The 144,179-nt window shown below is 40.8% G+C and overlaps 1 protein-coding gene across 3 annotated transcripts; it reads right to left on the bottom strand.

Moving 5' to 3' along the window:
• Positions 1–63,072: 63,072 nt before the first annotated feature.
• On the bottom strand, positions 63,073–124,265 carry XPNPEP1 (X-prolyl aminopeptidase 1). Of its 3 annotated transcripts, none has more exons than XM_036736075.1 (22): positions 124,122–124,265; positions 121,986–122,202; positions 120,579–120,629; positions 116,195–116,319; positions 99,435–99,498; positions 98,086–98,190; positions 95,850–95,942; positions 95,235–95,378; positions 91,080–91,175; positions 88,937–89,018; positions 88,256–88,466; positions 79,970–80,059; positions 79,425–79,475; positions 77,418–77,476; positions 77,154–77,231; positions 74,553–74,624; positions 73,213–73,273; positions 71,230–71,299; positions 68,927–69,100; positions 68,505–68,581; positions 66,800–66,898; positions 63,073–63,611 (listed from the first exon to the last, which is right to left on the bottom strand). In XM_036736075.1, exons 4-22 carry the CDS (start codon positions 116,309–116,311, stop codon positions 63,483–63,485), a joined length of 1,872 nt encoding a protein of 623 aa, XP_036591970.1. In that variant the 5' UTR covers positions 116,312–116,319; positions 120,579–120,629; positions 121,986–122,202; positions 124,122–124,265; the 3' UTR covers positions 63,073–63,482. The 3 variants fall into 3 exon arrangements, with proteins under 3 accessions (XP_036591970.1, XP_036591972.1, XP_036591971.1); XM_036736077.1 differs by lacking the exon at positions 124,122–124,265 and adding an exon at positions 123,863–123,929; XM_036736076.1 differs by lacking the exon at positions 120,579–120,629 and having other exon boundaries at positions 124,122–124,245.
• Positions 124,266–144,179: the final 19,914 nt, after the last annotated feature.

Raw genomic sequence — 144,179 nt, 5'->3', positions numbered from 1 at the left:
CTGAGGCCTCTGTGCTTTAGGTCACATGACTTCCCCAATTCAAAATGCTTCCCCAGACCAACCGAAATCCTGCTCACCCTTCAAAGGACACGTCAAGGGTCTCCTCTCCTAACTAAGCCAGATATCAAGGAGTTCTTCCTTCCCTTAAGTAGTGCCCTACCCCATCTATTTTAGCATTTGATTACATACTATTCTATTATGGTTCTCTCATTATGGAGCCATAGAATGTCAGAGATAGAAAGGATCTTAAAAAGTAGCTAGTAAAGCCCCTTTCTTAAAAAAAAAAAAAAACAAGATGCTAAATGACTTGCCCTTGGTCATACAGCAAATCAATTCAATTAATTTAAATTACTTAAATGTTAAGCAGTATACAAAGTGCTAAAGAAAATCATCTAGGTAGCCAATGGATGGAGCAAGAAGACCTGTGTTGAAACCTGGCCTCAATTAGTAGCAGGTGACCCTGGGCAAGTCACTTAGTCTTAATTCCCTCAGTTTCCTCATCTGTAAAATGAGCTGGAGAAGGAAATGGCAAACCACTCCAGCATCTTTGTAAAGAGAAGCCCAAATGGAGTCTCAAAGGGTTAGACACAACTGAATAACAATGACCACAACAAAAACACTTCTTCAGACCCCCAGCTTTCCACTCAAACCTGTGAGGAAGGTCCCATTTCCATGGGAGGCCTGGGTGAAGCCACAACATTGGAGAATTTCTTTTTCCTCTGTGGCTGTTTTACTGCTTGTTTTTCTTTAGAGACCACAACAATAACCCTAGTTCTTGGCTCTTGGCATATCTAATCTCCGCATACTCCAAAATCTATTCCCTTCTTTAACTTCCATTCAGACAGAACAGCTTAACATTTCTCCCAATTCAGAACTGGCTTACTGTATAAAATTCGAGCTCCCAGGATAAATATATAAGTTGGACTGAGGTGAAGGCCAAGGAAAAGGAAGGAGAGGACTTTCCCTCCCCTGTCAAAGTGCTGATAATGGTTTAAAGACTACCACATTATTTATGTTTATACCTTTTCATTTCTTCTTGCTGTTTGTAATAACCTTGGGACTTTGGAAATAACTGCTATTCTGTATAAATTTCAATGGGCAAATATTGATTTCTTTTGCTCATATGCTGATTGGAGCTGAAATAAACACTACTGCCTCTCTTTTTTTTAGCTTCAAGAGCAACTTTCTTCCAACCAAACAAATGCAACTTTCTACAACACAAGTCTGACCATATTTTTCACACCCTCTCAGAAATGTTCAATGACTCCCTATTGCCAAGGGAAGAAATAATAGGGAATAAACATATAACGCCTTGACATCTGCAAAGTATTCTACCTGGATTATATCATTTGGGCCTTCCAGCAATCCTGTGAGGATGATACCAAAGGTATTATCATCCGCAGTTTACAGACAAGGAAACTGAGACTTCAAGAATTTAAGGCATTTGCCCCCAGTCATATAGTTTAAGTAAAAGAGACAAGATTTGAACCCAGCTCTTCTTGACACCAAATTCAGTGGTCTATCAACTTTCCCAAATTCCTCCCAGTTTAAGTCTCTTAGCCTGGCATCAAAGCCCTCTGATCCAGATATACCTTTCTTGCCTTAATTCCCACTGCTTTCCTTTGCTGGGCCATCGCCAGTCATCTTGACTTTTGTTTCGCCACTGGACTCTGATGACTCTGGAGGAGATAGTGAGACTCACAAGTCAAGACATCACCCTCACGACGTCATTGGCCCTCTTCGAGAATGAAGGAGAAACAACTTCACTTTACATTCTTTCTAATCCAGCCCAATTGGATTACTTAGCACTCCCCTTGAACATGTTAGGTTCTGTTACAACAATAAGCAATTCACTTAGCTTCTGTGTCTCCCAGTGTTCTCCTGTAAATTGAGGATAGTATCTGTGGCACCTAACTCATAAAGTGACTGTAAGGATAAATGAGGGGAGGGGAGGAATATATATGTATTTATATAGCATTTGCTTTGCAAATATTTGCAAAAATTGATCCTCACAATAACCCTGGGAGGTGGGAGCTATCTTCATTTTACAATTGAGGAAACTGAGGCAGTCAAGTGACTTGCCTAGGGGTCACACAGCTAGTAAATGTCTGAGGTCAGATTTGAACTCAGGTCTTCCTGACTCCAGGCCCAGTACCCTATCCATTGTATCATCTATGTCTTATAAGTAACTTCTGAAGTTCTTTCAAGTTCTAAATCCTATGACCTCTCATGTCTTGGGATTTCCTACTTCTGAGTCTGTTCTCGTTGTTCTATCTGCCTGGGTTTTAATTTTATTTTTTTTAACTTTGATTTTGTGATCTCTAAGAGCAGTGTCCCTGTCAAAGGCCTCACTCTAACTTAAGGTTAGGAATGCCCCCAATATCTCTTATTCATTTACATCACATCCTCCTTCAAACGCTCTCTTCTCCATGAAGTCTCCTCAGCTAGAAGTAATCTCTCCCCGTTCTGAGGAACTAATTCTATTGCACTTTGTCTCTTTCGTGAACTTTCACATTCTATTTTCTATTATCGTTTCTAATTCTCACCTATAACAACTTTTATACTGTAGTTTCTCAGGGTAACTCATAGTTACTTTTATTTGGAGTAGCTAGGTTGGGCAGTGAAGACCCATATTCAAATCCAGCCTCAGACACTTACTAATCACATGACCCTGGGAAAGTCGCTTAACCACTGTCTGCTTCAGTTTCTTCACCTGTGAAATAGGGATAGTGACAGCACCTGCCTCCCAGGGTTGTCATGAAGATGAAAAGAGACAAAACTTGTAAAGTGTTTTTGCAAGCCTCAAAGTCCTATGTAAATGCTGGCTATTGTTATTAGATTTTCTACTCTACCTCCCCATGAGCTGCCTTGCCAATCTAAGGGTGACTCTGCCCTGAGTCCCTGTCTTGGGGATCCTCAGCCACACTGCTCACTTCACTTCTAGCTTACTCTCCAGTCTGTTCCAATTCTTCACTGTTTTCTTTGACCCTAGAACTATGTGCTAGGCACTGTGCTAAAAAACACTTTGCACATATCGACTCATTTGATCAGTATAACCACCCCACCCTGTGAGATAGTTGTTACTATCATCATTTTACAGTTTAGGAAACTGAGGCAGACAGGGGTTGAGTGATTTACCCAGCGTCACATAGTAAGTATCTGAGGCCAGATTTGAACACAGGTCATCCTGATTCTGACCTCAGGTACACTTCATCCCTTTCCACCTCCCCTTTGTGTTTTGCCTTACCCCCTCTAGAATGGGAGTTCCTTGACAGGAGGGACCATCGTGTTTTCTTGTTCCTACTGATTACTGCAGAGCCTGGCACATACAGAATGCTTAATAAATGCTTGTTCTGTCATTCCATCTATCTGTCTGTCTGTCTGTCCATTTTCCATCTATTATCTAGCTATGATGAATGAAGCCTGTCAGAGTGGATAGGATGCTAGATGTGGAGTCCAGAAGATCTATAGTTCAAATCTCAACTCTGACTCTTGTTAGCTAGCTATGGGACCACAGGCAAATCACTGACCTCTTTATTCCTCAGGCAGCTTCCCAAGAGGTATGTATCTATTAAATCATCTCAACCATTTCCATATGAATTAAAAGGGAGAAACCCCTGAGAAATATGGACTCAACCCTGGCCCCTCCACCAATATAAAGGGAAACTCTCCAACAAAATATTTCATCAGGAAGGCACTTTGGAGACTCTGTTGCCTTTGGAGTGTCCACAGGAAGGCCCACAATCAACAAAAACTAGGCAAGTTCGCACATGCTTACTGTTTGTTCCTTGTAGCTATCTCCTAAATATTCACGTCAGAAATCTCATAAACTCCCATGCTACCAGGAGCCAAGTTTATGGGAATAATGATCAGTCCACATTCTGATTCAACAGAGACATCTTCTCTATCCAGAGATGTTCAGGGTTCATCTCTCAGAAATAGATGTTCGTCTCTCAGCACCTCTTAGCAACAAATACAACACATCACACTGCTAAAAGAATTATTTTCCCTTCCCCTTTATGACAAAATTGTCTTCTCTCAAGTCAGTGAAAAAGCTAACAAAGGATGGAGAAGTTGCGACTTCCCTCCCAACAACCTGCTCACTCCTTCAATTCTTTAAGAGGCACAAGAGTGTCTTCTTCTGAGTCGGATGGAAGAGGGAGTCTGTGGAGAAAAAGAGCCTGGCATTCAGGGCAAGGCACCTAGAAGTCTCTCCTCATATCTAGTGAAATCCTCCTCTTCCCTTTAGGAAAAGTGGAAGGGAGAGAGAAAAAGATCCAGACTCTGGATCCTCATAGATGAGGAGCCCCCATTGGTTGTTAAAACATTAGAAGTGCAGAACAGTTTGGGAGACTTGAAACTGCCCAAAAAAGGGAAAAGGACCTATTTGTACAAAAATGTATACAGCAGCTCTTTTTGTGGTGGCTAAGAATTGGAAATCAAAGGGAGGCCCAACAAATGGGGATGGGCTAAACAAGCTGTGGTATATGATTACAACAGAATAAGATTGTGCTATAAGAAATGACAAGCAGGAGGATTTCAGAAAAACCTGGAAAGACTTACATGAACTGATACAAAGTGAAGCGAACAGAACCAGGAGAATGTTGTACACAGTAACAGCAATATTGTTTGATGAAGAATTGTAAATGACTTAGCTATTCTTAGCAATACAATGATCCAAGACAATCCCAAAGGATTAATGAAGAAGCATACTATCAACCTCCAGAGAAAGAACTGATATTGATTGAATACAGACTGAAGCATGCTATTTTTCACTTTCTTTCATTTTTTTTCCTTTAAGTCTTCTTGTACAAAATGACTAATATGGAAATGTTTTACATAATTGCACATGTATGAGCTATATCTGATTGCTTACTGTCTCAGGTAGAAGGGAGAGGAGGGAGAGAGGGATAGAATTTGGAACTCAAAACCTTAAATTAAAATATTTTTAAAAATTAGAAAAAAAAGAAAGAAATTGCCTAAAAGGATCCCCTCTCTTAGGAAAATGAGAGTTAGCATTGAATAGTGGATAGAGAATTGGCAGGAGAGTCAGGAAGTTACAGGTTCAAGATCTGCCTCTGAAATGTACTTCTTTGGCAATCCTAGGCAAATTGTTTAATCTTTCATTCCTCTTCCCACGTGAGCCACCAGCAATAGCAACTCTCTAACACCTCAAATTGCAAAGCAGGTACAGATACTCATTAGTAAAGGAAGGTTTTCATTGTTTTTTTGTTTTTTTTAATGTTAAGGAATCAAGGGGCAGCTAGGTGGCACAGTAAAGTCAGGATGACTTGAGTTCAAACTAGCTATGTGACCCTGAGCAAGTCACTTAACTCTGATTGCCTCAAAAAAAATATTAAGGAGTCAGTATAAAGAAAGAATTTTGAAATATTTGGGGGGCAGTTAGATGGAGTACTAGATATAGCATTGAGCCTGGAGTCAGGAAAACCTAAGTTCAAATCTGTTTTCAGATACTAACCATGTGATCCTGGGCTTTAGCCTCTGTTTCCCTCAGTTTCCTTATTGGTAAAATGGGGATCATAATAGCACCTACCTTCCAGGGTCATTGTGAGGATCAAATGCGATAGTATTGTAAAGCATTTAGTACAGTGCCTGGCACAAGATAAGTTCTATATAAATATAATCTATTATTGTATCTGAAGAAGATTCCATAAATATAAGTGATGAGAAGAGGCTGAATTAAATGCGTTGTGATTTTAGCCCTTTTCTTCTCTCTTGCTTGAGCTGATCCACATGGACACTGATTAGATACAGATTTCAAGGATGCTCCTTGAACCCCCTAACCTAAACCCATAATTTCAAGACTTTCCTAAGAATATGCACTGGGCATTGGGGAAGGGTAAAGTCTCAAAGACTAAATACATCTTCTAAAAAACTTTCTGGCTCATCAGGATCATTAGGTGACAGAAACAAGTCAGAAATAGCTCTTCCTATATTGGCAGAATAGAATAGAATATGAATTAGAACTTCCTGTGATGATTTGAGCTTCCAGGGGTGGGGTATCTGCCACAGGTCCCCCACCCCTGCCCAATCCCTTCATTTTACCCAAGGTCACATAGCTAATAAGCGTCAACCGTAGAATTAGAACCCAGGTGTCCTGATTCTTCAAGCAGTGCTCTTGCCAAAAAAAAATTACTTTCCCTGCCCCATCTTGACAAAACTGTCCTCTCCCAGGCCAGAGAAAGAGCTAAAAATAGGATGGAGGAGTTGTGACTCCCCTCCCAACAATCCACTCACCCTCTTCCTCAATTCTTAAGGAGGCACAAGGGTATTATCTTTGGAGTGGGGTGGAAGCAAGAACCTGTGAAGCAAAACAGGCCTGGCATTGTGCCTGGCTTTCTGATGAGCATCCCTTCATTAAACACACCTCTCCAGGGATAGAACAAGAATTAAGACTTGAGACCCCAACCTATGCTTCCGGTACTCATCTTAACCACCATCATCGCCACCCCAAAAAATCATAGGATCATAAATTTAGAATTGGAAAGAATCTTAGAAGTCATCTATGCTGAACCCATAATTTTATATTTTATATGAAGCCCAGAGAGCTGTTAGAACTTACCCAAAGTCACACATATAGTAAGTAACAAAGCTGGAATTTGAATCCAAGTTCTCTTGATTCCAGATCCATCTTTCTTTGCCTGGTACTATGCTGCCTCCCATGACCTCAACCTCCGCCTGCTACTCCAAACCTCTGAGCCCTCAAGGATATAAGGATTCTTTTCTGATAGTAGGAAAGCTAGACAAGAAATTAAAGTTGTGTATGGGGGACAGGATGCTCATCTGAGCTTTACCACTCACTAAGCTTGCTTGTTCCATCTCACGTTTATGTTTTTAAAATTTAGAATTTACACCTGGGTACCCCCAATTTGCAGAGTGAGCATCCTAGACAAGGTTAGCTCAGCTTCAAGTTACCCTGTAGGTGTGCTTCAACTCAAAAATTGTAGCTGATGAGCCCCCACTGATGTGTTTACTTCTTCTAGTCAGCCAAAGGACACAACTAGTTCAAAACAAACTGTAATAAGAAAAGCAGCAATACATTTCCCTCCTTAAATCTAGGGTCCCACACACATACACAAGGTCAGTAGGAATAGTGTACACAGGTGGGGAATACATGGACAGGCACGTGTGGCCAGAGCACATGCATTGAAGGATAACTCATACCCCCAGTGTCCGCTAATGATGTCATCGAGCCTCTCCTACTGAACCTGCTCCTCAGTGCTCCATTTTGTATCCATGCAGTCTCTGCTGGACATGCAGTCTCTTTCAGGTAATAAGATATGGGGGGACTACAGCAGCTGCTAAGTATTTCTCCCTGCTGATCACATACAACCACAACAGAATAGTGGTCCACTGGACCTAGAGTTTTTACTAAGTTCTCCAATGAATACAAAGCTTTGGTCCTCAATGCAGATGAATGGAAAAAGGAAAACAGCACAGGAGCAAAATTAAACCCAGGATGCAAGTCACTGTCTTCCTCCTTCCTAACTATAGTCAAACTTTTAGTATTTCTATGTAGACAGCAACAAAGTATTACAAAAAGAAATGCATTCATAGATTATTAGAGCTGGGAATAGCCCTGGAAAGCATTTAGTCCAGGGGTAGGGAAACTGCAGCCTCAAGGCCACATATGGCTCTCTAGGTCCTTCCGACTGAGTCCAAGTTTTACAGAACAAATCCTTTTATGAAGGGGATTTGTTCTGTGAAATTTGGATTCAGTCAAAAGGCCGCACTTGAGGACCCAGAGGGCCACAGGTGGCCTTGAGTTCCCCATTCCTAATCTAGTCCAAACAGCTTCCTCATTTTATAGTTATCTTGTTTAATCATTGTCCCCTTAAAAACCATTTCCCCACCCCCCCATCCCCAACTTCCCTATTTCTGCTGAGGGCATCGCCTTTGTCCTAGTCACTCAGGTTCAAAACCCTGGAGTTGTCTTTTACTCTGATATGCCCTACATCCAATCAGCTGCCAAACCACATTGATTCTACCTTCACAACCTCGCTCACACTGAGCTGTTCTTTCTTTTCCACTATATGTAGGTCCTCAGATTTCAGCCAAACTGAACTCCTAGATGCTCCCCATCCCACGTTACACTCATTGCCTAGATGCAGCCTGCATCGCCAATCACGGCAGCACACCTGATTGGCTAGAACTCAATGCACATACAAGTCTCTGACGGCTAAAATTCAATCCAGCACAAATCCCACTTTGCTTGCCGTTACACAGCCCCACAAGCCCAGAATGCACTTCATCCTCCTCTCTGCCTATTGAAATCCTTCAAGGTCCAGCTCTGGTGTTGCTCCCCGTGAAGTCTTCCTTCAAACCCCCAGCAAAAAAATGATTTTGCCGTCTTCAAACAGTCTTAGAACACTCACTCTGGACTGCTGTCTTGCTCCTATTATATCTCTCCTTGCACCATGCTTGCATACATTTTCTCTATTCAATTTTCCACATTACCTTGAGCAACTCATTTTACCTCTTTTGATCTGTTTCTTCGTTCGTAAAATAAGGAAATCGTAATAGACGACCTCCAAGTTTCCTTTCACTTCTTAATCTATGATTCAGTCATTTTTCATCTTCGTATCCTAAGCGTCTAGATTAGTGTTTTCCAATCAAAACCTGTGACTTCACTAGAGTCGCCAATGACCACCTAGCTAATACATGTCAAGAGGCAAAACTTGAACTCAGGTCTTCGGTCCTAATCTGCTATACCACACTGCCTCTCTGCCTTTGAACATCGCAGGTACTTGACAAATGTTTGTCAAATTCAGCGAGAAAGCTGAGATCCAAAAAATGGAAGTGATTTGTTTGTATCATCTTTTGACTGTTGCCCCTTGTGGTTAACCACTCACCTAAATATTCAGGACTCCTATATGAGCACTCCAGCCTTGTAACGATGATGCATTATATTTGTGTATTACTTTGCTATTTACAAAGTACTTTCAGTCTATTCTCCGGTTTGAGCCTTACCACAACCCTTTTAGCAAAGCAGGTCAAGTGTTATTAACTGTTTTATAGCTATGCAAAAATGGGGCCCAGAGATGCAAAGTCTTTGCCAGCCAGGTTACACAGCACGCAGGCAGCAAAGCGAGGCCTAGAAGTCTAGGGATCCTGACTTCGACGGTGTTATTTCAATTAGGCTATGACCACACTGTATCCTCCAGGTATGACGAGCCCTTACTAAAATCCATCAGACCCAACCCCTCCCCAATGGGGGGTTGTTTGCTGAGCAGATATATGCAGTACAGACAGCTGACTACTTGTGTCCTTAAGCTCCCCACAAGTCTCCTATCTTCTGTGATTCTTATTAAGTCAGGGCTTCTACCATATCATCCCTATACAATCAGATCTTGGGTATGGCTGTTTCCATTCCCACGTGGGCAGGACAGTACAGGGGGAAAAGAATGGTAGGACGGATGGTTGTGTTTGTCCGCCCCCTGCTGGCCAATTTATAGATAAGACAAAATCAAGTTTCGCAACAAATCTGTTTCCCTCAGTACAGGAAAATATCACACACACGCACACGCACACACACACACACACACACACACACACACACGGTGCCTAATATTGGGGCCAAGCCTCACTTTTCTAAGCACTTGCTCTTGTTCTGGTGTTCCCTCATTTTGCCGAACCTTGTGTCTTTCTCCACCTCTCATTTCCTTACACGGTCCAAGGTCTTCAGGCCAGCTCTTCACCTCCCTCTTCTGCCTTCTCAAAACCTGCTCTAAAATGTCAGTTACTGACAACAGCTTAAAGTGTGACCCTCCTTGTAACAGGGATCAGTGACTTCACTTAAAGGGATAAAACTCCCTGAGAGAAAAGAAGAGGATTTAGAAATCACAACCAGAGTCTATATTCCCCAGAGGGTACTCCCCAGGCACTGTGCTGAGGACTGTTTACAAATATAACTTCATTTGATCCTCACAAATTTCCACGGGAAATAAGTGCTATCAATATCCACATTTTACAAATGAGGAGACTGAGGCAGACAGAAGTTAAGTAACCTGCCCAGGATCATGAAACCAGTAAGTATCTGAGGCTGGATTTGTACTCAGGATCTCCTGACTTGAGGCTCAGTGCTCTATCCACTGCATCACCAAGCTATTCTATAGAAGAGGAAAAGCACTGCCCTGGGAGTGAGGACCTGCATTCCAGTACTGACTCTGAGACTTATAAACTATATTAGCTCAGGCAAGTCATATCACCTTTCCCTGGGGTTCAGTTTTTCTAATTTGTCACATGAAGATAACTACACCTGCCCTGTCTACTTAGGGAGCAATGCTGTAAGAATCAAACAAGGGCTCATTAGTGAAAATATCTAGTAAATACTTAAGTCCGAGTGAAACCTAGTATTAGAGTTGGTATGGGTAACTTCCAATATGGAAAGGCCCTTCACCAATACATATGGACAATTCTAGAGAAGAGGCTTGGCTGTGGTCACACAGCTAGTCTGCATCAGAGCTAGGACTCCAACTTAGGTCTTCCTAACCCTAAGGTAGGCCTCTCTGTCCATTGTACCTTATAGCCTCTCCATTATTACATTTGTTATATGTTAAAAGATAGGCTTGCCCTGAGATTTCTTAAAAACTCAGTAAATACCAATCTTTCACCCATAACGAAGTCCTACAGAGGCTTAATTTTTAATCTACTTTACTACAGCTTGCATTATCAAGCCCCTTCTAAGCACTGGGTACTGGGCTAATTGCTGGAGTTTGGAGCACAAAACGGAGATAGGGCCCTACTCAAGGAGCCACCATCATCACCCTCTTTCTGATCTGATCACTGACTGTTGCCAGAGCGAGAGGTGGAAAGCTAGGGGAGGAGGTGCAGAGAACCTTGGGACTGAAATCAGAAGACCCGGCATCAAATTGTAGCTCTGACACATAACAGCCAGTCCCATGATGGGCAGGTCATTTGGCTGGTTTTCAGGGAATCTGTTCCCTTTCCCCCGTCCCTTTGCTGTTTCTCACCCAGAAGGAAAGGACCAGAGGAAGCACCGATGATTTATGGAGATCAAGAGAAAAAAACCAGCCCTCCGAGCATCCTCTGGACTTGATAGAAGGATTTTAGCAGCAGCCACCAAATGTGCCCCTCCAAAAGTCAAGAATCCAAGGCCGCAAGAAGCCCCAGGCTGGGCTTACACAGGGGAGCCGGGCTGGGAGACAGAAGGGAGTACTTAAGTTGAATGAGAACATGCCATTCTTACATGGTCCCTTCTTGGACTGTAACCACCCTGGCCTTAATGCGAAACCATTCCTCACTCTCCATGGCACCAGGGTAAGAAGGGAATTAATTAACATGAGCCATGGCTCCCACCTACTGGGAGAACACTGCTCATAAACAGCAGGCCGAGGATAGATATCCCTATAAAGAATACAAAACGAGAGGCCGTTCCTCCCTCCAGGAGGGCTGAAGAATAGGACCGACTCTTGTTCTTATTAAAAAGGGGAGTCAGGCCATTGGCAGGGAGTTTCTTTTCTGATTAAAATCTTACATTCTCTAGGATCAGCATAGATGCATAATGATCCCTGGTATTTGTGCAATACTCCACAGTTTGCCTAATACCTCCACAACCATTATCTCATTGGATCTTTTGTTGTTGCTGTTGCTCAGTCTTTTTCAGTTTTACCTGACTCTTCATGACCCCATTTGGGGTTTTCTTGGCAAAGATACTGGAATGGTTTGCCATTTCCTTCTCCAGCCCATTTTACAGATGAGGAAACTGAGGCAAACAGGGTTAAGTGACTTGCCCAGGGTCACATAGCTGATAAGAGGCCAGAATGGAACTCACAAAGAAGAGTCTTCTTGACTCCAGGGCTGGCACTCTATCCACTGCACCACCTGGCTGCCCCATTTGATCCTTAGAGCCACCCTATGGAGCAGCTAGAGCAGGTATAATTATTTCCATTTCCCAGATGAGAAAGCCAAGGCTCTGAAAGACAGGCTGGTACAATAGCAGAAAGAGCACTATATTTTGGAGTCCAAAGGCCTGAGTTAAATTCTTGTCCTGCCACTTCTAACTATATGGTGTTAGGCAATTTACTTACCCACTTGAGTTTCGTTTTTCTCATATCTAAAGTGAGGGAGTTGAACCAGATAACAATAGCTAGCATCTATATAGTGCTTTAAGATTATCAAATAGCATCTCAATTTATCCTCACAATAACCCTGGCAGGTAGGTGCCACTATTTTCTTGATTTTACAGATAAGGAAACTGAGGCTGACAGAGGTTAAGTGACTTGCCCATGGAATCAAAAAAGACCTTGGTTCTAATTCTGCCTGTGACCTTTATCAGCTGTGTGACCATGGTGAAGTTGTTTAGCCTCTCCGAGCCTCAGTTCCCTTGTCTTTAAAGTAGTTATAATAACACTTTTACTGTCTATTTCCTGGGGCTGTTGTTGGCATCAAATAAAATAACAAATGTATAGTGCTTTGCAAACCTCAACATATATTTATAACACAAATGTCATAATTCTGAGTGAGTGTCTAGGACCTAAGGGAATTTCTCTCCCATGGAGAGAATCCCAGTACTCAGGCTGTGAATCCTGCATCCCTGGATTACAGGTACAGGTGCTGCTTAGACTAGAAGGGCAAGAAGAAAAGGAAAGTGGAGGGCACTGTTGGGGTATATCATGGCTCTCATTACAGTTCCCCTCAGCTTCCTGAAAAGAAAGAGAAAAAAAGAAAAGAAGGAGAGGAAGCGAAAGGTGAGGGAAAAGAAGGAAGAAAGAGGAAAAGGAGGAATGAGAAGGAGAAAGTACTGCTTGGGAATAAGATCTTTGTTTTAGTGCTAGCTCTACAGCTAACTTGTATGACCTTGGGTAGGTCACCTTCCCCTCTCAATTTCCCTAGTTACAGATTAAGGAATAATCCCTAAGGCATCTTCCAACTCAAAAACCTCAAGTATCTCCTAGCTCTAATCCATCTCCTCTGGTTAGCTGCCAATGAGAAGGCCATCTCGTCTAGCCCTGATCTAGCCATTGGTCCCAGAGGGCTCCAGAGGACAGAGTGAGGCTGGTAACCTTGCACAGCCCTCCATCACTTAAATCCAATTCACTTGCAAGTCATAGCATCACATTCCTGATGTCATGGTCCTCTTCAAGAAGGAAGAACAAACGATGTAGCTGCCGATATGATTATCCTAAAATGCTGCCCTGATCATGTCTCACACACACATTATGTCCCACTCAGTAAGCTCCAGTGGCTCCCTATTACCACCAGGATCAGATATAAAGCCCTCTCTTTGGTATTTAAATATATGACTCTGACGCATCATTCCAGATGTCTTTCCTATTCTGCCCCTCTTACATTCTACCTTCCAGTCTATTTGCTGTTCCTTGTACATTACCTTCCATCTACCACCTCTATCCATGCTTTTTTACAGGCTATTCCCCATTACGTAGTATCCTCTCTGTCCTTATCTCTCTTCCTTTTAAGTTCAGCTGAAGTACCATATCCTATATCAGATCTTTCCTGGTCTTTACTTAGAAGACTCTACTCAACCCCCTGAAATCAATTTGTATTTGCTTTCACATATTTTGTCCTTATTTATCTCTATACATGTTATTTCCCTCCCCCCTGCCACCCCCGAGTAGAAAGTAAGTTTCTTGATATCAAGGATAATTTCATTTTTGTCTTTGGATCCCCCATACCTACCACTGTGCCTAGTATCTGGTTATACTCATGAGTTCCTTTAATCACTTCTAGAAACTTCATTAATCCAATATGGGCTTATTCAAAATGGCATTGGTGAAATCACAGATGAAATCACTGAATAGCTGCCAACACACTAGATTTCCAACTATTATGTGGTACCAATCAAACAAGATTCATTCAAACCAGTTAAAACTAAGTATATTGGAATATTGATTGCCTCTCAGTTGCTTACATTTCAAATATGCAAGATACTGTATGATATTGGAGAGACAGTAGAATTCTTCAAGACTCAGCTCCTGACCTTTGCTGTGACTATGCCTGCCATTTTTTTTAAGTGAGAAGGAGGTGAGGTGGGGATGGGAGAAATCTCCTACCTCTTACAAAAATGACCATTGTCTGGTGTAGTGGAATGAACAGTGAATTTGGAGTCCAAAGACCTAATTCAAATCCCTACTCTCTGCCTAAGTGACCTTGTGCAAGCCATTGCCCCCTCTCTGGGCCTCAGTTTCCTCATCTATAAAATGATTAGGTAGGACTAGATGATCTCCAAGGTCCCTCTCAGTTCTCAATCTGATTATCCTATGTTCCTACTCAGCCAGTCCACTAGTCCCAGCCTCCAAGACCCTCCTTTCAGCTGACTGCAACAAAGGAAAATGAAAGACGGACATTTTTCAGGCTATACTCACAGGTCTCAGGAATAGGAATACCAAAGGGGAAGCCAGGCTTATGGGCTTCATTCTGTGTGAAGCCATAAAATTGAGGGGAGGGGGAAGGAGAGAGAGAGACACCAAAGAAAAACAAAGTTCTTGTTGGAAGAGACTCCTCTCCAGTGGTCACTTCTACAAGGCATTTTATTGTTCAGTCATTTCAATAGAGCCCAAATCTTTGTGACCCCATTTGGAATTTTCTTGGCAAAGATACTGGAGTGGTTTGCCATGTCCTTCTCCAACTTACAAATTACAGATTACAAATTAATCTCCAAATTACAGATGAGAAAACTGAGGCAAACAGGGGTCAGTAACGTGCCCAGGGTCACATAGCCTGTAAGTATCTCAGGCCAGATTTGAACTCAGGAAGATGAGTCTTCCTGATTTCAGGCCTGGCACTTTAATCCCTGCACCACCACTATTTAAATGATTTTATAAATGCAAAAACTGTGTAACAGCTATGATGATGTGACTATAGCCGATGCCAGTATATTTCCTCTCTCAGATAAAAGAATAGAGAAAACAAACACAGGGAGTATAAGTGTACCTTTCCTGGATTTTGTCCTGGTCTCTCTCATCATTCTGGCCAGAGCTAAGTTCCCTTCCAGCAACCCTTCCCACACTGGCTTCAAAATCAGCTCCTCAAATTGACCCAAGGACCAGAAAGAGCCCTATCTGAGAAAATAAGAAGGTAACTCGTGAAACCCCAAGTCCTGGGGCCCTTTATCCCCAATAGTGAAATGGGTTTGATGCAATTTGAAGACTTAGGGCTTCTCTGTTTGATACCTGGAATAATAACAGTACTAGTAGTAGTAGTACTAGTACTAGTACTACTAGTACTAGTAGTAGCAGCAGTAGCAGTAGTAGTTGTAGTACTGGCAGTAGTAGTTGTAGCAGTAGTAGTACTAGTAGTAGTAGTAGTGATAACAACAATAATAAAGTTCTTTACCTACGTAATCTCCTTTGACCCTTGCAACGACCCTGTCAGGTAGGTGCCCATTTGACAGATGAGAAAACTGAGGCTGAGAACTTAAGAGACTCGCTTAGCATCACACAGCTAGTGAGTGACTGAGGCAGGATTCAAACTCAGGTCTTCCTGATCCCAAGTCCAGAGTTCTTGTCACTCTGCCACCTTCATTCATTGAGGATTTCAGGATCCAGGTACTACGGGAACTAAAGAAGTATCAGCCATAGTTTGTGTCCTCAGGAGGCTTGCCTTCTACTTGGAGAATCAAGAAGAAAGTCCATGAAACAAGGAGAGGGACAGTAAATGAGTCCAACATGAAAGATATTGATGGTAAGTACTCTCAGAGATCAGAGCTGGTTTCATCAGGGAGATGTAATTTGGAGTTCTTCAAGCAGTCAGGACAGCCCAGATGATTCTGGGTTTCAACCTTAGGGCTCATCCCTTGGTGCCTGCTAAGAGAGAATGCCAAAGACTGGCTGGGACAGGCTGACCAGCTGGTTTTCTGCCATAGCAGGTCCCTCACAGCCAGGACCCAATCCAGGACCAGAACCTCAGACACCAAGCCTCTTGCCAACGAGGCTTTCTCCAGGAACAAGTCCTCAGACACCAGGCTCCACTGGTAGCCAAATACATGCTCAGTGTAGTCTCTCCTGAGTGACCATCATCTTGGGAAGAGGCAAAGGAACTGATTCTTAGTACAAGTTCAATCAGGCTCCTAGAGAACCAATCAGTCACCAAGTATTTTTCCCTACTGGCTCAATCCTTCCTTCCCTGGAATTTAAGATAATATAGTCTAAGACCATCCTTCATCATCATAGGACCCTGAAGGGTGGAAGTACATTCAATTGCTACCACCCCCATTATGAGGCTAAGAAATTCTTGCCTCCTTCCCTAATCCCTATGATTGAGTTTTCACGTGCTAAACTAAAAACTCTCTTCTCCAATGACCACTTCTGTTTCCTCATCCCACTCTGCTTCATTTCTACCTCTCCTCAATTCCTGTGTTTTGTTTCCTTTCCATTGGGACTTCTGGAACCACACATTCTATGACCAATAAGCTTTCATTCTTCCTAAACCTTTTCCTCTCATACTCTCCATCTTTTTGCACTCAGAGAAATCTGACTCCCTCCAGAAGATATTGATTATATTGATTATATGCCCCTCTCTCCAGTACTAGGTCCTCCTTTTCTCATCCCCTACAGCATAGAAACTAGTCATGATGACAGAGTAGGAGAAAGTAGTAGTACCCAGCTCCTCCATTAACTACTCTAGCAAAATTCTAAGAAGCCAGAATAAATAATGATCAGAAAATTAAAGAAGATACCATAATGAGGGATCTTTCCAGCCCGAGATGACAAATTAACTCATAAGCAAGTGACTAGGACAGAAACTGCGGAACAGTGGTGGGCTGAGATCAAGGATTCAGACCCCAGGCTCCAAACGAAGCTGGGCCAGTGACTGTACAATGAGGAGTAGCCCAGAACAAATTGCAGACCAGTGCCTAAGCCAGCAGTACAACATTTCTCCGAAGGTCTAGGACTAGGATACTAGACTCAGACCCTAGAGCTCCCAACTAGGTCAGCAACACAGGGTCACCCAAAAAAGATCCCACACTCAGCCCTAGTCCCAAAATAGATCTTGGTCAGCAGCTGTCTGTCCACAGAAAAGATCATGGAATCACCCTCAGGACTAGGCCAGCATCACCCCTAGAACAGGTCAGGCCCATGATAGGACTGAGACAGCTGTGAGCCTGCTGAGCCTTCAAAATAGCTAACAAGGGCTGGAGCTAGCTTATCATCTATTGGAACAAGTACACAAGTGTATAACTGTTGTGTTGTTGTTCAGTCATTCAGTCATGTCTGACTCTTCATGACCCCACTGGGGTTTTCTTGGCAAGGATACTAGAGAGGTTTGCCATTGCCTTCTCCAGTGGTTTAAAGCAAACAGAGGTTAATTGACTTGCCTAGAGTCACACAGCTAGTAAGTGTCTGAGGCCAGATTTGAACTCAGCTCTTCCTGACTCTAGGCCCAGAGCTCAATCCACTGAGCCACCTAGCTTGCCTAGAGCTGTATTGCCTATATCCAAACTGGAGCCTAGAGCCTGGAAAGTTCAGGAGGACAAAGATCAGATCATGCCTTTGACCTGACCACATAGGGCCCACTGAAAGTGTGTAGCTTCTTGGCTCAAGCTGTGATCCTAGAGTACCACAGTACTCAATACTTAAAGAATATGGTGGCAGGACCCAAGATAAAATGGGCTAGGACCATACAAGGCCAAGACAGTCTTGTCAGAAATGCACAAAACTTGACCCTAACTCAAAGTCCTAATCCAGGAAACAAAATGGGGAAAATGAGAAAACAAAAAGATAAAGATCTTACAATTCCAGGAATGCTCAAGACACAACCTCAGAAGGGGAGAATTACTCTAAAACACCAGAAACAAAACATCCAAGAAAACAGCTCCTCATCCTACTTGGCCTGTTTTTGGCCACTGTCTCCTGAATCTCTCCTCATTTGTTTTAGGTTATGGTGCTCTTTCCCAATTCTCCCCTTGTTCTCCCCCAGTATCCTTTGCTGGAGCCCTCATCGTCTGCCACCTGCCCACTAAGAGTAAGAGTGGATATTCTTGATTCCAAGTTTCTATCCTGGGCCCTCTTCTTTTTTCTCTTGATTACCTCATCAGCTCCCATGGCTTGAATTTGTCTTAACACAAATAACCCTCAAATTTCTATACCCAGTCGTCATCTCAGCCTTGACCTCCAGTTTCGCATTACCAACTACCTATTGTATTTTTTTCACCCAGATCTCCCATCAACATCTCAAACTGAGCATGTCCAAAACAGGACTCATTATCTAAACCCACCACTCTACCCGACTTCTTTCTTACTTTTGAGGAAACCACCATCTTTCCAATGACCCAGTTTCTTAAGCTCAAAAATCATCCTCAACTCTTCCCCTGCCTTCACATAGAAAAAGGAAATACTTGCAAGAAAAAAAAGTCAGTCCCCTGAATCCTCCAAAAAGGTCCTGCATCTCCCTGTGAATGGAGTGATATTAAAAATGAAAATCCCAGTCTGCTCTGAGCAGCTTTGGCTGCTCGCTCTTTCCCCGCCCTTCAGCTCCTAATGGCCCCCGGTTGCTGACTAAGAGCTAGAGAAACAGGGCACACAAAGAAAATGTGATCCTTAAAAAGCTTTCCTGTCAATTGTTATTTCACCAATTACTTCTGAATACAAGCTTAACCACTTCACTCTAACACCGGCAATCAAACTGCATCAAACACCCATTCCTGTCAACAGGAAAGATGCACTTCGAGGTGGGAAAAACGCCCAGGCCAGAAGATGACAATTCTCCCTCCAGTTGGCTATGAAAAAAATTCAATAGTACCTGCCAGGCTCTAAGAGAGAGCTAATGGCCTATCTGCCAGTGTGTCAGGAAGGAAGAAAAGGGTGGCAAGTGAGGTGGAAAAAGAAGGAGAAAGGAACAGAAATAAGAAATATGCAGCCGTCTTTGGGGAAGGGGTAAAAGGGGGTGAGAGCAGCATCACAGGAGATCCTAAGACAGAAAAGATTTGTTCCCATTCTATATGAAACCAGAGAGAGATCTTTCTCTTTCTTTAAGGAAATAACCTCACATGTTACATTAGTTGAGATATCTTCATGGAATCTTTTCTCACGTGACCACAGGGAGCCAAACTCAAGCCAATGAGCAAAGCTACAGGGACGAAGGTTTCAGTTCAGTCTAAGGAAGAACTTCCTAACAGAGTAGACAAACAGCTGCTTCCAGAGGTAGTGAGTTCCCTGTCACTGTAAGTGCTCAAGCACAGTAGGAATGATGACCAGGTGAGGACACTACGGAAGGAATTCCTTCACTAGGTGGGAGATTCAACTGGGTGACTCCTGGGGGCCCTTCAAATACTAACCGTCTATGATTCTATACATCAGGTATTTCATGCAACTCTTCCTTACTCAAGGAACCTTCCTCTAGGCAGTCCTACTACGTGTGGCAACCAGAGTTCCAAAATTAAGTATACCAGAGTTTTGTACAAAGGTGGGTTTTCAACTTCCAGAAACTCAACCTACCCTTTGACCCCTCACCACTGAATAGGCAGTTTGGGAAAGAAAGAAGAGAAAGGTAGAAAGGTAGAGAGGAAGAGGATGGGGAAGAGGTGAGGACAGGAAAAGTGGGGAGGAAGGAATTTAATTTGAGGGTGTTTCAATTATTATTGTTTCTCACAAATTAAAGTCAGGCATGACCAGGGTCTTGAAGGGAAACCCTACAAACTCAAACCTATTATATTTGTACTCCAGTACTGTCAGGAGAAAGTATTCCTTTTCTCTTGAAAAGAACCCAAGGTTGAACTCTTTGAGAATTGGATCACAAACACCATGGCTGATGTATAACACTGGTAGAAAGAAAAACACAGGGGTCTCAATATGCCAACAAACCTCCTGGAGCAGGGTACCAAATAATTCCACAACACTCCCCATTACCACTCCATCAGCAAGTCCAAGTTTCACGTTTGGGTATGGTTGGTCTACTAACCCAGAGGAGATAAGACAGATGGAGCTCAAACACATGCCAGATTCTGGCATTAACAAAGCAAATGATACTGGCTCCAAATCAAAGCCAGAAATTCACCATATCCATGCTCTGGGCAGAAACTATGGTTAATTCAATACAATTCTACAACCATTTCTTAACCATCTCATATATCCCAGAAACTAAGCTAGATGTTGGCTTACAAATGCTAGAAGAAAGAAAGGAAGAGAGGAAGAGAGAAACAGAGAGAGAAAGAGAGAGAGAGAGAGAGAGAGGGAGAGAGAGAGAGAGAAAGAGAGAAGGAAGGAAGGAAAGAAGGGAGGGAGGGAGGAAGGAAGGGAGGAAGGAAGGGAGGAAGAAAGGGAGGAAGGAAGGGAGGAAAGAAGGGAAGAAAGAGGGGAGGAAGGAAGGAGGGGAGGAAGGAGGGGAGGAAGGGAGGGAGGAAGAAAGAAAGAAAGAAAAAAAGAAAGAAAGGAAGGAAGACAGTCAAAGAAAGAAAGGAAGGAGGAGAGAAGGGAGGAAGGAAGGAAGGAAGGAAGGAAGGAAGGAAGGAAGGAAGGAAGGAAGGAAGGAAGGAAGGAAGGAAGGAAGGAAGGAAGGAAGGGAGGGAGGAAGGGAGGAAAGAAGCAGACCCTGCTTTTGAGAAGCTTATATTTCCTTCAGGGTAGAAGACAGAGGACAGAGGACAGAGGACACCCAACTTATGTATGTGTGTACTCTGATGTGTAAATGTAAAATGGTTTGAGGATGAAGAGAATATTAATAACCAGGAGGCTTCTAAGCTTAGCTTCGAAAGAACATAGATTATTTGGAGATGAAGAGGAGCACAGCCTGAAGAGGAATGTGGATTTGAAGGAAGACACTGAAGGAAAATAAGGATTCTTCAGATATAAGAAAAGAGCATATTCCAGGCATAAGAGAAGATGTATGCAAAGGTATGTAGGTAGGAGATGGAATGTCAAGTTCTGGGTCAGTGGTCAATCCAGTTTGGCTGGAATATGCAGTACATGGTGAAGACCATGTCTAGAGAAGCTGCACAAGAGCCAGACTGTGGAGGACCTTAAATGTCTGGCCGAGAAGTTGAGATAATAGGGAGCCACTAAAGGCTCTTGAGCCGGAATGAGACATTTCCAGATTTATGTCTTAGGAACCTGAATCTAAGCTCAGGAGGCACAGATTGAAAGCCAGGGGGAGCTACAAAGCCTAAATATTTCAGATAACCACCACTGGCTGCACAAAAAAGAGCAGCAAAGGCAGCATCATTTTATGTCAACAGCAGGTCAGCCACAATGAAAACAACCCAGTTAGGTGGTCAAATATTTCAGAAAATGAGGTGGAATTTGGGAGATGTCACTCCTACTCGACCTTCTCCAATTGTTTTTTCTTTCTTTATAAAAAAGATACCCTAAACCCCATTTCCCCATTGACTTCCTCTCTTGCGTACTGATAAGCACTGTGTTGTAGTGGAAGGGATGATGACTTTGGAGCCAGAACACCTAAGTTCAGATCCTGACTCTGCTGCTTACTTTACTACTGCATCAGACAAGTAAGAGTGCCTCAGTTTCCTTCTCTGTGAAATGACAAGTTGGGACTAGAGTGATGACCTCTGCGGTCCTGTCCAGCTCTAATTCTATGATCCTATGAAGAGTCTATTAGAATATCAATTATTAATACTAAATTAATTTAATATTAATAGAATAATAATATTTTAATAAATCCCCCCAGCCACTTCTATAAAATGACCAACAATAACACTTTCTCTGTCTACTTTAATGGTTTTTAGTGGTGGTTTTATTTGTTTGTTTTAGGCACAGGCAGGGATTTCAGAAGGCCAACATACACCAGTTAACACATTGCATTTGGAATATAAAGGCAAGTTTTTTTATGCTAATGTATCCCAAAGTGAGTTATTAAATCCGAATTTTTTTCTAATTTTGTACATAAGAGACCAGAAGAGGTTTATATTTCCACATTTTTTCCATGTTTTGCTACCCTGAAATCTAAAGCTTCAGATTTTCCAGCAGGAAAACAGGTGCCTAAACACCCAGGCCTTGGAACAGGAAACCCAGAGTAGGTCATCATTCATATCAAATGACCAATTGGGCAGCCTCTGTGCAAGCAAGGGCCTCAGCACCCTGGGCTTATCGCAGTAATGAGAATAAATCATCAGAAAGTTCCAGCTTCCCCTGAATTCACACTTGGATTAATCTACATTAAATACATCTGTATTCTATCAAATCATTGTCCTGCTTTTTCCAGAGCTAGCACCCCCTCTTCTTTTTCCCCTCCCTGTTTACACACACACACACACACACACACACACACACACACACACACACCCCATAATGCTTCATAGCAGAGCCAAACCAAAGTTAGAGTAAATCTAAACAATTACTCTCATGTTCTGGGATACCCAACACTGTGAGGCAGTGACTTGAGGTCAGGCAGCTAAGCTGTAACTCAGGGAGACAGCAGGTAGAGGAGAAAAAGAATAGCTTGGCTAGTGGATTATTAAGAAAATAAAAATAAATAAGGCTCATATACATATAATGCCTCCTCCGCAAGTCACCATCAATTAGTGTCAGTCGACAGGTATTTATTAAGCGCTTGGCAATGTACCAGGCACTGGGCATGTCCTAAGTCCTGGGGAATAAAAAGACAAAAAAAAATCCTCTGAGCAACTGTCCTGGTCCTCAAGCTTTGGGAAACTCAACATTGTAAGGCAATCACTACCCTCAAGGAGTTTACATTCTAATGAAGCAAACAACACGAGCATAGAAGGATATCATTGTTGTTCAGTCGTCTGGCCTCATTTGCATTTTCTCAGGAAAGATACCAGAGTGGTTTCCTTCTCCAGACCATTTTGCAGACCAGGAAACTGAGGCAAACAGGGTTAAGTGACTTGCCCAGGGTCACACACCAGTGTCTGAGGCAGGATCTGAACTAAACAAGATGAGTCTCCCTGACTCGAGGCCCAGCACTCTATCTACTCCACCACCTAGCTGTCCCACAAAAAGATACAGAGAACAAAGTGGCCTGAGTACTGGCCCTGGAGTCAGGCAGATCTTAGTTCAAATATGGCCTCAGACACTTACTAGCTGTGTGACCCTGGGTAAGTCACTTAACTCCAATTGCCTCTTAAAGGGGTAAAAAAAAAGGATATGCAGAATGTATACACAATGAATACTTACAGGAATATGCTGGTAAATGTGGCTTTCCAGCAAACAAAATTTACACAGACACACTTTTAAGTTTAATTTGCATTATTAATATTTTCTACATCACTTTCTTAAGTCTATGCAATTAACAAAACAATAAATCAAGCCCTGAACTAAATTTGCCAATTTTTGAGATGTAAATGTTCACACTGAAAATTTAACAATTGGCTCCATGTGGGCTCTCTCCAACACACCCCTGATCTGGGGAGGAAATGATCTAGCAGCTGGAGGGAATCAGGAAAGACTTCATGTAGACCAAAAAAACCTCAAGGGATTTCCCCTCTCTGAAACAATAGATACTCATTTGCCCTTTTGTAACTTTTCCAACCCCCCCTCCCCCTTCAAGGCTGCCCCAGATGTGTCTCTTAGCATGATTTCACGAGCACACAGATGTCTGGTGGAAGGGGGAACAAGGAGAGCCATTCCCAGGATGGGCAGGACCCTCCATAACAGGTGTTCTTAGCTTTTTGTGTGTCTCATCGAGCCCTCTGGCAGTCAGATGAAGCCTATGGACTCCTGAAAATAATGTTTTAAAATAACTGATGGAATGCTAAATTTCAGTTGGAAGTGAATGAAAATAAAAGATGCAATTCTTTTTCCATCCAAGTTTTGAGATCCCCTGAAATCCATCAGGCATCTGTAAACCCCAGATTAAGAAACCCTGCTCTTGTAACTGCAGGACTGGAGCATCCTGGTCAGACTCTCTCAGCGGGGCACCTACGAGATGAAGCTTGAAATGGATTTCCACCACAATAATTAATGACCTGCAAAGAAAAACCTATAACCTAGTCCCTGAAAGGGAGAGGGGAGAATTGTTCCAAGAAAAGAACAATAAGAATGATATTTCAAGTGTCTTGAAAATGTTCCCTCAGCTTTATGAGGGAAGTTGTGAGGTCTTTGCCTATGCCCATCTAATCAGAGAGATGCCTTTTTCTCTTGTCTCCTCATTAACCCCATCAAAGGGGAGGGTGAGGAGGGGAGAAGAAGGGAAAACCTGGCTGCCCTGATGGAGGTTTGACAACTCTTAGGATAACTGGAATGAACATCTCTATGTTGCTTCAAGCTTTGCAATTACAAATACAATTTTTCATTTTAATCTCAGGACAGCCCTACAAAGTAGCCCCATTTTATTGATAAGAAAACTGAAGCTCAGAGCAGTTAAGTCACTTGCTCATGGCCAGATCATGTCGAAGGCAGTATTTGAACTTAAGTATTTCCTGACTCTAAACCCCAAGCATAAAATCATAGCTAATAGCCCTAGTTAACTTTGCCCCCCACCCCCAGATGAGACTTCACTAACAAAGTCATTTTGGTGCAAAGATTGGTGACCATCTAGACTGGGAATTTTTTTCTGGTTCTGATATATTGGGACTAACATGAGCCTCAGAAGCTTTTGATGAATGTCCACGTATCTGCATGTGGCTCAGGGCTGCACATTGTCCACTGAGAGTCTGCCAGACATGATTCCTACTGTCTTGAACATTAACCCTCAAGCCTGTTCTAGGACACCCCAGAGTGCCTACACTTGTTTCACAGGGGTTGAGAAACTGTAATTAGGGAATTAGAAATAAGAGAAGTCTCAAAACAAAACCAGATCACTATAGGGTGTTATCTGGCATAAAGCAGGTCTTATCTGGAATTCTCACATAAGATAGTCCCCTGGGATGGCCCTAAGGACAGTATTAGAGTGATATTCGAGTATTTCTATTTTTAAAAATTAATTACTCTTAGGATTACACTGTGTATTATTACAGGAGTGCCAGGATGGCTTCTCCACCAATAAAAACCTAACGACTGATGCTTGGAATTCCATGATTAGACATTCATTCTTTTTTAAGAATCTGTATGGCATAGTAGATAAAGTACTGAACTTGGAGTTAAGACCAAGGTTTCAACCTTACTTGTGACACTAGTTATGTGGCTAGAGACAACTCACCTTGTCTCTCTGAGCCTTGGGTTGCTCCTCAATAAAATGAGAGTCATACTACTTGTAATATCTGCCTCTGGGAAATAACAGTTTTTGTTGTTGTCCAACTCTTCATGACCCCATTTGGAGTTTTCTTGGCAAAGATACTGGAGTGGTTTGCTATTTCCTTCTCCAGCTCATTTTACAGATGAGGAAACTAAGGCAAACAGGGTTAAGTGACTTGCCCAGGGTCACACAGCAGGTAAGTGTCTGAGGCCAGATTTGAACTCAGAAAGATGAGTCTTCCTGACTCCAGGAAGCTGCCACACAAAATAACAATAACAGCGAACACAGAGCTTTAAGGTTTACAAACTGCTCTATTTTATCTCACTTGATCCTTACAACAATTCTAAGTAAGTACTTTTATTACCCCCATTTTAGAGATGAGGAAACTGAGACAGAGATGAAATGGCTGGCCCTGGATCATGCAGCCAGTGCCTGAAGAGGCTACATTTGAACTCAGTCCTTCCTGACCTCAGGTGCAACATTCTATCAACATTCTATGCAACAGAGTTCCTACCTCACTGTATTGTTGTGAGGATAAGAGAGACAATATACATAAGGCGTTTTGCAAACTTTAAAGCTGATACACATATCAATATTATTATTTGTCTTCAATATCTTTTATTCTCTTAATCATACATGGAAGGCAACTATGTTGGCCCTTCAACTCATTCACAATGTGGTAAATGGCTGATATTAACTCCTTTCCTAAGGGTAGGTTGTGGGGCTTAGGGAAGTGAAGCCACGGGGGAGGAGGAACAAAATATTCTAGCTCCCTGGAACAGGAATCTAAAGGAGGAAAAGATCAACAAAGGAGAAGCAATCACTCATCTCCATTTTTGCCACATCACCTGGACTTGTTTTCCTTCCTATTTTATCTCATGATCCTTGGTTTCTCTTTAAGGACAGGTAGAAAATTCAGCAGGCTGTAAAAGGTTTTCTACAAGCCCACGGAAATAAAACTACCTTGAATTTTTTTAAATTAGCTATTTTCTGGGCTACCAGTAGCCCTTGGGCTGAACTCCATACACTGGGTCCAACCAGAGCTGGGGACCTCCGTTACAGGAGAAGATAAAGTCAGCAGAAAGATTGATGCAGGTTTCTCAACAATCCTAAGTAAGCCTATATCTTTTCCCCTCTGTTAAGTCTTCTTAGAGAAGAGGAAGGAAGGGAATAAGCATTTTTATGGTGTCAGGCACTGTACTGAGCTCTTTTTACAAATATTGTCTCATTTGTTCCTCACAACTAAGTAGTTACTATTATCCCCATTTTACAGTTGAAGAAACTGAGATAAACAGAGGTTAGGTGACTTGCCCAGGGTCACACAGCTAGTAAGTCTCTGTGGCTGGATTTGAACTCAAATCTTCCTGACTCGGCTAAGTGCTCAGCTGCCTCAACTTTCTTCCTACCACTCTCCTGCTTTCTCCCATTTTATTTTCAGGCAAAACTGACACTCAGGAAGGAGTCAACAGGTGATCATTATTTATGGTCCAATTCTCCCATCCAACTTTCCTCATCTCCACAGCCAGGGGAATTTCCCAGTTAAAATACCTTGTGGTCAATGAAAGCCTTTAACCCCTGGAAAAGGAATTTTCTATATCAGCCAGGGACTGGAGGAAGTATTGCCAGACAGGGAACCTTCAAAGATCCCTGAACCCTCACCTGTAGTCCTGCTTCTTAACCTGACCCTGGCCTGCTGTTTGGCACAGCTGTCCAACGTTAGCTTAGCTTCTAACTCATTATGCCAACAGATTTTTGAGAGCTCAGCACATATTTCTGTCGTTCCAGATGCCTCATTAATGAGAAAGTTGACAATCCCCTAAGGTGCTGACCAGAGGGGATCAGACTCTGGTCTTAAACATGATCTAATTGCTAAACACGAACCAGACTTTTTACTTCTGGCTCTTTCCCACCTTGGTCTCTCTGCTCACCAGTGAAAAAGAGGATTGCCCACCTTGCCTACGCCAGCTGCCTGAGAATCATGCTTGTATTATTCCTAGGCACCATTAGCTGAGCAACCTCCACACTCAGAGTAGAGAGAAAGAGACAGAAGTGAAGCAAAAAGGGTAAGTTTCAAACACAGAGACTATGAGACCCTCACAGCCCATCTGTTTGGTTACTCCAAACTTAGGAGCCACACCAATTGGCCTTTCCTGTTAACTATTCCTTGTATTATCAAAGTCAAACAGACCTTCCAGTTGGACCAAGAATGCCTTCCATGTTTCGAAATCCAATCCAACCTTGGAGAGCCAGGTCATATATCGCCCTCTTCAGACTTGGTTTCAAGTGCCAACTCTGTTACCATCTCTGTGACCTTGGTCAAGTTACTTACAGGAACATAGTTAAAACTAAAAGGGACCTTGGATGGCAGCCTCAGTTTCCTTATATGTAAAATAAGAGAGGTTAGAACAAGGTACCTCTTCAATCCCTTCCAGCTTTAGACCTGTGATTCTTGGGTGTTTAATGTTTTTTGTGTCCTGGACCCCTTTGGCAGTCTTATGAAACCTAGGGACCTCTTCTTAGAATAATATTTTTAAATTCATAAAATAAAACCTATAGGATTACAAAGGAAACCAATTATAGTGAAATACAATTTTCAAAATATTTTTTCAAACCAAGTTTATAGACACCAAGTTAAGAAGCCCTATCCTAGTGGGAAATAATCTCTACCTCCTCTGAACTCCTATGGTACTCTAGCAGCTTTCTGGGGGCATTCGCCATATTCTAGTGTTATTAGAAGGGTAACTAGGTAGTGTAGTGGACAGAGCACTAGGCTTGGAATCAAGAATATTCATCTTCCTGAGTTTAAATCTAACTTCAGACACTTACTAGTTGTGTGACCCTAGACAAGTCATTTAATCCTGTTTAACTCAGTTCCTCATCTGTAAAACAAGCTGGCAATAGAAATGGCAAACCACTTCAGTATCTTTGCCAAGAAAACCCACCAAAGTGTCATGAAGAATGTACGCAAGTGAACAACAAAAAACCTATTATTAGATTATTGTACTACTATCATTATTGTATTAGTATTTTGCTATTATTAATCTGTACTCTGCTAGTAGAGATACTCAAATACTAGAGGTTCTCTAGAATTTGAAATATTTCTTTCAGAAATAAAACACTTTTGAGGAGGTACTGGGTGAGAGAAAGAAGGATGAATGGGGTGGGAATAGTATGGAGGGTAATACACAGTTACTAATCACAACTGTGAAAAAATTTACAGCAAATTTCTCTGATAAAAGCATCATTTCTCAAATACATTGAGAACTGAGTCAAATTTGCAAGAATATGTCGTTCCCCAATTGATAAATGGTCAGAGAGTATGAACAATTTTCAGATGAAAAAAATCAAAGCTATCTACAGTCATATAAAAAAATGCTCTAAGCCATTACTGATTAGAGAAATGCAAATTAAAACAACTCTGAGGTATCATCTCACACCTATCAGATTGGCTAATATGGCAGAAAAGGGAAATGACAAATGTTGGAAGGGATATCGGAACAATGGGACACATGCACTATTGGTTGAGTTGTGAACTAGTCCAACTAGTTCTAGAAAACAATAATGGAACTATGCCCAAAGGGCTATAAAACCATGCATAGCCTGTGATCCAGCAATACACCACTACTAGATTTGTATCCTAAAGAGATTTTTTTAAAAAGGTGAGGGGGGCAGGGTGGAGAAGTACCTACGATGTGCAAAAAATATTTACAACAGCTTTTTTATGGTGGCAAAGAACTGGAAATTGAATGAATGCCCATCAACTGGGGAAGGGATGAACAAGTTGTGATGTTTGAGTGTATATGGTGGTATATGATTGGTATGAAATATTATGGAATACTATTGTGCTATAAGAAATGATGAGTAGGATACCTTCAGAAAAACCTGGAAAGATTTACATCAACTGAAGCAAAAGGAAGTGATCAGAACCAGGAGAACAATATATACACAGTAACAACAATTTTGTACAATGAGCAACTGTGACTGACTTAGCCATTCTCAGCAATACAGTGATCTAAGACAGTTCTAAAGGACTTATGATGAAAAATGCTCCCCACTTCCAGACAAAGAACTGATGGAGTCTGAATGAAGATCAAAGCATACTATTTTTTTAACTTTTTATTTTTCTTGAGTTTTTTATTAGTCTGTGATTTCTTTGACAACATGACTAATATGGAAATGTTTTTCATGACTACACACATATAACCTATATCAAATTGCTTGCCTTCTCAATGAGGAGGAAGGTGGGAGGGAAGAAGAGAATTTGAAACTCAAAATTTTTTTTAAATGACTGTTAAAATTGTTTTTGCATGTAATTGGAAAAAATAAAAGAAATGTTTCTGTCAGTTTCTTATCTCCCTTAATAGACTAGAAAAGGCAGAAACCGAGTCTCATTGACCTCTATATTCCCTACAGTAACCAAAGCAATTGACACTGTGGACCATCCTCTCCTCCTGGATGTGCTCTCCTTGCTGGGTTTTCATGACACTAATTTCTTAATCCTCTTCCTACTTGCCCCTCTTCTGGCCTTCCACATTTCTGTTGAGGCACGCCATGTTTCTAGTCTGTTAGGTTCACAACCTCAGAGTCATTCTTGACTCTTCCTTTTCTCCTCCCCTCCAAGCCCAATCGATTGCCAAGTCTTGTCATTTTGACCACACAGCATCTCTCCCATATGTTCCCTTCTGTCCACTCGTACAGCCAACCCCACTAGCTCAGGCCTTCACCAGCTCCAGCCTGGAATGTTGTAGTTCTCTCCTAATTGGTCTCCTGCTTCAGATCTCTCTCTTCTCCTATCTATATCTATACAGATCTATATCTATATATCTATGCCAGACTAATATTTCTAAACCACAATTTTGGCCAGGTCACTCCCCAGTTCAAAATTTTCTCATCATTCTCTATTGCTTATAGGATAAAATACAAACACCTTTTTTGGCCCTTTAAAGACTTCTGCTGTATGTTTCCAGTCTCTTTTTAGATTTATTATACATTTCTCCCCTAAACTCTCTCTAAGCAAGACTGGCCTGCTTACTGCTCCCCATATGCAGTATTTCTTCTCTGATCTTGCCTATTTACAAGCTGTCCCTTATGCCTAGTAGCACCTCACCTCGGTCTCTCAGAATCCCACCTCTCCTTCAAAGTTCAACTCAAATGTCCCTTGAGGCCTTTCCTTATCCTCCACCCTGACCCATCCCAGCTGCTAGCATCCCAGGAAATCACTTTAATCTTCCATTGTGTTTGTTTTGTATTTTCTCATATATGCTGACATTACTTCTCACATAGACTATAAGCTCCTTGAGGGCAGGGACTGCTTCCGATATATCCAGCCCCTGGCATGTGTAGTTGTTTTAATAGATGCTTATTATTTGATTCTTGGCTGATTGATTAGGCCTTGCACATAGAAGGCCTATTAGTAAATGTCCCTTGAACGTGTTTAAGCATGTCCCTAACCGGCAGACATCAAGAAAGTCCACTACAAAGTGCCTTTGAATAGTGAATGTTTGTCTTAGCACTATTTAAAGCAGATCATAGGACTTGGAAAAAACTTACAGATCACCAAAATCTGCTTGGACTTATAAGTCTTCACTCATAACTGATGAAAATAAAACCCAGAGAGATCAAATAACCTAGCCAAGGTCACAGTTTTGAACCCTGGTCCTTTAACTAAAAGTCCAGTACTCCTTCCAATATGTAAAACTGCTTCTTGCTAATTCAGTTAAGCAGAAAAATGGGAATGACTTACAAAAATTTGATTTTGATAACTTTTTAGGAATACAGTTTTACCTATACATAGGGTCAGTCTTACATATAAGAAAAGCCCTAGTATGGAACCAGAAGTGCTGGGAAAACCAGTAACCTAAAGGAAAATAATCATTCTGAAATACAATTATGAAAATATTTTTAAAACATATTTACAGTCCAAAAGTTAAGGAGCCTTGCTTAGATTACAAACTTCCCAGCAGCAAAGAATCTTCCTTCCTTTTCAGCCCTCCAAGACTCCTGGGACAAAGCTCAGGACAAGTAAAGGCCTGTGTCAGAGACTGGCTGACAAAATATTTCAATATAGGACAAAAGCAGAGTGAAGACCAGGACCCCATAAAGAAATCCTGAGAACATCAACACCTTCATGGTTGTGCTACTAATAATAGCTCACACTGATAGAGTGCTTTAAGGCTTTCAATTCAGTTTCGATTCAAAAAGTGTGTGTTAATTGCTTCCTCCTCACAAGGAAGCCTGGAATGCAGAGAGAGAGAGAGAGAGAGAGAGAGAGAGAGTTGGGCTCAGAGAGAAACAGACTTGGATTGAATCCTGCCTCTGACATACAGTGTGTGTGTGTGTGTGTGTGTGTGTGTGTGTGTGTGTGTGTGTTCATGTATGTGTGTGTGTGTTCGTGTGTGTGTGTGTGTGTGTGTGTGTGTGTTCTTTGGGCAAATCTCTATACCTCTCAGTGTCAAAGGCTATAAATTGCAGAATTATGTGTGTGTGTCAATCTGCCCTGGTAGAAGAAATTTCTTCATGGAGAGTTCCCCAGTAAAATTACAAGCCTGTTCAAAACTAAAAACAGTCCCTGTCCTCAGGAAGCTCGTTGGGGTGCATACCACAGGTGCACAAATAATACAAAGTGCAGACATGATGAATGAAGAAGTCATTTGGGTAAAGAAGCGCTAACAACTAGAGGGAAGTAGCCCGCTTCGGACCTTCCTCCATTTAGCTGTCAAAGTGATCTTCCTAAAGACCAAGTCTGACCATGTTGCCCCACTATTCGATCACATACAGTGACTCCCTATGACTTCCGGGATCAAATATAAAACCCCTTGTCCAGCCTTTCACAACCTGGCCCCTTTGGACCTCTCCAATCTTTTTCCATTTTACTGCCCTCCACACAACAACAATGACAATACTACTTACATAGCATTTTAAAGTTTGCAAAGAGCTTTACAAATATTATCTCATTTGGTCCTCACAACAACCCTGGGAAGCAGGGGCTATTGATAGCCCCATTTTACGGATGAGGCAGCTGAGGCAGACAGAGATTAAGGGACTTGCCCAGGATCGCACCGCTAGCAAGAAAGAGTCTGAAGTTGGTTTTGAGCTCAGGTCTTGCTGACCCTAAGTCCAGCACTCTAGTCACTAATTCTGCATGGCCTAGCTGTGATGCTGTGACTGTGGCTTCCTTGATATTCCCGGAACAGGACTTTTCATCCCCTGACTCTGAGCCTTTTCACCGGCTGTCCCTCAGGTCTGCAACTCTCTCCCCACTCATCTTCACCACTTGGCTTCCCTGGCTCCCTTTAAAGCTCAGATAAAGTCCCACCTTTTTTCAAGAAGCCTAAATCCTCAGGCCTTCTATCTGAGATAATCTCCCATGGATCCTGTCTGTATCTATGGTTAACACCATGTCTGGCACACAGTAGGTGCTTAATAAATGTTTGAATAGACTTGCTGGCACTGGAGCTGAGCACTGAAGGGAGGTCGGGATTCCAAGAGAGAAAGAAATGCAATGAGGCCAGTTTGGAAGGAATATAGAGAGTATGGGGTGAGAGGGTTGGGGAGCATGTAAGCGTTATCACACTATTAAAAAGATAAACTAAAGCAAGGCATCTTCATCTTTTCTGTGTCATAGATCCCTTTGGCAGCTGAGTGAATTCTATGGCCCATTTCTCAGAATAAATGCGCTTTAAAATGCACAAAATAAAATACATAGGATTACAAAGAAAATTAATTGTATCGAAAAATAATTATCAAATATATATACATATATCTTTTATATATTATATTTTATACATTTATTTATATACATTTCACACATGTTCATCTTATATATATAAACATAAATGCATATATATTTTATATATTATATTTTGTGCATATTTTACACGTGTATCATATATAAACACATATGTACACACATTTGTTTATATATGCAAAACACATATGTATTTATACACATATATTTATGTGTTTATATATACATGTATATGTGTGTGTGTATATGTGTGTGTGTGTGTGTGTGTGTGTGTGTGTGTGTGTGTGTGTGTAACAAGGTCAGAGCCTCCAGGTTAAAAATCCTTGGTTTAAAGTCATATTGCAAAGAGTTTTAAATACCAAACAAGGGAGTTTATGTTCTATCTTAAAGGAAATAGAGAACAATTGAAACCTGAGGAGCAGGGGGTGGCACGGCTAGACCCGTCTGAGGGTTTGGAGGCTCTGTGAATGATGGATTAGAGAGGGGAGAGCGGGAAAACAGAGACTTCAATTAGAAGGCTCATGTAATAACAATTCAGGTGAGAGGTAATAAGGGCCTAAATCAGGGTGGTAACCATAGGAAAGGAGGGGACGGATGTAAGGCATGTTGTGGAGGTACCCAGGTCAAGTCTTAACAACAGACTGGATGTAGGAGTTAAGGGAAAAGGAAGTGGTGAGAATGACTCCAGGCTTGCAAAGCTGGGTGACTAGAAGGGTAATTGTGGCCTCAACAGGAAAAGGGAAGAAAAAAATAGGAGGAGGAATGAATTCAGATTTGGACATTTTTAGTTTGAAATGCCTTCAGGACATCCAGTAGATGCAGGCCTGGACTTTGCTCATAATAATTTTGAGAGTTAACCAATTCAAAGTAGCATTGTGCCCATGATATGACTGAGGTAACAAAGACTCAGAGTGTTTAAATGGCCAGGCTCATACAGTTCATAAGAACCAAAGCTAGGATTCAAACCCAGGTCTTCTGATTCCAAGTCTAGGGCTCTTCCCCTCCCTGCAAGCTCGGGCAAAGAAAACAATGGTCTCCCAGTCTGCAAACACCACCAGACTCATCAATCAATCATTTAATAAACATTTATTGAGTGCCTACTTTGTGGTAGGCACAAAGTAAGGGATATAAAAAGAGGCAAAAGACAGTCCCTGCCCTCAAGGAACTTACAATCTAACGGGAGAGGCAACATGCTAACAAATACATACAAAGAAAACCATATACAGGATATATAGGACATAATTAACACAGGAAAGGCACTAGAAATAAGAGGGGTTGGGGAATTAGAGAATTAATGTTCCTAAAACAATTTTTATCATGTGTTGTTTTTTCTGTTTAAATTTTTCTGACTTTCTTCCCCTCCTACCATGGGTTCCTCAATTCCTGTAGGATGAAGTCCATATTCAGCCTAGCATTAGATACCTTCCATCATCAGACTCAACTATATATTTCCAAGTTTATCTACCACTGCTTCCCAAAATTCACTCTCTGCTCCAGTCAAATTATTCTCCTCATTGTCATAACACACCACATACATCATGCTCTTCCCCACCACTAAGCCTTTGTTCATGCTGATTCCCACTTCTTTTTCTTTATCTATCCAATTCCAAACCATCCTTCAAGAGCCAGTTTAAGACCCACCTCTTCCATGAAGAGCTTTCCCTGACTAATCTTGGCCCAGAATACCTTTATTATTTAAATTCCCACACATCCCTCTTGTATTCCCTCTCATTGTTTCACAAACCTATATCTTATCTCCCCAAGAGAACAGGCTCTTAGCAAAAGTGACAACAAACCCCACTAACACCTTCCCCCACCCACTCTCCTTCAGCTTCTAGTCCCCTTGGCCCCCAATGTTCTGCTATGATGGAAGGAAGGAAGTACTTGATAGATTGTATGAATCATGAGAGCCACCAGGACTCTCTCTTAGAGATCTCTGTCCCCTCCCTCATGCAAGGCTTTACACATTGTACTTTTGTACACTGATAATAATAATAACAAAGTAGTCCACTCAAAGATCTTAACTGACTTATTTTTTCTCCTGCCCTGGAGTAATTGCATTTTTAAAGAGAATGGTTTTCCTCTTTCTTTGATCTCTTTGGGGTATTAGGCTCAGTATTGTATATTAAAATTATTTATAGCATTTGCCAAAGCTGGAAAATATTATTCTAGTGACAAAGAACTGAAAACTAAGCAAGTACTTATGAACAAATTATAATATATGAAGGCAATGGAATACTGTCATGTCTTAAGAGATGACAAGAGGGAAGGCTTCAGAGAAACCAGGGAAAATTTGTATGAACTGATACAAGTGAAGCAAGCACAACCAGAAGAACAATTTATATAATTGCAACAACATTGTAAAGACAAAGAACTGTGAAAGACTAAAGAACTCTGATCAATGCAATGACTAGCCATGATTCTAGATGATCCAAGATGAAGAATTATACCCACCTCCTGACAGATGAAATGAACTCAGGATGAAGAATGAAACAGATATTTTGGGACATGGCCAATGTGGGAATTTATTTTGCTTTCCTATTTGTTATGAGGGTTTTGGTTCTCTCCCCCTACTCCCACCCCCAGGAGGTAAAGGGAGAGAAAATAAATGCTTCTTAATTTTGTTTTTATTTTTCTTCTAGAAAAAATAAAGAGAATGCTTTTAAAGATAAGAAAATGCTTAACCCAAAGGAATTAAATTCAAATGAGTAAAAAAAAACTTTTAGGAAGCACAGAGACAAAGCTCTAAGTTGCAGAAAAGTTGCCAAACTTCAGTGGTAGAGGGAATTTCCTCATCGAATAATTCCCTATGTTAAAGACTGGTCCCTATCCCTAAAAACACAGCCTCTGTTCTCAAGGAATTAACATTTTATTTACACTAAAACTGAAATGTATATAATGCTTTAAAGTCTGCTGTTTGACATTTGTCTTGTATGACTATCCCAAGTACTCTGGCAAGTGGATATCACAGCTATTATTATCTACACTTTACCGAGGAGGAAAATGAGGAAGGTTTAATGATTTTCCCCACGTTTACACTGTAAGAGTCAGAAGAGGGATTTAAACCCAGATCTTCCTGACTCCAGGCTGCTATCATTCATTCATTAGAATCAAGTCCTAATGGAAGAGACAAATACTTTCGTAAGAGGAGTGGAGACCTTCCTTACATCTCCAAAATCAGAATCATCTTAGTAAAGGCCCAAAAGGTCAGCTTTGATGTTTAAGCAAACTATAATCTCCCCAAGGGACAGGTGTCATGTTTTCTCCTTCTTTGAATCCCCATATCACAACCACAGGTGGGGAAACCACATGTGGCCCTCTAGGTCCTCAAGTGCGGTCCCACCCCTGTAGCCCCTGGCTGGGCCCATAGGGGATTAATAAAGACTTATTAATTTGAATGGGGATAGTACTGAACCTGCACTTTCATTGATACAGGGGACTAGTGTGAGAAAATTCCTTCTACTACTGTAGATGACATCCACTTTGCAAATTAAAACCTTACAAAGTCACTTGGGGTTCTTAGAAGATGGGTAAAACTTGCCTAGTCACACAGCCAGCATGTGTCAGAGGTGAGACTTGAACCCAAGTATTCCAGCCCCAAAGGCTGCTTCTCCTTTTAGCTATGCTGCCTTTCTTAGCTGGAAGACAATAATGAAGCTAAGACCAAGAAATATGAAGAATATAAGAGAAATCTGGAAAGAACTTGCGGGGAAAAAAAATGAAAAATCCAAGGAGTAGAACTCAAAGAATGAAGAATACAGCTGTCATCATACAGACAACAAACATTGATTAAGCACCTCCTGTGTGCCAGAGACTGTGCTAAGCCCTTAGGGATAAAAATACAAAAAAAAAAAAAAAAAAAAGAGTCAGTGCTTGCCTTCAAGGCTTACACAAAGAAGTCCCAAGGTAGTGCGGCCAGGTGAGAAATGAGAAGTCTGAGCTAAGATCTCTCCTTAAATGGAGGTTTAGAGTTCATGGCCCCAGGAAAGCAAAAGAGAATAAAGAGTGGTGAATCAGAGGGAATTTCTGAAATACTATAATATTTATTATAATTATATATATTATATATAATTACAATACTTAGTGAAATGAATTAATTTCAATGTAAATAATTGCTTAAGTAAGTTGACAAGCTTGCACTGATGTTCAATGTTGTTTTTAATAAAATATTTTTAAAAGAAAATGCAAACTGAACAAAAAGCCTGGAGGAGATCCATTGCATACACGGGACCTAGCTCTACCACAACTAGTCGTGTGACCTTTGGGCAAGTCACTCCACTTTCCTGGACTTCAGTTTCATCATCTGTAAAATGAAGAGGTCAGACTGCATGAGCTCTGAGGTCTCTTCCAACTCTGGACCTGTAATCCTATGTTCATACCACGGAACAAAGGCACTGGCAAGCAGAAGAGCACGTTGTGCATTGATGTACTTAGCAAGAATATACCACATCTTTCAATTGCCCAAAAACAAGGAAACTATCAAAGGGGAGGAGGAAACAGAGTTTGTGACCCGGGGTAAAACACTTCTACAGCTTTACCTAGACCTCTGAGATAATACCTAAATCAGCATTTTCTCCTGCTGAAATCAAGCAGCTTAAATTGAAGCTCAGCTGCCATCCACATTTCTCAGTTAGGTCTCCAGAACAAGTCTGACTCCCCTCCCCATTTTCTTTCCTCTCTGTCTCTCTTTCCCTCATAGACCTCTCACCCTAGGGATAAGCCTCACCTCCCAGGATATAATTAGGTTTGCCATTAATTAGGCTAATTGACAGCAGGCATACCGCTGCCTGATGCTAACAGCCCCTTCTTAAAATCAAGGTGTTTCTTTTTTATGAGTCTTTTAAACTTGCACAGAAGGAAATAAGACTCATGGGAAAAAATTAGAGGAATGGATGGGACAAGGCTAGAGACTTGGGGGGGGGGTGGAGCTGGTGAAGTTGATGTAAATAATATGTGAAAACAAAGAAAGAACATGTAAAGCAAAAACTAAGAAAGTTAGGAACTAACGAGCACTGAGCTAGAAGTCAACAGACCAAGGTCCTAGTACTAGCTCTGCCATTAACTTACCTGGTGACCTTAAGTAAGTCTCAGCAGTTAGAACTCTCCACTGCTGGACTTCTGGGTCACATGAGCAACAAGGTAGAGGATCAGACATTTTCCCTTATTCCCACAACCTCTCAAATCTCTCTAAAACAGACATTCTGTGCTAAGAATAAAGCAATTTTAGCTGTTTCCATAATCTAGGACACCCCAAATCCAATAAATAAATAAATACTCATGAACTGACACACACTGACCCTAAGCTTTCTCAGCACCCTTCCCCCACTTTACATGCTACTGGCAGCAAGGCTGTACCAGCAGACCCAAGGACCCCCATACAGGTTGGGGCTTACAACAAAACAACCCCAAACCCCAGCAATTATTTCCTCTTTCCAGTGCCCTGGAGACCCTGGCTCTAAGTTGTAGAAGTTTAGCATGACAGGCAGAAATCTTTCAGAAATAAAAGCCTCCTAGAGATCACAATCCTGTAGCACCAATGCTGCAAAGCTTTGATTTGCTGGTGGCAGGACAGACAACTCCATAGCATCAGCATAGTAGCTTCCTTTACTGCCAGTGTCAGGCCAGACAACTGAGGAACAAAGTGAACAGGACAGGCACCAGAGATAGGACGCCAAGTGTGGTAGAAGGCTGTACAGCACTCTACTAAAGCTGAGGGAAACAGCACAGCATCCAGCTGGAGCCAGTTCTGTTCACTCAAAAGTCACTTTGGGCAGAGACTAAGGCTGATGAACTGTGAATTGCCCAACATGGGAGAAGGCTGAGACACTTTGAGACTCAGTCCCCAAGGAAATCAACATCAGAGGGGAAAATTAGGGGTTGAGGGGAGGAGACTAAAATTAACAAAATCTCAGGAAGAAGAAAACTCAAGACCTTGAACATAAACAGATAAATAAACAGAGAAAATATTAACAAAAGAAGGAAATAGGGCCTCCAGATCTAGTAAACAAGTTCAGGCATCTGTGGATAAATACTACAAAACAAAGGAAAGAGATCCAACACTAAATGAGACAGAGAACCCTGTGGAATGTGAGGAGGACATGGAACCACAATGTGCTGTTTCTGAGTGGTTTGAAAGAGAAAGGAGAATAATGATAGTAGAACTTATGACCTACAAAGCAAAAAATAATGGGCAGAAGAGAAAAATCTGTAATGACAAGTCTCACCAACGAAATAAAAGAGAGAACAAGAGACTGTAAATATATAGAAATGAAAGACAATCTAGAAGAAGAGAGGCAAAAAATAACATTAAAATAAAATATGCTTACTATAAGGATGAAACGTATTTATCTGGAAGACAGGTAATAAAGAGACAACAGAAGGATCATAAGTGTCTGAGAAGAACACAACAGGACAAAAAAAACCCTTACCATCATAATACAGGAAATAATAGAAGAGATTTTCTATTTTCTTTTTTTCTGTGCCCATAACTTCTGAACATAGAGAATGAAATACCAATTAAAAGAATTCATAGATCACCTCCAGAAAAAAAATAGCTGCAAACTCCACAATACATAAATGGTCAGCTTTAACAATTCAGTTCAGAAGTGGATAGAGCACTGGCCCTGGAGTCAGAAGTACCTGAGTTGAAACCTGGCCTCATACACTCGACACTTACTAGCTATGTGACCTTGGGCAACTCACTTAACCCTGATTGCCCTCCCCCTCCCCCCAAAAAAAATTCAGTTCAGAAACAACAAGATCCACAAGTGATCAGGGAAAAGACCTTTAAAGACAAAAGAAAAGAAATTTGATTAATGCAAGACTATTCTTCAACAACATGAAAACAGAGCGGGGAAGAAACCTTAGGAAGTAGCACAGGATGATCCACCCTGCAATTCTGAGAGCAAATCAAATCTTAATCATAAATGAAAAATATGAATTTTCAATAATGAAAATGCATTTGAAACATTTTTAGAAAAAAAACATCAAAACTGAAGATATTATTAATGTTTCTTGAACACCTCAAACAACAGAAATGAGGAAGGAGTTAATACTGCATTGCAGCAGCCAAGGACAGTGAGAGCAACATAGTGATAGAAGAAAGTCTAGTAAGAAACTTCTTTCTAAAAGTAGACAAGACAAGGGCAGCTAGGTGGCACAGTGAGTAGAGCACCAGCCCTGGAGTCAGAAGGACCTGAGTTCAAATTTGACTTCAGACACTTGACACACTTACTAGCTGTGTGACGTTGGGCAAGTCACTTAACCCCAATTGCCCTGCCTTCCCCCCTCCCAAAATAAACAAAAAAAAAAGCAGCCAAGACAGGGATGAAGGCAGAAGTCCTGCGGAAGTAACAGTGAAGAGGCAAGCCTAGGGCATTATGGAAAAAACCTGGTGACACTCTGCCTGCAAGTAAACAAATTTTGCTTGTTTGTTTCTTTGCTTGTTTGCTTTATGAAGCAGGTAGGGTAGAAAAGACAATGTGATGTGCTGAGGTCAAATCTAGGCTAGCAATGAAGGGAGACCCTGGGGTCTCCGAAAGAGAAGAGTCTATAGGGAAGTGGTGAAGGAAGTGGGGAAGGATTGAAATAGAGGGAAAGGAAGGAGACCTTGCTTAAGGGGCTTTGTGGGAGAGGGGTCTCATCATGTAACAGTGTTCTCTTTGAGACCTGCAATAATGGACATTGTTCTGTGAGACACAAAGTAAAATGAGAATCCAGGGAGCAAGTTCTATAAGGCAGTGGCCTAAATCACCTAGAGGGGAGATCCTAAAATGGACACCTTGGAAGTTTTGATTGCATGAGGAATACAGAGAAAAGATAATTATAGGAGTCATGAATCAAAGAATGAGGGTCCAGCATAAGTAGAAAGAAAAGGTGGATAATGAAGAGAGTAAGAGAAATCCTTTATGGAAGGAAGCACAAAAAAACTGAAATTTTAAAAAAAAAAACTAATGAACAAAATTAGTTGAAGGAGAGGAGAGGAAGGGGGAATCTACCTAACTAAGAGGGGGAAAAAGTGAGGGGAAGAATTATGTAAACAGACAAAAGCAGGAGAGGAAAAAACACTAGTAAACGAAAGCCAAAAGGGAAAAGGGTAAGAAGTGAGAGGACAGGATTAAAAGGAAGGGGGAAAACGGCATGAGGAAGATGGCCAACTTAAAAAAGATTAATGTAAAGTAACTGAATGAACGATGTACTGTGTTTACACCAGAAGAGGGGGGAAATTCATAACTTGAAAAATATATTAGAATTGGAAGAATATATAAAGCTAACTCATACAGTTAAATGTGAACAGATTAAACAATAAAATAAAATGCAAAAGAATGACAGATTGGATAAGAAATCAAAACCCTACAAACTGTTGCTTACAAGAAACACATTTAAAAAAACCAAAGACATAAAAAATTTAGCTGAGAGGATGGGGAAAAAATCTACTATGCATCAAGTGAATCCAAAACAGCAGAATTTGCAATCATACTATCTGACAAAGTAAATACAAACATTCAAAAAATTAAAAGGGATAAAAAAGAAAACTATATATGCCAAAAGGAACCATAGACAGCAAACAAATATCAGTAATAAATTGATATGCTTCAAATGCCTTGGAAACCAAATTCATAAAGGAAAAATCTTTGCTACAAGAAGACAAAGACAGTAATAGAATAGTGACAGGAGAGTTCAAAGTCACTCTCAGTTTTGAACAAGTCAAACAGAAAAATTTTTTAAAAGGGAAAATAAGGAATTGAGCAAATTCCTGGAGAAACTAGATTTAAAAGACTTTTGGTATCTTCTACGTGGGACAGCAAAAGAATATACGTATTTCTTATCACGACATAGAACTTTTACAAAGACTGACTATATAGAGGGGTGGAGCCAAGATGGGAGCTTGAAAACAGGGACTCACTTAAGCTCTCCCCCAAATCCCTCCAAACACCTGTAAAAAATGACTGTAAACAAATTCTAGAACTACAGAACCCACAAAATAACAGAGGGAAACAAATCTCCAGCCCAAGACGACCTGGATGGTCACTGGGAAGGGTCTATCGCACTGTGCTGGGAGTGGAGCACTCCCTACCATGGGCCACCCCAGGACAGACCAGGCCAGAGTAGACCAGGCGGAGCAGACCTCAGGGCCTGGAATCACTGAGTTGTGGCAATTTCCAGAGTTCTCAACCCACAAACGCCAAAAACAATGGGAAAATTGTTGGATCCGGGTGAGAGAAGTGCACAGTCCAGCCACAGCCCTGGGAGCAGTGGCTGCAGTGGCAGCAGGAAGCTCCAGAATCTCCTTCCAGAGCTCCAGCAGCCCACAAACAGTGGGAGGAATCAAGCAGCTGAGCAGAACGGGAGTGCAGGGAATTCTTTGCCGGCACAGAGGCAAAGATCTCTTGCATTGCCCTGCTTGGATCTGGGTCATGGTCCTGGCTGGCAGTTCTCAGGGGAGGAGGAGAGCTGGTGTGCAAAGCTTTGTGGTGGCTGTGGAGAGGGAGTCCTCCTAGTAGTTACGTGGCAAAAAAGAGTGCCTGCACTGACAGAGCCAGAGCACAGGGAGAGGAGCATCATACCACCTCAGAATAGAAGTAGCTCTGAAGACAGCAGCGCAAAACCCGTGAAGCTTGGGACAAAGCACTCTCCACTCTGAAAGCAGTCATAAATACCCTGACAAAAAAGTTCAAAAGTCAAGTAATTGGGGAAAAGGGCAAGCAGCATAAAAGGACTCAGACTATAGAATCTTTTTTGGTGACAAAGAAGATCAAAACATACAGCCAAAAGAAGTCAACAAAGTCAAAGATTCAACACCAAAAGCCTTCAAGAAAAATATGAGTTGGTCTGACCAAGGAAGAGCTCAAAAAGGATTTGGAAAATCAAGTAAGAGAAGTAGAGGAAAAATTGGGAAGAGAAATGAGAGTGATGCTAGAAAATCATGAAAAACAAGTCAATGACTTGCTAAAGGAGACCCAAAAAATACTGAAAAAAATAACACCTTAAAAAATAGACTAACTCAAATGGCAAAAGAGCTCCAAAAAGCCAATGAGGAGAAGATGCCTTGAAAGGCAGAATTACCCAAATGGAAAAGGAGGTCCAAAAGACCACGGAAGAAAATACTACCTTAAAAATTAGACTGGAGCAAGTGGAAGCTAGTGACTTTATGAGAAATGAAGAAATTATAAAACAGAACCAAAAGAATGAAAAAATGGAAGACAATGTGAAATATCTTATTGGAAAAACCACTGACCTGGAAAATAGATCCGGGAGAGATAATTATAAAATTATTGGACTACCTGAAACCATGATCAAAAAAAAAGCCTAGATATCATCTTTCAAGAAATTATCAAGGAAAACTGCCCTCATATTCTAGAACCAGAGGGTAAAATAGAAATTGAAAGAATCCACTGATCACCTCTTGAAAAAGATCCCAAAAAAAAATTCCTAGGAATGTTGTAGCCAAATTCCAGAGTTCCCAGGTCAAGGAGAAAATATTGCAAGAAGCCAGAAAGAAACAATTCAAGTATTGTGGAAACACAATCAGGATAACACAAGATCTAGCAGTTTCTACATTAAGGGACTGAAGGGCTTAGAATATGATATTCTAGAAGTCAAAGGAGCTAGGATTAAAACCAAGAATCACCTACCCAGCAAACCTGAGTATAATACTCCTGGGCAAAATATGGATTTTCAATAAAATAGAAGACTTTCAAGCATTCTTGAAGAAAAGACCAGAGCTGGACAGAAATTTGACTTTCAAATACAAGAATCAAGAGAAGCATGAGAAGGTAAACAGGAAAGAGAAATCATAAGGGACTTAGTAAGTTGAACTGTTATGTTTCCATTCCTACATGGAAAGATGATATTTGTAACTCATGAGATCTTTCTCAGTATTAGGCTAGTGGAAGGGGATATACATATATATACAGACAGAGGTCACAGGGTGAGTTGAATATGAAGGGATATCTAAAAAAATAATAAAATTAAGGGGTGAGAGAAGAATATATAGGGAGAAGGAGAAAGGGAGAGACAGAATAGGGTAAACTGTCTCACAGAAAAGTGGCAAGAAAAAGCAATTATAATGTAAGGGAAGAGGGGGCAGGTGAAAGGGAATGACTGAATCTTGCTCTCATAGAATTTGACTTAAGGAGGGAATAACATACACACTCAATTGGGTATCTCACCCTACAGGAAAGTAGGGGGGAAGGGATAGGGGCAGGGTGGGTGGGAATGATAGAGGGCAGATTGAAGGAAGAGGTAGTCAAAAGCAAGCACTTTTGAAAAGGGACAGGGTCAAGGGAGAAAACTGAATAAAGGATGAAGGAAAATATAGTTAGTCTTTCACACCATGACCATTATGGAAGTGTTTTGCATAACAATACATGTGTGGCCTATGTTGAATTGCTTGCTTTCTCAAGGAGGCCATGTGGGGAGGGAAGAAGGAGAGAATTTGAAACTCAAAGTTCTAAAAACAAATGTTAAAAAAATTGTTTTTTACATGCAACTGGGAAATAAGATATACAGGCAATGGGGTATAGAAATCTATCTTGCCCTACAAGAAAGTAAGGGGAAAGGGGATGGGGGGGGGGGGGAATGGTGCGATACAAGGGAGGGTAGACTGGGGAAAAAGGCAATTAGAATATATGCCATCTTAAGGTGGGGGGAGGGTAGAAATGGGGAGAAAATTTATAACTCAAAATCTTGTGGAAATCAATGTTGAAAACTAAAAATATTAAATAATAAAATTGTATCTTAAAAAAAAGACTGACTATATAGTGGAGCACAGGGATATTTCAAACTAATGTAAAAAATTAGAGGGGCAGCTAGAACACCAACCCTGGAGTCAGGAGGACCTGATTTCAAATCCGACCTTAGACACTTGACACAGTTACTAGCTATGTGACCTTGGGCAAGTCACTTAACCCCAATTGCCTTGCCTTCCCCCCTCCAAAAAAATAAAATAGAAAAAAAAAGTCTCTCCCTTCCATCGCTCTCCAAAAAAAATTAGAAAGAATTATACATTCTTTACAGACTATAAATGCAATAGAAATAGTCTTTGGTTCAAGGACCACAAACAAAAGATACAGACCTAAATGGAGACTAAACAATGAAATGCTAAATAATGAATAGATTGAAGAACATATTATCGAAACTATTAATAACTACATGAAAGAAAATTACAATGATGAAACAACATGTAAAACTTCTTTTTTTTAACATGTAAAACTTCTAAGATGCTTTTAAAGCAATCTTCAGGGGAAAATCACATCCTTACACACATATGTTAACAGAATAGGAAAAGAGAGGATTAATGAACTGAATGTGCATTTAAAACAATTAGAAAACTAGCAAATACACAAACTTAAAATAATCATAAAAGAGAAGACATTAAAAATTAGAGGGGAAATAGATAAATTGGAAACAAAAGCCCATAGAAATGATAAATAAAATAAAACCTGGTTCTTTGAAAAAGACCATGATAAATGCTTAACTAGTCTGATTAAAAAGAAGAGAGCAGAAAATCAAATCAATAAAATATCAAATGGCCAAAGAGAAATTACAGCAAAACCAGAAGAAATAAAAAGAACATTCAGAACATATTGTGCATAGCTTTATGCTAACAAAACTGAGAACACAAAAGAAATACCTTCAAAAATATGTAAAATACACACATTATCAGAAGACCAAATAAAGATCTTAAATAAACCAATCTCAGAAAAGGAAATAGATCCAGATGGAAAAGAACTACCGAGGAAAAAACTCTTGGCCCTGATAGATTCACAAGAGAACTTTTAAAGAATAGTTCATACTCATACTTTGCATATTATTCTCAAAAACTGAGGGGAAAAGCACCTTACCAGAAATCTTTTATGAGATAAATATAGTCCTAATAACTAAACCAAGGAAAGACAGAACACAGAAGAAAATTATAGGCAATATCATAATAAACATTGACTCAAAAATTTTAAACAAAATCCTATCAAACAAACTACAGCAATTTATTCAAGCAATTATTCATTATGAACAAGTGGGATTTATACCAGGGACGCAAGGATGGTTCAATATGAGGAAAACAATTGATATAATTACATTAAATACTAAAATATCCAGAACTGTTATCATCTCAGTATATGCAGAAAAAGCCTTTGACAAAGTACAATGCTCTTTTATGCTACACACACATACCCACACACATACCCACACACACATACATACACAAACACACACACACACACACACACACACACACTACAGAGTGTAGGCATAGAGGGAACTTTTTTAACATCATAAAAATCAAAGATCTAAAACAAAAGGCAAGAATCATATGCAATGGGGAATATTAGAACCTTTTCCAATAAATACAAAAGAAAAGAAAGGATGTCTACTCTCCCCACTATTATTCAATATGATTTTGGAAATGCTAGCAATAGCAATAAGACAAGAGAAAGAAATTAAAGGAATAAGGACAGGTAAGGAGGAGATAAAACTATCCCTATTTGCAGATGTTATGATGATTTACTTGGAAAATCCTAGAAAATCAAAAAAGGTACTTGAGAATCAGTAACTTCAGCAAAATTGCAGGCTACAAAATAACTCCACAAAAATCAACAACATTTCTATATTATAATAACAAAACATGAGAAGAAATAACATAAAGGGAAATCTCATTCCAAATAATTACAAAATATGCAAAATATCTGGGATTGATCTACACAAAGGCTTGCATAGATTCAATGACAATTGGATTGAATAAAGACCGGGATGTTATGGGAGAAATAAAGAAAAATAACCAGAGGAATATTCAATGGTCATAGCTAGGTTGTACCAGCATAATGAAAATGACAGTCTTATCAAAATTAATTTACACTTTTAATACTATACCAATCAAATTGCCAAGGAGATACTTCATATAGCTTAATAAAATGATAACAAAATTCATTTGGAAAAAGAAAAGATGTAAAATAACAAGGGAAATTATGAAAAGTAGTAGGGATAAAGGGGGAATAGCACTTTCAGAATTCAAACTATATTATAAAGAAGCAATCATTGAAACTATCTGGCACTGGTTAAAGAATAGAATGATACATCAATAGAACAGACTAGACAAGGGAGAATCAGAAACAATAGAATTCAATAAACCAGTGTTTGATAAAGTGGAAAATATAAAATACCTAGGAAAAATTCCTTATTTGATAAAAATTCCTGGGAAAACTGGAAAGCAATCTGGCAGAAATTAGGCTTAAACTAACACCTTACACCATATTCCACATTACATTCTGAATGGATATCTGACCTTAATATTAAAGATCAGACAATAAAAAAAAATTTTGAAGGAAAACTGATCATTTACCTCTCACAGCTATGGAGAGGAGATGTATTCTTAAATAAACAAGAGATAAAGTCAATTACAAAAGATAAAATAAATAACCGATTACTTGAAACTGAAAAACTTCTATATGATAAAATTAATGCACCTAGGATAAGAAGGAAAAGTTGCATAATGGGAAAAATCTTAGCATCAAATTTGTCTGATAAGAGAAAGATGAGAGAGAGAGAGAGAGAGAGAGAGAGAGAGAGAGAGAGAGAGAGAGAGAGATACATATGCACATGATTACTAGTCATTCCCCAACAAATAAGTGGTCAAAGGATGTGAACAGTTTTCAAAAGAAAATTACAAAGTATTCACAATGACATGGAAAGAATGCCCCAAGTCATTAATAATAAGGGAAATACAAATCAAAACAACCCTGAGATTTTACTTCACACCCTGTAAACTTGAAAAAATAACCAAAAAATTTCTCAACAGTCAATGCTGGAGGGGTTATGGAAGGATAGGCGCACTAATACGTTGTTGGTGGAAATGTGAAATGGTACAGCCATTTTGGAAAGCAATTTGGAATTATGTGAATAAAGTGACTAAAATGTCCATACTCTTTGAGCCAGAGACTCTATTACTAGGTTTATACCCCGAGGAAGTCATCAATAAGAAGAAAGTCCCCATGTACACCAAAATTTTTAAAATGACACTTTTGTGACAACTAAGGACTGGAAACAAAGCAGATGTCCATCACTTAAAGAATGGCTAAACATTGTGGTACATGAACATAATAGAATATTGCTGTGCTGTAAGAAATGATATGTGTGACAAATACAGAGAATCATGGAAAGATCTAAATGAACTGATATAGAGTGAAGTAAGCAGAACAAGGAAAACACCATACATAGTAGCTACAATGTAAGTGGAAAGAATAACTATACGCCAAAAAAATTTCAAAGAAAATGTAACAAAATTATAAAGATTAATCAAGACTTAAATGAAGAGATATGTGAGAACACTGCCCGCCTCCATCCCTCACTGACCCTTTCATGGAGTGGAGAAGTCCAGATCTGTCATACATCGTACATATTTTCAGATTTTTTCAGTATATATCAGCTGTGGTGATGTTTTTTTTTTCCTCTCTAAAAAAAAATATCATGTGTTACATCCTCTGGGAGGGATAGGGGAGGGATACTTGGGATAACTACAATGCTATAAGAAATAGAAAATAACAATAAAAACTCAAGAAAAAAAAGAACTATCCACTGGTGAAATGGATCTCTTAAAAGTTTGTGAGTTAATTCTTTCCCAATAGACTCTTAAAAGGAAAGCAGGATAAACACTTGTTAGGGATTCTGGGCCAGGTAAAGAATTTGGGAAGCTTAGAAGAATCAGAATGTAATGGAAATACCACTGGATGTCAGGAGACTAGTGCTCTAGTACTAGCTACATTCCTAACTAGCTATGTGACCTTGAGCGAATCCCCTTAACTCTTTAAGCTTCTCTTCACATCTACACAATAAGGGGATTGAACTTCATGCCTTCTAACTGATTCAATATTTCATGAATCTATGATAATAAAAATAATACTTTACAAAGTCATCCTTTCTTTTGTTAAATGTTCATTAAAATAAAGATTTAAATATATTTTAGCAACAAAATTATTATATAAAGCAAGGTACAATCGTAGATATAGAAAGCTGGTTGAATATAACAATAATAACTTATGCATATATAAATCAAAGGTTCTTAACCTGGGGTTTATGAACTTTTAAAATATATATTATATTTCAATATTATTGGTTTCTTTTGTAATCATATGCATTTTATTTTATGCATTTAAAAACAGTATTCTGATAAGGGCTCCATTGGCTTCATCAGCCTGCCTGAGGGGTCCATAATCTAAAAAAAGTTTAGATAACTCTGATGGAAAAGTAGACACAGAAGTAGATGCACCTTCATGGTTTACAAAGTACTCTCCTTACAACTACCCCATAAACTGGGTAGGACAAGTATTATTCTATCTTTTTAAGGATGAGAAAACTAAATAGGCGGTGACTTAACCACAGTCATACAACAAATCAGTGTCAAAACTAGGACTTCAACAAACCATTTGACTCCAAATCCAATGTTCTTTCTACCACAGCACACTACCACAGTATGTGTCCTGCCCTCTCCTACTAGGCAGCTAGGTGGCAAAATGAGAAGTGCCTGGAATCATGAAAACCTGAGTGTGAGTTTGGCCTTAGACACTTAGAAGATATGTGACCCTGGGAAAGTCACTTAACCTCTGCCTGCCTCAGTTTCCTTGTCTGTAAAGTGGCATTAATTAATAGCACCTACCTCCCAGGGTGGTTGTACGGATCAAAGAAGATGATATCTGTAAAGTGCTTAGTACAGTACCTAGCACACAGTGGGTGTTTAATAAATGCTTCTTCCCACTCTCCCCCTCCCAACCTATAAGCTTCTTGAAAGCAGGTACTATGTCTCCTTACTTTTCATTTCCTTGCCCTTCAAAAGGTACCAAATAGATGTTTAACTGATGTAATTTTCGCTGGTCTAGTTTGAAGGAAGTAGTATGGAGCAGATAGCCTATTAGCCAAGGGTTCAATGATGAACATGCACAGGATCACAGAGGACCACATAGTTGGAGCTGAAAGGCACATTAGAAGCCATTGAGTCCCACTCTCTCACTTGACAGATAAGGAAACTGAGGCACCACCAGGTTAAGTGACCTTCCCAAGGTCATACAGCTAGTAAATATCATAAACAAGATTTCAACTCAGATCTTCCTAACAAAGTCTTCCACCCTATCCATTATTCTGCCTAATTCACTGAAAGAGAAAGAATTAGGAGCATCTCAAAATTCCCCAGTGGAAGATTTGATTTGACATCATAGGGATATGACATATTCAAGAATGTCTGCTCATGAGAAGCTCTGTCCTGGGATTTTAATTTTTAACTTATGTGGAGTATCATATTTTAATTAGCAAACCTTATCTTCACAAGGCAAACAAGGAACATTAATCCCAATAGGCATCAGTTTTCTCTCTTATCCCTGTGTCTTCCAATTCATACTCCACAGGATGAAGGGGCTGGGGGGGGGGGGGTACTTGCCAAAGTACACACAACTTATTTCATTTTCTGAGAGCTCACCCTAGGAATTGTCCTTTAGAAAAAAATAGTACGTAATGCTTTAGAGTTTGTAAAGAACTTTCCTTACAATAACCATATGAAGTAGGTATTATTCTCCCTCATTTATAGATGAAGGAACTGAAACACTGAGATATGAAGAGACTCTGACTATTGTAATAGCCTACTGGTGTGTCTGCAAGCCTCAAGCCTGTGCCCACTCCAATCTTTCCTCCATTCAGCCACTAACGTGATTTTCCTAAACCATAAATCTGACCATGGCACTTCCATACTCAATTAACTCCAGTGGCTCCCTATTCCTATGCAGGACTGACCTCCAAGATTGAATACAAAATCCTCTAAGCTAGCCCACGCCTACCTTTCCTGTTTTCTTTCCACCTTACTCCCAGCCATGTACTACTCTTCGATCCAGTGACACTGGCCTCCTTGCTGTTCCACAAACAAAACACTCCATTTCTCCACCCCAGGCATTTTCTCTGGCTATTCCGCATGCCTGGAAAGCTCTCCCTCCTTGCCTCTGCCTACGGGCTTCTCCAGGTTCTTTTAAGTCCCAACTAAAATCCTGTCTTCTACACAAAGCCTTTCCCAACGCTTCTTAATTCTAGTGCCTTTCCTCTTTTAATTATTTCCTATTTATCCTGTGTATAGCTTCTTTGTATATATTTGTTTCTTCTCTCCCCCTTTAGATTGTAAGCTTCTTGGGGGCAGGGACTGTCTTTTGCCTCTTTTTGTATCCCCAGTGCTCAGCATAGCAGGTGCCTAATAAATGCTATTGATGACTGACTGGATGCTTGGGGGCATTTTACCATTCCTTTCATCAGAGCTTTTCTTGTTCCCTGTCCTTGAAGCAAAGCCAGAAGAATCTCTGAGTTTGATATATTATTGCCGATGTATTGTCATTGCATCAGGGCCAACAAATGGTGTCATATCCCAGCTAACCAAGCCCACACCCTCCCAGGACTGCCTCCAAGTCCTATTTTGCTCTCATATTAAGAAGATACCTGATTGCAATTTTCACCCATTGTTCCTTGTTTTGCCCTCTGGGACCAAGCAGAAAAAATTTAATCCATCTCTCTTCCCAATGTCAGCCCTTTAAACAATTTGAGCCAAATCCCTCTTAGTTGTTTCTTCAGGCTAAACAGTCTCAATTTCTTCAACTAATTCTCCTAAGAATGATGTTGGGTCCCCTCTCAATCCTAGTCATGCTCTTCTGGGCACACTTCAGCTTATCAATGTCCTTCCTGAATGTGGTGCCTAGAAGTGAGCTCAATACACTAGATGAAGTCTGACCTTAGCAAAATGCAACAGGACTGTCGCCTCTCTTGTTCAGAGAAAAATGGCAGCTCTTCCACCAACTCACTGAGTTGAACTATAGTTATCCACATCCCAAAGGTTAGGGGCATGACACCCAAGCAGTCTAGAAAATTTTCTGACCCTCCCTTCATACCAGAGAAGAAGTCTAAATGTTTTTTTTTCTTTTCTGGGGTGTTCAGAATACCTTATTTTAAAATTTAGGTTGATATCCTATAATACTATACATGTATTTTATGCATTTCTGAGTTTCTAAACTTTCTTTGCCATCTGCTGACCTTTGCCTGTTATCTGACTTCCACAAAATTCCCCCCAAAAAAATCCCCATTTAATTGCTTATGCCAACTCACGCTATATCAAAACTATAATGGGAAAAGCTGCAATGTAGAAGGAATAACTGTAGTTACTTCCCCTTCCTCAGACTCTGTTTCCTCATCCGTAAAATCAAACAGCTGAGTTAGACAATCTCTCAGGTCTTTCGCAAGTTCTAAAATTCTCTGGGATGCCATAGGATTGACATTCTCTGGAGATCTTATTAGAACCTATACATACTACTCTTTCTACATTCTGCTTTCCATTATAGCTGTGCAAATGTTTTCTGAACGAATGTTCAGTAAGTTTTTGAGGTCCTACGATGAGCTCACTACGTGTCTTGTCTTCCCTACTAGAGAAGGGAGGAGAAAGACCAGGAGCTGGGTTTCGAATGCTGGCTCTACCAATTACTACTTATATGACTTTGGTAAAGTCACTTGCATTCATTTAGCCTGTTTTTCTCATCTGTAAAATGAGAGTGTTTGATTCCAGGGGTTCTTAATTTTTTGTGTGTGTGTTGTGGATGCCTGTGGCTATCTGGTGAAATCTTTGAATTCATTCTCAGAATAATGACTTTAATTATAAAGTACATAGGATTATAATGATCAAAATATATTTAAATATGTAATATTTAAATATAACATATAAGTTATTAATAATATATTTATAATATATAATATTTAAATACATAATATAATAAATAATATATTTAAAAATAAATTCTCTAACCCCTTGAAATCTTTCCCAAACTCACTGGGCCCTAGAATAAGAATCCCTTAACTAGATATTTCCTAAGGTCCCTTCCAGCTCTACCTCTGTGGTCATATGAGAACAAGGACTATGTCTTGTGGTAAAGAAAGCAAGTAAATACTCATAGGGGGCTGAACTAGAAAAATTCCAGAATCCCATGTGACCTAGGTTGCTTTATAACCCCAAATGCCTCATTTTCAGTGAGTACTGCATCTTCTAACCATCCCTAAGCTAACCAAGGGACTGAAAATTCTAAGCACCTTTTCAACTTCCTTGAAAGTATGACTACGGTGTTGTCAACATGGGAACAAACATTGCCATCTACTGACAAAAATTACCCATGCAGCCATAGTCAGGCAGATTGCATGAGGCAATCCAGTATCTTACTAAAAATTCACCTCTTGATTTGTATGACAATGCCCTGCATTTCATTTCCATGCACTTAAGCTGTGGAAATCCCAGGGAATTGGAGGGTTCCCGAGGATCTCCCCCACAGTCATCCTTTTCTTCAAAAAGCTCTTTCTCTTAGCAAGTCTACTTCTTACTAAAGCAGATAAAAATTATGAGCGGGAAGGGAAAAGGAAGAGAATAAAAAACTCAATTTTTTTTATTAAAAACCAAGTGTTAAAAAATTTTTGTTTGCATGTAATTCAGAAAAAATAAAATTAAAATTAAATATTTTTTAAAAAGAAAATTATGAGTAATTCAGTAGAAAGGCTACATACAAAATAAACAAGCCTTTGTTATCACCTGAGGAGCTCTTCAAATGCCTGGGATGTCAAGCCACTTGGATTGTCCTGAGTCAACAGAAAACAGCTACACTTTCAGCTACTGGAAAATGCGAAGAGAACCACAGAGAATGGTAGGGAAAAGAGCACTGGCCTAGAAGTCAGAAAATGTTGGTTCTAGTCCCAGCTCTGCCAATAACTAGCTATGTGACCTAGGAAAAGTCATTGCCTCTCTTTTCATATCTGTAAAATAAGACTACTTACCACCTGCCTATCTCACATGGTAAAATATTCACAATGTATTTTTAAAATATAGATATAATGAATGTATTTAAATGTAAAGTGGCATTACAATTAAATGTCCCATTACCTTCTTGCCTCTTCTCTCTTGCCTGCTCTTCTCACCCAGATTATGACCTAGCCATCAGTTCTCCCTTTGAAGCATGTGACAATTCTCATACATATCTCTCCTGCTTTAATTTCTCCAAGGAGGGTTAGAACTAAGAATTTACTGCCCTATTCGCTTTACCCAGCACATAATGGTGCGCAGGAAAATAGAATAAAATCAGCTTTCAGTCGAAAAGTATAACCATACCCTGCCCCACCAGGCTCAGAACAGGAGGTTCCATGAGAACGTTTCAAAAGAAACGGAAGACATCCAAGTGAGAGAATTTGAAGAACAGACAGCAAAAGGTGCGAATGATACCATAATGATACTGATTTTGAAGCAAAACTCCCAAACTGTATACATTCAGATAAATGTTATCTCTTCAAAGCAGTCACCCTGAGAGGCTGTACACTTATCCCAAAGAGGCTGCCATTGCTCACCTTAGAAAACATTTGGAACTCCTCTTTGGGAACAGTCTTCAGAGCCTGCCACACATCCTTTTGAATCTCACCAGTGATAACAAATCTTCACCTCAGAGAACAAACTGATTTTGTGGAAACTGCCAAGCCCTTTGGGGGCACATCTGGTGAATAAGGGAAGATCAAGCTGAGTGATGCCATTTGAGTTAAAAAGAGACACAGCTATCAAGTGATGCATTTCTTGTGTTGCTCATCAGAAATCTATGAATAATAATGACTGATACCAGTTACCTGGCTCTTTACAATTATTACATCATGTGTTTTAAATGCATTCTCTCATCCGATCCTCTAAACAACTTGTTGATGGTTGCAGGTGCTCCTGCTCCTTTGACGAAAAGAAGAAACCTCAGTTAGGAGATGATTTAGGTTTCCCTAAAGTCACAACAACTAAGTGGCAAGGCCCTGGGACTATAACCTAGGTCTTCTGGAGCTATAGAACTCACATTTTCTGGTACTAGAACTCAGGTCTTCTTGGTACTACAACTCACGTTTTCTGGCACTAGAACTCATGTTTTCTGGTACTAGAACTCAGGTCTTCTGGTACTAGAATTCAGGTCTTCTGGCTCTAAATCCAAGTTCCAAATATGATTTGGGCAACAGCTCCCCTGAAATGAGTTGCCTAGGAGCCTGAATTGCTGATTTTAGAGGCAAATACTTGGATGGATAACTTCTGGCCTCTCTGTTTAATAATGCTTTATTATTTTAATGACCTTCCCAGAAAAGCACAAATTTAAAAGTATCTATACATTGATAGGGTTGGACTAAATGATAGAGCAGAGGGGAAGAGGATAACAGAGGGAGGATGGTAAAAGGGGGGGGCAAATTGGGGGCAGGGGTAATCAGAAGGAAACACTTTTGAGGAGAGACAGGGTCAAACAAGAGAATAGAATAAATGGGGTGGGAGGGATAGGATAGAGGAAAGTGTTTTGCATGACTAAATTATGTATAACCTGCATGGAATTGCTCAATGAGGATGGGTGGTGAGGAAGGAAGGGAGAGAATGTGGAACTCAAATTTTTTAAAATGAATGTTAAAAACTGTTTGTACATGCAACTGGGAAATAAGATATACAGGCAATGGGATATAGAAATCTATCTTGCCCTACAGGAAAACGGAAGGGGAAAGAGATAAGAGAAGAGGGGTGGGGTGATAGAAGGGAGGAAAGATTGGGGGAAGAGATAATTAGAATGCGTGCTGTCTTGGGGTGGGGGGAGGGGAGAGATTGGGGAGAAATTTGGAACTCAACATCTTGTGGAAGTGAATGTTGAAAACTAAAATTAAATTTTAAATAAATTAATTCTTTTAATGAAAAATAAAAAAATAAAAATGAAGGCCTGAACCCAAATTTGAACTCGTTTTCCTGACACCAGGTCAGCACTCTAACCACTGCACCACCCCTAGCTGCCTTACTTACTAATTGGGTGTTCCAGTTCAATCACCTTCACCTTGATGAGTTTGGTTTCTTTATCTGTAAAGCAGGGATAATAACACCTACCTCACTGGATCATTGTGAAGAAAGTACTCAAAGCTTTGTGTAAGAGTGAATTATTACTTTTATCATTATTATTACAGTATCATCAACTCTAACATGCAGTGATTCTGTAAATCTACCATCCAGTGACAAATTTCCTCCACTTTTCTGAGAGAGGACGTGAAGGGTAGATATTAAATCCATTTTCTCCGGTTCGCTCTACTTTATGCTTCTACAGCACTGTTCCATGTGATCTAAGGGAGACGGAGAACACAGCAAAACCCAAACAAAATGCAAACTTGACTCTAGCTCACAAACCCCTATAGAGAATATAAGACAAAAATACAGCCACTGGCTTTAATTGCAACATTCAAGCTCTCTCCCAGACGCCCCAGCACAGTTTATAGGCAGCTTAATTAAACACTAACCCAGTTCTCTGTCAGGATCCCCTGGAGGGAACCAGTTACAATTTTCTCCTAGCATGGCATGTGGAAGCCCAGACCCTGCAGATTTTGTTCTTACAATAGAGAATGCAGCCTGAATGTGCAGCAAGCTCTCACAATGTTCCTCAAGCCACCTAAAGAGGGGAAGATCACAGAGATGCTGACCTCTGAGTCATGGGATTAGAACTGATGAACCTCTGGGAGGGCCTTCCCAGCTGTGTCTTTGACCTTGACCTTTGCATCAGCTAGGCTCTTCCTCTCTGATTATTCATGCGTTCATCTAAGCCAGCCAATGCCAACAAATCTGGCCCAGGAGAAACAGCATTATCATAAGATATTGGAGCTGAAAGAGACCTCAAAGACTTTTGAGTCCAAGCCTCTCGTTTGGAGATTTGCCCAAGATCACACTGTGGAATTATCCAGGGTGGGCCTACAACTCTGGTCTCCTGGGCCTGAGTTAGTGCTCTTCCTGCAGTCATCTCAACCACTACTTCTCTTCATTAGCGGAGATTCTGCTAGCCTGTATTTTGGGGATCTCCCGATGTGACTGCGGCACAACTCATTTAGAGATGTATCTATTAGACTGGAGTAGCCAGGAGTTGCAATGGATAGAGTGCCAGACCTAGAGTCAGGAAGACCGGAAGTCAGGAAGCCCAGCGGGGTCACAAAGAGTCGAACACAACTGAAAACAACTGAACCACAAAATCTGCCAGACCCGATGTATCGTTAGAATTTATATCTATTAGAATGGACGTATCTAAAACTGAGGTACCTCGTGTTTGTTGCTCTGTTAGAGAGGTAACCTGGTATATCGGATACAGAGCAGGCCTTGAGTCAAGAAGACCTAGGTTCAATATATACTGAATAATAATAGCAAACATTTACAGTAGGACCTCGGTTTACGAATTTAATTCATTCTGAGATTCTGTTCGTCATACGATTTGTTCGTATTGCAAAGCAAATTTTCCCGTAGGAAATAATGTAGCCAGATGAGCAGTACCACATCCCCAAAAATATTCATACAAAAGTAATTATTTATAATTTTAAGTAAGTTTGATGTCCCTAATGCACCTGAAATACAATAGCAGTGATTAGTACACAATATAAATTGAAAATAAAATATTCCACCCCCCACCCCCACCCACCACACACACACACACACACACACAGACACACACACACACCCCACCCCCCGAGCTGCGACTGACATGCAGATTTATTTTGGCATGTTTGTACATTTAAACCAGTGAGAGTCACCTGGCTCTAAGCACACATTTTTGGTCTTTAAAGTAACAAATGAAGGAAAAAACCCAAACCCCAAACCCCACAGCTGTTCTCTTTACTTGGCCGTGACACCTCGGAGCGCCAAGCCGGTCTGGGCGCCCCACGTGGAGGAGCCCCATAGGCAGGGGCTTGAGTGGAAGACCAGGTCATCCGAGCGCGGCGCGGGGTGGGGGTGGGGGGGCCGGATTGGGGGGCGGGGTCCCGCCTCAACTCCGCTAGCAGGAAGGAGGCGAAGTGGGGGGCGGCCAGCCAGGAGGGCCCAGGCCACGGCCCGTGAACAAGGGGAGGGGCCCGCAAACTGGTGGGAGGGGGTCGGGGAAGGGGGCGTCCTCTTCAAATCAGCGGCAGCCAAGTGTTCCAGGGGGTCCCCTTCCCGCTGGAAGGGGATCTAAGCTAACTTGGTATTTTGAATCAGGAATAAATACATTCAGAGTGGGTGAGCGCAGCCCTCCCTGCCGGGCACCGCCCTCTCCGCACCATCTCCCCTGGTCCAGGCCAAGGCTGTTGCTTGGAAGGAGAATCTCCTTCCGTGAGAACATCAGGGATTTCAACGTGGGGAGTGTTCTCTCTTACGCTACTTTCACTAAAAGTAAGACAAACACTGCTGCCTCCGTTTATTTTTTGTTTTTTTAGAATCACTTTCATGTTTTGACTCACTGATTTTTTTTCAAGTCCAAACTGCAAATTTTTGTTCCTCCTGCAAAACAAATTTGGAAAAAAAATTCTCCTGGTCCAGTGAAACCTATGTAAACCAGGTTACTTGTAAACCGAGGTTCGACTGTACATGGCACTTACTGTGTGCCGGGCACTGGGCTAAGCACGTCACAATCATTATCTCATTTGATTTTCAGAACCCTGGGAGAGGTATTATTATTATTACTATCCCTATTTTACAGATGAAGAAACTGAAGCAAATAGGGGTTAAATGACTTGCCCAGGGTCACACAGATAAGTGTCTGAGGTCGAACTTGAACCCAGGCAGATGAGTCTGCCTGACTCCAGGCCCAGCGCTCTGTGCACCGCACCACTTAGCTGCCCTAACTCTAGGCTTGCTGCTTTACCCACTGAACCACTCAGCTCATGTCTACTGGGTGTGTGATCTTGGTAAGCAACTTAACATCCCAGGGCCCCCAGGCAACTCTCGAAGGTTCTATGGTGCAGATGATTAAGCAATCTTCATTAGTTGATGGATTTCACTCACTGGTAGGTCCTTATGGCACAGGCAGATGGTGGTACAGGAGATAAGAGTACTAAGCCTGGAATCAGGGAGTCCGGAGTTCAAATCCAGCCTCAGACACATATTAGCTATGTGACTCTGGGCAAGTCATTTAATCTCTGTTTGCCTTAATCCTCTGGAGAAGCAAATGGCAAAACACTCCAGTACCTTTGTCAAGAAACCCCCTTGGTCCATGGGCTCATAAAGAGGCAGGCACACTAAACAACTGAACAACTAGGTCTCTATACCAATGAAATCACAGATCCACCTCCCTGCTACCCATTCCCTCCCCTCCCTACCCCCTCCAAAAAAAATCAAGATGGTGAAGTGACTGCAAATTTGTGACTGCTCTCATATGGCATGGAGAGTGCCATGAGTTTGTGCCTAGTGTGGGACTATTTACCCAAGGTAGCTAGAGTGGACAAACCCATTTACAAAGCAATTTTCACCTTGTTGGTTATTTCCCAAATTTCAGCTTTTTTTCCAGTTTAAAGCAATCATGATTTTGTTTGCAAAAATCATGCTTTGTTTTAAAATAAAGTTAACCATATCATTAGAATTGTCAGAGAAAAGTATTTACCCTGGAATATCTGACCCTTGAATCATTTACTAAAGGACGAGTAACAATGGTGGCATCTGAATCTGTATGTGTGTTCAAGCACGTGTGTGTGGATATCCAATCACATCACTTCTCTAAAAAAATTTCAGTGGCTCCCTATTACCTCTAGGGAAAATCCTTCACAATTTGGCTCCAACTGGGGTGGGGAACCTTTGGCCTCAAGGCCACATGTGGCCCTCTAGGTCCTTGGGTGCAGCCTTTTGACTGAGTCCAAGTATTACAGAACAAATCCTTTTTTCAAGGGGATTTGTTCCGTGAAGTTTGGATTCAGTCAAAGGGCCACACCTGAGGACCTAGAGGGCCACATGTGGCCTTGGGGCTGCAGGTTCCCCACCCCTGCTCCAGCCTATATTTTTAAGAGTATTGCGAATTAGAGCATTCCATCCCGCAAATCGTTCTACTTATCTTTCCCCTAAGTTGGAACTTCATCTACCAACTCAAGGCCTTTATAGCAGCTGCCCCCAGACTAAAATGCATTCCCTCCTCACTTCCACCTTTCAGAATCCCTCTCTTCCTTCAAAGCTCAGTTCATGTCGTTTCCTGCAAAAGCCTTTCCTAGTAACCTTCATTGTTAGTACTCCCTCCATTCCTCAGAGTATCATGTAGCTACTTCGTTTCATCCCTCATGTAGAATGTAAGCTCCTTGCAGGCAGGCACCACTTTTCATTTTAGCTTCGAATACGCCAGAACCTAGCACAAAGTGCTTTGCACATAGTAGGTGCTTAATAAGTGCTGATTGGATAGAATTAGATATATGGCTGTCAATGGGAGGAAAGAAAGTATGATTTTAACATGAGATAGGCGTCTCCTCTTTTTGGTTCCACATAGGCTTCTTTCCCAACATTTTGACACAGGATTTCTGCCCTTCTGGTTCAGGGGATATATGAAAGGTTAAATAGCAATAAGAGGGAGTATGTCATATGGTACCAAGTGAGGGACACTGACAAGTGATAAAGGAGTTCATATAAGAAACTAATCAGTTTAGGCTGAAGGAGTCAAGGTTAGAGGCCTCATGGAGGAGGTAGGGACTTCTGCTAGGCACTGAAGGATGGGTGGTAATTGGATAACTGGAGGATAAGGACAGAAATCTGTGAGTTCTTTGGTACAGGGATCTCCCAGGGGAGGAAACAACCTCTACCAACAGGGCAAGACCTTCTTTGCAACAGAGAGACTTTAAATTCCCTAGAGCACTGAGAGGTTAAGTGAATTGTCACACAGCCAGGATGTCAGTCACTACTTGAACCCAAATCTTCCTGGCTTCAAGGCCAATTCTCTAGCCATCTACCCTAAGCCAGCTCTCCAAGCCCTTCAAGCTACTCCAGGGAGGAAGACGACTGTGTCAAAGTTATCGAGTCAGAAATGAGCCTGATGAGTTTAGGGACAGAATAGACCACTCTTGCTGGTATGAAAGGAATTTTTGGGATTAGATGGACTCACCCATATCTATTTTGGTTTGACAAACAAGCACTGTGCCCTATAACTCAAAATAACTATGCATAAGAAACCTTTTTTAAGGGAATTATATTAGCATTCCCTTCACCACCTCAGTCTTTTGCCTGCTTAAAGGTCCCCCTCAGGGCTTGGCACACAGTAAGCATAGCAGCCCCTTGAAATGAGACAGTCATGAATCCAACATTGACTTAGGGTCTACAATGTATAAAGTTATGTGCTCAACCCTAGGGGAGAGGGAGGTAGAAAGGGTGGGAAGGTACAGAGTGTGTCAAATACAGATACTGGCCTCCTTAAGATTTTACAATCTAAGAAATTTTCCATTTCATCCTCAATTTTTAACCCTACCATTTTCTAGAAATAGAAATTCTAGCTTAGGCTAAGCAAGAGAGAGAGAGAGAGAGAGAGATAGGGTGAGGGACAGGGAGAGAGACAGAGGCAGAGGGACAGGGACAAGGACAGGGACAGGGAGAAGTGGGGGAGAGAGACAGAAATGGAGGGAGGGAAGGGAAGAGAAGAAGGGAAGGAAGGAAGGAGAAAGAAAGAAAAAAAAGAGAAAGGGCAGTAGCACTGCAGAAGTTCATGTTTAGCTGTCCAGTGGCTCCACTTTGTGGGATCAGGAAACTAAGCATGAGGAAGACAAGAACCAAGACCACTCTCTTGGCTAGGGATTACAACCTAATTTTAAAATTTTCATCCAGTAAGTAAAGCATCCAGATGCCAAATTATTGGGCTGACAGTCCCACTTTTCAAACCAGCCCCTGCTACAAACTCCAAATGAATGGGGGAAGCTGAGATTTGGTGAGGTCCTACTGAACTGGTGATACAGTAATTACTGATTGCATCTCTTCCTGAGGCTGCAGTTGTATTGACATTGGGGGTGGTGTTTTCCATCGAAGGCACAAATCTCATTGACTTTGATCAACATTACCTGATACTGGGTCTGAACGGGTCTCAGATGAATTCAATCTTTGGGGCATTTAAGGTGAGGACCCCATGTTGATCTCTCTTCTTGGAATCTCCCTATTCATCAACGTAATCTCATTGGAAGGATAAATTGAGGCTAAGAAACAAGATCTTCTCCTTTTGGGCTAGGCCCCTGTTTACACCCAATGCCTTTCCTCTGACCAAATATTTTTATCATTTTTATAAAACTGAGAAAGTGCATCTCATATGAACTATGCTTTTATCACCAATCTTCCCTCTGAGCTCCTGCACATTACAGTTTTATTCTTGTCCTCAATCTTTATGGGGCCAACTTGCCCAGTTTATTTCTCTTAGCCTGAAATGCCAAGCTGACGTAGGCCTCTGGCAGGAAGCTCCCAACAGGCAGCAACACCTGAACACTTTTTGTTTTCTTGGCTTGATCCAATTAAATCAAACTTCACTCTGAAGGCTTCCTTGTGAAGTGACAGGTTTAATAGCCTGGTGGACAAATATTGGAGTTACTGTTACACTTGAGTTGCAGTCTGTTTAAACTCAAAATCGGCAGCATCTCACTACTCCCAGATCCTGAGAGAGGAAAAGCTGAAAAGGATCACAGGCAATTGCTTGAGTCTCCAAGGAAAGGCTAAGGCCTTGGGTGAGGGGAGCTGAAGGGAGTAACAGAAGAATAACACAATGAATACACTTCTAACCATTCAAGCAGAAAATGGCTGTGGGTCTGCAAAAGCTGGACTTGAGAGAGCAATTTTGAAACAAGGCCATCTAACATTTGATCTTTGATGGATCAACAATTATAATGCTGCTATAAGACCTATATCCTTTTCTTTCTCGGACTGGTTTCAAACATAATCTAGGCTTGTGATGGCTTATGCTTCTTCCATGCTACACAGGATGTTGAAGGGATTTGGTGATTTTTGGAAAAAGAAGCCAGGCTGACTGTAGTTTGGGGGGTGGTGGTGGGGACTTAATCCAAGTTAGGACCTTGCTATCACATGGTCAGTCATAGATCTGCTTTGTTGTCATTTCTCCTGGTAGCTTAGACCCAAACTACTCCTGCTCAGTAAATGGGGAGCAATCAATAATGTCTATTAATAGTGATTTCCCTTCAAATCCTCCAGCTGCCCCAAGAGCTAAACTCTTCTAGGATTGCCTCAGTGAAGAGTCAAGATACTATGTTATCTAGTAGGGACAACACATTGAATGAATGAGTAAATGAATGGTGTTGGCCCAGCCTGAGCTTTCCTCCATGATGGGTTCCTATCCAAGGCTTTGCCACAGAGGCCTTCTTTGGAAGGCCATACCAGAAAATAGTTTGTGTGAATTGGTAAGCAAATGGCACTACGGCAGGGAGAAGAGGGGCAGGAGAAAATAGAAGACCACAGTTAGTCACAGTTTTGCTATTTTTTATTCATTGATCATAAATATATCTTCATGAGCATTGCAGTTATCATGAAAAACATGCTAGCACCTGGAACCTGGAACCGGATCCTGTCAAAGAGCAGTGATTGTTTCACGGTGACCGGCCAGCGTGCAGGAGCTTCCTGCGGGCAACCCTGACCGTGTGTTTGGTTTTGAGGCACCTGTACTCACGGTGCAGCAGTTTTACTCTTGGTTTATTCTCGACAATTTCTTTCAAAAAAAAAAAAAAACAAGGAGCTATCAAAGAAGATTTTCAGTTCTTCCTGGAGTCGGAGAAAAGGGAGCATGGGGAGGAAAGGGGAAGTCGAAAGGTGTCAGGAATGTGCCATATTTACTTCATTCCCAAAAGCAAATTAAAAAAAAGAAATCAAGTGGCATTAGTGCCGTAAGGAAATCGGGTTTGTTTCTCTGATGAGCCACTCCAGGGCTTCCTGTCGCCCCTGCTTCTGCAGTTCCTTCCCAATCACTTCCCTGCAGGTTTTATGATAATTGTTGAGCCAGTCACACTGCAAAAAAAAAAAAAAAGGACAGGGACAAACAGAGAAACTTATTCACTCCTATATCCAATGAACACACAACTGAGCACCTACCATGGGCGAAGGCCATACTTTGGGCACAAGGGGTCAGAAGACAGTCCCTAAGAAAAGGTAAGCCCATCACAAAAGGAAGGAGCTAAAAGTGTTAGCAAAGTGAAGAAGGTAATGAAGTCAGGTGCCCAAGGAGAGAAAGCACTGGCCGAGGGCAATAATCCAGAGGGGTACAACAGCCTCCCCACACAAGCTCACAATAATAATAATTGCTAACATTTATGTAGCGCTTTAAGGTTTAAAAAATACTTTACATATGTAATCACATTTGATCCTCACAACAATCCAGTGAGGCAGGTGCTATGATCATTAGCAGCATAAGCGGCATGTAGGTGGCACAGTGGACATAGCACTAGACCTGGAATCAGGAAGACCCAAGTTCAAATCCATCCCCAGATACTCATTGTTGTGATGTCTTGATTTGTGCATGAATTGGATTTAAGTGAGGCAGAGTTGCACAAAGTCATCAGCCTCACTCTCTCTTCCAGAGTCATCAAAGTCCAGTGGCAGGACAAAAGTCAGGACAACTGGCAATGGCCCAGGATGCACTAGATCATCTCAGGTGCCTTCGATGTCTGACCAAGCTCTAAGAGCTCCACAGCATCTGCTTCAGCCTCCTTCATGGCCACTGGAACAAACTGTTCTCATCAGCTCAATGCACTAGGGGAAGCCTTCGCATGCATGGGGTAAACATCCTCCTAACTCACCGATGGGTTTGAGCTTGCCAGTTACCCTCAACCTGGTTTAGCCCATCTGCCAAGGTGGTTTTACCAGGGTGTGGCCAATTTGAATATTACAGCGTCTTAGAGCCACGAGTGAGAGACCTCAGACACTTACTAGTTCTATGACCCTGGGCAAGTTACTTAATGTCTGAGTTTCCCCATTTGTAAAATGGGGATCAAAATAATTCCCAGGGTGGTTTTGAAGATAAAATGAGATATTTTAAAGTGTTTTGTAAACTTTAAATCATTATATAAACACTAGCAATTATTCTTTCAATTTTACAGATGTGAAAACTGAGGTTGAGAGCGGTTAAATCGCTTGCCACGGATCACACAGCGAGTAAGTCTCTGACGCAGGATTTGAGGGTCAACCTGCCTCTCCATACACATAAACAAGGAGAAGCAGGGCTTCCCCATCTAGTGGGTGGAAACTAGCCTTCATAACTCTGCCCTCAGAGAGCCATGAAGCACTAGCAGAGAGAAGGAGAGAGGCAGGAAAATTCGGTCATACTTGAGCAGCTGCAAGGTCTGGTCAGTTCTGGGCTATCTCCCTCCAGAGTCTAATAGTGTCATTTCCTTACTCTGTGAGGATCCTCATCTCACTCCCATCCCAAGACTCACCACAGAGCTGTCCAATGGCATAACATCCATTACAACACTGGGGATGATTGGTGGCAAGTTTCTGTCACAGAGAGGAAAGGCTAGGTCCCTGAGTCACCTTTCTAAGATCACTCCCTTTCCTCCCCCCACACCCCAACAAAGCCAACATGAAAAGGGTTCAAAGTCAGATAGTCTGACGGAAAGGACAGACAGAAGTATATTACTATCAGCAAGGCCTCAACACAATGTTTTCTATGTGAGATTATATTTTATTCACACAGGAAAGATACTGGCACTGTTTTCTCCATCCCTTACACCTCTCTTCAGCTAAACATCCTTGTTTTCCTTTCCAGGCTGCATTCAAAGACTCTCTACATGTCCCAGAAACTCCTTCATCTTAATGTTCACTCCAGCCCTGGAATTCTCCCACTGAAAGGATGCTCTGCTGCTCTTGCTCCTCCTAGAACTTCCACTGAAGAGGGTACCCAGGCCAGCCACACCTTCATTCCTCTCCAGAATGCACTCTTTACCATGCCACTGAAATGGTACCCTTCCTCCCATCCCACTCCACCCCTCTTTTCAGCTTCCTTCACGTGTCATCTTCCTCATTAGGGTGTAAACTCTTCAAGGACAAGGACTTACTACTTTCTGCTTATATGTGTGTATCCCTAGTGCTGAGGACAATGCCTGGCACATTTAGAAAGCACTTAAATGCTTGTTGACTGACTGATCCCTAACCACAAAGCCCTAGATTAACTATAGTAAAGGAGACTATTTTAACCACATTCATATACAAGCTCCTAGGCAAAGGGTCACCCTGGCTTTGTGCCCTAGAGAAATCTCCTAGATATTAACTATTTTCCAAGACTTTTAACCACTTACACTGCTTTACCCTTGAGGATCTAAGATCTCTAGGTTCCTATCTTATCTGCTCAGTTTTTCTCCTGGTATCTGTCATGGCCTGCATGGTTCTTTGTGTCCTGGCTCCAGCTGGTTCTGCCCTCTGACTTTGCTGTGACCTTTCATTCCAGTTAACTCTTCTCAAGCTTCACTTGAGGACACAGACTCTGGGCCTGTTGACTACCGTGACATCTGAGCCATCTGATCCTTCAAGCGTGGCTCCAGGTACTGGCACCTTGCCTGGTACTCCCATCCTGCTTGCCAGTCCCATGCTAAGATGACAAAGTATTTTGATACTTCTGGGCTTGACAAGTGAGAATCATATCCCAGAACAGGAATGTCAAATTTGTCACCATGTGGGTATATACTCTGTACAAATACGACCACAACTACTAACAGCTTGTCTCCTCCTAAGCAGAAAAGTCTAGCAGAGTCAGCAGCATAATAAAAGTCCTCAGTATTCTACTTTCTCTGCATTTCACAAACCACAGGCAGCCAGTCCTACATATGGGGAAATTAATGAAGCCATAATATTCATTTGCCAGTGGTCCAGCAGACAAAAGGGAATCAGAGGTCCCCTGGGGACCACAGAGATCATCTGGTCTGACCATCTCATTACAGGGGGAAACTAAGCCTAAAGAAAAAAAAAAAAAGAGATTTCCCAAGGCCACACAGTGGGTCTGCAATACAGCTAGCAGGTCCTCTAATTCCCAGCCATGTGTTCTTTTTTTTTTTTCACAAAATTCTTTAAACTCTTGCCCCTGAATAACTTAAAATACGTTCAGATTTACAAAATGAAGATTGGCCCCCTCAATTAAAAAAAATGGGAAAACAGGAGAGTGTGAAAGTATCCCCACGGGCAACTCCCAATGCCCTAGACCTTACCTCTTTTTGTGTCAGCAAATCCACATCTATCATTTTGGTTTGTATCGGAACCAATGTCAGAGGATCGAAGGTCAAGCTTCCCCGGTTATTGAAGTTATACTGTGGGAGAAAGGAAGGAAGGAAGGAAACGAGAACTTTTAATCCTTTAAACCAGAGTGCCACTCTCATGATGGACTTTCTGGGAAACAACATCATGAGAACGCCTCAGCAAGTTCATTCAGCTCAGACTGGATGTGACCAAGAAGAAACGTGTAGTCAGCCAATTGCCGTTTTTAGTGAGGATAATAATAGCTGATGTTTATTTAAGTTTTCAGGTTTGCAAAGTATCTTTATATATATAACTTCACTTAATCCTCACAAGGATCCAGTACAACAGGAGCTATTATGGTTCCCATCTTACAGGTGAGGACACCGAGGCTGAGAGAAGAGTTAGGTGGCTTGCCCAGGGTTGCACGGCCACAACTGGTGACTGTCTAACTTGGGATTGGAGACAAGGTCTTCCTAATTACAAACAAAGCATCTGAAGATGCTTGTTGATTGACTGATTTCTACCCACAAAGTGCTAGACTTACTGTAGTAAATATCCAAGTTTCTAGGAAAAGGGTCACTCTGGTTTTGTACCATGGAGAAATCTCAACTAGACAATTTGGTCGATACCTCTGAACTGAGAGCACCCTGGTTCTAATCCAGCACCTAATGCTTACTAACTACCAGTGTGTCTTTAGGCCAGTCACTTCACCTTCCTAGCCTCAGCTTTCTCGGCTGTAAAATGGGAGGTTAGAACCAAGGGGACCCTCGGGCACCCCTGTGTTCTAGATCTAAGATCTTATGTTCGTCTTCAGAAATGAAGGACTAACAACACATCTCATGGTGAGAGATATTTTTATAATTACAACGGGACAGGATAAAGGATAGTAGAGGAGGGAGAGGGAAAGAATTAGGAGGGCACTCAGTGGCCAAGGCTCTATTCAGCTTTGGTTCAGGAGGACATAGCTAAGGTTAATTCTCCAAAAGGTAAATACTTAAAACCAACTGCACCTGCACCTATAAATCAAGTCTCCTAAGTCAAAAGTACTTCTCTTCCTTGTTTGGTACCGTACAGTGCCTGACATGGCAGGACCTTCAGGGATGGATGTATTTCAAACAAACTTTCTGCTTTAGGGATGAAAAGCTCCCCATCAGCCTGGCGTCAGGAACAAGGGATTGTACAGACCCCACCCCCACCCCCCACAATGTGACATTTTCCAGAGGTATCATCAACCTCCTAAGAGTAAGCAAGCCCTTGATTAAAGTCTCCTTAATATACATAAATCTCTCTATTACACAGGTACTGGGGACAAGACAAACTTCTACCTGTCCAGCTAGGCCCCAGTACAGGGCAGTATGAATAAACATATCTGCAGCCCTGTGCTAGCAGGCTTAACAGAACCCTTTTCATTATAGTCACATGCCAGGCCTACATTCACACACTTTGAATAACAGAGTCTTGGGTTTCTAGAATTTTACAAAGAAAAAAGTGAATCTGAAGGAAATTCCAAAAGGCAACAAATTTCAGGGAAAACAGGAAGCTCAATTACTAAGATGCTCCCAGTCCAAAACACACAAAAAATAATTCCTTCTCTTCAGGGTGCTGACAGCATGGAAGGTTTTAGACTCTCAAGGGCCGGGGTGGAAGGGATGAGAAGAGATTTACAAGTAAACTCACCTTGGTCTTTGTTGAAACCACTAGTACAACATTCTCAATCCGGATTCCAAATGATCCATCTTCATAATATCCAGGTTCTGTAGAGACACAAGATAATCTATAGGTGCTGATTTGCAGAATCAACAATGGCTTCCAGGACACCACCCCCCAGGCAGAGTCTGAGGTCCCTCTGAGAAAACAGAAATCACAGTGCCATGCCCTATGGTTCAGTCATTTCTTCAAATAGCCGATAAAATGACTAGAGTTCACCACTATCACGCCCTCCTTCCCCCTCCTGAACTTCTTGACTCAAGTATCAAACCAGGTCACTTATAAAATGACCTCTGGAGAAGAATGAGGAACTGCCCTCCCCGCACTGGCTTGAGTCAACCCCTACACACCATTAACACGGAGGGAAATGGTGGGCAGAGAATCATACTTACCATCGGTAACGATCATACCAGCCTCTAGCGGCTCATCAGAGAAAGTTTTGTAACTGATGCCACAAGGACCCTCATGAACATTCAGGAAGGAACCCACACCATGGCCTGTTCCATGCAGGTAATCTAGGCCAGAGTCCCATAAGGCAGAACGAGCAAAGGAATCAAGGAGGTGGCCTGAGGAATCAGAAGGAATCCCTTTAATATAATAATAGTATGTTGCACAATAATAATAGTAGTATAAATGCATAATAGCACGTCACCATTGAGAGGCAATGTGAGAGTAGAAAAAATACTGGGCTTGTTCCGCAGAGATCTGAGGTATAGTCCAGGTCTACTCCCTTACTAGCCATGTGATAGGTCACTTTAACCTCCCTGAACCTCAATTCCTTCATCTGCCAAATAGAATACTATTGGCATAAATGTCACTTGGTTTAAGAAAAGTTTTGTAAAGCTAAAAGTGCTATATTTTTTGCAAATAGGTTATTTGCATATTATTATTATAACATGGCACACTTTATGCTGTGTATAAAACACAGGCAGCAATATAGTTTTGGAATCTAATCTCCCACCCTCCAAAGCACTAATGCTCATGTAAGAAAATGGTATCTCCACCTATTCAAACCCTGACTGTCCTTCAAAGTCCATCTCAGCCTGTCTCAAAGCCAAGCACCCCCTTCTCCATAAAACTTTTCCTGATCCCCCTATTTCAAGATGATCACTTTCCACAGTCCTTTCTATTTTTGTGCTGTATTTTTCTTGTTCTCCTTTATATTAAATTGTGTATATCCGTATGTTCCCTTACTAGATTAGAAGCTCCATGAGTGTAGGCATGATATAATGTCTTACTGATCTCTCCTAGAATGTAGTACAACTTAGTAGGGGCTTAATGAATATCTGCCGTGTAAACAAAAGAGAGAATGAAAAGGATGATTTACCCAAGAAACTGCAAAGGCAATTATGGTCCCAGAACAGATATTGAGACATACACTTCCCTCCTTGTATTAAAAGGGTCAGGGGCCTACTATAATAATGGTGTTATACATTATCTAATATGGTCACTGTATCAGATATTTTAGCTTTTTTTCAAAAAAAATATTTTCAGACATTTCTCTCTGCCATAAGGTAAGGTTTGGGATAGGGCACCAGGAGGTGAGATTGAGAAAGGGAAGAGACAAGAAATGAATGTGAGAGTAAGACAAATTATCTTAATATGAAATGTATTTTTTAAAAATATTTGCTGCAATGTGGCTAATACGGAAATGGTTTGCGTGACTACACTTGTATAATCTAGATCAAAATGCCTGCCTTCTCAAGGAAGGGAGAAGGGGAGAGAAAGAATTTGGAACTCAAAATTTTAAAAAACAAATGTTAAAAATTTTTGTTTACATGTAATTGAGAAAAGTTAAATAAAAATTAAATGAAAAAATATTTGCTGACTTGAACAGCGCTTTAGAATTGGTAATGAAACAACAGTAAGTCACGTTAACAGTACTTAGCACTTCATGATTTGCAAGTGCTTTCCTCTTCCCAAACCAGTGAACAAGGAGTTTCACCCCCATTTCAGATGAGAAAACTGAGGCTCCCAGAAGTCACTGTCAGGAACAGCTCTCATTAAGCCGTGACCTGAATCCAAGACCATTCCTTTTACAGAACTCTTATCTAATCCTCCCAACAACCCCAGAAGCAGGTCGTATCAGTCAGGCAAGGATTTATTAAGCACTATGTGCCAGGCACTGTGCTAAGTGCCGGATAATAATGCAAACACTGTCCTCTGGTCAGACAAAGGAAACAGGGCCATAAAGGTTAAGTAACTTGTTGAGCTCCCATAGCTAATCAGTGAGAGTCAAGACTTGAACCTACTGGGAATCTAGACTCAAAATCCAGCACCCCTTGAATGAGACCACTCTGCCTCCGTCACATCACACGATACATGTAAACAACGTATAAAATAACCACAATACTATTCTGCTTCCTGATTTCTTTTTGCCCAAAGCACTAATTAACTCAGCATGGTACAGCAGAAAGAGTTAGGACACAGGAAGTTAGTTAAGTGATTTGCCCAAAGCAACATACAGTGCCAGGGCCAGACTTGAACTTCGGTCCTCCAGTTCCATGCTGACTATATCTTCCAATTAAGAGAGTTCTTAAAACATAATCCTGACCAGTAAAAGGTCATCCCTCTCCATCTGAACTTAGAGAATCCAGTACTTGCTGGTTGTGAAAGGCTCGTCATTGATCTGTCCCACAATCCCACCCAAAGAAGCCTCCAACAACCATGCTCAACAGCAGGCACAGTCACTCACCTTTGGTTCCAGTTGGGAAAATGGCAGCACTCACAGCTATGTGACCCTTGAGGACGTATGTGAAGCATTCCTGCAAAGCAAAAAGTCTAGTGAGCAATGGGAGCCCAGGGCATTAGCTGTAGGCAGGGATGAAGAGAAAGAACAAGTTCCTGCCTGACCTCTGGGTTTGGACACTTACGGTATTGTGCAGAAAATCACAAGAAAGAGGAAAAGGGGAGACGCAGGTCATCAAACTGATTTTCCAGAATCCTTTTAAAAAATGAACTTATAAAAGAAACACTCCAGAGAGATGACAACAAGCGCGACACTTAACAGGTGTATTACCCTTCAATATTTTCATTTGAGTCTCACAACAATACTCTTAAACAGGGAGGACAGGTATGATGAAATAATTGTATTATATGAGCTTCAGCCCCCTTTTCCACCTGAGGAGAAATGACTTGCAACAGCTACCAAGTGGTAAAACCAAGACTAGAAACTAGGTTGCCCTTTAAAAAAAATTTTAGTCATAACTTTTAATAATTACTTCATTTCCAAATATATCCTACTCCCCTCCCCTACTCCATCAGCAGGGGCGGGGAACCTGTGGCCTCAAGGCCACAAGTGGCCCTCTAGGTCCTTGGGTGCAGCCTTTTAACTGAGTCCAAGTTTTACTGAACAAATCCTTTTATTAAGGAGATTTGTTCTGTGAAGTTTGGATTCAGTCAAAGGGCCACACCTGAGGACCTAGAGGGCCACACGTGCCCTTTTGGCCACAGATTCCCCAACCCGAGTCCTAGATCTTGTAACAAAGAACAAGAAGCAAGAAAAGGCAGCCCAAATATCAACCAAGTCTCATAAGAACATGCAATATTCCACACCCATCAAGCCCCACCCACCTCTGCAAAGATGGAGGTGCATTTTCTCATCTTTTCCCTGGGGCCAAGCTTGAACCCAAGACCCCTCTTAGTTCAGTGACCTTTGCACAGCCTCCAAACAATGACACCTCACTTTAGAAAGCCACACCAAGAGCTCAGTGCTAAAACAGAGTTCTTTACAAAGTGCCAGTTTTCAAAATGAAAAAGAGAAAGGGTCCAGAGACAAGAGAAGTCAGCTTAGGAAGTCAGCTCAAATGAAATTATACTTCTAAATTATTTAGCTCACTGCTTGGCATACAACAAGTACTTAATAAATGTTGGTTTCCCTTACTACCCACCCCCACTCTGTATTTTGTGAACCCAGGTTCTGGGAGAATCCCAGCCTGCCTATTCACCTTGGTCTAAGAAAGTACTCAATTTTTTAAAGAACTATACACACTGTATCAGAAACACAACAGCACCTATGTACAAACTGTGGGATACAACCCAACCAGGTAAGATGTAAATGAATTCTGGACCAAAGGAGTTTTCAAAATCAAACCTACTTGGCCAAAAAGAGGTAAGAAGATGTACTTCCCTCCTTTCTTTACAGATAAGAGTACTACGAATGTGAAGTAGCACATATTCTGTCTTCTCTTTCTCTTTTTTAATCTTTGTTATGAGGGAAGGCTGAATGAGGAGGAGAGAAATATATTCAGAAATGAACGCAATGTAAAAGCAAAATGTATCATATAAATAAGATAAATTTTTACAAAGAAAAGTCAGAAAATTTCAAGTCTCAATTAAAAAAAATCAACCTTCAGGAGACAAGAGTCCATCACTAGAAAGATCCATTGTTCTCAGTGATTCAACATGTTAAGACTGCCAGCAGAAACAAAGTAGAGTCTTTGTCACCTTGACCTTAAGAAAGAACCTTTAAAATCTCTGCAAATGTTCTGGGCTTTAATAATCAATCAAACGACCTCATAAAGCTGGTAATCCTGACTCCATGGTAACGAGCTATTTCACTGACCTACATATAATTTTACTGATTTCCAGAATCTCTTTCATAAAAGTGATGATCCTTGTTAAAAAAAAAATCAGAAGCTTTTCAAATTCTTTGTCACTATATCCTGGAAGTCCTTACCTTTTCATACGCTGATGGGGTCCCAAAGTGCATAGTCCGTGTCACATCCGTTGTTCCATCCCTTTCCAAAAAGGACAAAAACAAGTCGAAAATCAATCCAAGCCTTTGTTGGAAAGGAAGAGGAAGTACATTCTATCTACAAATGTACCCAAAGTGGGAAGGCGCACAGGCAGCATCCTGAAACAGACCTCTTGGCCCAGGAAAAATCTACTATTTGGTAGGAGATGCCACTAATGAGAGAGAAACCTGTATCCTGTAGCAGGCAGAAAGCAAATATCCCAGCTGGGACTGGCCAAGGTGAACAGGGACTGGAGGTTCAATGCTTCAACCTAAAACATAGACATATGCATGAAGGAGAGACCCTGCATGCCTGAAAGCACGGTCATTCAGAAGATAAAAAATCAGGGATAAAAGGGGACTTGGGAGATATCATTTGGTCCAGCTGCACTCACTTTATAAATGAGGGCAATTTAGACCCTGAGAGAAGAAAAATAATTTGCCCAAAGCCACACATTCAGTTAGCAGCAGTCCTGAGATAAGAACCAAGGCCTCCTGTCCCCCTCCCCCACCCCACACACAGCTCTCACATATCGTAGTAGATAAAATACATGCTTTATATGCTGAGAGAACCCATTACCTATGCCATTACCTGTGCCAGCCCCACACCTTCAATCATAGGATATTATTACTAATAGCTAGTCCATTAATTCAACTGGAAAATTGTATTTTCTAAGTTAACGGGATAAAGGGATGGTTTCTTAATTAAGTTTTCCATTATCATCAACCCCCATTTCATTTGGGAATGAGGCATTAAAAGTTACTGCTCTAGGGTGTGTCTCAAATCACCAGCAATTAGTCACACATACATATGCTCCTTAATTTATACATATGCTCTCCCTCCCTCGCTCACATCCTCCCACATGAAAGCTGACTCAAATCTCAGCAAATTCTCTTCTAGGAGCCCAACATGGAGGTCAATTGTGTATATAACAGGTCACAAGAATGAACCATTCAGAGGTTCAGAAGTATCACTCCTCTTTGCTTGAGGGCTCCAAGTCAGCTGCTGCCCATTGTTTACCAAAGAAGTTTCAAATAGTTCCTAGAAGCTTAGTTGTTTATGAATATCAAAGAGCTCCTTGCTGATGACTAATATTTCTACCAAACTATCCTCTGTGGGAATGGAAACACAACTGTGACATTTCAAGGGAAAGGGATAAGTCATGGAAGGTTCTTCCATTGGGAGGAAATACAGAATGGAGAAAGAGCTTTCAGCTGGAGTTAGGTAACTGGGTTATAAATTCCCCTGATATTGACTGACTCAAATTTTCCAAGTTACTTACTTGTACTGGGCTCCTGAGTCTATAAGGTATACTTCATTCAGGGATAACGTTCTATTCGTCTCTGGGACTGGCCTAAGAAAGTAAATAAAAGTTAATTATTCCAGCTATTCTTATCCTATCAACTGGAGAATCAATACCTCTCCCCAACTAGACTACAGTCATCCCAATTTGAGAGACCATGTACTCATACATCTTTGGATCACCCTCAGGGCCAGGTAAATTCCTGGGCAACATTCTATGTGCTCAAATATTTACTGATTGGAAGTGAAATGTGTTGTGAGAGGTCCCATAGTCATATTCCATATGTTGCACTTGCTTTTTGCCTTCACCATCAAGAAAAACTCTAGATTTCTCGGTATAACTCCATCTAGGAGTCACCCAGCATTGTCCCTCCACATTATCCATATCTGGGTGGATAAGAATGGTTTCTAGTGGGTCCATCACCAGAGAGACCCATTGTTCTTAGAGATCTTTATCTTCTCTTCAATCCAGCATTATCACACACACCCCCATTCTCAGTCCTCAACACTTACACATTTTTCTTTCCAAGATCATGAGGAAAACATTGTTCATTTTTCCAGGCTTAAAAACATGTGTGTATTGGGCGGGGGGGGGGGGGGAGTTGTGTGTTTCTGCTGGTAAACATTGGGATCATAGAACACGTTCATAAAGTGGAACTGAGATACAAAAAAAAGTTATCAGCATCCGTGTTATTTCAATGTCATTGCCACATTGCTAACATCACAAAAGTTTGAAATGATGCAGAATTCTAAAGTCACTGTAATCGCCCATTACAATTAAACACAATTTTCAGGTTATGTCTGCTAGGAAAATTCACAATCTGAGTAGAACTCGGAAAAAAAAAACTGAGACGGTTTTTATAAGTTGTGGTTTGGTTTGGTTTTGTCTCACGTTTTTTGGGGGGAAGGTGGGGGGGGAAGAGGGATAATTTAGCTCTTATGGCTCATATCCCCTAACTAGTATTCCAAAAGATATACTGATGCCTAAGGATGCAGCATATACACTGAGACAATACAACAGACCTGAATTTCATTCTCTCAGACAATGAAGAAACAGCTGGTGTGACACTACACCCTTCCAGAGACAGTTGAGAAAAACACCCAGGCTACCTATTTGCAATCTACTATACACTGACCTAGAAGCAGCTAGGTGGCTCAATGGATAGAGTACTGGGCCTGGAGTCAGGAATTCCTGAGTTCAAATCCAACCTCTCTTACTAGCTGTGTGGCCCTAGGCAAGTCACTTAACTTCTGTTTGCCTTAATCCACTAGAGAAGAAAATGGCAAACCACTCCGGCACCTTTGCCAAGAACATCTCATGGATAGTACTGGTGTGCCATGGTCCATGGGATCATAAAGAGTTGGACATCAATATGCTGCCAGAGAGAGTCACTGGGTGAGTTGGTTTTGCTTAATTAATGGTTTTTCACTACAGTGGAAGTATCATTTCTGCAGCTGAGGTGGGTGAGGAGCAAGGGACAGGAATAAGCATTTATTAAGCACCTACTATGTGCCAGGAACTGTACTAAGCTCTTTTACAAATATTACCTCATAATAATGAAGAATGTTTATATAATAATTAATAGATTAAATTAATGATTATATATTATAATAACATAATAATCCTAGCATAATTATGGGATGGCTATCCAGATGTGGCTGTGATATAAAACAAAAGTCATAAAAAACAGAAAAGAAAACGAAAGAGAATGGCCTGAGACTGACTGGTCATTAGAAGCCTGTAGGTGAAAGCCCCAATTTCTAAGATGGCATTTCCTTCCTCCTTGGAACAGTTTATCCTAGTCTAATTTATCATTATTTGCATATGCATCTTATCACCCCCAATAAGATTGTAAGTTCCTTAAGAGAAGGAACTTTGTCTTACTCATCTCCACATCCCCCCCAGGGCCTAAGTGCTAGGACCATAGTGGGTGCTTAATAAATGATTGCTAACCTGGGCTAATAAAGGTGTATTAAATTAAATCAAATTTGTACCCAGGAGAAGATCCTTTGAAATTAATGTGCTGGCATACTGTCCTTTCAGGGAGGGTTTGTATATCCTTAGAATGCCTTCAATAAAGTTTCTGGGTTCTCCAAAAGACTGTCCAACTCAGTACTGAGGAAGGGAAATTCTAGGTCTTCCCAATTTGATCATCAGATCATAGACTTAGAACTGGAAGGTAACTCAGAGGCGATCGAGTCCACCCTTCACTTGAGAACAAAGGAAACGGGAGCTCAGGGAGATGAAGTGAATTACCCAAAATCACACATGTAGGATCAGAGGTGAGTTTTGAATCCAAGTCCTCTGGTTTCAGAGAACTCCAATGCTACCATTTATACCTAGGGACTACAAGAGGCAGGCTAAAAGGCCATGGATTTATCAGCCATCAAAAGGGCCTTCCCTCCCTACTAAATGGGATGGGTACAAGGGAGGAATAATGTATTTCCCCTAATCTAACATTCTGGATGGAAATCTAGCATGGGTGCTAACAGCCTCTCACAAAGTAACTTTTCTCCCCTGATCAGACTCCGCTATGGAAGCAGCAACAAGGCCACTGGCAGGCTCCTCCATATCCCTTACGAGTAGTGAATGATGGCGCCATTGGGTCCAGTACTGGAAATGGTTGGAAAGCTGAGGTCCACAAAGTCAGCCTGCTGCCTGAAACAGAAAAATTCTGTCAATCTCAACTGGCACTAACCAGACACCTAAATGCCCCTCAGGAACTGACTGCTTTTAACCCATCTCATTGTTTATGTCCCACACATAGCCTGCCAGCCTTTCAGTCTGCCCACCCCAGAAGCCAACAGGAGATCAAAAGATCCAAAAAATACTAGAATTTCTCACCTACGAAATTCCTCTGCCTTGTCTGCTGCTGAGATCTCTGTCACAGTGCCTTTGGGAACCTGACAAGGAAGTAGAAAGTAAATCATCTGGAAAATTAAAACTTAATTCAATTACCTTGCACACATAGGAAGAGGGGCAAGATAAAGGCTTAATTCATTCTAAAATCTTGGATTGCAGATAGATACAGTTCTAAAAGATACAGCATATGCCCTCTTCAGTTCAGTGTGTGCTTGTGATTTTTAAAGTACCTAATTTAACTAAATTGCTTGAACTGACATATACCTATGGTATGCTGGATAAAAGCTCTGGACTGGGAGCCAGGAGACCTGGATTCTAATTCTGATTCAATACAAACTAGCTAGTGTCCATGAGTAAATCACTCCCCAAACTCTCTAGATCTGTCTCATCTGTAAAATGTATGGATTAGACTACAGTTAAGTCCCAAGTAGTGAGAATAATGAATCCCCTGAAATGGTTGCATGTTTTTGAATTTCCTTATTCGAAGTTATAATTATGTAAAATATGATAATTGGTTCCAGCCCAATGGAAATATGCAGCATAAATAATGTAGCCAGTTCAGAGGCTTCATTATTCTCACTAATCAGGGCCTAGCTGTAAATCAGGGGTTAACTAATTTTTGTGTCCTGGGCCCATTTGGAAGTCTGGTGAAGCCCCTGAGCCCCTTCTCAGAATAATGTTAAATGTATTTAAAAAAAATACACAGGATCACAAAGGAAATCAATTTATGTCAAAATAGTTATCCAAAAAAAATTTTAAGTTCAAAGACCTTAGGTCAAGAACTCTTAGAATTAAATCACTAGGTTCCCACCCTCACCTGTTCCAATTTTAATTTTCACTAATGTATTTTTCTGAAGAATAAATAATACTAAAACTTCCAGTAAAGTCCTATCCTCATCAAGTAGGATGGTGACCCTGGGTTCTAGGTTATGTCAGCACAACACAAGCTCTTATACCCCTACCAACAAGGAGAAGTTTCGAACATGGATCCAATGACAAACCATCATCTACAAATGAGCCTAGCTAAATATGGAGGTGTTCATCATGAGAAGGTTGATGGTTCTGGTCATGGTAACTCATCAACAGTCTGCTAAGGGATAGAGAAGGTGTGATCTGCATCAGAAGACAGCATATTCACACCAATAAAATCTCAGCTCCTGAAAGTATCCAAGCATATTCCTATGGGGCTTCATGGTTTTCAAAGTACTTCCATGTATCCTGTTTCATTTAATTTTCAAAACCATCTTGCATGAGGCAGGGCAGGGAGGTTCAAAACACAGTTGGGGAAAGAGGCTCATAAGGTTCCTGGGGCTTGTCCAAGGTCACAGAGCTGGTGAATGGGCAGAGCCAGTCAGTCAGTAAGCAATGAATAAGCGTTTACTTGGTGTCAGGTGCTGCGCTAAGTGCTGGAGTTACAAGGAAGGCAAAAACACAGTCCCTGTTCTAAAGGCGCATATGTGCTAACTTCCAGGACTCAAATCCAGGTCTTCTTGATTCAAATCCAGGGCTCTTTCCATGATTAATTAGCTACCTGCAAACTTAACTACTACATAAAAGGACCGCCAAATTTAAAAGTAGACTGTAAACAAAAATGGTAACAAGTCAGCCTCCTGGGCTTCATTTTGAAAAATACATGAAAAGAAGAATTCTACAAGGGCAAACAGAATGGAATTGTGAGTGCTCTAAGGCAAGTCCTCCCCAAGGAAAAATGACTGGCCAAGACAATATTTTCACCCTTACCTCTCCTCCCACATCCTCTTCTCTGAACCCCCTTAATAAAATATTCAAAGTGGAAGCAATTTTTTTTGGTAAAGTCCCATCATCACCAGGACCAATCCTAAAAAGTATAACAAACAAGCAGGGTTCTCCCCTGGAATTAAACCCCTGGTTTAGAGGGCAGGAAGAGAATTCCAGATTCACAGATGTCAAATACAGATTCATCATGGGCTCTACAAAAATATGTTACAGGGAAAAAAAAAAAGAACTAACCTCTTTCTCCAGCCAGTTAAAGAGCTCACAGAGGGCAACGGCATCTTTAATCTATACAAAGAATGATAAAAACAGAGGCATAATTGATGCTGAGAATTAGAAACAGAAAGAGAAGAAAGGGGAAATCTCAGCTTTCCATGAGGCATCTTGGGCAGCTAATGAACCGCAAAGGAAGCACCCTCCCCTGAATATGTCTCAGCAGTGCCACAAAACTCGTGCCTGAATATGCAGAGCCCACCTCGTTTTTCTAGAGGAGGGAAGCAACAACAGTTCTATAGGAAAGATATAATCAGAAAAGGGCCACTAGGACCCCAAGTCTCCCCTGCTTCCTAGCCATCTCTGCAACAAACAAGGCAGATAGAAAAACAAATCATTTCAGACACCAGACTAAGATGGACCATGACAATAACGGAACAGCAGGCAAACCACAGACTATTCCTAATGAGGCCTTGCTGACTCGGGCTCAGGGTCATTATAAAGACTCCTAAACCTAAAGCGTTTGTGTACCTTGTGGAACTGGAGACACATCCTAAACCTTTACTCACATGGGCTCTCCTCATGCCTTCTGACTCTGTGGAATTCTTCACAGCCTTTGAGATGCATATTGGGGTATACGGCATGCAGCAGCGGTGTTCCTACAGCAGAAGGCACCATTTGATTAGAATCCATCAGGGTCATCTCTCTACTCACAAAAAGAAAGGACATGAACAATGACCTCTGGGGAGCACAGTCATGCTCTAAAGAACCACTTTTGTGAAGAACCCCTTGCTAAGGGCTGTAACTCTTACCCTTTGTATTTACAAAAGGCTATTACTCTAACACTAATAGGAGACACTAGTCTTTTGTTCATAATACAAACGAGTAAAAGGTCTTTTGTTCATAATATAAATATTAAGTAAATAATACACAATACAAAATAATAAGTAAATAATACATAATACAAAAATTAAGTAAAATAAAATGAGACACCAACAAGGAAGACCCATTAAGGATGCTATGAAAGCAATTCCTGTGCTGGGTAAGAGGTTGAAGTAGATGATGTCTAAGGTTCCTTTCAATTCTGAGAAATACTCCTACAAGGAAAACCAGGAAAAAGGGAAACATGGTAGAGAACATTCAAGTAAAGATCAGTGGCAAAATAATTGATGTGATTTTTATCATCATAGTATGTGCTATTGAAGAAGCAATGTGGCTTTATAGAGTAGGCCTCAAAGCCAGGAAGATCTGGGTTCAAATCCTTCCTATAGGACACTGAGCAAATGACTTAATCGTTCAATGTTCAAAGTAATTCTCTAAGACTAGAAGTTGCAGTAAGTTGTTGAACTGCACTAGTGGAAGGTGTTTCATCACCCAAAAGTTCCTGATACTAAAGACATCGTAAGTACAGTCTCTGGACCTATCCCTAATATACCATAGACCAAACAGGGAGAAATCATAAGAAGTTTAAAGAAAGAAATTACAGGCCTCGCATAGGAGTATGGCAAGGTTACAATGAGAGACTTCAATTTTCCAAACATCTGTTCAATGGTACTATTTCTCTGCCAAAAGCAGCAATAACAATTTCTTAACCTGCCTTAATGAAAATTTCATCCTTCAAAAGATCCAAGAAGGATCCAAGAAGGAGGAATTTGATTATAAATCTGATTTATAAAGGTAAGGGCTGATTACGGGGATGCAAATGATAGGAACCTCAGGATTCAAAAACTCTAGAGTTTGTGATAGAAGATGAAAAAGAAATGTTATCCAAAGAGACCAATGCAAATACAAAAAAAAAACACTCGCCAACGAACTTTACTTTTCAAAAGATATATATGGAAGATAAAAGGAAAAGTGGGCAATGGGATGAATACAAAAGTGTGGCCCAACCCTATGCCCACAGAAGGCATAGATACACAGAGAGATAGGTACTTGATAATGGAAAGAGAGAGAAGGTAGAGCTCTCTAATTTTTATTTGATTTCTGTTTTCTCTGTCCAGGAGAATGACCTTTGGATAGGGCAGAATAAAATAAAAATAGACAACAGGAAGTTGATATCCAGGATAAATAGTAAGGGAACAACTAACTGCTCTTAATGAATCAGGTCATGTGAACCAAATGAAATATATCTCTGAGTTGGGGGAGAGGGGAGAGTAGGGATGGAGAGGCAGGGTGGATTGATGTATGTGACTGCTGAACCACAGAAATTGACAGATGAAAGGTCGTAGAAAATAAAAAAGGTACTACAGGCCTAGAATATGGTCTTGATTTTCAAAAAAGAAAAGAGAATAGAATCTGCAAAACAAAAATTAATGAGCTTCATTGCAATTCCGGAAAAAATTCTAGGATATATTATTAAAGTGACAACTAACCTCTGTTTGGGAACAAACAATTCCCAAAGGAAGACTTTCAAACTGACGGAACTGAGGGGATTAGGACAGCAAGTGGTTAATTGTGGAACTTGAGTGAACCACAGATTCCATCTTGTGACTCAATTCTGAAGCTAGTTCCCTTTATATTCAATTATGGGTCTAGTCCAAATTCTGTCTTGTGGGAAAACTTTGGGGGGCAGCTAGGTGGCGCAGTGAGTAGAGCACCAGCCCTGGAATTAGGAGGACCTGAGCTCAAATCCAGCCTCAGACACTTGACACACTTATTAGCTGTGTGACCTTGGGCAAGTCACTTAAACCCAATTGCCCTGACTACCCCCCTCCAAAAAAAAAAAAAAAACTTCTGTTTTGTTTGAACTTAGCCTTATGTGGCTGGAAAACTGGACCACCTCCACCTGCTGTCTAGAGACCCTTAACTAAAGACCTAGGTTGCTCTGACAAGAAACCTGGTCAGATCCAAAGACTGTGGCAAGGAGTTTTCTCACAACTGTACATCTCAAGCAACCTATGTGTCTTATCTGAAAACTGACTCCATATTGATCACCCAGCTATTGTCTCCATGTTCCTCTGATTGTTCACAGATACCTGGGGAGAGTGCGATACCTCCTTTTCTAATTTCAGGGAATTACACCTATTCACTCAGCTTCCCCCAGCTTAGGAAGTCCCTATTTTTTCCTCCAAAAAAAAATCAGATTACCTAGTATTGTACCTTGGTTAATTGTTTTCTTTTAATTAATTGGTCTAATTTTATTGTTTTTAATGTATAAAAGTCTATCTCCCCCTGTACTTGGGGTCCAGCCCTAAGTCGAGGAAGAGGCCTAGTCCCAATTTACTGGGCAACTGCAGGCATTGCCTAATAAATCAATATGCTCAGAAGATCAAACCTTTGTTTCCTCAGTCACTTTATCTTTCACTCACCATAAAATTTGTTGCTGTTCAGTGTCTGTGATACCATATGCAATTTTCTTGGCAAAGATAATGGAGTACTTTGCCACTCCTTCTCCAGTTCATTTTACAGATGAGGAAACTGAGACAAATAGGTTTAAGTGATTTGCCCAGTCACACAACTAGTAAGCATCTGATTTTAACTCAGGTCTTCCTGACTGCACGCCCAGCCCTCTATTCCACCTTGCCACCTAGCTGCCCCCAAACTACTAGAAATCCTATGAAAGACTGCTTCAGATCACTCATAAGAGAAATATGTATTAAAAACAACTCTGAAGTTTCATCTCATACCCCGCAAATTGACAAAGATGAGAAAAAATGGAAATAATCAACATTGGAATGGTTGTGAGATAACCTTAAAATTATACTTTAACCTAGAGGGCAAGGCACAAAGAAGAACCCTATCTGCACTAAAATATTTCTAACAGTAGCATTGTATGTTTGTGTGTGCACGTAGTGGGGGAGGTGGGGTCGCAGCAAAGACCTGGCAGCCAACAACCTAAGATTCCACTCACTGGGGAATAGCTAAATATATAGTAATGCATGAATGTAACAGATTACCACACCACAAGAAATTGTGAATATTAAGAATTCAGAAAAGTATGGAAAGACACACAGACTGGTACAGAGGAGCATAAGCAGAACCAGTAAAGCAATATATGCGAGCAAAACAACAATGTAAATATGAAGGACAAAGTGAAACTAGACACTATAATAATCAAGCTTGTCCCTGGATAAAGGTTGGGAAAGTGTAGCTTTCCTTCACCTTTTTTTGGAAAGGTAAAGGACTATTGAGTATGGAATATTGCACATACTATCCGCCATCATCAATGTGTAGTTTGGTTTTGCTAAATGGTTTTTCCTTTCTTTTTAAATCTTTGTTTAAAAAGGGATGACTTGCTAGAGATGGGGGAGAGAAAGAGGGATATATTCAGAAATGAATATTATGTAACAAAATGCATGTGTATGTAGGTATACACATGTATGCATATATACGTATGTGTATATACATTTATGGGTGTGTGTGTGTGTATATATATACATATATATATATGTATATATATATATATATGTAGTATGTGTATTGATATGATATGATATGATTACTAAGTATCAGAAAAGGAAGCAGTGATTACAAAGAGCCAGCATGGCTCCATCAAGAGCAGGTCATGGCAGACTAATGTCCTTTCCTTTTTTTGACCAAGCTATTAAACTGGCACACCAGGGTAATGCGTAACATACGGAATCTAGGTTTTAGCAAAGCATTTAATGAAATATCTCAAGCTATTCTTATGGAAAAAATGTAAGAATGTGGGCTGCATGACCATACAATCCAATGGATTCCAGAGTCATTGAATAGCCAGACTCAAAGAGGAATCACTGATAGTTTGATGTTAGATTGAAAAGGGGTTTCCAGTAAAGTGGACCAGAGAGCTGTCCTTAGGCCTGAGTTGTTTAACATTTCTATCTATGACTGAGTTAAAAACAAAGATAGTATTCTTTTCAAATCTTCAGATGAAGCAAATCTAGGAGGGGTAGCTAAAACATAGGAGGACAGGATCCAAAAAGGTCTTGACAGGCTACAAAATAGGCTAAAACTAATAAGATGAAATTTAATTGGGATAAATGGAAACAAATTTGGATTTAAGAAATCAACGTCAGAAGAACGAGAGAGGAGGAAGCATTGAGCCAGACAGGAATTCATCTGAAAAAAATCTGGAGGATTAGCGGACGGCAAATTCAATATGATTAACAGTGTGATATGGTAGCAAAAAAGTAGGGAGGGGGAGAATGTGTTCTTGGGATATATTGAGAGGCATAACTTCTAGGAATAAGGAGGTGATAGTTCCTCTGGACCCTGGACCCTGTATGCCTGGACGCCTGGGTTCAGTTTCTGGGTGCCCTTGTTTAAGAAGGGACTTTGAAAAGCTAGAGAGCACCCAGAGAAGTACAACCAGAATGGTGAAGGGGCCCATGCTCTATGAAATAATCAGTGAAGGAACTCGAGAGAAGGAAGCTAAGGGGGAATATAACTGCCTTCAAGTCTTAAAAAGCTGGCATATGGAAGGGGAAGTCGATTTGTTCTACTTGGTCCCGGAATGCAAACTAGAGGAGTGGATGGGAATTAGAAAAAGGCAAGTTTAAGCTTGAAGTTAACAGAGTAAACCTTTCAAACAACCAGAGCTATCTGAAGGCAAAGCAGGCTTTCTCAGGAGAGGTTAATTCCATCTCGCTGAAGGCATTTAATTAAAGCCTGGATGAACCCTTATTGAGTATGTAATAGTAGGGATTCTTTTTATAAACAGTTTGAACTAGATGACTAATAAGGTCACTTCCAGTTCTGAAAATCTCTGACTCAATCTCTCCTTAATCAATCTATCAACAGGCATGTAAGTACCTACCACGTGCCAGGCACTGTGCTAGGAGCTGGGAATAAGACAAGACAATGAAATCATCTCCACCTTCAAGAAGCTTACGTTCCATTAAGGGTGGAGAGAGGGAATATTACTTATCCTAGAGCCAGCACTGTGCCAGATTTCTGATTGTTAACAGTCTACGTAGCATCTAAAAGATCCCCACGATGATCAGTTCAATGAAAGACCACATCTGATACTTATTTCTCTACCAGTGTGGGTCTTTTTATCAATGCACAGAACAGAATGCTTTCTCTGGTCTCAGGAACCCAGTGCTGGTGGGGACTTGCCAGCAAGGCCTCTCTTTCCCAGGAATGACACTATAATTGGTGAACCACATCAGATACTGATTATTGAGAACAGACCATAATAATTTAGGGGAAATTCAAAAATTAGGCCTATGTAAATTATGAAAAGAATTACAATTCTACTTTGACATTGTCCAAGATAAATTATAATCACAGAATGTTAGCACTTCAAAGACTTCAGGATCTTCAAAAATCATCTAGCCCCACACTCTCACTTTGAGGGCTAGCCCAAAGTAAAAATAAATAAATTACTAAAACAAAATAAATTTTAAAATAAAAATAAATAAACCAAGAACCAGGTCTCTCCAATGTCAGTTCATTACACCTTCCACCAAAGCTACTATACTTCTTTTTATCATCCAAAATGCTACTTAAGCCTGAAAGAATTATCTATCTCACATCCCTTATGCATGCCACTACCACCCCTTAGCCAAGCAGGACAAGGAATACCTCTGTTCAAAAAAAAAAATTTTTTTTAATTGACAACATCCAATTTGAATCATTATTCTTTTTTATTTTCACCAAAATAAAATTAACTTCAGAAGGAGAGTTCTAACATATTAGAGTAAATAAGATATTTAGTTGGCACAGTAGGTGTCACTATTACAACAGAAAGAAATATTCTAATGGTCACAAAAGGGATCAAAAGCATAACACATGCCACAACAAAGAACCTTTTTTTTTAAGAAAAAAACCACAAGTCTAAGCAATAAAATGCTTTCCCAAGATTCCTCCTTCCACTACCACACAGCTTCACTATTCTATTACTTCTCATCCCTCTCCAAACCCCAACCCCGGATTATTTTCCTTCCACCTTCTCCACTTCTACTTCTATGCTACTAAACACTCCTAGAGGAAAATCCCTAATCAGTGCAAACTTATGTTTTCCAGTCTCGTCTGGGCCCTCAGTGCTACATTCCAATCACTCTTTCCTGATCAACTCCCTCTCTTGAACTTTACTGAACACAATGACTGTTCTATGAACATGGTGATTGTTCTAAACCTCTTCTCAAGACACCACTACAGTCCCTCTCAAGTAAAGGCTCTGGCCTCAAACTTCACTGAAAGGGGGGAAGAAAGGTTGTCTTTTATTAGCTCCTTCTCCTCTCAATCCTCCATTACAAACCAATTCAGTGTCATTCCAAACACCCTCCCCTTGCTCCAATCTCAAAAGATGAGGTAATTATTCTCCTTTCACCACCAATCGCTCGATCTGTGTACTTGATCTTATACCCGATCCAATCTTCAACCTTTCTTTACCCACTGATGCCTTTCCTTCTGCTTTCAAACACGTCCAACTTCTCCCATCCTTAAAAAACTGATTTGGGCCTACCATCCTCCTCAAAGTACTAATATCTTTCCTCCCTTTCACAGCCAATGTCCTACAAAAAAAAAAAACTCAACATTGTGTGCCTCCGCTTTCTCACACCTCCCACTCAATTCTCACCCCTTTGTCATCTGGCTTCCTCCTCCCCAAAGTCTCCAGTGATCTGATTATTTATCAATCCAGATGCCCTTTCCTAGTTTTCAACCTCGTAAACCTCTCCAAAATTGGACAGTGTTGTTCACCCCCTCCTTCTAAATAGTTTCTCCTCTTTGGATGTTTGTGATACTGCTCTGTGGTATTCTTCCTACCTGCCTCATCTTCTCAATTGCCTTTGCAGGATCGACATCTGAGTCTCACCCTACCCCACCCCCCACAGGTGGGTATTCTCCAGGGATCCACCCTGGGTTCCCTCCTTTTCTCTTTCTGTGCTTTCTCTCAGTGACCTAATCAGCTTCCAAACAGTCAACTATCATCTCTACACACATGACTCTGCTAAACGTTTATTCATTCATTCATTTCATTCATTCGGCCCTCATCTCTCTCCAGAGCTCCTTCATTAACAACTGCTTGCTTAGACAACAACTCCAGGATGTCCTATAGACGTCTCAAACTTATTATGTCCAAAACGGAATTCATTACCTTTTCCTCTAAACTCATTCACTTCTCTATTTCTATCCTTCCAGTCCTTCCAGTCACCTAAGTTTGCAAAGTTGGAGCTGTCCACAAGTCTTTTATTCTCTCTCCTCTACATCCAACCGGTTGCCAAGTCTCATCCAGTCAACCTCCCCTAGATTTCTCTCCCCCATCCTCTTCTCTTTACTCTTACCATAATGACCGTCCTACAGACCTTCATCCCTTTTTACCTAGACTATTGCAATACCCTTCTAGTTGGCAGAGCTGGTATTGTAATACCTCTTCTAGTTGAGGGTCCACTAAACGGGCCTCAACCTAGGGTCCAGAATTCACTCATCACTCAAGCTCTAATACTGTGCCCACTTAGCCCACACACAGCATAAGGCTTGTGCTGATTTTCAGTCTTCTCCACAGCTCAATCACCCGGATAACAGGAGCCTGGCACACCCCTCCTCTGGACCCTGGTCTTTTTCAAAAGAAAAAGTATGCTTGCAAATGAATCCTTCACCCTATTATCTTTGCAGGGTTTGTGGTATTTCCCTATTCCTAGACATAAGTTCTTGCTTGGTTGTAAGGGGCAGGAGAGAAGGTTGTCACATGTCCAGGCTTCCAGACTCTTCCTCCCCTTTCTCCTTTGAGTCTAATTTGTTTCTAAAGAAACTGGACAAAACTAACATTCTGATCTGACAGTATTTTCCAAAGAAACTGATGACTGGAGAGCAGGGGGAAAGAGACAAGGGGGTTCAGTTCCAACAGGAACCATTGGGTGAGGTGAGTAACCTAACACAGTGGCATAATTTGAGGGATGGATCCAGGACTGGGAGCAAATGACACCCACCTTGGGAATGGCCTCACTCACAGCATAGCTGGCTTTGTCACTGATCCACACCTTGTCCTTTGGGGAGAGGCCAGTGCAGATGGCCTTGAGCTCAGTCAGAATGGATTTGTAAGGAACCACCTGGACTTTAAACTCATCTGCCAGGCTGGAGTTGAACAGTAGATGCTCTTTCACATCAGGTGCTTTGGTCCGGTCTCCGTCAATAAAGAGCCTGAGGAGAAGTGGGGCCAGGAGACAGAAGGAGAGAGAAAAGGAAGGAAAGTGAGGAATAAAGGAGAACAGCCATGAGCCAACAAAGAGTGTGGCCAAAGAACCCATCAGTCCCACAGACAGTATAACATACCACTACTTGTGTACTTATTATTATTTATGGTTTAGGGGATTTTATCTTCCTATTGGAGAGAAGCCACAGATATACAGCCTGGGGCAGCAGAAGGAAGACATTCCAAACAGGCAGCAACCCAGAGTCCAGTGGGGCTGGCAGGGAGAGAGTGAAGTGGAGAGAGAGGCCAGGTAATCTAGTTCCTTGGGGGAGAAGCTTTGCCCATTTTACCTGGCCACGATTAGCATGTCCCTAGACAGTGTTTATATAATCTAGTGCTAAGGCAAGCAGGGAGGCAGGAAGGGCAGGCCCAGGAGAAAAACAGGAAAGAAAAGTGAGTAGCCACGTGTTGCATTCACCTGATTGTGTCTGTTCCTATGATCGCATAGGAAAAAAATACTGGGTTGTGCTCCACATCTGATCCCCGGAGATTGAACAGCCCTGGAAAATAAAACAGAGGGGCCCCCATTACCTACTGAGCATGAAATATGAAACCAGTACCAGCACTGGGAAGAGAAAAGGGCTCAGGGACTGGCAGCCAAAGTCCACAGAAAAATAAACGCACAGGTCCAGAACTGCCTACATTCCATGTCTATCCATTGTGACTCATAGGGGCTTTTTTCACCACACGATGGCGCCCAAACTGTGTCTCCAGCCAGAAAGTTCACAGGCTCCAGAGGAGATGGGGATGGAGCCTTCGTAAGGAAATCCAGCCAAATGCCTGACAAAAACAGCTAGAGTGAGTAATTCCCCTTCCTTGCATTGCTTGGGGGTGCTCTCACCCCCAGCTCCTTTCTTTGCTCTGTTTGGTAGTACTCTACAAGGCTATCCAGGCTCACGATAGCAAGCTGAAGAAGAAGCCCCCTTCCCCCAATAGGGTAGGGCAGGAGTTTTCTCCCACCAACAGAAGGAGAGAGGCTCCCACTTGGTGCAGTGAGGCCATAAACAACTTCTAGGGAAAACAAGGAAACAAAACCACACACAAGTGAAGCCAAATAAAGGCCTTCCTCTAAGTCTCAATGAGTCCCAATTAGAAAAGCATCCCTGAAAACAGCCATTGTAGTATAGGAATGAAACTAGAACTGAGAAGCGCCACCCAGAATTTTGTCATGGAGCTGACCGCTGGCAAGAGCCTACCTGTCCTGCCCTGCCTTCTACCCAACCAAACAGGCCACTTCCCCCTCTGAAAAATGAAGGGCATGGCAGAGACGTTCCAAGGTCCCTTCCCACTCTGCATCTTCAGAGTCCTGTAAAATGAGGTTCAGTTCAGTCATTTTTCAGTTCTGTCTGACTCTTCAGGGCCCCATTTGGAGTTTTCTTGACTAGTGGGGTAGTTTGCCATTTCCTTCTCCAGCTCATTTTACAGATGAAGAAACTGAGTCAAACAGACTTAAGTGACTTGCCCAGGGTCTCACAGCTGCTAAGTGTCTGAGGCCAGATTTGAACTCAGGAAGATGAGTCTTCTGAGTCCAGGCCCAGCACTCTATCCACTATGCCACCTAGCTGAGGAGTCTAGACCTTTGCAGTCCCTTCCAGCTCTCATTACATGAAATCATGATCCTGTGGTAAGTTCCTTTTGCACATTAGATCCATCTCAGAGAATTAAAGAATTTGATAGTTAGAAGAGATCCTGCAGCCATACATGGGTTGGAACGGCTATAACACGCCCAATAAGTGATCATCCAGACTTTGCAAGAAGACCTCCAAGGAGAAGAAACCAGTCCATTCTACTGGAGATGGCTCTAATTGTTGGAAGTTTGTTTTGGTTTTTTTCTGACAATGCACCTAAATTCACTTCTCTACAACTTACACCTATTACTCTGAGAGTACTGTAACAAGGCTAACAATTTTGTAAGATGGAAAACAGGTATATAAGTTCCAGAGATAGTGGGAGGTGGGGAGGGGGAGTTTCTCTTGAGATTAAGATAAAAAGTAAGCTACCCTTCCACTCAGCAGAGAGCCAGAGAGAAAGCAAATGGACCTTATGAGATCCCTCCAAATCACATTCTAGGTGTTGATAAACACGGACTCCAGAATCAGGCAATTTCAGAGATGAAAACTGACAAATTCCTGTTACAGTTTATAGATCTAGCCAGAGGTCTCTGTTTCCTGTGGAGGAAAGAAACACCTGTAACACTGGAGAGGGAATGGTTTAATATGGCCTACAGAGAGTGATTTAGAACACTTAAGCCATACTTTTCCATTTTGGGATCCTTAATCCAAGCAGTTTCTAATGTTCAAGGACCAATAGTAGGTAGGTATCACTCACCTGGTTATTCTTAGCCTCTGAATTGTAATATTAATCCCTCACAAGCTAAATTCCCTCAGGTCTCTCCCACCATCCAATCTTAATAGACATTTCTTGTATGCATTTGGTACTGTAACTGAACCACTCTTCATTCCACAGCCTCTCAGTAAATAAAATGATGTGAGCGAAAAGATTCCAGGGAACCTATGATAAGATCAAGTAACACACTCAAACAGTGAAACCGGAGTACTCACATGCAATCTCATCCAGGGCAGTGACCACAAACCACACTACTTTTCTCTCCGCCATTTTCACTCGCAGGTCAGCAACCTTGTCCTTCCAGGCTATACCTAAAATATACAAAAGCCCTAAAATTAAGGCCTATTCTTCCAGGAAATCCTCTCACAGCAGAAGTGCTACCATAGTCTAATATAATCTTCTAGACTATAAATTCCATGGGGGCAGAGAGAGTGCCATATCAAATCCTCAACAATTCCACCAACATCCAACAAAATTTAAATTTTGGAGAAAAGGGAGCTTTTTTTTGCCCAAGAAAACAGGAAACATGGGTTCTAGTCATTCCCTTCCTTTTCCATTACTCACTAGCTGTACAAACTTGGACAAGTCAGGTAAGTTTTATGGTACTCAATTTTCCAGTTATTTTCAAGGGAAACTATAGCATTGCAGCAAAGGACCTTAGATAGTTTTCTCTCCCGCTGGAGCTTTTTCTAGTGGTTGGTAAAAGAGACCATTCTTTGCCTCATTTCTTACCTAGCCTTAATCACTGAATGGGTGTTGCCTCAGATAAAGTGAGACCTGGGAAAGACCTTAGCTTTAAAAAGCCAAGGTCTTCCACTGCATCCAGGGCGATCTCCAGTCATCCTAATCTATATTTAGACCCAAATGGCTCCAGAGGAGAGAGAGAGGCTGGTGACTTTGCACAGCCCTGCCACGCTTAAATCCAATTTGTTTACAAGTCACAACACAACCTCTTCGAGAACGAAGGACAAACACTAACAATGACGCTTGGTTACATTCCTCTATAAAATGGGGGTGATGCCTGAAAGTCTTGAAGGCCAAATGACAAACTGAGCTCCTGTCTAGCTCTAACAATCCCTACGATTTCCATTAAGAGCGATACTAATGAAAACACACTGCAGGCCTCTCGAGCAGATGTCACTGGCGAGAAGGGTCAGGTAATAAAGGCATGGTGGAACTCGAGTCAGAAGACATGGCTTTAAATCTGGAGCCTGCTGCTTACTGTACAGTCATGGGCAAATCACTTAAAACATCTAAGCCTTAAAAATGAGGGGCTTCATATATAACTGTAGTGAGGCATGGCACTAAGGAAAGAATAATATCTCTTTAGACCTGGGTTCAAATCTCAACTCTAACACTTCTATGTAGGTGACCTTACACGGGTCAATCAACCTCCCTGTGTCTCAGTTTCCTCATCTATAAAATAAGGAGATTGGACAGGATGTCCTCTGAAATCCTTCCTACCTCTACAACTATGAGATCCTATGACACTATATCTCCCCCACTAGATTGTGAGCTTCCCCTGTGTCTCTCCTCATTAGATTTTGAGGTCCTGAAGGGCAGGGACTATCTTTTGCCCTCTATTATATCCCCAGCACAAAGCACAGTGCCTGGCATACAGTAGGTGCTTAGTAAATGTTTATTGACTATGAAGCCAAAGCAGGAATGATATAGTCAGAGAGAGGGGAAGGGTAGAGTTGTTATTGTTTGTCCTTCATTTTCGAAGAGGACCAATTACATCATGAGGTGATGTCCTGACTTGCATGTGAACTGGATTAAAATGAGGCAGAGTAGCACAGAGTCATCAGCCTCACTCTTTCTTCCAGAGTCATCAAAGTCCAATGGCAGGACAAAAGGCAGGATGATCAATGATGGCCCAGGATGCGGTGGATGACCTTGGTATCTCCAATGTCTAACCAAGCTCTAAGAGCTCCACAGTACACGCTTCAGCCACTTCCATGGCCACTGGAACAAACTGTTCTCATTTGCCCATTCCAACATGCTAGACGTAGCCTTCACAGGCTTGGCAAAGACATTCCCCTAACTCACCAACAGGTTTGAGGCCTGTCATTTACCCTCAACCTGGTTTGGCCCATCAGCCAGGGTGCGGCCATTGTGCATGCTACACCTTCTTGGAGTCACCTTACTTAAGTATGACATACACGGCAGCTATGGTGATCCCCACCCAAGGGATCATGGCAGCATTGGTTTCACATTGGAAGAGGTCTTAGAGGTCGTGTAATCCAAACATTTCATATTACAAATGAGGAAAGTGAGGCCTCTGAAATAGACTGAAAACCTCTGGAGACGAGAACCAGTGACATGATTAGACTTATACTTTATGTGGAAGATGAAATGCAGAGGAGAGAGAAGGGATGCAGGAAGCCCAACTAGGAAAACCATCACAATAGGACCTGAACTAGGCACTGATATTTGAGAAAAGAAAATGGTAGCAGAAAATGTAGACAGTTAGGTATCAAAAGATTCAACTGATTAGATGTGGTATGATGGGAAATCAGAAGTTGAAAATGACTCTGAAATTAAGAACATGAGTGACTGGAAGAACAGTGATGTCTCACTGGAAATAAGGAAGTTTGGAAGGGGAGAGAGTTCAAGGGAGAAGGACAACGAATCCGGTTTTGGACCCAGTGTCGAGTTTGAGTAGTCTACAGGATATCCAGTTAGAAATATCTAATAGGCAGTCAGAGATGTAATACCGGAGCTCAAGAAACACTAAGGCTGCACATATAGATCTAGGAATTATCTACTCAAAGTGATAACCCCATGGGAGTTGATGAGATGACTGAAAGAATAAAAGAGGGCCCAGTATAAAGCCTAAGGATATACCCCTAGGTAAAAGGTGTGATATGGATGAAGAACCAACAAAGAGACTGAGAAGTGGACAGACTGCTTAGGAGGAGAGCCAAGAGGAAACAATGTCCTGAAAACCTAGAGAGAATATCCAGGAGGAAAGAATGGTCAACAGGGTCAAAGGCTGGAGAGAAGTCGAGAAGGTTGAGGACTGAAAAAAGGCCTTCAGATGTGGCAATTAGGAGATAACTGATAACTTTAGAGAGAGCAGTTTAAGATAAGTGATGAGTTTGGAAGTCAGACAACAAAGGGTAGGAGCAATATAGGGCAAAAGTTTGAGGAGGAAGTTGGCAAGTAACCACAGTTAATAATACTCTATTAAAATCATATCTGTTCCTATTAGTCAGATGCACAATTAGATATTACCAGCACCTGCACCTCTCAAAAAGACTAGCTGCAGCAAAACAGCTCCCCAGAAGCACCCCTTCCAATGCAAGAAGTTTCCTACCAGCCTCCAGCATTGGGATCTAGGGCATCTGTCAGTTCTGAAAGGCAAGTCAACTCCTGGTCTCTGTCACTACTTGCCAACAAGTTTGGTGTCTTCCAGTGGGGCAGGCATTTGGCGAACAAAGCTCACTACTACTCCCTTTCCCTCCTCCAAACCAAAGGATAGCTGGTGGGAGCCAAGGCTCCAGAAAAAATTCAAAACGTGCAGGGAGAAAATGTCAACCTAACCTTATGTCACTGGGCTTGTACACCAAGTACCCAATGGAGAAGCTGTAATCCCTCCAAGGGTGGAGAGCAGAAGAAGAAGCTGTGGGGTTCTACCACCCTGACAAAATGAAGCTTTGAGGATCACCTCTGGAATGCTCTTTAAAACACTAGCCAGGAGACTGGCCTTCCATACTATCTTCCCAGGACCCCTTCTGGGCAATGTGCCTAAATTCCACAAGCTACCCCACCTCCCTCTAAATTTCATAGCTAAAATTCCCTCCCTATCGCTTGAGTCTCACTCCCTTGGTGCTATGTGATATACAAACTCTACCTACAAATTCATCACTCGTTACCTACTACCAACACTAACGGGCTGTGAGGACCACCCTCTGCACCACCCCCCACCCCGAAACACACACACACACACACACACACACACACACACACACACACACACACACACAAAGTCTCCAGTTCACAATCTAAAATTTGAAGGGAGAAAAACAGCAAGTAAGCAAATACCACTTTAAGAGGGGCAAGGAAAACTCCCAGCTCTGCTCCCAAGAGTAAATAAATTAGAGGGGCAACAGCTAGCAACTCAGAACTAAAGAACATTGCCTTCGGAACAACAAGGAAGAAAAGAGCTATTCAAAAGAGTTTTGTAAGAATAAACCAAGCCTCATTAAGTGGCATTACAAGCTGAATGGAACCATTACTTTAATCAAATGCCGCATCATGCCAGGAGAGAGGAAAGTCTCATGACAGCTCAAAGTTGATTCTAGGGACTTTAATAAAGATGATGGGAAAGAGGGGAAAATGTGGAGCAGGAAAATCCGAGCACTAACCTGTATAATCCAGGCCCAGGGTTAGGAGAGGTTTGCAAGGGCGCTGAGGACGATCCGTCCAGATCTTGTCAACAAGATTCTCTTTGACAGGGACAAGATGGTGACCTGAACCTCTCAGGACCTTAGCCATCTTTTTCCATTGATCTAGGGAAATCAACAGTACAGTCATGAAAACACATTAGAGCAGAGGCAGATTGAATCTTCTTCCCCAAGTCAGTTCTTTTTCCACCCTTTCTCTGAAACCAGAAACATGGGGGAAGAGAAGGAACTAACCACACTGCCTTAGCTGGACCCCACCCCTTTCCTCCATCATAAAATCATTCTTTTGATTTGGTCTTTATATAACATTGCATATGGGCCAAAGATCATTGTATAGAGAAATCATAAGAACCAGGTTTTTGACATGAGTCTTCCTCTCCAGACCTCAGATTTCTCAACTGTGAAATGAGGTAAATGATTAGCTGATCTTTACTAAGGTTCCCCTCAGCTTCAGAATTCCATAATTCTTCTGAAACACAAACCTACTATCCATCAAGGCACATCTGTCATACTGTAACATCTCGGAAGGAAGTCAAGATTCTAGCAGGCACTTTATTACAAATCATATTCACTAACCTGATGGAATGATCAAAGGATCCACACCAACCCTGGATCCTTCAGGAAGTACACTCACCAACCAGTCCTCCTGAGTTGGTGTGTCCTTCAGACCTGGAAGGACAGGCAAAAATAATTCACAATTAGACGAAGATGGTACTGTCACCTAAAAAGAGACTAAGTACTGGTGATCCTATGTCAATGTTAATATTATGTTAATTAATCACTCTCCTCACTAAAAATAATTAGAACGCTTTAGGAAATTTGAACCTCATTAAGTCAAGGAAGAAGATCAGGAGATGGCTTTGACGGAAGGAGCATAAGAGATTTCAGCCAGATGACAAATCTTACTCCCATACCACCTCCCTGGCAAATACTAACCTTATTCTAAGGGAAATCCTTAGGAAATGGATAAATAGTCTCATCCCTGTAACCTCAGCAATCCTAATTTATCTACTCCTACTGACCAGAAGGAAGATGATAAATTGAAGAAAGATAAGCATCTATCAGGAACCAGGGCCCATCCACAATACTATTTCTTAAACAATGAGGAACTTCCAAGTGGTAAGAAATGAGGACTGTTACTTAAGGAATTCTGGACAGGGTGGGGCTGAAGGTAACCTCTCAAGGGCTATGCTTTATACCTTAAAGGTATCATACAAGGACCTGAAGAGCAAAGAGACATTTTAAAAGCCAGCAGTTCTGTAGAGGCCACCACAGACTTTTCTAATAACCTAAGTAACTTGAGCCCAAGTAACACCTCTCTTGAAAACTGGCAAAGACTGTTTCTAAGGAATGGGCTGTAAAAAAACAAATAATCAAAGTTCTCTTAAAAAAAAAACACTAGCGTCCTCAGTGTTAACACCTCAGTCTGTTGCTTTATTCTTTGCTCTCCACCTCCCCTCCCCCATTCTTTTTAAACCACCAAGCCACTTATTAGCCAAGTTTCTCTTTGTGTCTTTAATTCACAAGGAAAAGTCATGTGATTTCTAGAAACAGAGGGCAAGAAGTTTCTCCTTCGGCAAACCCCAGGGAAGACTCACACGTATTGGCTGGTCAAATCCAATCTATATGGCTCTACCCCCAGATAAATCAAGTCAATGCTGGCAGAAGCCCAGCTGTCATTGCCCAGTCACTGAATTCCCCAGACTTTTTACCCCAAGATGTTTTGCGTAAGAATTTACTTTCCCTATTATTCTCCTCTATGGACCAAGAAATGTCGAGCATTCCTGGCCTTTACTTTCCCCATCTTTTCTTGATTTCTATCCCCAGCATCATCTACCCTTTAGGCAAAGAGGGACCCTTTTCCCACTCTCATGTTCTCACTGGCAAGAGTGTTTATAACTATACACAGAGGAAATCCTTTCAAATTCTGCACTGATTTGCCCTCAAGATATCATATGGGCTTTGAATTCATTACTCCAGACAGGGAAGGGAAACATCAAACAACACCTCTGCTTCTGATATTCCATGGTCCTCCTAGGTCTCTACCACTTGATAGATTCCAGAAGACTGAACCTGGGCATATACATCTAAAAGGAAACCATGTACCCACTCAAGTCCTCAATAAGTGGATGACAGATGACTGTTTGGCAAGAAAACCACCTTCCTTGGGAAATCCTACATCACTACTTCACACTAAGAAAAACCATCATGATACCACTGGTACATTCATTGAGTGTTTGCTATTTTCTAAACTTCATCCCCAAACATCCAACACTTTCTAAACTTTGGACTATTGTTAATGCCATCATCCATTCCCAGATTCCATCCCCACCCTTACATTTACTATTTTCTACTTATCCTTTAAGACTATTCTCAAATTCTACCTCAACCATGAAGCCTTCCTGATTGCTTCCAACTAAGAGGGATCTCTTCCACCCCAATCATACAGATTATTTTATTTTGTACTTCTCTGGAGCATTTTCCATATTAGTGTTACATCGGGTATGTTTTAGCTCCCTTAAGAACACTATGAAGGCAGAGAACCTCTTTGTATACCTCACAACCCCTAGCACAGCACCCTGAACAAAGTGATGAAAGAAGAGGTCAGCAGTTGAATATGCTAATATAAGCAGAGGTCAAGCTACAAAGAACAGAGTCTGCTGTCACCCTGTGAATGAGGACTAGGAAGGATTTCTCAGTGCCTGTGACCCTGCCGGATAAACCTCCTTCTTCGGCTGTCCTAGGGACAACAAAGCAACATTCCACGCTCTTCCTGCTGGGTCTAGGCAAGCAACTGGCAGCCCCTACCCACCCATCTTCATGAGGGTCCAATTGTTGTCCATCTGTTTGGCAGCTTGGAGAAAGTAGCGTCCATCAGTCCACATGGCTGCATGCTGCTCTGTGATGATGGCTGTACCTTTGGCAGGGGTGAGGGAGGAGCAAAAAGAAGAGAAACATTTTTTTATAAACCCATTCCCAAACAAAACAGAGCTGTGATAAGCTTCCCAGTCACTATAGAAAGGGTACAATTTTCTGACCAAAAAAAAAAGGAAAACCCATCTCCTCAGAATATCCACAGCTTCCATTATTCTCTCTGGCTCAGAGATAATCCTGGAGCTGAAACTTACTTAACCCCAGGGCCATGTTATATAAAAAGAAAATTAAACAGCACTATGAGGTCATTCAGATTGGCACTGGGGCCAAATACTCAAAGGAGCAGACCCATAGAAAAGAACTCTTTTCTCAAGATCAGCCAAGGCCTTTGGAAGTGCTAAGGAAAAAAAAAATCTCAAAAACTCCAAACAAGGTTGGGTTGAAATTCCTGAGGCTTCTGTTCTTTCTAAACATCAGAGACACTACTGGTCCCCCCATCACAGAAACCAATTCATTTCTTCTACCACATACCTGTCTCTCAGTTCCATAATTTTTAATCCCCTACTGAAATCCTCCTATCTGACTTGCCCCAGAGAAGGATCAAACCAGTCCTACCAAGGGCAGAGTGAAATCACATTCACTAATGTGGAGGGGCCCCCTGAACCTGTCCACTAACATGAGTCTCTCCTCCCACCTCTGCCCCTAGCTTGTACTGAAGCCATCAGCAGAGTGTCAGGCACAACCGATAAATGTGAGCAAACCAATGAAGGCATTTGGAGAGGGAAATGATGACCTAATCAGTGAGGGAAAGGGCCTTCAGCACTGACTGTCTAAATCACCAACTAGCAATTTTAACTATTTGGAGGGGTCTGTAATACAAGCACAAGAAGGCGAGCGCACACATGTACACACACACACACACACACAACTGATGAATGAGGGCAAAGCCCAGAAAGGACCTGCTATGAAGTCTTTTTCTTTGTGCCCCAAAGGCCAATGAGTCAACAAGCATCCATGTACTTGGGAGTACCATACAGTTAATAGGACTGCTATATGAGCAAAAGGGCGCAGACTGCAGAGAAAGGGGCACAGAGCTCAGGAGGCACATCAAAATCCATGACCAACGGGAATGAAGCAGGGAACGTCTGGTGTGCATTTTTTCTTTTGGATAATGTGCCACACACGTGTGTGTACACATACACACACACCCTGAGACCTAGTCCAATTACTGTCAGGAAGAGGAAAAAAGATACATGTATACACAGATGCAAGTTTGTGATAACTTACCAGCTGAGCCATCAAATCCGGACACAAAAGCACGCCTGCAGTCACAGGGGGCAATATACTCACTCTGGAAAATAAAAGAGACCACTCATTAGAGAGCACAGTCACCTCCATGGGAAGCACATAACAAAAAATCAATTTAATCTTTATTGGACATCATCTATAAGCTCCACACTATGCTGGAGATCATGGAGGATTCCCCTCCCCCTACGAAAAAAAAAGTGTGAGTGTGAGAGTGAGTGTGTGTGTGTGTGTGTGTGTACAAAAGGTCCCTGCCCTTGAAGCAGATTACAATATGGTTAGGAGATAAACATAGCAAACAGAAACCAAAAAGAGAATACCAGACAATACAGGTGTGCCCCAGTTAAGTTGCCCCAAGCAACAAAAAAATATCAGGACCTAGATGCCATGACCATGGCCTAGATATTATACTTCCTTTGGCCTAAAGATACAAACCTAATGGCCAGTGGAAAATTCCAGCTAGCACTTGAGTCCCACTGCCATTAACTTCCCTGGGATACAGTTTCCTTAATCTATGTATACAAGCATAAACATTAAGCTTTTGGAATTTTCAGCCCTCTGCAATATTGTTTCACCTAAAATCTGTTTTCTCAGAATAAATCAAGGACATCAAGTGAAGTATGCTAACAAAATCACTGATTTTACGTAGCATTTTGTGTTTCATGGAGACCTTTATACTGTACATGTTATTTCAAAATAGGCTGATGAAGTAATACAGATTACCTATTATTTTCATTTTATAGGTAGAAAAACTGAGACAGAGAAGTCAAGACATAGCCAAGATCACAAAGAAGGAAGGATTTATTAATGGTTTGCACTGTGCTAAGCGGTTTACAAATATTATCTCATTTAATCCTCCCAACCCTCAGAGGTATTAATATTTTGATATTTTACAGTTGGAGAAACTGAGTCGGACAGTGGTTTAGTGAGAGTTAGGATTCAAATTCAGATCTTGCTACACCACAACTGCTCCTACTAAATATCTTTAAGAAAAAAAATTTTTTTTAAATATCTTTAAGAACTAAGTCTCTATCTCCTTCCTTAGGGAGGACCAATTAGACCAAGAGATAGAACAGATGAAGAACTGGTGTTTCCTCATTGTATGGAGATCCATATTCATCTCTTGATTCCTAGTGTCATTTAAACATATCATATTTCTGAAAGCAAGGCCAGGAACTTTTTAAATTTAGCTCCAATGACTCTTTAATGTAAGTCTTTTCATAAAGGTTTGCAAGCTTGCTGCTCTTGACCTCCAAAGTCCACCAATTTCCCTCAAGGATTCTGATTCTGATTCTAAAGGAAACAATTCTACAGAATGTTGTTTTGGGGTTTTTTTCTTAATAGTATTTTTTTCTAATTAAATGTAAAGACAATTTTTAATATTTATTTTTTATAAAAAATTATTTCCACTATTAGTCATGTTGTGAAAGAAGAAGAAACAGTTTGCAAAAAAAAAAATACAGTTTGCAAAAAGAAAAAAAGAGATAAAAAACAAAGTAAAAATAGTATGCTTCAATCTGCATTCAGACTCCATAGTTCTTTCTCTGGACATAGACAGCATTCTCCATCATGAGTCCTTTGGAATTGTCTTGGATCATTGTATTGCTGAGAAGAACTAAGTCAGTCATAGTTGATCATGGCACAAGGTTGCTGCTCCTGTGCACAATGTTGTCCTGGTTCTGCTCACTTCATATTGCATCAATTCATTTAAGCTGTACCAGATATTTCTAACATCTGCTTGCTCATCATTTCTTATAGCACAATAGTATTCCATTACATTCATATACCACAACTTGTTCAGCCACTCCCCAATTGATGGGCATCCTCTCAATTTCCAATTCTTTGCTACCACAAAGAAAGCTGATACAAATATTTCTGTACATGTAGGTCCTTTTCCCATGATCTCTTTGGAATACAGACCTAGAAGTGGTGCTGCTGGGTCAAAGACTATACACAGTTTGATTGCCCTTTAGGCATAGTTCCAAATTGCTCTCCAGAATGGTTGGATCAATGCACAACTCCACCAACAGTCCATCAATGTCCCAATTTTCCAATATCCTCTCCAACATTCATCATTTTCCTTTCCTGTCTTATTAGCCAATCCGATATGTGAGAAGCAAGACCTCAACTTGCTCTTCTCTAATTAATGGTGACTTACAGTATTTTTTCATAGGACTATAAGTAGCTTTGATTTCTTCCTCTGAAAACTGCTGTTCATGTTTTTTGACCATAATCAATTGAGAAATGATTTATATTTTCATGACTCAATTCCCTATATATTTGAGAAATGAGGCCTTTATCAAAGACATTTGATATAAAAATCATTTCCCAGCTTTCTGCTTTCCTTCTAATCTTGGCTGCATTAGTTTTGTTTGTGTAAAACTTTTTTAATTTAATATAATCAAAATTAACCATTCTGCATCTTGTGATGTTCTCTCTCTCTTGTTTGGTCACAAGTCTTCCTTTCTCCATAGACCTGACAGGGAAACTATTCCTTGATCTCCCAATTTGCTAATGGTATCACCCTTTATGTCTAAATCATGTATCCATTTTGATTTTATCTTGGCATATAGTGTGAGCAGTTGTTCTACATCTAGTTTCTACCATACTGTTTTCCAGTTTTCCCAGCAGTTTTTTATCAAACAGTGAGTTCCAACTCAGATACTGAGGTCTTTGGGCTTATCAAACACTAGATTAATATGGTCATTTACCATTGTGTCCAGTGTACCTAATCTATTCCACTGATTCATCACACTATTTTTTAGCCAGTACCAGATTGTTTTGATAATGACTGCTTTATAATGTAGTTTGAGATCTGGTACAGCTAGGACACATTCATTTACATTTTTTTCTTCCATTAATCCCCATAATATTCTTGACTTTTTGTTCTTCCAGATGAATGTTGTTGTTATGTTTTCTGGCTCTATAAATAATTTTTGGTAGTTTGATTGGTATAGCACTGAATAAGTAAGTTAACTTATGGAATTGTCATTTTTATTAAATTAGCTCAGCCTACCCCTGAACAAATGATATTTTTCCAATTGTTTAGATCTGACTTTTGTGAAAAATGTTTTGTAATTGTGTTTATATGGTCCCTGGGCTTGTCTTGGCAAGTAGACTCCCAAGTATTTTATATTGTCTATAGCTATTTTAAGTGGAATTTCTCTATCTTTTCTTGCTGGGCTTTATAGGTAATATATAGAAATGCTGATGATTTATGTGGGTATACTTTATATCCCGCAACTCTGCTAAAGTTGTTAGTTATTTCAAGTAGTTTTTTTAGTTGATTCTCTAGGATTCTCTAAGTATACCATCATATTATCTGCAAAGAGTGATAGTTTTCTTTCCTCACTGCCTATTCTAATTCTTCCTTATTCTAATTCCTTTTCTCATTGCTAAAGTTAACATTTCTTCTTTTTTCTTTTTGAAGGGGAAATGCAGGGCAATTGGGGTTAAGTGACTTGCCCAAGGTCTCACAACTAGTAAGTGTGTCAAGTGTCTGAGGCTGAATTTGAACTCAGGTCCTCCTGACTCCAGGGCCAGTGCTCTATTCACTGCACCACCTGGTTGCCCCTTAAGTTAACATTTCTAGTGCAATATTGAATAATAGTGATGATAATGGGCAACCTTGTTTCACCCCTGATCTTATAGTGAAGGTTTCTAGCTTATCCCCATTACAGATAATGCTTGCTGATGGTTTTAGATAGATACTACTTATCATTTTAAGGAAAGCTCCATTTATTCCTATGCTCTCAAGTGTTTAAGAATGGGTGCTGTATCTATTGAGATAATCATAAAGTTTCTGTTGGTTTTGTTATTGATATGGTCGATTATGCTGATAGTTCTCCTAATATCGAACCAGCCCTAGTATAAATTTCACCTGGTCATAGTGTATGATCCTGGTGAAATATTGCTGTGATCTCCTTGCTGGTATTTTATTTAAAATTTTTGCATCAATATTCATTAGGGAAATTGGTCTATAGTTTTCTTTCTCTGTTTTGGCTCTTCCTGATTTAGGTATCAGCACCACTGGTGTCATAAAAGGAATTTGGTAAGACTCCTTCTTCACCTATTTTGCCAAATACTTTATGTAGTACTGGCAGTAATTGTTCTTTAAATATTTGGTAGAATTCACTGTAAATCCATCTGGCTCTGGGGATTTTTTTTTTTTAGGAAGTTCATTGATGGCTTGTTCAATTTCTATTTCTAAAATGTGGTTAAGTATTCTATTTCCTCTTCTGTTAACCTGGGCAATTTATATTTTTGCAAATATGCATCCATTCCCTTAGATTGGCAGATTTATTAGCATACAATTGGACAAAATAGGTCCTAATTTCCTCCTTGTTGGTGGTGAATTCACCCTTTTCACTTCTGATACTGGTAATTTGGTTTTCTTCTTTCTTTTTTTAAATCAAATTAATCAATAATTTACCCTTTTTTTCATAAAACCAGTTCTTAGTTTTATTTATTAGTTCAATGGTTTCCTTTTGATTTTATTAACCTCTCCAATGATTTTCAGGATTTCCAATTTGGTGTTTAATTGAGGATTTTTAATTTGTTCTTTTTCTAGCTCTTTTTTAGTTGCAAATTTATTTTTGTTGCTGTTGTTTCAATTTCTCTAACATTTATTATCCACTTTTATATTGGTCCTACAGTGGAGACTACAAGCAGAAATTATTTCCTGAAAGAGGCTTCAAAACTGCATCTTTTTCAAAACAAGTGAAACAGGCCCTCCAGCTTAAAAATATTGGACTTACAAATGATCCACACTTACAAAGAGCCCCCTTCTCTCTTGTCTTAGTTCTTCTCTCTTGATGCCTTGGCAGACCAATGTGAGGGAGGGGGGAAAAAAGCAAAGTTGGAGCTTTGAAAGAACATGTGGGCTCAGAAGTAGAATAAGTAAAGAAAGTGAAAAATATGACTGTTTATAGGAAAAAATGACTTGACAGTCAGACTCCAAGTTTGCATGCATTTTCACCAACCATCTCCCCATAGCTGGAATGCCCCTTCTCTTCACCTTTGTCTTCTGGCTTCCTTGAAGACCCAGCTAAAAATCCAACCTTCTACAGGAAGCCTTTCCCAATCCCTATTAATTCTAGTGCCTCTGTTGGTCATTTCCATTTTTTTCACTGTATAGCTTATTTTGTACACAGTTGCTTATAGGTATTTGACTCTGAGCTCCTTGAGAACAGGAATTACCTCAGCTTCTATGTCCAGCACTTAGCACAGTATGGAACATGGTAGACACCTAATAAATATTTGTTGATTAACTGACTAGCTGCATCTCCTCCCCCAAAAGATTCTCCCACACAGAAAGATGTTTCTCACTTTGCCTGCTGTAGGGGAAGATGACTGTTATGTATGAGTCCTTCTAAGTGCACTAGAGTCAGAGAGAAGCCCCCAGAAAGTGAAGATTCCCACAAATCTCCTCTTTAGGGCTCAGCTGTTTCTCTACTCCCCTCCTCCACAACATTAACTTTGTTTTGGGTTTTGCTAATGGGCCTAAAGTTTCATCGGTTTGAAATACTTGTGGGTTAACAAGACTACTCTTTTAAAAACACAAATGCCTCCTTCCTCCAGAAAGCTTAACCAAACCATCAGGAAAACTGTATGAACTAACTAAATGATAGGCTCGTAGAAATAGAAAGAACCTCAGAGACAATCTAGTCCATGTGCTTTTATCCTAATCTGTGTTGAGATTTCAGTTAGTCCATGAACCAAGGAAAGGGAAGGGAAAGAAGGGAATAAGCATTTATATAGTACCCACTACATACCAGGCACTGTGCTAAGTGCTTTACAAATATTATCTCATTGGACTGGGTAGTGGGGGTGGAATTACACCTTTAATTCAATGTATTTAATAAATTAAATTCAATAGAATTAATTTTTTGTTTTCTTTTTTTTTTTTTTTGCATTTAAAAACAGAAGGGGTCCATAGGCTTCACCAGCCTGTGAAAAGGGCCCAGTGACACAAAAAAAAGGTTAAGAAGCCCTGATCTAGCATGGCTTCCTCATTTTACAGATAAAGGAACAGTCTGAGAGAGTTGAAATGACTTGCCCAAGACTACTGGGATGTCACTGTTTCTGTGAAAAACTATTCTCAAAGTTCCAAACAACTTTAAAAGAGGCTTTTGGGATACAATGCCATTATGACATGGTTGTGAATTTGGATTTGATTTTCTACATTAAGACCCTCTGACTTAAGAGCTGGGACTGAGTCCTAGGATCTCCTGACTTCAAATCTGGTGCCCTCTCCACTGGCCTCCACTCCAAACCTCAAGCTGGAGGAGCAAAGAGGGAGTGACAGGTGTTATCTACAGAGTGGGGCCCTCAAAATACTTTGCAACAGGTCAGGTTGAGGGAAATATATTCTAGCAGGGGACTTATGGCAGCATCAAAGCACTAAGAGGTAGGAGAGATCTGCAAAGTAAGGTGGGAGAAGGCCAGCAACAAATTCATCAATTTCAAAATACTGCTGGCATGAGCTGACCCAGAGCCCCTCCAAAATGAAGAGGAACCTCTTCTCTTATTCTTCCTTCCCACAATACATGGCCTCCTAGGACTCTTAGCATTATAGCTCTGCCAACATAACAACTACATAGATTTTCATTGCTGTCTTATGAACCTAACCATCATATGTAACATTGTTTCTATGAGAAACTAGTCTTAAATTTCAACAGCTTTGAAAGAGGTTTTTGGAATACAACTTATCAGTAAATTACAAAGGGTTTGCATTGCATGGTTGTGAGTTTGGATTTGATATTCTCTTTTAAAACCATCTAACATAAAAACAGATTCCCCCAATGTTTTGTAGTTGTGATCTCCCAATGTTTTGTAGTTGACCTCAAAATGTTTTTAGCTTTTCAGGCAATTAAAGAGGATAAGCAACCTGATCAGAGTCAAGATGTCTTCCCCTCCACATTGTGGGTTCCTTAAAAATGCCTCCTCTCCTCAAAGCAATCCCGAGTGAAAATGAAGGGGGTCTGCCCAAGTCTCCAAACTAGAGATAATAATCATAAGAGGCAAGATAAATGCTGCTCCAGAGGGAGGAAGAATTACAAGTGTGTGGATGTATACTTGGCCTTAGATCCGAGCAGGTCTGAAGCAAGGATATCCAGACATGACCTAAGTGTGTGGTGGGACAATGAGACCCCACCTACTGAGGCTGGCTATTACTCCCACTTCCTCACTGACAGCACAAGAAGACACAGGAAAATTTGTAGGCCAAATCTTCCTAGCACTTAGAAGCTTAGAGACACTCAATTAGCATTATCACCCATGAACCTGTTTTTGTTTCACGGATCCCGTAGGCAGTCTGGTGAAGCCTATGGACCCCCTCTCATACTAATGTTTGTTGCTGAGCATGGCATAGAGGCATATGTCTGTAATCCTGGGGAGGGGGAAGCTGGTGGATTATTTGAATTTGGAAATTCTGAGCTATATAGTAGGACTAAAGATGATATTGGGAGTCTGTACCAAGTCCACCCTGAACTGGTGATTCCTCTAGGAGCAGAGGACCACCAGGCTAAGAAGGGGTGAACCAGGTAAGAAAAAAGAAGGTTCAAGCTTCCTTACCAATCAGCATTGGGATAAGTGGCCACAGCTCTTCCAACCTGGGCAATACAAAGATACTCAGTTTTGTTTGTTGCATACATTTATAATTGAAGGAAATACGAAATTTCAGTTAGAGGTTAGTGAAAATAAGACATGTATTTTTTTTTCCCATCCATGTTCATAGACTCCCTGAAATCTATCCACAGAAATTCATCAGTGTCCATGGAATCCTTGGTCTCCTAAGAAAGCAAAGGTGATCCCATGGAGAGGTGCATCCTTTCCCTCTACTCCCTTCCACATCAGATCAAAGCCAAAAATCTTGGTTTATGGCCCAGTCCAAGTCTTTCACCTCCCTCACCAGTCCTCTCCCTAATGTTAATCTAGCCCATACTATTCTACCTACTCTGGCCTGCAAAAGCTCTTACAGTCTGTGGCACTTGTTCTTTTCTCCTGTAAAATAAAGTTCCCTAAGGGCAGAAATGTTTAGTTTTTTTAGTCTTTATATCCCCAGTGCCTTATGCATAGCAAGTGCTTAATAAATCTTTGTTTAAAGGTTTAAAATTTCAGCACTTATCATAGCCTGACCTGAAATAATAGTACCTAACAGGTTCACATGAAGGCATTGGATGAAATGATGCCGAAGACCCTCAGAAGCCATAAGATTCCATAATTTGATGTGTGTTCATTACTTCATAAAATCATTATCAAAAAGCACTGAAGCAGTGTGACAAAATGGATGAGGAGGAACTAGGAGTTCGGGATTCTAGGCCTGGGCTCTGACACTCACAAAGCTGTGTGAGTGAATAAATCATTTTACCATTCTAAGCTTTGGCTTTCTCTTTTGTAAGATGATGTGATTGTGCAATTTCTTGGCCTCAGGACCTCTTTATATTCTTAAAAGGATTTGAGGGCCCCTCCTCTCAAAAGAGCTTTCATTAATGTAGGTTTTATCTACCAATATTTAGTGTATTAGAAATTAAAATATCTTAATATTGTGACAAAATGTTTTTCCCTCATAGACTCCCTAAAAAAGTCTCAGGGAACCCCCTCTCAAGGGGTCCTGGGACTATATTTTGAGAACTGCTGGGCTAGATAATCTCTAGATCTTCTCCAGCTCAAAAACTGGATGGTTTTGTGAGTAAATGCTATTACTATGTGCTCACTATGATATAAAGATGAGCATGACATGGTACATGCCCTCACAGAGTTTAAAATCTAAGAAGAAAGTCAAGATACAAGCCTATGAAACATTAACAATACAAGGCAGAATATGCTAAGTGCCGTGTGGGCATGTGTGTGTGTTTGTGTGTGTCCTTCATTCTCAAAGAGGACCATGATATCAAGAAGATGATACTATGACTTGCAAATGAACTGGATTACAGTGAGGGGGGACTGTGCAAGGTCACCAGCCTCACTCTCTCCTCCAGAGCCATCTGGGTCCAGTGGCCAGATACAGATCAGGACCACTGGAGATGGCCCAGCTAAGAGCCAAATAAGAGGTAGAGAGTTAAATGCCATAAGAATTCAGAACGGAGAGGTTACTTCCAACTTGGCTAGCAGAAATACAGAACTTAAGTCCACTGAATTCAACAGGCATTTATTTATTAAGTACTTACAAAGTGATAGGGATCATGCTAGGTACCGAGTATACAAAAAGAAGTTAAACAGTCCCTGCCCTCAGAGAGCTTATGTTCTATTGAATGCTAATGAGATTTGAACTGGACTTTGGGAAGGAATTTACCCTTTATAGGTAATAAATAGCAGAGTACTAGGGAAATAGTAGGCATTTACTGATTAACTGATTAAGGTGTAAAAATTTTGTAGGGGGCAAGAAGCAAGAGAGAACTCAGGCCAAGTGAGAGGAAGGGCACAAACGAAAGCAGGGAAGGCACAAGGGATTCTTAGGGAATAGCTAAGCAGTTAGTCCACTCTGGCTAGAGCATAAGGTATGTGAAGAGGATTAGTAGAAGATAAAGCTTAAAATGTAAGATTACAGAATCTAGGGCTTGAAGGGCCTTAGAATAGTAGGCAGAATTCAAAATCCAGATCCCCTGACTCCAAAGCCAAAGCTTTTGCTACTCTGCCAAGATGGATGCTTCTTTTAAACTGATGCCAGACTGTAAAGGGGCATAAATGCCAGGACAGGGAGTGTATAAGGGACAGAGAGAAGTGTGGGATAAGAAGAGTGCATTAGCAAGATTCCTCTGGCAAGGCTATGAAGGTTGGAGCACAGAAAGGCCAGAAACAAAGAGACCAGTTAGAAGACTACTGTAGTCATCTGGACAAGAGGTAATGAAGTCCTGAATTAGGCAGGTATTAATGGGACTAACACACCTGCAGACACTCAAAAAAGACTCTTTGAATGAGGGGATGACTACATCTGGACTACCACTAGCAAAGCCTCCCGTTGCTCCAACTACAAGCCTACTTGGTCATACATGGACTTTGGCTTTTTTTTTTATTTTGTCTAGACTGAAGTGACTGCAGTTCTTCTACTACAGAGTCAGGGTAGCAATGGCAGTCCCAAGAATCAGTCTGCCAAAAGCCAGCACAGCCCCAGAAATGCTCAAGACTGATCCTGGAAAAATCTGGTTCTGGTTTTCTTTCCTTTTCTAGGGGAAAAAAATTTTTAAGAACTATCACTGACAGGGCCAAAAAGCCCTGCTTTTCTGAATTATTGCAGATGGAGCAAGACCCAGAGGGCTGTACTTGGTCCAAGAAGGGTCCTTAGGGCAGGGAAATGGAGTAATTGGAAGGATTTCTTGAAGGACAGTAATACCAAGGTCTTGGCCTTAAGCACTCCCCGAACGAAGTGAGAAGGTCCCCTAAGCACCATAGCTAGTCCTAAAAAGAGACAGAAAGGGTGGCTCCTGGCCTAAGGAGCTGCCCCCACCCTCACCCCCTCCCCCCGCCCCCCACACACACATACACACTCCTCAGGTCATTAACAACACAGCCAAATGAAGACTGTCATTCAGTCACAGAGACAATCCAAGCCAGACCACTAGGGTGCCACGCCCATGCATAATTAGGCAGTCACATTAATCATTTCTGGAAAGACTCCAAGCAGGGAAGGGTGTGTGGGTGTTTTATTTGTGTTACAGAAAACACACAAAGGACAGAATTCAAGATTGCCTCTCCCCCTTGTATCCCCATAAGGAAAATTTCCATCAGCCAGGAGGCTGCCCAGGAAAACAGGCAAAAGTGACTTTCACTGCCTTAGCCTCCTTCCGGAAGAAGTTAGTCTAACAGCTCACAATGCTGTTATCACAACAATCACAATGATTCCCCCAAGTACTCTCAGCCTCAGAAAACATAGCCACAGGCTTCCTCATATGAGGGAGCCTCCCTTTCGTGAGCTGGCTAAGATCAAGGCTTCATGTGCAGTTTCAGATAGCCAAGCTAGGACAACAGGAACAATTGTCTAGAAGGCTGTTTTTAAAAGAACAACAGTGCATCAAGAAGGCAGAAATGAGAACTTTGGTCAAGCCAAGATAAGCAAAGACTATGACAAATTTAACAACAGCCACAATTGAGAAACATCTTCCCTCACACCCTCTACCTAGAGAAAACATACTTAGGAATGGTACCAAAAACACCCAATATTTTAGATAGAAGCCCAAAGGAGTCAGTTTTCCTTTCTGTAAAATGAGAGACTTGGGCTAGATGATCTCTACCATACTCCACAGCCTCCCATTCCTATAAAACACCTCTCCAAACACTCTCCCTAAATATGAAGTTGGAGGCAAAGGGGGGAGGAGAGTAGCTATTGGCTGACAGCAATCATCATCTGTCCCCTTTGGGAATTCCTTCTGGGAAATTTAAGCCCCACCAAAAGAGATGAGGCACTGGAGAGAACAATGAAAAACAGTTTTCATGACTGCAAAAGAAATTGGGCCCAGAACAGCACCCAAGCCCATCAAATATCAAGATGACCTTGGCTTTGGTACAAGGACATCCTCTGCTAGCAAATACAAAGACTGGATTCAACATGAGGCAAAAGAAAACCTCAGAAGGAACATCTACCTCATCTACGACCAGAAACCTTCAGCCCTCATTCAAGGAAAACTCCCAGACATCTTCCTGTGTGATTAACTGGAATTATGATTTGTTTGAAATCTTCCAGAAAAATGACTTGTTTCCAAAGGAAGCAGAGACAATCCCAGGCCACTAACAATGAACTCAGGGATAGTATCAAGTTACCAAGTCAGAAAACGTTGTCAGTTCAAGGGCGCCAGGGGACAACAGCAGAAACTCAGGCTGAGCATCAGGAGAATGACATGGAGGGCCATTGTTCAGCCCACCAACACAACACAGTTGTACTCAATCCAGCCCAAAGGTAAACAAAAAGAAAATGAAAAATACCATCAGAAGCTAAAGGAAGGAATCAATATTTAATAAGCCAGTGCCAGACAGAAGACACAAAATCTAAGTCTCGGGAACAAGAACTTCAACAGTCAGATGGAGAACCAGAAGACTAGATCACAAAAGGATGTCATCATGTGATCATAAGCAAATCGCTTAACCTCTATTGGTCTTGGTTTCCTCAACATCTCTACTAGGATCCCTAGCACTTGGCAGAATGCATTGCACATAGCACTCAATAAAAGGTTTTTCATTTACTTATTCATTCACCTATAAAATGAAAAGGTTAGATTAGAGCAGTAATATCAAACTCAAATAGAAACAGGAGTCACCAATCCATACATAAGGATCCCTGCAAGCCACATATTGACTTGGGTTTAAAATGCAATGTTATCTATACTTTATTGTATTTTTATTTTGTTAAATACATTTCAATTACATATTGATCTGGTTCAGGCCCACTTGGGAGTGTTGCAGGCCACATGCAACCCAAAGGCTGAGTATTTAAAACCTTTGAAATGGAGAAACTTTAAGGTCACTTCCAGCTCTAAAACAATGATCACATGGAATGAAGACAGAGCATAGCCTCTGTACTGTGAACAACCTCTTCCCTCACCCACTTCACTAGCCCTCAGTCTGTGACAGTCAAACACTAACAGGGGTGATAATAGTCCTCCTCTTTCGATTCAATTCAGTTCCAAAGTCAGATGCACCTTATGCATAGCTCAAATCAATCAGCATTCCTTTCTTAGATACACTCAGTTTCTGCTACCAAATTAAATCCATACCCCTTAGTCTGACATGTAAGGTCTTGCACTGTCTGACCCCATCTAATTGGCAGTGGGACTTCATGCTTCAAGGAAGAGTTCAGTTAGATTACAGAGGTATTTAGCACAGCACCTGGAACATGGTAGGTGCTTAATAAATGTTTGTCAAATCAATGAGTGGTCTCCTCTCGATTCCATTCCAAGAGTCTATGATAGATTCCTAGTCTTATATCCCATGCTAATACCTACCCCACACTCAACATTCCTGCCAACGTCAAAAATTGATTGGTTCCCTGAAATAGTCTCTGTGCTTTTTCCTCCCTTGATAATTTTAGTCATGCCCACTACTTTCAGGTGGAATGTACACCAACTGGGAGAGCAACTTCAAGGCCAACTCAACCGTAACACCCACTAGGAAGTTTCTCCAAACTGGTATTTCTTCCTCTATATACTTTCCATGGTCCTTCCTCTGTGCCATTCCCAGGTTGTCACATTTTCCTCTTCTCTCTCCCCTCACTACCACCACCGCTGACAGCCATCACCACTACCAGTGGACTGTAAGTGCTTTGAAGGAATGCACCACTTCTTACTCACTTTTACATTTACATGTCCTTTGGCATGTGAGGATAATAGTCATTTAATAGTTATTGAATAAATAAGTTTAAACTATCAGATCCTGAAAGCATTTCTTCCACCTTCAGCTCACCACATGCAGAAAAACATGAGATACCAGCATCTCCTTTCCCAAGTCAAGGGACTCAAGTTTGCCCTCTTTAAGTCACTCTTCAAAAAGAAAGGCCATATGGCATCCAATAGTGAAAGGGAAGTTGCAGTGGAGAGCCACACTCACACTAAGGGATTTCAGAGCACCACAGAATCTGAGAGTTGGAACAGAAGTCAGTGACCATCTAGTCCAACCCATATCTGAAAAAGAAACCCTCTATGACACATTCAAGAAATAGCCACCCACTCTGAGGTACTACCTCATTCCTGTCAGAAATGACAAATGCTGTAAGGGATGAGAGATAAATAGTACACTCTGTACTGTGAACAACCTCTTCCCTCACCCACTTCACTAGCCCTCAGTCAGTGATAGTCAAACACTAACAGTGGTGATAACAGTCCTCCTCTTTCAATTCAATTCAGTTCCAAAGTCCGATCCACCTTATGCATAGATCAAATCAATCAGCTGTTGGTGGAATGGTGTACCCCTCTGAAGAACAATTTGGAACTATACCCAAAAGGCTATAAAACTGTGCATACCCTTTGACCCAGCAATACCACTACTAGGCTGTAACCCAAAAAGATCAAAGAAATCTACTTAGATACACAAAAATGTTTATAACTGCTATGGTGACAAAGAATTGGAAATTGAAGGGATGCTCATTGGTTGGGGAATGGCTAAACAAGTTGTGGTATACGACTGTGCTATAAGAAATGATGAGAAGGCGATTTCAGAAAAACATGGCAACACCTATATGAACCAATGCAAAGTGAAGTGAGAAGAACCAGGAGATCATTGTGCACAGTAACAGCAATGTTGTAATAACGATCAACTGTGAAAGACTTGGCTGCTCTGATCAATACAATGATCCAAGACAATTCCAAAGGCCTCATGATGAAAAAATGCTATCCGCCTCCAGAGAGAAAACTGATGATCTGAGTACAAATTGAAATATAATTTTCTCATTTTATTTTTCTTGCTTTTTAAAAAAAATCACTAATATGGAAATACATTTTGCATTATTTCACATGTATAATTGATATCATATTGCTTGCCTTCTCAGGGGGTAGGGGAAGGGTGAGTGGGAGGGAGAGTATTTGGAGCTCAAAATTTAAAAAGAAAAGAATGTTAAAAAAATAATTAAAAAAAAAAAAAGAAACAGCCATCCAGCCTTTGCTTGAAGACCTCCAATGATGGGTAACCCACTACTTCCTAAGGCAACCCATTCCACTTTGGGATGTATTTTGGGAATATTTTGTTATTACTTTTTTTACAAAGGGCAGGGAGAAAGGGAATAGCCAGCCCCCTTTGAAGATGTCAGTGCTTCAATAACACCCCCAGGCAAGTAAACTATATTTTCTTGGTGCTATAACTATTTCTGGGGCCCCATTAATTAAAAATCCTAACTAAACCACTACTAACTAACATTAGGCACTTGCAGCTGGCATTCAAGATTCTCTAAAATATGGCTTCAATCTATATTTCTACTCTTATCTCTATTATTCCTCTTTACAAGTATTATATACTACAACCAAACTAAATGATTTCCCCCTCTTCCTGAAATTGTCCCGTGCTGTTCAAACTCGGTGCATTTGCTCACACCCTTCCCTCCAGCCTGGAATGCCCCTCCCAACACGTCTACCTTGTGAAGTCCTACACAACCTTTGACATCATTTCAAATACAACCGCATGAAGTCTTTCCTGAGCCCCTCATAAGAAGCAATCTTGGTCTCCTCTGAACTCGCATTATTCATACCTCTTTAATGTTCTTCTCCCACTTGCCTGACACTATAGTAATCTGTATTATTTGCCACACCTCTCCTACCACATTGCAAGCTACTAAGGGCTGGAACCAGCTATCTTTATACTCACTTATCTCCTGCAGCAGGCAGACATTCTATAATGTCTTAGTCTCAGACAGAGTCATGTTTGCTGAATTGAGGTGGCTAAAACTAAGCAGCTATGCTGTTTAGTAACCACATCCGTCCCTTCCTTCATAAGTCTATGTTCATGATTTCCCTGTAGAGGCCACACACTCCTCCTCAAAGGCAGAAGCTAGACCTCTTCTGTCTTTTACATTGTGGCCTCTCACCACTCTGCCACAAAGCAAACTGTAGGAAGTTGCCTAAGTCTAGCTAACTATGGAGTGTGATTTCAGGGTCAAAAAAAAAAAATACATCTCCCTCTCCTCCTAAAGTCTGAACATACATGGCTAGTAATTACAAAATTAGACAAAAGACTTAAGTACTTCCAGGGATAGAGGAAAAGAGAAAATGCCTGAAATTCACATTCAGGTAGATGTGAGTGACTATAGAAAGCCCAGATACCTATGACGGAACCTAGCATTATTAACTAACAGCAGGGCTTTCCCTGTGAACAAGTCAATTCAATTCATCTCCATAAATTTCTCTTATTTTACAATGACTATCTTACTCTGATTCAAGACAACAGGAACAGGAAGAGCAGCATGGTGAGAAGTACAATTACGTTGGCATCAGCAGATCACAAGCTCAAATTTCAACATTTGTGATCAACAAGTCATATAACCTTTATGGAACCTCAGTTTCCTTATATCTAAAATGGGGATAATAATGATACTGCTGACTTCATAGGATCATTGTGAAATGACTTTAAAACTTGAAGGTGTTGTATTATTTATTGTCTACTGCTTTTAGGGACCCGAGTGAGTTGCTGAGGATATAACAAGGAAGACAAAACACTTTCTCCCCTCAAAGAACTTACATCTTACTGGAAAACTGGATGTGACAGATACAGGGCACAGACTACCTTAATGGCGGGAAAGAGTGACACATATGAGTATTTGGGATTCTGAACTCTTGCCAAATCTCACAATTTTGCCCAGAGACATCTTGAATCAGACAAAGATGTAACCGCATCCATGTAGTAATCAGAATTATACCTAGTTCTGAATCCAAAGCAAAGTTAAGACCCAGGGTTTCAGCCCGAGGAGCTCACAGTCTATCTAGAGATATCAGAGGCACACACATTAAAAATGACAACAATAATAACAACCAATATGCAAGGCAATATGCAAATGCCACCGAACAAAAGGGTGCCACTGGTCAAAAGGAAGCCCAATTGGACCTTTATGTATTTATTGGGCATAAACCGTGATACAGGTAATAGATAACCATGACTTATATATTAACTCATATATATGACTTAATACATGACTGTATTAAGAATATAGAAAGTATTCTGGCTGAGCTGACAACTGGAGGACCCCATGTCCCATTATGTAAGCTGAAATAAAGCAAAAAAAAAAAGTGAAAGGAAAGGGGTTCTGCCATTAGCCAAATTCCACCCTGTACCTGGTGAGCATCACCCGACGGGATTATGTAAGCTTGGATCGGTTCAGTCACATACTCAGTGTTCTTCATGGCCTGTCTCAACTGCCACAGCAATTCAGAAGTCACCTTTGGAACCATGCTGTCGTCTAGAAGAACATAAGACAGGACATTTCAAAACCATGCTGTCCCATATGCCCCCAATAAGCCCTAATGAGAACTAACATCACAAACTCAGCCCCTTCTCTAATTATATATACATACATATCTTACCACGTATCCTCCCCCATGTGCCCTCCCCCTTGGACATACCAACTGTGAAGAGGACCTAGAATCTCCTCAACCAGTCAGAAGGATGTCTAGTAGGTAATACATGAGAAGAAAAGTTTAATCTGTGATAATTATTTTAATATTATCCAACTGTAAGCTATTCCTTTGCACAGGAGGGTTAGGAGACCTGGGTTCTGCTCCCAACTGCCACTAACTAGCTGTGTGACCCTGGGCAAGTTATCCTACCTTCTCTGGGCCTCAACTTCTCTCATTAATGAAATGAGAGTTTCGAACCAGATGAACTATAGAAAAGGTAGTTACATTTAAGTCTGATGTGCATTAAAGAGGGTCAGCTAAGAATGTCGAAATTCTAAATAGGACACTTCATTCAACAAATATTTATTGGGCACTTCCTATGTACAGGTCACTGAACTAAGCACTAGAGTAGAAACAAATTTAAATAAGATATGATCCCTGACCAAAGGAGCTTACAGACTATTAAAGGGGTTAACCACAAAAAAAACCCAGTGATATGAAACAGGTGATAGGGAATAAGAGACAAACAGTGTGCTATACAAGCTCACGGGAAGAAAAAATTGTCTAAGGATAGGATCAGAGAAAGCTACACAGAGGTAATAACAGAGGTGGGCCTTAAAGACCAGTATGATTTAAACAGAGATTGGGGGTGGGAGGAGGGGCAGCATTCCATGGGAAAGAAACTGTGTGAGCAAAAGCCCCTCTCCCCTCCTGGACACCCCCTCCTCTCTGGGTTGTCCCAACACTGTTTTCATCCATATGGGAATGCTCCAAGGCTCTGTCCTGAGCCTGATTCCCTTCTCTCTACAATGGTCTCATCAGCTGCCATTTATTATCTCTATGCAGATAATTCCCAGCTCTACACCTCTCTAGTCTCTCTCCCAAACTCAAGCTCCATTTTATAAACTGCCTAATGGACATTTCAAACCAATGTCTCATGGGAATTTCAAACGTAACTTGTCTAAAACAGAGTTTATTTACTTTATCCCCAAACCCACTCCTCTTCCAGACTTTTCTGTTTCTGTTGAGAGAACCCATCTTTTAGGGTCTCAAGTTAACTATCTCAATATCATTCTTTTTTTTCTTTTTCCTTTTTGAGGGGGGAAGTTGAGGCAATTGGGGTTAAGTGACTTGCCTAAGGTCACACAGCTAGTAAGTGTTAAGCATCTGAGACCAAATTTGAACAAGTCCTCCTGACTCCAGCATGCCACCTAGCTGCCCCTCAATATCATTCAATTGTTCACTTTCCTTCACCTCACATTCAGTCAATTGCCAGATCTTGTCATTTCCACCTTCCAAACTATTCTTGTATCTGTCTTCTCTCCACACACAGTCACCACTCTAGTCCAGGCCCTTGTCATCTCTCACCTGGCGACTATTACAGTAGCCTTAATTGGTCTCCCTACCTCAAGTCTCTTCCCCACTAGAAGTCATCCACAACACATTTGCCAAAATGATTTTCCTCCTTCATTCAGACTCCAGTGGCTCCCTACTACATCTTGGAACAAACATGAACTTCTTGAGCATTTTAAAGCCCTTTATTTCTTTCTCTCCAAGCTATACTCCTAACATCCCCCCCTGCCCACCCTATGTCTTCAATACCCCAGAAACTTCTCCTCCCTGGAGGCCCACTCCAGCTCTGGATGTGAATTATGCTGGGCCCCTGCAGCCCCTCCCTCTGATTGGCTAGTTCCTCTTAGAACCTCTATTTTAAGGCATCCAGGGCCATCTTCAGTCAAATTGATCTATATCTTGCAACTGGACCCAGATGGCTCCAGAGGAGGACGTAAGGCTGGTGACTCTGCACAGCCCTCCCTCACTTTAATCCAATTCTCTTGCAAATCATGGCAAATGGAAATGAAGGACCAACAACAACATCAACCATTTCAAGGAGGATGCTCAGGCCATCTTTCATGCCTCTCCAGGCCGCCCTCTAGATTCACGCCCCCCCCCCCACCCCACCCCATCTCCAATTTCCTTCTATGTGTTTATCTCCCCACATTAGAAAGTAAGCTCCCAGAGGACAGGGACTATCTTTCTTTCTGCTTGTATTTATATATCCAGGGCTTAGCACAAAGTCTAAAACACAGTAAGAGCCATGGGCAGCCAAGTGCTGCAGTAGAGTACTGGGCTTACAGTCAGGAAAACCAGAGTTTAAATCCAACCTCAGACACTTACTAGGTGTGTGACCCTGGGCAAGTCGATTGCCCTGCTTGCCTCGGTTTTCCTCATCTGTAAAATGGGCACAACAAAAGCCTCTCCCTCCCAGGGTTGCTGAGAAGATCAAATGAGATAATAACTGTAAAATGCTTGGCACAGTGCCTGGCACATAGTAGGTGCTATATAAGTGTTAGTTATTATCATTATTACATAAATGCACAATGATGTGACTCTTCGCTGTCTGGTTCCTGACTACTTTTCCAGCCTTATTACTCCTCTTCATGCCTTTAATATTACACTCAAACTGTCCTTGCCATTCCTCATACATGGCGCTCCATTTTCCATTCCATGCCTTTACAATGACCATATTCCATGCCCAAAATGCACTTCATCCTCATCTCTGCTTCAAATACCTAGTTTCCCTCAAGATTCAGCTCATGCACTACATCAGGGGGTCTTAACTTCTTTTGTGTCATGGCCCCCTCCTGGCAATCTGGTGAAGCCTAGGGACCACTTCTCAGAATAAAGTTTATTTACTTAATTCATAATTGAAAAAAATGTTAAATTTCAGCTAGAGGTAAGTAAAAATAAAGATGTCAATTTTTCTCCATCCAAATTCGTGAACCACCTGACATCATCTGGTGTCTATTTTATACATACTTTTATATGTCATCATTTCAGTCACATCTGACCCTCTGTGACCCCATTTGGGGTTTTCTTGGCAAAGATACTGAAGTAGTTTGCCATTTCCTTCTCCAACTCATTTTGCAGATGAGGAAACTGAGATAAACAGCGTTAAATGACTTGCCCAGGGTCATATAGCTAGTGAGTGTCTTGAAGCCAGATCTGAACTCAGGAAGATCAGTCTTCTTGACTTCAGGCCTGGAATTCTATCCACTGTACCACCTAGGTGCCCATGTACTTATGTATGTACATGTTACTTCCCCAAGAGAATATAAACTAAGCTCCCCAAGGATAAGGACTCTCTTTAGTCTCTGTGTTTCTGCATTCCCAAGGCTTAACACAGTAGTAATATACAGAAGGGCTTAATAAATGCTTACAGATTAAATGATTGAAAGATTAGGGCCAAGGAGAAGAAAAGTCATGGTGTGTTCAGGCACAGAAAGTAGTCCAATTTGGTTTCAGTGTATCCAACAAATGAGGGAGGAGTAGAGATAAAGGTAGGGTGGGGCCTGCCAGCCTTGGATACTGTTTCTGAATACAGTTAGGCCAAAAGAAAAGAAAGGAGGCTTCTGGTTACGTACAAGTCAAAATTACCCTCTGTCTGTCCAGGAAAAGTCACCATCAGAAAACCAGAACTCTATCTAAGATCTTTTCAGAACAAAGAGAATAAAGTAGAGGCAGCCTCCTATGTGAAGGAGAAGAGTCATGTTCCTGAGGGAACCTACCCTTGCTATACTTCTTAATTATTAGTATCTGCCCACATTGTCAATGAGACTTCATTATTCTTAAAAGGTGAGACAAATGTACATAAGATAAGTGGAAGACAAGCCCAGTACCAAAAAGCTAAGTTCAAAATGTAACATAGGACTCAATTAGGGCATGCCATAAAAGAAAACGACCTTTTGAAAAATCTCATTATATCTATCAAGTTTGCTTGTAAAAGGGATTCCCTAACTTTCCCACCTCACCCTAGCTTTAAAAAAATAGCAATGGGCTCCCCTTGCCAAGCCCTACCCCCACCCCTCAACGGAAGGCAAAAATTACTGGACTGAGAAGAAAACTGTGAGACCCTGGCCAAGTCACTTTATTTCTCTAGGCATTAGTTTCCACTTCTATAAAATGAAGTTGGAACACTTGCATTGAGGGTCCTTTGCATTCCTATCAGTCTACCTCACCATTCTCTGCTATCTAGATTTTGCATTTGTTTATTTTTTGAGGTAGTGAAGACCCAAGTTCAAAACCAGCCTCAAATACTTACTAGCTGTATGACTCTGGGCAAGTTAACCCCTCCTTGTCTCAGATTCCTCACCTGTAAAATGGAGATACCTCTCAGAGTTGTTGTGATGATCAAATGAGACAATATTTATAAAGTGCTTACACAATTCCAGAATATAGTAGTAGGCACTTAAATGCCTGTTTCCTTCTTTCCGATCCTTCTTTTACTATATATATATATTCACATCTCTCCCCACCAAACAGGAAAAATGTACTAGATGTATTTAAGTTTGGGTTTTTTTTTTTTAAGGAAACAAATGAGTTGTAATTGCAGCCCTAAATCTTCTCAAGTGAATGATCTCTAAGGTTCCTTTCAACTCAAAAACTCCATAATTCTAAATCCTTGTGAGTTTTAAAGGAACAATGTTTTATTGAAGGAAAGGAGACACAATGGGCCATTATGGCATGTGAGAAAAACACTGCTTTGGATAGGATTAAAATGCAATCATGCACACTTATCTAGGCTGGGCTTCTGGAGTCAAGTCCCTCAAATTATAACAAGGCTGTAACACTAAAATAGATGTCACAAAGCCCAAGTACTTTTTTACTCACAAGGAGATCTTCAGGTCCTCACATAAAACAGATGTATTCTTCTTAATTTAAATTCAAGTCCAACAAACCTGCTTATATGGTTTTCCTATCAGTAGTAAATTAAAATAGTATGAAGGCTGTTAAAAGCAGTGTTTGTGATAATAGAAGTAACAGTTCACAGCCTAACAGTGAAGGAAAACTCAAAAAAATTTATAAGCAAAAGTAAGAGTTCCTAAAGGATGGAAATCTGGGGCCATTTAGTTTAGGGGCAAACAGCCACAGGACATTTCAAAAGATACTGAAGGCAGACCCTCAAAAAGGTAGGAACAAGAAGATTGTTATCTTTTTTATTTTTTAGGAAGTCCAAAATGCTAAATACCACCACCACCACCCCCCTCACAAATACACACGTACCACAGAATATTTCTATGGAGTACACAGAAGACACATTGCCAACTTCACAGTTCTAAAATGATCACTGGATCCTGGTTTTCTAAAATAATCTAAACAGCACTGTCTGAAGTCCACTAGTTTGCCTTCATTATTTTCTTCTCTTTATTTTTTTTAATCAGCCAACTTCCAAATCCCCTAAGTTTCCTTTGGAATACAGGATATAATTACCTATTTCTCCATCTTCTTCTACATCTCTACTTTTATTTCATCCACTTCTACATCTCCCCCACCCAAAAAAAATGTTAACCCCAGGCAATTGTCCATGGAGTGAACAGCCAACTTTTTAAATTCCCTGGATTCGTGTTGACCATCAAGAGCAATTCTCCTTTCCAAAGTCCTTTTTTATCAATATAAACCCAAAACCCTGGGAGGAGGTCCATACCAGATTTACATTTAGAATGATTACCTGATTTTCCTTGGATACCAGTCCCTCTGCCTTAGATTCAGCTGCCCTTACTCCTCTCTGCAGAAAGGTCTGAAGACTTTTGCCCGGGAAAGAGAAATGGCAGACTTGGCAGACTTTGACCACAATAAGCAAGGCAAACTTTAGTCAGTGTCAGCACCAGTTTGAGCTGGAGAAAGTCTTCCCTGAATCAGGAAAAATTCCTCCTTCGGATATCAATCTGTGATTGGATAAATGGATCCCAGAGATTAGATTTGATGGAAATTGTTCTAGAGATTACAAGTCTCTTCACATGTCAACTAAATGTAAGAGAAAAATGACTTTACATTATTACAGTTTGAATTTTTACCACATGAGAGTCACACAATCTTGGAGCTGGCAAGAGACATCTAGTCTAACCCTCTTATTGCACCTGCAGCCCACAATGGTTAAGTGACTTACCTAATGTAACACAGTATTGAGTGACAAAGCTGAAACTAGAATCAATTATCTACATTCCTTTCCACTGTTATCATACTGCTTTCCCAATACTTGGGAAACTCAATGCCTATATGGTTATATATCATAATACAAGTCTCATGAGAAAAAAAAACCTCATCTGTTATGTTAAACTGGATGAGTCACCAAATACACAAAATTCAATGTCTGCATAATAACTGAATTATAAACCTTTTCTTTTTAATTTCACTTTTTTTTTTTTTTTTTGCTGCCACAGAAGAGGACCTGGGTTAAAACCAGCTTCCTGCTTATGCTGACCAAGATCCTTCTCTCTGGGCCTGTTTCATCTGTAAAATAAAGGGATTAGATTCTCCATCTCCCAAGTCCCTTCTTTGTCTCAGTCAAAATCCCTTTGACCTCTTAGAAACAACCCACAGGCCACAATCTAGAGTTGCCAAGACAGCCTTCATGTATCCTAGCCGGTTCAACCAATCTCACTATTCAGGAGGCAGATTAACCCATCTCTGTGTTATACAGGCCTTTTGCTTTTCTGCCTTTAGGAGTTGTAACTCAATCCTCTACTCTTTCATTGTGCCTTAAACAGCTCTAATCTTTTAAAAAAAAAAAACCTCCCCTTGAGAAGGAGACTGAAACATTACCACTAAAAAGTTAGAGATTATCTGTGTTAACCTTTAACATCATCCCTCCCCATAAAAAACTAAGCTGGACTAAGGAGGAAGAGCCCCCACAATATCATCCTACTACTGAGGAAACTATTGGCCAGGATTTGAAAACCCTTTCCTGTTCCTAAAAGCGTTGAAAGGATTCCTGGCACTACGTAAAAAGCATTAAACTAGGAATCAAGGGACCCCAGTTCTAATCTGAAGTCTACTACTACTCACTCACCCACTTTTCATTATTCTAGGCCTCAGTCTCCCCTTCTGTAAAATGAAGAGGGTGAACATCTGACTTCTAAAATCCATGAGAGTGCTAACATTCTCTGCTTTAGTTATAAAGCTATTAAAAGATAATTTTCAGGCACGTGTTTTTATTGCCTGGGTTTCAACTACTGGAGTGGGAAGAGCCTGGATTTTAGGAGTTAGGGTTTCAGATTGTATTGGTGCTCTGTCGTTGTGTGTGACCCTGAGTAAGTCACTTCACCAACGTGAGTTTCGATTTCCCCATCTGCAAAGTAAAGGGATTAGACTAGATGATGTCTAAGGCTCCTTCCAGTTCTAAGATTGTTTCCATAAATTTGATTCAACGGCAGAATTAGCACTCCCCAGGAAGGAAGAAGGGAGGTACCCGAAATGAAACTACTATAGTCTCCCTTGTCCTCGTCCCCCATTTCTACCTAACCTACACCAAAGTAAAGGGTGGAGTACTTCCTATTCCCCACTGGCCAGGTGGGTTTGGCCCAAGACTAGCCTGTCCTCTCTTACCCCAATTCCGCCCTGGATTTGATTGCATACTGTTCCTGGAAGCTTGACCGTTCTAAGCACCAGGAGGCCTCCCTGGGAAATGGACTGCACGCTTGCAGGCAGCACAAGGCCAGAGTTGCATGCACTGCGCTTCCACCCCAGTCCTGCTGCACTCGCTTCTCTCCCTGGCCCCGACCCCGCTGCACCGTAATCCCCTGATGCCCCAACGTGGCCCGGGCTGAGGGACTCCGGATTCCACAGCGCCTCTCCCTCAGCTCACCTCTCCACTTGCCCCGGCCGGCTTTCCGGAGGAGGCAGCCATGCAGCAGTGACGTGCCCCAGCCCACGTCAGGGAAGCGTAGACCAGCTGATCCTGCCTCCGCTAGGGGAACGAACGCTGAGACAGAGCCCGGTTTGCAAGTCCAGGCCACGCCCCCTTCCTCTGTGACGTCACGCAAAGCTTAGCCTGTTGTGGTCTACCGCCTTACCCACGAAATCGTCCAGCAAAGGGCTAGATCCCAGGACTTAAGCAGAAGTAGTCTTGAACTTGTACCCTGTAGTTGACTTAAGCATCTGCTGATTTTTCAGGAGTGTGAATAGGGTCTTAACCCCCTTTTTAAAAAGAAAAGGCGGGGAGGAAAGAAAGAACCTTCTTAGATTCTGAGTGCCTGTCCTTCCCGCGCAGGAATCAAGAGAAAAAAATAGAAGCTACACAAAAAGCTAGGCGGTTATTCCTTCTCTGTTACCTGCTGTTTGAAAAGGAGGAGAGGGTCTTCGTAGGCTGGAGAAGGAGAGGCCCGGTGCAAAGATGAACTGGTGGTATTTCAGGGAACTAAAGGAGGGCCAGAGAAAAGGGGAGAGTGGTTAGGTCTAAGAGAAACCAGGACAATGTTATTACACCCGCAGGCCAGCGAAAAATGCGCAAGAATGTGTTTATAATGCAGTTGGCCCTCCATAGGTCCTTTAAGGATTTTGCAGGCCAGCCTAGTTTTAACCGGGTGATTTAGTCCACGTTCTTCCCTCCTTCTGAGGGAAGGGCATGTTCTAGAAGCACGGGGACATAGCCTCCAGCAGTGGAGCCCCCAGTCCTAACGATAGCTCACAGTTATACTTCTTTTCGGTTCACAAAGCATAGTCCTAACCAGAGCCCTGGTGACAAAGTGTTTACCCATGTAAGAAAGGGAGGCAGCTTTTTTTTTCTTTTTTTTAGCAAAGAAACTCATTTATCCAAGTCGATAAAAAACAGAAAACAGATGACCGTATACATATAAGGATATATGGCAGATAATAAGCATTCTTATCTCCATTCTACAGATGAGGAAAATAAGACTAAAAAAAGGTGGAGTGATATGCCCAAGGCTACACAACAAATAAGTGGCTAAGCTGAGATTTTGAAGTCAAATTCCTAGGCTCTTTCTATACCATCCCTTTAACGCCTCTTTACTTTGGGACACTAAATACAGAAGAGTATTCTCAGTCCCATGGGAAGTACTTGATTTCCAATCTTTCCTCGCCAAATTAATAAAGACTTTGGAGCTAAAGAGGGTAGAATTTGCACCCTCCACACAAAAAGTCGTAAGTTTGTTCAGTCTGGGAAAAAGTCTTGAAATGTCTTCCAAATACGTCATAGAATGTTAAACCTGGAAGAGACTTTGGAGCCCATCTAAGAACAAAGTCTTCATTTTACAGATGGGAAACTGAGACCCAGAGAGGCAAAGGTAAAGAACTAATTGTTCTAATATTTCATCACAACAGGTGCATCCTAAGAGAAAGATGTGAGTGGATTTTGAAGAGACAAACACACCATTGCAAGTCATGTTACTCATGGGAAGATGAACCAATCAAGCGTTATTTCACATTACTCCCCTTTCCACCCTCTCTGCTCCAGCCAAACTGTTTTCCATACAAGACATCCCATCTCCAGTTTCTGTGACTTTATATGCAAGTCAGCCTCAGCATCCAAAGTGTACTGCCTCTTAACTCCACCTTGTAGAATTCCTAGACTTTCCTGACTCAACCCCCACCCAGTTATTTGTATCCTATCCTTCTTGAAATTACTTTGTATATACTTTGTATTGGCTTACTTACTTCTGTGCCCAGTAGAATGAAAACTCCTTGAGGTCAAGGACTATTTCATCTTTGTCTTCATATCCCCAATTCGTAGAACAGTTGTACACAGTAGGCACTTAATGCTTACTGAATTGAATATTTGATATTTGATGAGGGAGACACATGGTATACACATACATGCATGTCCATGGATACACAAACATTTCCCAAACCCAGTTTCAGTTCCATATAAGGTTACATTTACATTGCAATACTTCGCGATTTCCAGGGCTTTCCTCACAACCTCAGTTTATTAACCTCCCCAACTGCTGTACCTTCACTTGACCTCAGCCACACAAAGCATGGTGATATATGCTAACCTGTAATTATTGTATCTCCACCAACCACATCTCTGAAATTCCTGTCCTTGATCACATTCTCCTACCCTTTCATCTCGGCCTCAGCTTTACTCTTCTTAAACTTATGTCTTCACTATGACCTTTCTGGGCCATCTCCAGTAGTCCTGGTGAAAATCAGGCCACTGGGCCCAGATGGCTCTGGAGGAGAAGGTGAGGCTGGTGACCTTGCACAGCCCTCCCTCACTCAAATCAAAGTCAATTGCAAGTCATGTCATCATTTCCCTGATGTCATGGTCCTCTTCAAGAACCAAGGACAAACACAGCCTCTGCCTCTAAGGCTGCCTCCTTAACAACAGGTTTACTGGCTAGATTTCTCTCTCACAAACCAAGCCTTAAGCCCCAGTCACTCTGGAGGGCATTAGATAAGACAATAGGTCCCTACCCTTCTAGCACAGAGTGAATGTAAATACCAAATAGTAACTGTTTCTCTTTGGCCCAGGAACCCTGAGGATCTTCCCCTCCCAGTTTGATTATTTTTTTTTTTTTTGAGTTTTGATTAAAGGGGCCATCCCTTGATTAACTTCTTAAAGAGGCCTATTCACTGAATGGGTGTTACCTCACTCAAAGAGAGAACCTGAAAAGACCTTGGCCTGAAAGGGCAAGGGTCTCCCAATGCATCCTAGGCCATCTCTAGTCATCCTGATGAATATCAGGCCACCGGACCCAGATGGCTCTGGAGAAGAAAGTGAGGCTGCACAGCCTTGCACAGCCCTCCCCCAATCAAAGTCAACTGCAAGTCATGTCATCATTTCCCTGATGTCATCATCTTCTTGGAGAATGAAGAACAAGCACAAGTCATTCTATTCCTTGCCTCTCTTCAAGTCCATCATCCCTGCTCTGACTTCCCAGGATCACAAGATCATAGCTTTGAAGCTGGAAGGGACCTTAAAGGCCATCGGGTCTAACCAATTCATATTACAGACAAAGAATGCACAGAAAGGCTAAAATCATTTGCCCAGGGTCACACAGTTACTAAGTGTCCAAAGTGGAATTTGAGCACAGGTCTTCCTCACTCAAAGTCCAATGCCCTATCCATATATCTTAATCAAAATGTTAACCTGTTAGTTAACCTATTCAACTCTATTTTTTGTCTCCTTCTTATGCTGCTGCTCATAATTTGCCAAATCTTAGCCCTAAACTGTCCACGTAACCCACTTTCTCTGCTTTTACTCACCTAAAGCTGATTGCCATTGGAGGAAATGCCAACTGGTCTACTATAGGTTTATATTATCTAATCTCACCTGAACTCTCATTGCTGCCTGGCAAACCTTTTACTCCTCCCTAATCATATTCAGTAGCTATCCCAAGCTTTCCATTCTCTCCTTCAGCCTCCTACACCAACCTCTTTCCTTCAGATTCAGCAGAAGATTGTCTCTTAACTGAAAAAGATGATCCGTTGTCATCTGCTTCTCCCCATTCTACTCTTCAACAGCTCTCTTCATCATCTTCATTCTCTCTTCTTTTGCTCTAGTCTCTGCAAAAAGGTAGCCTCTCTCCTCATTATGCCCAAAGCTGCTACCTAGGCTCTTATTCCCGTCACTGCCTGTCTTCTCCAGGAGCTAATCCCTCTTTTTCGGTAATCTTCAGTCTTTATCTACTTACTCCTTCCCTGCCATCTATTAATGTAATGCTACCTTTTGAAGTATCAGAACTATATTAACATATTAAGGTTTTCCCCATTCCCCCTCCCAAAAAAAAACACAACTCATTTTTGTAAAACGTCCCTTTCACAATCAAAATCTTGGGCAGGACTTGTGGTTTATTTTTTTTTAATTCAAATTTATTTTCAATTCTGAATTCTTCCTGTCTCTCCTCCCCCTCCCCTACTGATTGAGAAGGCAAGAAAAACTCATTAAAAATATATATAGTCACACAAAACAAATTCCCACATTAGCCCTGTCCAAAAATAATGAGAAAGAAGGAAAAGAAAATATACTTCAATTTGTGCTCTGAATACATCAGCTGTCTGGAGGTGGATTGCATGTTTCATCATGAAGTCCTTTGGATTTGTGGTGAGTCATTGTGATGATCAGAGTCTTTCAAAGCTGATTTTCCTTACAAAATTGCTCTTACTGTGTACATTGTTCTGCTGGTTCTGCTTACTTCACTTTGCATTAGTTCATACTAATCTTCCCAAGTTTTCTGAAACCATCCCCTTCACTATTTCTTACAGTATTCAATTCCATTCATATGCCATAGCTTGTTCAATCATACCCCAAATGATGGGCATGCCTTCAGTTTTCATTTCTTTGCCACAACAAAAGGAACTGTTATAAATATCTTTGTACATAAATTTCCTTTACCTCTTTCTTTGGTCTCTTTGGGGTATAGCCCTAGGAGTAGTATTACTGGGTAAAAGGATATACACAGTTTAATAGCTTTGACTTTATAGTTCCAAATTGCTTCATTAGAACCTGTGCTTCTTACAAGTGACAATTGTTGACCTTTGAACGTAATTAAAATCAGTGCTTCACTTTCATCATCCCCCATCTCTCTCTCTCTCACCCACCCCCAAATGTCTATTATTCTCCTAAAATTGAGTAATGGACTAGTTAATATATTGGCTTTTATTGTACCTGTTTTCCCACAACACCATTCAGAATTTGTCATTTTCCTTTTTCTTTAATCATCTTAGCCAATTGATGGGTGTAATGTGATACTTCAGAGTTGTTTTAATTTGCATTTCTCTAATTATTAGTGATGTAGAGCATTTTTTCATATGGCTATCGATAGCTTAGATTTCTTCCTCTGAAAACTGCCAGACAGGTGTTCTTAACCTGGGGTCTATGAACTTGCTTTTAAAAATATTGTGATAACTGTATTTCAATATTATTGGCATCCATTGTAATCCTATATGTTTCATGCATTTAAAAACATTATTCTGAGAAAGAGTCCATAGGCTTCATTAGACTGCCAAAGGGATCCATGACACTTTAAAAAAAAAAAAAGTTAAGAACCCCTATGCTGCTGCGGGGAGGCAGTGTGGAGGATGCCATTACATTCTCTGTCTCCGCTTTGTCACCTCCCACTCACTTCTCAGCTTGTGATTTGACTTCCCATACTACCTCTCAGTTGAAATTTATCTCCCAGATCACCAGTGCTGTAGTCATTGCAAATTTGATTGCACTGTCTCAATCCTCATCCTTTTTAACCTCTATCTTTTCACACTGTTGACTGTCCCCACATCCTATGTACTCTCTCTCTCCTCCCATAGATTTTCTTACACTGCCTCTCTTAATTTTCATTCTGTCTGCATTATCATCCATCTTCTTCCTGAAAACAATGAATGTCCCCCAAAGCTCTCTTCTGGACCCTCTTCTCTCTATACTCCTTCTCTCCAGGTGATCTTACCAGCTCTCAGAGATTCAATAATCATCTCAATACTGATTATTCTTAAATCTACATATCTAGTGTCAGTCTCTCTTGTGAATTCCAAGCCCAAGTCACCAGCTGCCTACTAGATACTTGCATATCCCCAGTCATCTTAAAGTCACCAAGCCCCAGACAAAACATAATTACTTTTCCCCAAACTCTTCTTTCCTCCTAACTTGGTTATTTTTGTCAAAGGCACCACACCACACTTCCAGTAACCCAATTTCCTCACTTTGATGTTGTTGGTGACTCTTCACTCCCTCCCTCACCCGTATCCAATCATTAGCAAAATCTTGTTCATTATTCCTCCACATTTCTTCCATCCTCTCCTCTCCATTCACAACTACTACTCCAGCACAAGGCCTCAGCATAGAATCAAAGATTCAAAGGATCAAAGGATCATAGAGCCAGAAGGAACCCACATTTTATAGATGAGGAAACTGAGAAGTAAAGAAGTGAGAAGTATTGCAATAACTTCCTAGTTCATCTCCATGCTACCCCCTCCTCTCCAATTTATCCTACACACAACTGTCAAAAGAATCTTCCTAAAGCAAGGTCTTACTATATTGTGATTAGAAATCATCACTGGCCTGGCCTCAGACACACTTATTAGCTGTGTGACCTTAGGCAAGTCATTTAACCTCAATTGCCCTACCTTCCCCCCACCAAAAATAAAAAAGAATTATTTAAAAAAAAAAAAGAGGACAGCTAGGTGGTGCAGTGAGTAGAGCAGCAGCCCTGGAGTCAGGAGGACATGAGTTCAAATCTGGCCTCAGTCACTTGACACATGTACTAGCTGCATGACCTTGGGCAAGTCACTTAACCCAATTGCCCTACCAAAACAAAATTTAAAAAAAGTATTAAAAAAAATCATCAGTGGCTCCCTATTGTTCCAGCTTAGAAAAAAACAAACTCGCCTATATATTGAAAGCCCTCCACAATCTGGTTCCAGTTTATCTTTCCAAATTTATATTGTATTATTTTCCTTTGTCTACTCAACTACTCAACATGAAAATTTAAAGCTGGAAAGGACCTGAGGGACTAATGAGTCCAGCCCCTTCATTTTACGGATGGATTTAAACACAGATCTTCTTGACGCCAAGTCCAACACTCTAGCCACCTCACTGACAACTACATTCTAGCCAAACTGACCAACTAGCTGTTCGATGAACTCAATACTCCATGTCTTTGCACAGGCCATCCCTTGTACCTAGAATGCATTTTCTTCTGTCCTCCTCTTCTTAACCAAGACTTCCTCTAAGACTCAGCACAGATGCATCTCAGAATGAAAGCTTTTCTTTATGCTCCCCTCCCCTGCCATCTGTCCTCAAAATATCACCTATTCATTATCTCTGTACATGTTGTATGACTCAGTTTATTCAATGGGAAGTCCTTGAGACAAAAACTGTTACTTTTGTCGTGAAATCCCTAGTACCTCGCCCAATGCCTTATTGAAGTGCTTGATACATGCTTGCTGAAATTATGGTATACAAATGTAACAATATTATTGTGCCATAAGAAATGACAGAATAAGAAATTCAAGAAAAGACAGGAAGACCTATGTGAACTAATGCAGGGCAAAGAAAGAAGATTGAGAGGTCTAAGTCTATAATAAATGGAAAAATACAAAAAGCAAGCAAACTGATGAATTGTGAAAAATAATCTTGGTCCTGGAAAACTGATATGAAAGTATATTCCTCCTCTCCAAAGAAAGGCAGAGACTGTGGCTATGGAATACAGTGTGAGGTACGTTCACTAAGTCAGTTGGCTTTAATTAAATGCTTTTCTTAATTACAGAGGAAAGTTCACTGGAGGAGTGAGAGGATCAAAATTAAACTAACCTTAGAATAAAATGAAAATAAAGTTAATGCCTCTTGAATTGAAACCTATCAGGTACAAAGACAAAGTACAAGTATTATTTCATCTGTCAAGAATCTGTAATTAATCAATGTGAGTACAACCTCCACTAGGCAGACAACATCTCATCTGTGCCTTAGTAGTCTTTTGTCAAGAATTGCTGTCTGAAAAAAATTGTAGCACCTGAAAGCCTGGAGGCTGAGGAGACTTTATCACTCCCGGCCTCAGACTATTTTGCATATGTCCCAAACTCTCCCCTCCAGAGATTCCCAAGCTTTCTCCATCTACTTTCACTTGTGCAAAACGATTTACCTTGCAAGACTGTGAGATGCTCCTAATCCCTCCAATCTGCAGCCCAGCAGTTCTCTCTGCCTAAGCCCCTCCCACATGCAGCTTGGCCATTCCTTCTGCCTTAGTACCCTATATAAATCCTGTTCCCAGCCCCCTCTTTGAGTACCCCCAGTACTTGTTGAGTGTCCCTGAGATTCCACACTTGCTGTGATTAAAGATCTCCATTTTGCTATATTGCTATATGACACTGACATATGATAATGGATTATATGTATGCGTTGCCACTCTCCCAGCCCCCATAGAATATATGCTCCTTGAGGATAAGGACTATTTTCATTTTTATCTTTGTATCTCTATCGCCTGGCACATAGTTTATGTTTAATAAATGCCTGTTGAATAATTCATTCTTATTTCATCCTCCTAATAACTCTAAAAAGTACATAGAGCAGCAGGTTGTTACCAATGAGGAAACTGAGTCCCAGAAAGGTAAATTATTTGTCAGCTTGTACTTCTCCAGATAAAGTTGGAAGCCTAGAGCTGGGAACTATAACTCTAGTCATTTCTTTGTCATGTGTTACTTCAATAAAAACAAAGAAATAGCTTCTGTCCTTCCTCTGATAATAATTGGCAACATGACTGATCATTTGGTATGGATTGTCAAGTCCTTTACAATGAACTCACCCCACCCCCTACCCCACTAGGGTTTAAGAAATCAGAAACCGTTGTCCCAGAGCACATATTTTTACTGCTACAGAGGTTATTAACTTCTTTTTCTAACTCTTTTCAGGCCTCTCAATGTGTCTAGTGTGTGATGAAGATCAAGGATAGAGGGGAGACCCCAGTAATGACATTCTGCCTTACAAGTTTGGTGCTCTTCTGGCAAAATTCCTGTGGATGCTTTTTTGAAATGTTAACTAAAGGATGGGCTTGTTAAGTTACACCCAAGGAAGGAACGAGAGAAGAGAAGCCAACTTTCAGGACTGTAGGCTCTGCCAAAAATATGTCCCATGAATTAAGGAGGGGGAGAAGGCATTTGGCAAAGTCAGTGAAGAACTGACTCAAACTTTGTGTTCAGTGAAAATTGAACTCGGACCTCTTTATGTCTGAGTTCCATTTACTCTTGGCAAAGTCAGGTTTTCTGGTTCAAATAAAAGATGAAGAGGCCCAGAAGATTTCTTGGACATCAACTCATTCTTGTGCAACAGGATATTGATGAGCTAAGTGTAAATGAATAAAAAACATACAGTGTTTGAAAACACAGAAATTTCCATGCTTCAATACTTTTAAAACTTATTTTCGTCAATGCTGGGACTCTATCTACATATATAAGATCATAGTTCCTCCACACTTGAGTAGATGATCTTTAGTGTTGACCTTATGGTCATCCTTACAGTGATAGGCCTATCCCTACTTAGCTAGCTTAGTCCTCAGATGACACACTCAAGTCTATCAAAAGGCCTATACTCAAAGCCCTTCAAGTTTGGTAAGATCTGATAAAGTTTCAGCTTGGCCACCATAGATGCAGGGTCATCTCTATAATCATCTGAAACATTAGACTGGGACTTCAGTGGAGAAATGTTTCAATGCTAAGGGGGAAAACTTTGATTAAGAGACTCCCTTTTTGTCCCAAAAGGGTTTCAGGGATCAAGGAATAGTATGTAGGGTTGCTTTTAAGGGACTAAAATTCCCGTAACTCTTTGACTCGGAGATTCCACTGATAGGTATTTGCTTCAAGGAAATTAAAAAAAAAATGAAAGGTCCCATATGCATCAAAACATCTGTTGTGGCAGTTTTTGTGGTAGGAAAGAACTAGAAATAAAATAGATACCTATCAATTAGGGAATGGCCAAACCAATTATGGCTCATTAATATAAAGGAATATCACTATTAATAATATCACTAAGAAATTATGATTCTGAAGAATGCAGAAGAGCTTAAGAAGATTGATGCAGAGTGAAATAAGCAAAATGAGGAAAACAATATACATGAAGATTATAACAATGTCAATGGAAAGAAACAGAAGAAACTAAACACTATATAATTATGATGAGTAAGCTGGGCCTCAGAGAAAAGATGGGAAAATGTATTTCCCTTCCTTCACTGCAGAGGTGAGGCATTATGGGTTTGAATATAGTATATATTTCAGACTCAGCCAAGGTGTTGGTCACTTTTGTTGAACTGATTTGTTCTCTTTTTTAAATCATTCTTTATTATTGGAGATGGCTTTTTGAGTGGTGAAAGAAAAGGGATATATTTGAAAATGAAATGACATAAGAACTTTTTAATGATCAGAATTTAAAAAAAGAAAAAGTAAAGTACTGGGGTGTGGAAAAGGGACTATAATAGAAAGAAGATTGGAGAGGAAGTCAGAGAGTTGAGTTCTGGCCCCAAGTTGGTCATTAGTAGTTCTGTAAGCATAGACAAATAATTTCCCCTCATTGGTCCACAGTTTCCTCACCTACTTAAAAAAAAAAGGACAAACTAAGTGATCTCTAAGGTCGACTATCTTGTGGTTCTACGATTCTAAGCAATGATTTTTTTTCAGATAACACATGCTAAGCACACCAACAAATTTGTCATGAGCCTCATAACTCCTGTTGTATTATGTGTTCTTTGACTTCAAAACTAAAATGAAGTAAGGAAGAATGCCAAAAAGTTAAGACATGCATTCTCTTCCTTGTTCTTTTTACAAAATGTTTTTCTTTGGGCTTTCCCTGCCTTTAACTCCTTTTAATGGTAAACAGACAAAAAGTAATTTAAGTTCAATGATGTAATTTGAAACTCAAGAAAAAAATTTAACAAACATTTTTACAGTGCCTGCTACTTATAAAGTACCATGTAAATGTTAGTGGGATAATTTCTTACATATTACATATTTGAAATTTACTTTGTTTCACAATCATCTTCTTTGGCTCCTAAGGTAATTTAAAATAAGGTTATTGTTGTTTTAATTTAACTATTGATTTTTTTTGTTTTCATTAGCAAGTCAACCAATGCTCTACAGAGTCCTACTCCAGTGCCTCACAGTGACATAGAGGTGACTCTGAGTTCTTAAAAGCTATGCCACCAGAGGTCAGACTCTGGCAGATCGAACCAGCCTGGTTAAGGACAGAAACATTTATCTCCTATAGCTTAGCCACTTGGTGATAAATTCTTTGGACATGGAAACCCAAGAAGTGAAGAAAAATACAAAAATTACCCTCAATCCAATGAAGTACTATTCTATTTCTAATGTAATGGTGACAGAGTGAGAGAAAATAAGGCAGAGGGTAGGAAAAATCACAGCTTTTAGAAGACCATTTATAAACATTAATTCAGCTGTTGCTACTCTAAATGTGAAATCTTGTTCAACGGCCAACAGTAGGCACACTATTGGAAGAGTTATCAAGCTCAATCAACACTTACTCTATGAACAAAAACAGAAAACTGAAAGAAGTTAAATGGTTCACAAGATGTCCTTGGAGACTAAAATAAAAGGGTTGACAGGGCTAGTTTTATAGAGTGCCCAGAGACAATGAGAAATATAATTTCATGGGACATTTGGTCATCAAGGATCATCAGATTGGAGATTATAGATTTATAGTTGAGAGAGATCTTAAAGGCGATGTAGTCCAACTCTCTTACTTTGTAGATGAGAAACTGAGGCACAAGGAGTTAAAGCGATTACACGAATAAATTTTGGGGGGAAAACATTTATTAAGTGCTTACAATGTGGAAAGATGTAGGGATGCAAATACAAAAGTATAATGGTGTAATTGATTAAGCCAATCGATTAAATTACCCTAACCCACCAAAAATAAAGGATAAAATACTAAAGTACTTCACTTCTTTAACCAAGTCAGAATGTGTCTGGATTGAATCAAATCATTCAAAAACATTCCAACTAAGTGTGAAAAGGGCCTTAATCAACTTTAACACCTCTGATGAGCTAATGGATGAACTGAAAGTGAAGTTGCCCAGGAAGAGGGTTCAGATTGGCTGAGAAAACTTTGTCACACTCTAAGGTTGGTGTCTAAAATATCAAGCCAGCCTGGGTTCCAATAAAATCCCTGTGAACGAACCACTTGGAGTTGAGAAGTACCTCAACTTTAACCTCAGCCTAGGTCTTCTTCCTCCCCCTTCTTGGCGTAAGAGGGGCCTTGCACACTTCAGAGACCCAGAGGACTTCCCATCTTCCCATAAATGTCATAACAAAATCCAGAGAACAGCTGGCAGCAGTAGTTAAATAAAGGGCCAAAGATAGACTGCACACAGATTCACAGCTTCACTAGGAGCTCAGGAAAAAACTCCACTATGCCTAAAGGGAGCTTCTTGAGGAAGCCACAAAGGAAAGAAAAAGATTTTTTAACAACTAGAAGCTGTGGGTTACCCCTCTGCCAAATGTGCTCTGTAAGCTGGAACCTTTCATTCGGTTATGTCTGACTCTTCATAACCTCTTTCTTGGTGAAGACCCTAGGGTAGTTCACCATTTCCTTCTCTGGCTCATTTTATAGATGAGGAAACTGAGGCAAATAGCCTTAAGTGACTTGCCCAGGGTCACAGAGCTAGTAAGTATCTGAAGCCAGATTTGAACTCAGGAAGAAGAGTCTTTCTGACTCCATGCCTGGCACTCTATTCACTGCACCACTTAACTGCCCCAAGCTTGAGCCTATTTTCCCCTAGATTCTGTATATACTTGTGGAAGAGTGTTTTTACAGACTTTCGGGAGAGATATTTTAGAACAATCACTCTTATTCTTAGTAAATACTCCTTTCTAAAAGCTAATTAGATCTGACCAATTATTTAAAAATCGAATCATGATCCTAGTGGGAAGCATCCTAGAGAGGGCTTTAAGCTTTATAATATCAGAAAGACAACTCCGAGCCCTCAGGGCTACCCCTAGGGATCTGAGGCAATGATCTGAGCTTTGGGAATTAGACTCATCACTACAAGTTGGGATAGTGACCTCAGAACATGTGCTACAAAAGCAAGACCAGCCCTGCTCTCAAGAAGAGGAGGGCACGATGTACTAGGAGGTTTCTAGTGGAAGTAATATAAAACATCCCCATGCGTCCCTAAAGCATCTGCCTAATGGCCACAGGCAGGATTTGAACCCAGGTTCTCTGATTCCAAATCCTCCAATCTTTCCACTGTTCATGATAAATACTAGCAAAAAAAAACTAACATGAAAATAATTGTAGTTTAAACACCAACATCTGCTGTGGAGGATGAAGCAATAGAGAAATCCTGTAATGAACTCAATAAGACCCTCCAAATTGAATCAAAATATACTGCTACTCAGGACAAAGGTGGAAATAAGCAAGGTTGGTGGAAAATAAAATTCAAGAGTTAAGAATGAATGAAGTCAAAGACCAGATTCCTCCTGACTCTATCATGAAAACTGACAAAATTAAAATGTTTTTTAAGCACCTACTCTGTATCAGATTGGGCAGCTAGGTGTCAAAGTGAACAGAGCAGCGGGCCTGGAGTCAGGAAGACATCTCCCCGAGTACTAGCTGTGTGACTCTGGGCAAGTCACTTGACCCTGTTTGCCTCAGTTTCCTCAGCTCTAAAATGAGCTGGAGAAGGAAATGACAAACCACTCCAATATCTTTGCCAAGAAAACCCCAAATAGGGTCAAAAATAAGTAAGACTCAGGAGAAATGACTGAACAACAACAACAGTCTGGCTTGTTTATACAAATTATTGACTTTAAAAAAAATGGGAAATGGGTGGATGAAAGGATGTGACTGTATTAGGAGTAGCATCTGCTTTACATAGGCTGGGCTAGTCTTTGAAAGTGGAACAGAGGCCATTTGGCTTTCTTGCTGCCTGAGATATAAAAAGCCCAGGTGCTGGAAGTTTTGGTGGAAAACTGTCCTGTGGGAAAGCTTTCTGACCTAGCATGGTCAGCTGCTATCATGGATGCAGAAGTGAAGGCAAGTAGTCTTTTTATCTAAACTAGAAACTTTAAAAAAAATCTTAAGAATTAATTTTATCTTTTTATCCTTTGTTATCAGTAAAGTTGTTTTCATCATATTTTATGGTCCATGAATATGTCACTGCATTCTAACCCCAAGCCTGAATAATTAGACTAGCCTGAATAAAGCCTGGCCCAGAATATCAACAATGATTAAAAAACAGTTTCTTGCAGAAGTTTAACTAATTTAAATCAATTTCCATGAAGAAGAAATTTTAAAATCCTAAAACCCACGTTAGCCAGCAAATATTTTACTTACTTGCCAAATAGAAAGAAATGGCAGCCAGTAGCAAAACCACCTTAGAATGTAAACTCTATTGTAAACCCTCAGAGAATTGTGGTAGAAGATTTTGAGCAGAATCATTTCATAAGAAGCAAAGAAGCAGTGAAAAGAAAAGAAGGCTTGATGTGAGACCCAAATAAGAAAAATCAACCCAAGAGCATGGAACTTATTGATGGAACTAGAAGGTGAATAACAAACAGATGGAAGATTGAAAAGATGTGCAAAGATTTTATAACAAACTTGTACAATGCAACCACTGCATTTTAACTCTAAAATCACTGTCCTGAATGTGCTTCTAGAACAGAAGTTCTTCATCTTTTTGTGTGTCACCATAGATTGCTTTAGGAGTCTGGTAAAACATGTGGACCTTTTCTCAGAATATTTTTTATGTAATTGAAAGAATTGCTAAAATTCAGTTAAAAATTAGTGAAAATAAGGATGCAATTTTTCCCCATCCAAGTTCACACACACTCTTAGATCTGTCTGTAGAACCCCTCAAATCTAACCATAGACCGCCCCTTAGGTTCCCAGGTCAAGAACCCCTGTTCTAGAGTAATAGAAATGGAATAGAAGAAAACAAAGATGGGAAAAAGAGATAGACTAGAACAATTATATTCAGAGCATGTTGTGCTGGTTGTGCCTCAAATGTAAGGACATTGAGGGATCAATTCTTCAGGAATCTCAAGCAGGAGAAGGTGCTAATGGCACGAATAAAATTTCAATCTTAATTATGACCAAAAAAATCAGGCGGGGGGAAGGAGGAAGACAACTGTGAAAACATTAGTAACTCCAGTAGCAAATGCCTATTGCACAAATTTTATGAGAATGTATACACAACAAAGTCGTGCTTGATGAGAATAGAAGAGAAGAGGCAAATTTCTGTAAACATTTTTCTATAGTGAACTACACATTAAACAATTTACTATCACACAACTGACTGAAAAGAGAAGGAACTAAGATTTCCTTGTGTTTATTGCCCATTGACTATTAAACATTTATCTCTCTGATAGAGCAAACACCTTCCTTAAAAGCTTTCCTGCATCCAATGTCTCCCATGTATACATCAAAATTACATAAGATTCCTTGAAAGACAAAACAACAGATAGAACCTTGGTTGACCACCCTCTGATCATTCATATCAAGTGAGTCATAAAATAAGAAGATGCTTGCTAAAGGTGTTCCCTACTGCCGTAGAGGAGATCCAGTTCAGAGTAGAAGTTGAGGGATTCCCTAGAGATGGTGATGTTCAGTTACTAAGGCATTGAAATTGAAGTTCTTTGAAAAGGCAACAGAGAAGGGCCCAGTGGATATTAGTAGGCTGTAACACATTATAAACTAGTCATTACAAGGAAGTGTGTTAAAGGTGAAGTGTCAAACACATGGCCCACAACATTCCCAAGCATGGCGCCAAGTAGACTAAATGTAACAAAATTTTTAAAAATATAGTAAAACATAGATTTTTTAAAAGTCAATACACAGCCTGCAGAAATCTTTATGTTTGGCTTAGTGGCCACCATTTCTATTGATGCCCCTGGTGTAAAGAATATGATGAAAGAAATATATGAGTGAAAAAGAAGCATACATTTGAGTATCTACCCCACCCCCAATCAAATACACAAGGTTCAGACTTTTGGCTGGACAATCAATCACACCCATTCCAATTAATGCAGAAGCCAAGAGCCCAAACTTCCAAATTGAATCAAGGTGTAAACTAGGCACAAATAAATCCTTCATCAATTTGGGCAGAGTGAAATATTATGATTATTGAATGGAATCAGATGATACCATATAAGAAGTATATTTGGATTGGTTGAAAGAATTACACACACCTCCAGGTACATACATATACACACATACTTATATGTACATATACATATGTATATATACATACATGTAAGGATTTAAGTAGGAAGTTAGGCAAGCTTCAGAGCAACTTGAGGAAGCAAATCACAGTTTCAGAGAGCAATAAGTGAGGGGGAAGGGGAAGTGAGCCCTGAAAAGGAGTTATACTTTCCCCATTTGCCCTGTGAACTTTGAAAGGTCATAAGGTTTGGGCTTCCCATTAGCATTAATAGCAATGTGTGCTGAGCAGCAGTCACTGATGTCAGCATCTGTAAAAGAAACTGAGTGACAAAATGAGGATAAACTAGGTATAATTGTGAATGGCAGCTTTAGAACTGTACAAGGGCACCAAATCTTGGAGCCTACCAGATATCTACATTTAAAGGGAACTTTCTGAGGAGTCCACGAAAGGAGAAAAGGACTTCAGATAATGAGCTGTGAGTTTATCCTTTGGCCATGTGGACTTCATAAGTTTGAGCTTAGTTTTCCAGAGACCATGTATGTGAAATGATAGAACATGTCTCAGATATCTGAGGAGCTATTTCTGTAACAACTGTTTTTGCTATGCCTACATAGTAAATATATCTTTCTAGAAGCTAATTAGCTCAGAATGACTACTTAAGAATTAATAGGAAGCATGCTAAATGGGAGCTCTTGAGCCATAATATGGGGGTGGGGGTGGGAAAACAACCCTCCAGGGTTATCCTTAGAACTCTAAGGAGAGTACCAATTGACCACCCTCTAGGATACCACTCTGCCAGTGAGAGTAATAATTGATGAAGCATCCCAGATGGGGAGCTACTAGAGATTGGCTAGTTATGTGGCCAGGACAAGAGAGGATTTGTGGAAAACCCGTGTGCTCCACTGGTACCATTGCAATGTTGAGAGAAAGTGAAGAACACCTCTAGTATGTTGGATGGATCCACTCATGGGAGGATATTAATTGGTCTGTCTCCCAAGATGGACAGGCCTGAATAAATGAGTTGCAATTATTCTTATTGGAGAGAAAATATGCATGCATGAGATCATAGAACCATTTGATTAAGACAAAAAAAAGTTATCAAGGCAAAAAAAAAAGAAGCACTGGTTCTAAGTACCCAGTTCTTCTTTGACACACATTCTAAAACACCTTATAATGACACTATCAGCATAGGACTTTAACTTAGAGTTGCCCTATGAACAGAATATCAAAACAGGATCCAAAACCTGGCCTGGAGTTTGACCTCAAAAATTTTAACCTAATGTTTTCTACAGGACCTTCAAATATGCCCAATTAGTTGTTACCTTAAGCCAAAAACAGTGACTTTTTATCAGAAATTTTTACTCTAGAAGTTTAAAGAACTTCCAAGGTTCACACCAATGTATTATAGACATATTGTCACTTTTTCCATTTTGCCAAATCTAGTAGAAACTGGCTTGGGATGAATTCATTTTATGTTTGACTGACCTATAAAGGCTTCTCAGCAATTTGCCAAATGCCTCCATTTCTCCAAGATATCTCATCCCTGGCATAAATCAACTGGAATCAAGTTAACAGAATCCCATGATAGCAACACAATCTGCTCACAAGTTAGTGCCAGGATGATGGTCCGAGCAGCATGCTGCGTGCCTATGTTCACTAGTTAGCAGCACAGCCTCAGGACGATCACCATTGGACCATCCCATTTCCCACCTTAAATTTACCCACCAGAGAAGATTCTTCTGCAAAACAAAATTGCAAAAGGTCAACCAATTCCCTATCATTGTGCTTTCCCCCTCCTGCTTCTCTTTCTCCTCTTTATTGCTCCTCTTTTTATTCTATGCCTTTTTTGTTCATTATCTTCCAAATGCTCTACCTCTGCTCCATGCTTTTCAATTTTCGTTAAGCTCAAAATCCAATAGGGAGAAATTCTTAAAGTTTTCTCTTATTAAATATTTTGCAGGGCTTTTTTTTCCCATTGGAAAAAATAAAACTTTAATCGGCACTTTTCTCTTTATCCACTTAGTTCTTCAATGGATCTGTGATCTTGTCAATCAGTGCCCAGATTTCAGCCCATCTACTTTTTCAATCTTTGCAGTTCTTGTCCTGTTATGCCATAAATCTTCCATACAGGATCGACTTGACACCCTAGAATCCTTCCCTGTAGGCCTTTTAACAAAACAGTGCAGCATTCAATCTGTCCAGATGTTATCTCTCACTCTTGCTTCAGGTCCAACCCACCTCCTTTTCTGATCATGTATACAACAATGGAAAATAATCCATGCATTCAAATAATGTTGATTTCTGCTCATGACTATTTCATAAAATACAAATGAGATGATGTCATCCAATCACTTTAATCTAAACCATAGATTCATGGAATTTTTTTTTAACTAATAGGTCAGTTAGAATCCAGACTTACCACGGGTTGAAAGATGAGGGAAATCAGAAATAGATGGTGAAAGAGTGATTAAAAGAGAGAGAGAGAGAGACTTAGGGATCCTGTAGTCCAATCTCCTCATTTTACCTAATGGGAAACCAAGGCCTAGCTAGGTGACTTGTTGAAGGTCATATAGATAATTAGAAGCCAAACTGGTCTAAGTCTTTAAATTTGTGGCATACTAAGTTGTGCTTACTAGACTCGTTTCATAATTACACTCATTCCAAAATCTAATTCTCTTTCCCATGATGCTGATTTTTAACAAAATTTGAGTAGGGCAAACCCTACTATACATTGACAGGGTGACATGGAGAATTTGCATGATTTTTAGATAGTTTAGATGGAAACAATCCCACTGTTTTTTAAGATGCCCAAAGGAACGAATACCAAATAACCATTTCATTTTGTCAATGAAGAAATTGACATGAGCTATTTTTACCTTCACTTTCTCACTGACCAAGAGAAAATAAGGGATGGAGCCTTAGGGTTTGTAATTGAAATCAGACCTCTGCTGCCTGTGAGAGTTTATCAGAGTGACAGCTGATCACAGCAGGAAAGTTACTGAACATTATGGGGAAAGGGGAAAGCAACAACACTTGCAGGGAGGAGATATGGGGCCTCTCCTCTGACAGCTCGGGAAACAAATAGCAGAGACAGCAAAATCCCTAAAGATTTCAGAAAGAAGATTTAAAAAAAAAAAAAAGACAACATATGGCCCTGGAGCGCTGAGGTTTCCAGAATTGAAAGGTCAGGTCCAGGGAACAGGAATGCTAGCCAGAGAGTTTAACTTTCCTTCGCAGGTGCCCCAACTATCTTTTTATGTTTCTCTAGAAAGTTAGGTCAGGAAGCTCCAGCTGGCTCTCTGCATGGTGCAGTCCATTTTGCTAACCAATTTATTATTTTTTTTGTTTGGGGGAGGGGGAAGGGAGCAGCACTCAATATATTTTTTGATGTATTTACTTTTTTATTTTTCTGACTTTTTTGTCTCCAAGGCTTTCAATATGCATTTTCATTTTTATTGAAAAAATATGTTTAGACACATCATACAGACCCAAGTATACTCCACACTCAATCCCCCCACGATGTTAAAAAAAAAACTTTCAAAATTACATAAAATGCTTTGAATGATTGTGATTAATTGGACATGAAACCTTAGTAGTTTTCCAGTAGAATGTAAGCTCCTAGAGGGCAGGGACAGTTTTTCATTTTGACTTTCTATATCCAGCACCTAATACAGTAAACCTTACACATAGTTGCTGCTTAATTCTTGCTTGTTGGATTGGATTAGACTCTCCTTTGCTAAAAGAAACAATAGGTGTATACTTTAGAAGTCAGTAACAATTTGTTCAATTTTTTTCATAGCCATTTAAAATCATAATAATTGTGTTGGTAACCTTTGGACTAGAACTCTACTCTGGGTTTACACAGATTGTATTAATTTGGGAGGCCTCTCAACAATCATTTTCTTTTGGCTCATTTTTCTCCCACCCCAATGTTTCCCTTGGGAACATCAGAACTGCAGCTAGGTCTCCTCAAAAAAAAAAAAAGCGAAAAAGAATTAGTTTCTATGCAAACACACAGATTAATGAAATATAGTACAGATTATTCCACCTGACATAAAATGTAAATGACTCACACCCAAACCCACAGAGAGTCAAATCAATTCTTTTCTAATCAATAGGCCTTGTTTTAGAGAATTTTTCTCAAGTCAATTCCTACAATTCTCAGCAGATATATTCAGGCTAATAATATATTGAATATAGGACAGAATCTATGTACTTCCCCTTTACCCCCTCTAAAAAAGCACAAAGACTCACACAAAGGCCCATAAACAAGCAAGACAATTTCCATTCCCTTTCTAGTGAAT

The sequence above is a fragment of the Trichosurus vulpecula genome, chromosome 8, assembly GCF_011100635.1.
Source record: "Trichosurus vulpecula isolate mTriVul1 chromosome 8, mTriVul1.pri, whole genome shotgun sequence".
Classification (NCBI taxonomy): domain Eukaryota; kingdom Metazoa; phylum Chordata; class Mammalia; order Diprotodontia; family Phalangeridae; genus Trichosurus; species Trichosurus vulpecula.
The sequence above is the reverse complement of the archived record's forward strand: the minus strand, read 5'-3'. Positions and strand labels throughout refer to the sequence as shown.

Excerpts from the sequence above, each read along its gene's own strand:
- XPNPEP1 (XM_036736075.1), bottom strand. The coding sequence starts at position 116,311 with ATGGTTCCAAAGGTGACTTCTGAATTGCTGTGGCAGTTGAGACAGGCC. Across the intron at positions 89,019-91,079 it reads TGCCCTGGATGAGATTGCAT|GGCTGTTCAATCTCCGGGGA; the intron begins GTGAGTACTCCG and ends TTTATTTTCCAG. Across the intron at positions 73,274-74,552 it reads GACTCAGGAGCCCAGTACAA|GGATGGAACAACGGATGTGA; the intron begins GTAAGTAACTTG and ends CTTTTTGGAAAG.